At 38.5% G+C, this 144,179-nt stretch overlaps 1 protein-coding gene across 2 annotated transcripts; it reads right to left on the minus strand.

Moving 5' to 3' along the window:
* Positions 1–2,795: 2,795 nt before the first annotated feature.
* Positions 2,796–119,786, minus strand: LIN7A (lin-7 homolog A, crumbs cell polarity complex component). 2 transcript variants are annotated; one of them, XM_040637297.1, is made up of 6 exons: positions 119,684–119,786; positions 77,696–77,788; positions 38,340–38,411; positions 35,834–36,043; positions 8,897–9,115; positions 2,796–2,918 (listed from the first exon to the last, which is right to left on the minus strand). In XM_040637297.1, the coding sequence occupies exons 2-5, from the start codon at positions 77,786–77,788 to the stop codon at positions 8,897–8,899; spliced, it is 594 nt and encodes a 197-aa protein (XP_040493231.1). In that variant the 5' UTR covers positions 119,684–119,786; the 3' UTR covers positions 2,796–2,918. The 2 variants fall into 2 exon arrangements, with proteins under 2 accessions (XP_040493231.1, XP_040493230.1); XM_040637296.1 differs by having other exon boundaries at positions 77,670–77,788; positions 119,684–119,780.
* Between the last annotated feature and the right edge of the window lie 24,393 nt (positions 119,787–144,179).

Consider the following 144,179-nt stretch of genomic DNA (forward strand, 5'->3'; position numbering starts at 1 on the left):
AGGAGAGAATCCCCTATTGATTACATGATTGAGGGAGCACACAAGTCTGTTACTCTTTCCAAAGTCAATTGTAATTTAAGCTCATTATCTCCCTGCGGATGTTCTATTTCAAATGGCAACAGAATCAAAATGTAAATGCCCCAAATGGAGAGGTTCAGGTATTCTTTTACTAAACTATACTCTGCGTACTGGCCTTCAAAATCACAGCAGGAAAGAGTTTAGCAAAATCTGGCCACCAACCTAAGGGAAAGAACTCAAATTCACCAGGCTCATGGAGGAATAGTCATACCAGATTCCCCCCTAACTTTGAATATCTAATTTCTTTATGATATTCAAGAGTGACATTCATGGAAGAGCAAACTGATATGTCTCTAATATGATTTTGGACACGTCAGTGGCTCTACTGTGATCATTAATGATAAAGAACATGGTGATTTTTTCCCCTTTCCTTCTGGTTTGGGTGAAACTTAACCACAAAAGGGCCTCTCGAAGTCTTAGGGACAGAAACTGTTGATTAATACTTTGGGGGGGTTATATTTCAATAACCAGATTTTACTGAAACAAACAAACAAACAAACAAAACAACAACAATAAAATAACAAAAAAACAAAAACCTGGCCATTTGGTCATTTGTATGTAGGACCACTGTGACCTGTAATCTGTCTTTAGATGCCTTAGGTGTGATGGATTGCCCCTTCACTTTGACAAAGGACTTGGCATACATTTATTAGCATTTAACATTATGCAAATGAAGCATAACATACAAAGATATGTAGAAAACACAAATGTAAGGTATCTACTCATTTGATAGCTGCTTCCGTAACACCGTGACAATATTTATATCAATGTGAAAACATATAATTTCATATCAACCATACAGTTATGGCTAAATGAAAACATACCGTAAGCTCCAAATTTATACAAGGCATTGAAATGTGTTGAAATGACCATTTTCTCATTACAAGGGTGCAATGATTTCCCTTTATGAGAATCTGTGGCATCGCCTGAATAGCTTTAATATTTCTTTGTTAAATGATAACTAAAATATATGTTTTATTAAATTTTTCTTATAAAAATGAGAACTATCTCTTTCAAACTGAGTAATACTCACACGTAGTCTCCATTCACTCCCTTTAGTTATGATCCAGTAAAAAAAATGATATGTTTTCAGGATGGTTGTTGGAATTGGTGTACGTCCTAGTTTCTTCTCTCTTTGTCCTCTGTTGGGTGACGTACTGTGAAGAGTAGGCAGAACTTGGTATTGACAATAACGCCCCCTGACAGGGCAAAATAAAATGTGCTGGGTAGTTCTGACTTGTTTTATTTTGTTTTCAAGAAATAGCTCTTGAACTGAACTTCATCAATTTCTAATTTGGGGGACTATCTGAAATATAAACTTTATTTATGCTGGGGAATCAATCTGCATTTGAGAAAAGGGAACATTCAAATATTTGCCTCAGTTTTAATGCCCTATCTACAATGTTTCAACTGAGCATTTATTCTTTCTTCGGGTACATTTTTGTGCCTCAGTTATTAAGTGCCCAAATGATTATTGCTTCCTATTCATCCCAATGAGTAAAGTCAGACTTAGGCGCTTAGAGTTATCATAAGTCAAAGTGATGATCTGTATAGGGGGCTCTTAACAGGTCATTTTCCAGCAACCGATACTTTCTGAAAGATATCTCTTTGTCTATTGTCCCACATGAGTATGTGTAATGAATTAGGCATCTTTTCCCTCTAGAAGGAACAGCTTCTCTTCATTCACAATATTATATCCTGGTTTACATCTGCCTATTTTTAAAAGGAATAATACTTCTGGTCTTAGATTGCCAAAAATACCCAGTTTATCTTTGGGGAAACTAATTTAAACTTTCTGTGACATATATATTTGTATATATATGACCACATATCGTAATTGAGCTTTGTAAAGCCCTAAGCTTTAAAATAGTAAATAAATTTCTATAATGACATATTGGTGTAGGTAGAAAGAGTTTAGATTTCTCCAGAGTTTATGAATTAAAAAATATAAAACTTAACCAAAAGTTAGGTCCTTTGTTAGTGTTGTCTTACCAGATTCATAACATTTGGTAAGAAAAGACCTCAGTTTGTAGCAAATACACTCTGATAATATATATTTTGTGGAATAAATATACATTATATTCTGTTAGAATTCATAATCATAGATACAAGCAATACTTAAATTAAAAAAAAATACCCTACTAGAGTTCTCTATCCTTGCCTCTAGCAAACCAAAAGTTGAGTGAAAACTGTCCCACTCCATTAATGCATAATTAAATTCATGGAAACAGAAAATAAAAAGCCAACTGCTTCTAGAACCTGAACAGAGTATAAATAGTATAACTTGCCATTTTCAAGAGGGGAATAAAGGTTGAATTTGCAATTAACTGGAATTCTAATTCAGACAGTTCAGCAATATGGATGTGGACGAGGTCAGGGTACCGGGCAATGCTTAGGTTTCTTTTAAGTGGTAACAACCTTGAACTGATGCAGTTTGAACTATAGCCTAACGAGGGATTTGTTAATCTCTGGAAAAGCTATAGACCAAAGACTCGCGTCATCGTGGCCTGGTGATTTATCTGGAAAGTCATGGACTTGATTCTTCTTGTACTAGTTCAGCCTGCAGACTGGAAAACCTCTCCCTTTACACACTGAGAATTCCCACTGCAGTGAATGGAAGGTCTGTGCGTGTAAAGAGCACAGGAGCAGTGGGATTCAGCCCCAGAGAAAGAAGGTGTCGAGTCGCCTTGGTAAAGAATTTATACACCACGTGTTCACAGATTCTTCACAGCTATAATTATCAATGTGGCCTTTTCCTTTTACTATGTGCTGGGATTCTGAAGCACGGTTTCAAATTCGTGACTATCTGATCTTTGATCAGGTAGCTTCTCTTTGAGGACCTGAAAGAGGGGAAAAGAGCGAAAGGAAGCCAAGGATTAGCATTCATTTGTCAACGACAATATGCTAAAAATATCAAAAGAGCATGTGCTATGTGAGAACAGCAAGAATTATTTTAGGCTCTATCACTCATGCACAATCTTCCACGTATGAAAAAAAAATCGTTGGATGTTTGCAAAGGAAGTAATTATCAAATGACGATGGAAAAGGCACAGTTACTCCCAAAAATGAACTACAGAACGCCAGTTGGGAAACATTTCAAATGTAAAACATTGCTTCTTCCCAGTTTCGGATGATTCTCTTTTTCTTCACGAAGGCAAAGGAGAGCTAACCTTTACAGTGTGATTCTTAGGACCATTAGTCGGGCTCCGGTTGGGTCACCGCCAACAGTCTCCCTCTGACAGGCGGGAGGCACCAACCTCCTCGCTCCGAAGCAGATTCTCAGACCAGCTCCCTCTCGCACAAGGGCAGCCTGACACCAAGTAGAACGGAGCAGGCAGCGGCCCATATGGTCAGATCCGGAGGAGCGGCCTCGGGGGAACGCTCTCCCCAAGCCCCGGCACTCCTCCCCCCTACCGAATCGTTCCTTTCAGACAGAACAGTGGCTTCCGATCTTTGTTTTTAAAGCTGCCGATACTTTCATGCCCTTGAATGCGAAGCATTATATACAAAGCAGATATTTACAAATTGCGGCAGGCCTTGCAATCTGCCTACTTGGCGTCAACGCCCGCCAGCGGGCACGCCTTCCGCAGAGGCCCCTGGAAGCCCTGGGGCTACAGGGTGGCTTCAGAGCCGTGCACAGGGCGGTCGTGTGTCCTCAGGACTCACCGGAGAGCGTTTTTCACGCAAGCACTACCGGGTACCTACGCTTTCCCTGCTGTGATACGACTGCGCTCTGCAACTACTGACTGCTCACTAATGGCCACGTCTTTTGTTAGAAGTTTTACTTATTCTTTTCTTACTTAATCTCCCTAACAGACCATTTCTCTAAGTCTTCTATTGAATAACTTCCTACAAGTCCCCGAGTTGGCAAGCGACAGAGATCTAGAGACTGAGATTTAATGAATGAATTTATTATATAGTACGTGTGCCAAGGGAATGGGACTCCGAACAGGTGACTTGTAGTAACAGTCTTGGATCTTTTCACCGATGCAGAGGAAGGGGAGGGAGGAGGCCTGAGGAATATGCCTGCAGCTGAGAGATCACCGGGCATCCAAGATGTGGGTCACGGAAATACCCGCTGGGAAGAACCACTGCACCAAATGTTCTCATTATTTCGCTCATTCCCTTGATTGGTAATTCAACAGATCAGTGATTTTATTTTTTACTTGTTTAAATAAAAGACTTTTTTTCCCATATCAGTGTAAATTTTATCGCTCAGATTGCTTTGCTAACTTTTAAAGGAGCCGTTGTGGTAGGCAGAGTAATGGACCCTTAATCTATCCACATCCTAATCCCTAGAATCTGTTAATATGTTAGATTCCATGTTAAAGGGAGATTAAAGTTGTAGATGGAATTAAGGTTGCTAAACAGCTGACGTTAAAACAGGGAGATGAGCCGGGATTGCCCAGGTGGGATAAATGATTAATTTAATTAAACGTGGAAGATGGAGAGAGGAGGAGGAGCCAGGGAAGGGGGCGGGGACGACGAAGCAGAGGTCCCAACAACGCGGCGTGAGAACTCAACCACCCCTGCTGGTTTGGAAGATGGAGAAAGGACCACGAGGCAAAGAATGTGGAGAGCCTCTAGATGCTAGAAAGGGCAAGGAAATGAATTTTCCTTGGAGCCTCCTAAAGCCCAGAGAGACCAGGCTGGACTTCAGAATTACAAGATAATACATTTATGTTACTTTAAGCCACCAAATTTGTGGTAATTGTTTTGAAGGCAGCAGTAAGAAATGAAGACAGCTGAGGAGATGGAGTACTTTGAAGTCTGGAGTAAATGGTAAGGGTGATTTGGATAACTCTAACTACCGCGAGAATGAATCCCTGGAAAGCTCATGTGAAGATGTCTGTGAGGAGCGATGGAGATGTTAAGGGCAGGTGCCATGGAACAAAGGAGGAGAATAGCACAGCGGTGCAGAGAAAGGGGCTTTGAAGCCCATGTTTCTGGGTTTGAGTCACGGCCCTATCACTTATGAGCTGTGAACTACGGTATAGATTTTTTAAAAATCCTACATGCCTAGTCTCTTCCTTCTACCACTAAAAATAGTACCTACTACCCTTTGGATTGTTGTGAAGGTTAAGTAATTGAACATAGATGAAGCGCTTAGAAGAGTTTTTGGCACACCCTAATTGCTCAGTAACTGTTATCCAGGATTCCGATGATTATTGCTATTATTCCAGTTTTCTGCTTGGTAACTCTGGGGTCCTTGGATTCAATTTTATCAGAGTCGTCTTTTGAGGCTGGTTTTCTCGGTTCTGCAGTGTTTCCCTGGATCGGACCAGCAGGACGGAGCTGTGGCAGTGGTAGTGGGAGGTTAGAACATTGGTAGTGGACAAGGGAAGGGAAGCGGGGGCCTGACAGTCGGTGAGGCCACTGGTAAACTCCAGCTGCTTTGCAAGTCTGTTAAGATCCAGCCTGGCTTCAAAGGCAATGAATTCTCCACCATCAATCCAGCAACAGGAGGTCAGAGAAATTTGACAATCTTTTAGTTTTGACTTCCTCAGAATGTTGACAACTCAAGAAGGATTCCTCTTTCTTCCTCCTTTTACTCTTTGTGAATCTGGGTGAAATATGGATGTTTACCAAATCATGCTTTAAAAAGCGAGATGCTTAAAGCTGAGTAAATGTAATTCTCTATGTCAAGAAAGTGGGGATAGCATAAAAATAGCTATATTCCTATTCTCTGTTTAGGTTTCTATAATTCATAGTGATCATCTCTTAGAAAATGTACCTGATTATCGAACACAGAAGTTAGGGGAAAAGACAACTGAGTTTTATTTCAGGTGAGTATGAAATTAAAAGTGGGCAAAAGAGATATTCTCCACACACCACTTGCATTCAACCTATTTTCCATTCGTATGCACTATTTACCATTACTTGTTACTTCATAACATACCACTTAAGATTTTTAAAAATTCCTCATTTAGAGAATAGAAATTGTATTTCATGTGATAAATGATAAGACGGTATCTGACAAGTATGTTGCTTTACCTGGTCTTTGCATGACTTGTCAAACTTAAAAAATCAAAGATCGGTTCAAAGCAAATTGGTCAAATTAGCTTCAAATTTCTTCACCAAAGCAACCACAGTATGAATTAGGAAGTGTAACAAATCCCATTTAATCCTTAAAAATTTAATTAATTAAGAGTTTAACAAGAGCTAATGTAGGTCTCTTTGACTGAATTCACCATAAAATCCATGGATGACGTGACTCGGATGTACTTCGCTCGTACTTGAAATGGCCACCACCGTTTCATCTCAAGGGGCCACGAGCGTGTGTGTAGCGAGGGCTGTCTTGGCAGGCATAAATATAAATTTCACGTTCATTTAAATAGAACTTTCCTGTATCCTCTACAAGAAAAAGAGAGTTTGTAAATGTGTTTTATTAAAAATGTTAGTCTTTGGCGATGAGACAATAGGAAATTCTGAAGTGATTTAATGAAGACTGATGGAGCAGAGAAATGCGGTGGAGTGCACGGCCCAGCAAATACTTATGGCCAAGTTGTATCCTTCCAAAGGTGACTGAATGGGTACAATAGTGGAAGCTTTTAGTAAGACCTCAGAAGTCTGAATGGCAACATATTTCTTTCAAAACACTTTAGAATAATTTTACTGTGGGCCAGTGTGGCAAATCAATTAGGAAAACGGTACAAGTCCACATTATTGAGAGTGGAAGAAAAAAAGTGAGTTAGCGGAAAGAGTTTCATGTCTGACTAAAGAATTGTGGATTGTTATTAGAAAAAAAAGACCTTTGAAGGGATTCTGACAGTACCAAGCGAGGCGAAGTACCTTTGCATTCGGAATGGATCAGAGAGGAGAAGGATGTGGGCAAAATGACTTGTCCAGGCGCATCCCTATCACTCCATCCCAACCCCATCATCCTAGTCCAACCACCATGTCTCTTGGCTGGACTACTCTACAACAGCCTTCTAATTAGTCTCTGCTCTCACTCTTCCCTTGCAATAATCTATTTTCCTCAGAACAGCACGAGTGATCTTTTTTAGTACAGAAATCAGATCATGTCACTCCCTTGCTTAAAACCATTAGGGGCTTCCACTGCAATAAAATCTAGCTCCCCTCAGTGATTTAAAAAGCTTTCTGTGACCTGGCCCCCATCTACCTCTCGGTCCTTCCTCATTATTTCCTAACTAACTACCGCAGCTTTCTTCCTACTCCTCAAACATCAAATAGCTCATGTCTCTCTTCAAAGTACGCACTGGCAAGTTCCTTTTCTTAGGCTCATTTCTGGCTTCTCCTCAGCATTCAACCCCAGCTTACATGTCATCTCCTTTGCGACATCTCCCCTGATCACCTAAGAGAGGCTGTCATCTAGCCAGTGTCGATCAAAGCACTCTATTTTAACTCTGTGAAGTACTGGTCCCAATAGGTTATTTTCATTTACCTGGATGTTAACTATCTCCTCCAACCAGAATGGAAGCACCATGAGTGCAAGGACGTTGCTTTGCTCAGGCTGTTTCTACAGCCCACTGAACAGTGTCGAGTCCATGGCAGTCCCAAACAGATACTTATTGTTGACGAAATGTAGTTTTTAGAGTGAATGGAAGGTGATTTTAGATGAAGTCACCAAACTATGGGATATATATAATAAAACTTACAGGCTATAAAAGAAAGATAGACTGCTGATTTCTCAGCACTGTCTGAGGACGAATCCTGTAGGTCTTTATACTTCCCCATGTAGCTTCTCCTTTTTGTGAGTGTCACAAACCATTGAAACTCTCATGTCATAGCCAATGTTTCTGGTTGTGCAAATAGTAGTCTGATAAAACCACTATTACCCATTGTCATTGTCCCAAGAACATTTGAACCTCACTTCAAAATCACATTTGCAGACATCATAGCGGAGAGGTATGCTATGCTATTAACTGTCTCTTCCAAAGGAGAGCAAGGACAATTTATAGAACTCCAGACTATCTGATGTTGGCAGATGAAATGCCTGCAAGAGCAAAAAGGAAAATAATTCTAGGCTATTTGAAAGTGTGGTTGTGAGGGCTCCATGAAGCCACTGCAAGTTTGTATCATTCATTTAAAAAATAGGGTTTTAGGGATACTTGCCTGGAAGGGTTTTTCTGAGGATAAGGAATAACATGGGAGAAGAACCTGGCACATAGGAAGCACTTCAAGATGGTGATTCTTACTCTTCACAATTTGTTCCCCTGAATTTTCATAAAAACATATAGCAACACCACTTAGCATTTTTGTCACAAAGTGGAATTTAGAAAAAGGCCAGAGCATCACATTTTCAGTGAGCACCCACAGAGAATTTCGGATTTCTCGGAGCACGCACACTGGCAGGTCTCCATGTCATTCTTCACAGTGAAGTAGTTTTCCAGTAATTTGTATCAGTATTCTAAAGAGATCTTCCCAGGATCGGCACTATGTGGTTGTTTAGTTTGTACACTGTGCAAAGGCAACTGGCCAAGAGGGTGAGTGAGGGGCTGGAATCCAGCCCACACTCTCGTCATCTAGCTCTGTGTCTGGGGACCTGGGTTGCACAGAGGCTGCGTTTTCCTAATGTGTATAAAGGCACCCTATAGTCTGTACCTGGCCCTCCCACGTATATTATTTTCCGAAATATCTTACATTTGCAGAAAATATGGCTGAATGGCATATAAAGTTAGCGACTGTCTTCTTTGCATTTTCTGAGGTCATCTTTGTTTTTATTTGCTTAATTGATTGGAGGGGGCATTATTAAATCTAATGACTATATTCCAGCTGTCTCAGAAACCATATCAAAACCGGAAACACACTTGTGTGTGTCGGGGACTTCCTTCGTGGGGAAGAAGGCGCCTCTCACCTACGACATGTGGTTCTGCTGTGTTTGTTGCTGCTGCTGCTGTTGCTGCTGCTGAATGAGCAACTGCTGCTGCTGTCGACGCCGGGCCGTCCGGAGCTTTTCGAAGCGGGCCTCCATTTCTTCCAGGACTTTGGGGGTGTATCGGACAACCAGCTTGACGCTGTCTTTGGCAGCCTTGAGGAGTTCCACCGCTTTCTCATGGTGCTCCCCTTCCACGCTCTGAAAAGACAGTGACAGCTCTTAAAGGGGAGAGCTCGCATGGTCTTCTCCCTGCGAGACCGATCTGCCATTCGCATCTCGTTAAAATCCCAGTTTGAAATTTCAAGAAGGTCCCGCAGATGGGATGCCTTGCCAGCATCGTTATTATTTACTGCGTTTGCGGGTGAAGTAGAGGCAGGTTCGGATGCACCAGGGTACAGAACAGATGGAATGGGGGTTCAAGTTTGGAGGGTGAGAAGGGATCAAGACCTAAGATACCACGCTCACGTTTAGAGTGGGATTTCTGAATCTCATCTGCAAGGGTAAATGCACTGGTCAAGAAAATTCTGAAAGAATTTTAAAAAATAGTAATGAAGGGGAACTTTCCCTATCAGATATTAATGTTATTAGGAATCTATCACGATTAAAGCAGTGTCTTGTTGTAGTGAGAGAGAACACAGAGTCCAGAAGCAGATCCATCATGTGTAAAACTTTGTTATATGATATATGTGGGATTTAGACCAAAGGGGGAAAAGACTGTTAAATAATGCTGCTGAAACAAATAATAACTAAATGATAGAAAATGATGTGGAGCCCAATCTTCTAGTATATGCTAAATATAACTGATTAAAAATTTAAATGTAAAAATAAAACCGTAAAACAACTAAAACGAAGCAGAACTGAAACGTTCATCTTTCAATAGAGAAAGAATTCTTAAGTAAAAATGCCAAGGGAAAGAAATCACGAACTCAGATTTATAAATTGTAAGTTTCTAGATCTCATATACCATAAAAAAGCCAAATTCACAAACAAGAAAAAATATTCTCAATATATGACAATTTGTTCATATTCTTACCATGAAGAACTCTTGAGGGTCTATAAAGACCTAAGCAAAATGAGCACATGAACTCAGGGACAAACAATAATTAAAAACAAAACAAAACCCCACAACAAAAACCTATGAAAGGATGTCTAAGCTCCCTTGCAATGTTAATATGGTGAATATGTGTTTTTAAAAATAGGGTGTATTTGCAAGGATGTAGGGAAATGGGACTGTCATATACCGCTAGTAACTTAACACAAACTGGCACAATTTTTCCAGAGGGCATTATTGTTATGCATTGAAAAAACTGCTTAAAGAACAGTTTATTTTCAGAGAAATTTACTAAGGATATAATCAGATATGCACGCATACCTGTAAGGTAGGAATGATAAAGCAGAAAGCGAAAAATAAATCACTTCTTGGCTTTTGAGTACCAAGGCTTTTAAATATCATGGTACAGACAATAGTTGGGAAACTATGTTTTTACTACAAGTAAATACAAAGAGGTTTCTTTTCCCAAACTTTCTAAAGATTCTCCAGGTTGGAATTAGGGAGAAGCAAAACAGAAGAAAGCTGTAATCAGACATAACAGGGCCCCAAGAAAAGGAGATAATCTTCCCTGTCAGCTGATCCTCGGGGCAGATGACCTAACTCATATTTCATAGGATCAAAGTGCAAAGGTCTTTTTGACTTGCTTCCTGGATAAAGCTCCCAGAAGAAAATACCTGTGTGAGGAGACAGGCTGAGAGAGTGCCAGAACACCAAAGAGTGGACGGAAGTGGCCAGGAAGGCGCCCCCCCCACCGCACCCCAAATTGGTGGAGATCACGTTTTACAACCCAAGCAGAAGGGGGACTAAAAATGGGTATTACATTGAGTTACAAACAAATAAAGTAAGTTGCATTTCAAGCACACTTCAGTTATATCTGGAGATTCATAATTGCTACATTATACAGATTTGGAGATGAGATTGTGTTCCAATTTTATCACTTGCTTCAGCAAGGTGGATGTACTCAGAGAAAAAGAAAATGCTTTGAATTTAGCAATGAGCAAGCCATCATGGTGCATAAGAACTCTGGTCCATCCTGTGTTGGGAGCACCGGGCAGATACTAAGAATTGAAGAAACCCCCATGATGAGCCCTGGAGGCAATTTCCAGAACCACTCCTTCACCACGTCTGGGGTAAATGGAGAGCAAGAGGTTATAAATAGCAACTGGGCAGACTGAACTTTTGCCTGTGGCTAAAGCCTAGGAAAATAGGCTTGTTCATTGATCGATTCATGCTCTTGATTATTCATTCAATCATGGACTTGGTCACTCAACAGATGCTTATTTAGCATTTAGTCTATGAATTCTATTCTAAGTTCTTTGGAAGAACATTAAAGGATAGGGGAAAACTTCGACAACTTTGTACAACATCAGCCCTGTTTGCAGTGTGCTCAAAATTTCCTTCTAATTTGCCCCAAGATGAATTGTTAGGATGTGAACTTCTCCTTCAAAAGGAAATCCGGGCGATTTGGTTGTTCACGCCTTTCTCTAATTTCTTTTTTAATATTAAAATTTATGTGTTTATATATTTCAATAATACTGGTTCATCCGTTTTCCAGGCCAGATGATTAGTCTCCAACCTCCTTTTAGGCTTTTGTTCTATTTGCTTTCATCTAATAGAGTTGGAAATTCTAGGCCAGACCTTTAGAGGCCCATTATCCCCGTGTAGGCACTATGCCTGCAGTTTAGAATTGCCACAGGAGGGTTGTGGTACTAATAGATGGGGCCATCCAGCTCTCACCATAGGGACAAAGAGCTGAGAGAAATATGGCTGGTGTGCCATACCCAGCCCGACTGAACCATCAAAGTTACCCTCTCCCACCCCAAGCTCTGTTCTCCCCCGTACAGTTAGCAATTTATTAAAAAGCAGACTCCATGGTCTTTGAATCTAGAATTTCTGCCCTGATGCTCTGTCTCTGGTTTAGATGATGACTCATGCTCCTTCAGCTCACCAGAGCTACCAGGTCTCCTGCTTTGACTCTACCTTTGGCTTTGTTTTCTTCACCAGGGCACAGAACCTTCTGATGGGATCTGGGCAGAGTGGCATACTTCAACTCTGAAAAATGCTTTGTTCAAATAATACAAAGTCTATAATTGAATGGCACGAGAGAAACTAAGGAGGTAACTCACAGATTCGAAGAAATGTACGTATGTTTGTAGAATGCACTATTTCAAACACTCTTTAACTTTATTATTTAATTATTTTCAGAAAAATGACTCAACTCTTGTCTTAATGACTGACCTGGATGGCTTCTTCCACTGGCTTTGCCTATTTTATGAATACTTTTGAGTGCATATGCTCGCCTTTTTAACCTATAATTTATCTCTTGAGTGCTTTTAGTTCCTCGGTTCAACTTTTTAAAAGACAGCTGTGTTTTTTTTTTTTCTTTCTTTCTTTCTTTCTTTCTTTCTTTCTTTCTTTCTTTCTTTCTTTCTTCTTTCTTTCTTTTTTCTCTCTCTTTCTTCTTTCTTTCTTTCTCTTTCTTTCTTTTTACGTAAGAGCAAAAAAGCAGATCACCTTCCCACGGAGCTCTTATTCCATGCCCAAACTAGCTGCTCAGTTAGGGTATATGTGTTGACGTGCAAACACTTGTTAACAGGTATCCCTTGAGCCCTGAAAGTTTATCACCTATCCATACTTTTGGCTTGTTCTACTTCTCACTCTTAATGAAAGTATGCCTTATTTCGAGCTAAATATTTAAAACATGTTTTGAAATGTAATAGCTTCTTTGTCCACAATTGAACTGTTTCTATCAAAGCTGTACATATAAAAGCCATCCTGACTCAGAAATTGTCCTTTGTGACACCTAGCTCAGTAGGAGCAGTCACTAAAAACCTGCAGCACCAGCTGGTCACAGAGCAGGAGAACTTGGCCCTTCTGTAATATGAAGAAATATAGCAAGACTTCCCATTTTAAAGCAAAATCCCCTCTTGCATTGAAAATTGGGAAGTCTATATGATTAGAGTTCATTCTTTTCCTTTAGAGTTTCGGTGCACCTAACTGCATTTTAGGAACTCATAAGCAAGGATTCATTTAGGCACAGGGGAATAGTAGGTACCTAGGAGACATTTAAACCAAAGAGAAGTATGGCCCTGAAAGAGAAAAGGCCCTAAAGAGAAGTGTTATCTACCCCACAGTCGTGCATACTTTGGCCATGATCATTCACTGAAACGAAGTAAAAAGCACTAGGAAGAATAGACATTTCTATCCTGAAAACATGTATTTCTCCTGCTAAGTCTTTTACAAATACGCATAGAAATCAATATGAGAGAATTCAAATCATTTTTTGTCACTTCCAAATGCATAAATACAAGCTAATAAAATATTAAATTGATATAAAACCATAATCCTGTAATGTTAATATATGAGAAGATATTTCATTCAGGAAGCTGGGGAAAAAATAGCTCAGGTAAAACCAGATGATACTGGTCTCATCAGCAATCTCATGCAGGAGTAAGTTCTAGGAAGCTTTAAAGTTAGCTAGTTTGATGAAAGTTTAATAAATCAGTGGCTGGTAAATGAACCAACTTAACAACATGGCCAGCTTCTGGTCTTTCAATAGCTTTTCTATTTCCACACGTTGGGAGATATCGAAATAGTTGCTATTTCAGGGTATGCTCAATTTCCTAGTTGATTAAGAATTCTTTCTAATAAAAGAGAACTTTGGATCACACTTGCAGACACTAATTTGCTCATGACTTGTGTTTCTTTCCCCACTGCAATAGAGAAACTAGTTGTTAAAGTTTGACCCTGACTAGCCCTCCAATAGAAGAGATGCCCGTCCTGGGAAGGAAGCTTGTTATCTGTGCATAATTAGCTGCCAAATGGTCCATGCCCAGGTCTTTATGCAGGTCTTACTCTGTGGGGATTACTTAACATAACCCTGACAGAGTTTGCTGATAGAAACGTTGCTTAAACACTTTTTCAGATAACCAAGAATTGGCTCTACCTCTCAGGTACTCTAGGCATATCTAGGGCCAAGTTTACGCATGGGCTCCTAACACGACATCAGTCATTCCTTCAGATTAAGGACCAAATGATGTGACCAGGGAGTAAATTTTATTAAGAGCATTGGGTCATAGTATCTAGGTAGCTCAGAAACTCAGAACATTATAGCTGTGAAGACCCTTAGAAACAATCTTAGTTATCTCCTTGTATTTAATTTTTTGTCTCGTTAACATCCATCACTACTTATAGTGTCAAAATGATTGTCTTATGATGAGAACTCTTAAGATCTACTTAAGATGAAAAGTTAGCAACTTTCAAACACGCAATACAGAATTATTAACTACAGTCGCCACGCTGTACATTACACCCCCATGACTTACTCATGTTATAACTGGAAATCTGTCCCTTTTGTACAGAGATGGGTTTTTTGGGCGATGTGAGAGGATAGGAACTAACGACAAGGGTAAGATCGGTCAACTCCTAGCTCTAAAGTGTGTGAGCTGGCTAGTGAAGGAGCAGCATGAGGCTGTGTGAAGGGATCACAATTAGTGGGTGATGATTCTCACATTTGAAGTGGTCCAGTATAGTCAAAGACAGACCTACTCCTTTTCCACAAAGGTTACAGTGACTGATCATTTTGTTCTTATGGTAGTTTTTCTTTTAGTCCATTAAGGCATTTTATTATTTTGAGAGTGCGTATGTCTATATATAAAAATGTGTGTGTGTGTGTATACTCTAACATTTATTGAGCACTTACTAAGTGTAAAGCATTGCTAGTTACTTTCTGTGCATTTTATCTAATCCCCCTAACTCCATAAAAATGGGAATGGAAAGCTTAAAAAATTTATCTGAGGCCCCCAGGTAGTAAGTGGAGCAGATTAAAATGAACTGAGATTCAGCTGTTTCCAGGGATTAGGCTCTTACTTACCAAATCCATAGCATTAAACAAGATAATAAAGAGAAAGTAAAGATCATATGGGGGGCTATTCCCTGTTTGTGGTTATTTAGACCAGTAGTTCTTAAACCTGGATGTCCATAGGAATCAAGTGAGGCATTTTTAAAAATATTAGAGGGCTGGCTGTATCTCGAACTTGCCATATCCTCAGCAATGTGACCTAGGAATATGTGACTTTATAAAACTTTCATACAGCCAGCCAACCAGGCACTGACTTGTAGATCAGTGTTTGGACGCAGTACTCTAGACTATAATTAACTCAAATAGTAGATAGTCAGAGTTTCTCTGTTATTCCAGGAGAGAGAGTTAGGTAGGTTTGAAAATCTTATAATTTTGCCTTGGTGTAGATCTAGAATCATCATTTTTGGTCACTGAGAAAACCCTACACATATTAATTGGGTATTTAATTAAGAATGGAATATCTCTGCACAAGCAGCAGGACATATTCAGAAAAAAAACCTTTTATGACTTTTTGATCCATTCCTTTCCTCAAATATGTTAATTTCCTGCTCTAAATGTATTCTCTTTTGCTGAAGAAAAGTGGCAAGTGTATAAAAAAGTATCACATTTATCCCTTGGAAAAAATATGCTAATATTCTCCCATAGTACTCTGTTCCTGCCTAAATGCTAGTATCTATTTCAGTGCACTGTAACTTATCGGTTTACAATCATTCTGCTGTCACTAGACAGTCCAACGGCAAGATGAGCCTATTTATCTCTGTGCCCAGCATCTATTGTGTGCTCAATTAATAGTCAATGAAGAAACCATCTTTCTCCCTTCCCCCCTCCTTCCCTCCCTCCCCCTGCCTCTCTCTTATGTGTGTGTGTGTGTGTGTGTGTGTGTGTATCGCACTTATTTCCATTAGGCTAAGGAGCCAGTACTGCTTTGGTTTGAATTTGAGCTTCCTCACTTCTCAGCTTTATGAACTCAGACAGTTGCTTAGTATCTCCAAGCTTCAATTTCTTCATCTGCAAAATTGGCATCATAGACTATCTACTTCTAAGGATCATTATGGGCATTAAACTCCATGTACACAAAGCACTTGGAAAAGTATATGACATTTAAAGAAGGTCCAAGAAATGCTGGCTCTTTGTGATAATCTTACTGCAGGCCTTCAGGTGCTTAAGACAATAGCAACAACAAAATCTAATTTTGGAGTAAGTAGACAGTTTCCTTTATATTATCTAGGGGCAAAGTTTGCTAAATAAATTAACAGTGGATGGAGTTTGTTGGACTAATATTACCAACTATTTAGGTAAATCAACTGCTTCTCATCACTGTCAAGTAATTTAGAAGCATCATTTCCATACATACAGTTGATATGTTAATTACAAACAATCATCACTTATTCATGAAAAACTATTCTTCCCGGTCCCTCCACTGTGTCTCACTTGTTCGGGAACAGTGGGCAGGAGATTTGCTTGATAGCAGCATGAATCCTGTGAGCGAACTTGAGAGGGAAAGTCATCAACTAACCCAACACTACAAAAGAGTGGAGAGGTTGACGGGAGAAAGCGCGTCTATAATTACACATATTTGCATCCTGTGAGAGGAGTTATAAATATAAAAATGTCTGAACCATGAAAGCAGAGAGAGCAGAGCATTGCCAGCAGGCCCAGGGGGCAAAAAATCCTAGAGGGAGCAACAGCTTTAGAAGAAAAATCAGCACCAGAAATCACAAATCTAGCATTTGGGTGATCTCAGCCCACCTTTCAGATCTGGAGGCTAAAATTGGAAACAAACGCAGCTACCACACCTCAGTTGTAATGCTTTATACTAACTGCTCAACTCGTGATGTTCTGGGACCAAATGAAGGAAAAAAATTCCTGATGGTTGTGAGGATGAAGATTAAACACACACATGCACACACACCCGTAATAAATACACACACATACAATAAACATGTACACACACAGACACACAGTAAACAGACACACACATACACAGACACACAACCGTCTTCAATACAAATGTGAGCACTAGAGATCTGGAAACAGAAGCAAGCTGCATGGGAAAATAGTCTTAGAAAATGAGATCTTCCTATCAGTCTGTTAATTTTTGAGGAGTAAGTTTCACCAGAAGTTGAGGTAACAGCGAACCCCTCCCAGTCATGATTCACCTGAGTTGTGCTGCTAACATGCATGCTGTGTCCGCCCTCGCTCCCCAAGCCATGACACCCTGTGACGCCAAAGCCCTGAGGTGCAGAGACTCTTGCCGACGTTCAGGAGCAGTCACGTAGAAACTGCCGGTTCTCAACATCTGCCCCCGGGTGTGGTCTGGCAAACGGGAGGGGGTGCGGAGGTGTGATAACCACCATCCCACATACCCCAAAAAACCGCCTCCCCCGAACTCCACTGAAACATGCAAATACAGCTCAGCCACTAAAATTTAGTGTGACTCCTTCATCAAATCATCACACTGACCCTTCGTATAGCCCATGTGACAGGGCAGAAAGCTCAGGGATTGGAGTCAAGAGGACTGAGGAGTGTGAATAGTAGACAAATCACTGATTCAGATCTTTAGAAAATGCCCTTCCTCTTTGTGCCTCACTTCCTAGATAGAGACAGTCTCCGGTTTGGGCGCCGATGTCCCAGGAAAGGCCTCAGTCCCGGGCAGCCCGCCACAGCTGGTCATCCATTAAGATGCAGGAGGACGTTGCAAAGAGTACAGAGTAGCGCCTGGTACGTGCTCTTTCTTCAGTAAATACTTGTTTGTTTTTAAAAAATCAACAGCCCTGTGGAGTGTGAATTTTCAGTGGACACAAGGGGATGCAATTTTATCAAAGAAGGACAGGTCCACCGAACACCAAAGGGCAGCAGGAGGAAGGCGAAGGGAGGAAGACATCTGACTTAAGAGAAAAGTTTGCAAGACGGGGGTTTGCCGGCACCTCGGTCATTATTGCTCACTTGGCATTCTGCCCAAGACCCTAAATGCAGACCTAGTACCGTGGAGCAGACGCGCTGCTACTGCACACCGCGAGAACGGTGGAGCCTGGTTCACGTGTCAAACTCGCTCAGAAGGCGTTGATGAAGCAGTGCGGCACGCCTCGACACTGCCTGAGATCCCTAAGGACACATACCAAGGCCCACCCTTCAAACAGTCCCCGCGGAATTTTAGGATCAGTGGGCTGTTGTCGTGATGGGGACAAGGCTAACACTGGAAGGTTCTCTGACAGATTTTGCAACTTAGAAAAAAACGCTTAATCAAAGGAGGTATGGGGGAATCTTATTTAACTAAGCATGGTACACATCATCCTACATTCTCTCCCTGCAGTAACAGCTGGGATTCTGTCAACCAGAATAGTGTTTTGTTTTTGTTTTTCCCTTTGGTGTGATCTAGATCTCACAGAGACCGTTGTTTTCTAAGGGTGTCAGAGAAAATAATAGGTTCCTGAAATTATTCAATCAAACCCTTCAAAGGATACACCTTATTATTTAACCTCTTTTGGAATCCTAGACGCCCAGGCAATTCATATAAAGCATAAGGGAGAAACATAAAAAATCTAGGCAGAAGTTGTCTGAGTCCAGAGCTGTCAAATGTATTTCTTGTGAAGTGTAAAAAGCAGCAGGGACATTTATGTTGCTGTGTACCATGAATAATAAACATTAATAATAGCTATAACATTTAATTTGATTGCGGAGACTCAACATTACAGATGCCTTCCTGCAGGAGAAGTAAACATTTAAAGGATATTTTGGGTTTAAGGTCCAATATCCTCTGGCTCTGCATATAAATGTCTTTTCCAATTAAAAGCACACCCACAGAATATTCTTGGATTTGTCACCAGTGACTTACACTAGGAGTTTTCAGGTAGGTCCGCAAAATAAACCTTATTTCAAATGCTTTACCTGGCTCTAACCTCCAAAGATTCTTCTCACCCCTCTTCTCTGGTTCTTGCTGTCACTGGGCATGCAGCCACCCAAACTGGACACCCAAACTGGGTACATCTTTCATGCTCTCCTCTACCCACGTCCAATTAACCACCATACTGATTAATATTCATTTCCCATTTCCCATCTCATCTCATCTCCCTCTTATTTCTTATAATTTCTTGCCTGGATTTTAAAATACCCTCTATCTTCTCTCTTTTATCATCAAAACTCTTCTCCAGATTCTTGTCTGAGTCCCTTGGCCTTTCCACGCTGTTGCTTAAATCCGGTGAAGAGCAGAATACGCACAGCTCTGTCCTAGAGAGCATGGACTGTGCCACATCAATCCTTTCTCCCCACTACCCAGCTTAACTTAGCTGGGGAGAGCTGGCTTCAAAGCTTTGACCTAAAAATTACCAGCTGTATGATTTAGGGCAAATTATATCATTTCCCTGAGCTTCAGTTCCCACACCTGCAAAATAGTGTAACATTTCCTTCAGAGGTGTCATTTAAGATCTAATGAACTACCCATGTAAAGTACCATGTACTGAAACTGGCCCACGGAATGCACCCAAGAAAGGCAGGTTCCTCTATCTGATGAATATTTTCCCATTTTCTAGAAATAAAAATAAAAACTTTGTATAACGTGCAAAGTACTTCCCTGAAACAGGTGGGCCCAACCCTGTTTACTTATATTTATTTTCAATGTATGGGCAACACGTATTGTTTTTACCATGTATTTTCATGTTTCCATAATCTCTCAGTCTTATTCCCTCAGCTTAGAATGTCTTTCCTTCATTCACCTGTGGTAGTAAATCTTTACCCATCATTCGAAGTCCGTTCCAGATAGCCCTTCTTCTCTGTTAGGTCATTTTCTTGCTCCAAACACCTTACAATGACCTACAAGGACCTTGCTTTGCGCCCCCAGCTGAAAAAAACCTCTTCAACTTTACCTTCTAAGGCTCTCCCCCTCGTTCATACCCCAAATCACACTGGAGTTCGTTTGTACGTGCCTTACTCATTTCTGCCAAAATTTAGTATGACTATCTCCTTCTCATAAAGGGCTCAAGTACAAAAAGTGCTAGACTTTACTATTAGTTAGGGAGATACAGATTAAATTCAGAATGGGACAAAAATTATCCAATTATTTTTAAAAATTGATAATGTTGCCAAAGATTTGGTGAAATTTATGTTCACGTACAACGTAGAAGTATAAATTGGAGGTCAATTTGGCAGTGCCCATTAAAATAAAGTACGCCCATATCTCCCTAATCTTAGCCCCATGTCAGTATTCACCCTAGAAAAACAGTCACTGGCATACATGAAGATTTTCATTAAAGCCATGTTCACAATAATAAACAAAACAAAACAAAAAGCCAGTTGAGTAACAAGCTAAATGTCCATCAACAGGGGAATGCTTAGATTAACTGTGGTACTCACACACCACAGAATACTACAGAGCAGATAAAAATGTAAGTCTATACTGACAAGGGAAGATATCCAAGACATACTTCTTAAAAAAAAGAAAAAAATTGATGTATTTATTTGAGAGAGAGCGAGCGAGCACTGGGGAGGGGAGGGAAAGAGAAACCCAAGCAGACTCCCCGCTGAGGGCAGAGCCCAACGTGGGGCTCAATCCCACGATCGCGAGATCATGACCAGAGACAAAACTAAGAGTTGGTTGCTCAACAGACTTGGCCACCCAGGTGCCCCCCAAGACATACTTCTACATGAGAAAGCAAGTCACAGAATAATAAGTACATATGAAAATATCAGTGCATTTTTAAAACTTACTTATAAAAATAATAATACCTAGCATTCATTGAGTGTTTACTATTAGGTATTGTTCTAAGTGCTTTAAATGTATCAAAATAGTCACCCTTCCTAACAACCTGGTGAGGTATGTAATGTTATCATCCCAATTTTGTATGAGGAAATGGAGGCACAGTAAGTTTCCAAGGGGACACCATTCATGGGTCATGACTCTGTCTCCCCACTTGCCTTGTAATCACTGCTCTGTATTGCCTTATATGTTTATGTCTAAAAGTAACTAAGTAATTAAATAAACATGTGTGTGCGCACACGTGCATGCATACTTGAGTGCAAAGAAAAATGTTTGCATAAGTACCCATTCTCATAGCATTTCTTCACGAGGGCAAGTGGAGGGAGGAAGGATCTAGAATGGAATGAAAAAGGGGCAATGGTTAAAGGGACTTTAAAAAAAAATTGACTGCAGTCTTATCACACTGGACTATTTGGAAATTTTATAAGGATGTATTCATATTTTTTTGTATAATATGTTTTAGTACAATAGCCCAGTATCATCATAGGAAAAATGAGACGGGAAAGTCATTCTAGAACAAACGGAAGGTGGGACAAAGGGTAATGTGGTTTAAAAAGTGCTTTGAGGCAGGGCTTTGAAGTAATCTGAGCAAAAATAAATTACAACTGTAATTGCCTGGGTAATTTAGGTGAGATGAAGGGATTTTAGCTGCATTACCGCAGAAATTAGAAGTAGATGTGGTCTGTGTGAGCCCCCGAGATGTAGAAGTGTGGTCTGTGTGAGCCCCCGAGATTCCGTTTGACCAGTCATGACTGAATGTTCTTTCTGCTGGTACCGTTAATTTGCTGAAACCTGCCTGAGTTTTCCTTTTTCCATGTCCTCTCGGTTGCTCATTGGCCTGTGGTAGCCTTTCAGTTATATGGCCTGGTAGATCATTCATGCTGACGAGGGAACGCTATATACATCCAGGTTCGCAGGGCATGATGTTTGACTGAGAAATGGAGAGGAAGGATTATGAAATACTGCAGGTTTAAATTTTTGCTTTTCACCTAATGGCTCCTGAGATGAAAAACTGCAGTGATTTCAAGCTTGATAGATGTGGGATCCCAGAGACCGGTACAAATCAGTCCACCCCAGGAAGTTTTTTGAAAATGACGTGAGTCGACTTTATATTCCCACTTTCATATGATTATTATTGATTCTCTGCCCTGTCTCCCAAATAACAATGTGGGGCAACGAATAAAGAAACACAGCTATTCCCTACAGAACAGATTCATAATGAGATCTGGTTCTCCTCTACTAAGCAGTAAGCTATGTCCACGCCTGGTTGCCCTGCATCTAATTGTGGCCCTTTCTAAACCACTTTTCACACTGCAATCACAGTAAGCATTCTAAAATGCACATTTGATTGTGTCACTCTCTTGCTTCAAATCCTTCTGAGTCGCCGTATCGCTTAGACACAGCCCGAAGTCTTCAGCCCAGTGTGCCTCATTACGATCTGGCCCCTGCTTATATTTTCAGGCTCCAAACAGAAGAACTGGCAATTTTGTCTCGGGTCTGCATTCTATTCTTGTTCCCCATGAGGCTTGCTGCCTCCATTTACCTACAGCATCTACTTGTCTGAGTCTCGTCCGTGGAGGAGCCTCGTCTGGCCCTCCCATGTCCCAGTTACACATCCGTCCATGATCTCCTACAGAACCCCACACTTAAGCCTATTTCTTCCCCAGACCTACAAATATGAAATCAAAGGTATTTATTTTTTCTGTCACCGATGACTAAGACAACACCAGACCTAGTAATATTCTGCTGAATGGATGGATGGATGGATGGATGAATATACCTAAATTTTACAAATCGGTTCATGTCCATCCACAACTTTGTAAGGTAGCTATGCTGTCACTTCTCTGAGAACACAGTGATTTCCTAGTTAGATTCATGGCTGCTGCCGTAATTGTAAACTAGCAACAAGGATCACAACCAACACTTTTTCAGTTCTGCTGTGTGTCAGGGACCGTGTTCTGCCATTTTAACACCCAAGCATAAAAACAAGGTAGCCACGGTTATCATCTTCCGCGATGAGGAGAGTAGGGCTCAGAGAAGTTACCAAATGACTCCGCAAACTGCACACATTCCACCGAATTAGTTTGTGAGAGTTCAGTGGCCTCGTGCATTCCAAGTGCTTGGCAAATGCCTGCGCCGCACGCTCTCCAAGGAGGCCTTTCCTGCTACTTTTGTTCCTGACTGGGGACTACGCTTGTGCTTAGGCCTGCTTCATTTCTAAGCCTAGTATCTGGGGATTTTTAAATTGCCACTTTAATGTAATGACATATATATTGAGAAGAAGATATATTTTTTTAAAAAGTTACACTTTTTTAATTAGCAAAAACTTTAAAAATAAAAAAGGGGGGGAGCTACTGCCACCGACCTCGTCTGTAGCCCCCTGGTTGCTTCTCCAACATGCCAGGTGCTCTTCTCTCAGGGACCTTACACTGACTCTTTCCTTGGGATGGAATGTTCTTCCCTACACACTCATGGGGCTGAGCCCCTCCTATCCTTTCACCCTCTCCTCGAATTATCACCTCACTGAGGCTCCTCTGACCACCCAGCCCCTCACCCTCTCCTCCCCACACCCCGGCACTCCCCATCCTCCTGATACTGTACTGATTTCTTTTCCCTTACTGCTTGCCACCATCTAACATTATAGATGTTGATTTATTTAGTTCATTTACTGCGTATCTGCCCTACTGGAATAGAAACTCCAAGAAGGAAAGAATTTCTCTCTCTCTCTTTTTGTTTTTTTCCACTGGAGGATCCTGACCACCTCAAATAATGCCTGGCACGTTATAGATGCTTAAAAAATACTTTTTTGAATGAAAGAATGACTATCAAGACTATAACTGGGCAATGTTACATAACCCTGTTTGGCAACGTATGTGCTCCACACAGGGAATTTAACTATCTTTTATCAGCAGATAGCCCTATTTTTATCTCTTAAACTAAAATTTTGGTGGAATAACTGAGAGGTTCGTGTATTAGAGAAAGCAGACGACATGGTTAGATCTAGAGAGAGTAACACGACAAAGAGTGTTAAAGCTTAAAGTTTGACTCAGGTCCCACATTTCTATAAATAATTGAGAGTGCATCAGAGGGAATGTTAATGACTATATTTGATTTGTTTTATTCACAGAATAATCAAATACGCCTAATAAGTTGCACGTAATTAACTTCTTGATGATTTTCTTAACAAATTTATTAGAGGTCAAGCAGGTTAAAAGGGATTGGGCTTCTTGGCGGAACACTCCAAATATGTGCAAAATATATTCAATACAACTGGAGGAAGTATTTTTAACATCTACAAATATTGACACCATAAAATGATGTGTGATCTGATCACTAGCATCAGACAGCTCTGCATTATCCCTCCTGCCAATTTCATTGACTAAATTAAGACCCGTGTGAAATGGTGTGTGCAGTGGGTTCCTATAATTAGCTCTGCCTCAATTGCTATGGCAGGGGCAGTAATATTTAAAGTTGCTTCTTACATTGTTTAAGGATGAATAACAACACAATAATCATTTACATTTTCTAAAAATTTAAGTAGATTATGGGCACAAAAATAAAGAGAACTTCAGGATTAGCAACTGTCCCCCCTCCCAGCCCGGTGGTCAGCCTCATTCTAGACCCATTATAAACTCGGAGAGCTCTCACTTCCCTGCAGAATTAGACCACACTTCGTGGAGTGGTCAAATAGATACTGTGCCATCTAGGTTCAGGCAGAAAAGTGGAGAGGCCTTAGCCTACTTCTGTTCATAACATGTTGGCACAATATTTCTACCCATCACCCAAAGCTAGGTCTAAGGCCAGTTATGAGTAATGTAGCCATTTCTATTTATGAAAAACTTAACTTGATGTTTGTAGGAGAATTAGATAAAAAGTAAGCACCTTTAGGGTATGATCTATGTTTTGCTTAAACTGCTCCTTTCCCAGTGCCAGGCATAAGGGCACATGGTTAATAATTCTTTTTTCGCAGTCTGATTAAATCCTTTCAAGTGATTTTTTTTTTGGTTCATAATTTTATTTATTCTTATTTTTTTAAATGATTTTTTATTATGTTATGTTAGTCACCATGCAGTATATCCTTAGTTTTTGATGTTCAAGTGATTTCTTAAAGCACCGCCTCCCTGTAGAGATAGAGTCACTCACAGTGGGCTGTTAACCTCTTTGTCTTTGTCCCCATGGTAATTAGGGTCAATGGCAGTGTTCCTTCTCATGGATCCTATAATTCTGAGATAAGCCTTGGATGCAGTCTCCTTTCCAGAATGGTTGTCATTTGTGAAATTCCCTACATGCTATGATTCGGTTAGAAGTCAATATGACACACCTTGCAACTTCATGAAACGTGGCCATACCCAATGGCTGAACTTAGAAAGGTGTGGTTCTGGCACCACGGCTGCCGAGACTCCTTCCCTCCATTTCCCACAGCTGAGGCTCAGCCACTAACCTCCTGGGCATCTCCCATGAACCTCCCAGCAGTCACACAGCGCTTATGATGTGTTAGATGACTGCCATCTGTATCAGCGTCTTCCTTCTTTGTTATGTGACCAAGAAGAAGACAAGATCCAAATCCATTGTGGAAAATGGCACAAACATGGATGAACTCGGTCTACATTGCTCTGGGGATACCTGCAGAACCGTGGCCTATGAACCAAATCCCAACCGCGCGTTAGGCCGCTGCCAGCAGTCTGCAGACCAACATTTAATAACCTAAAAGAATGTTCCTTCTCAAGCCAGTTAAGCTTAAACTGAATCATCAAGCACAGCTGTTAGGCAATAGGAACTGGCTTCTCTAGCAAATGGTTAAAACAATAACCGGTAATTGGGTTTGGTGAGTTCCTCAAAGCCAAAATGATGCCAGAACTTGATGTAGCACAGAATTTGAAGACAAATGCTGTATTCCTTTGAGATAAACCACATAGTTCTCAGCCAACAGAAGCAGGATGATTACTTCCATTTTCCGCATTTGCAAATTAAGGCTCTGTAGCAACAAGAAGTACAGACAGACCCATCTGGGAGTTTGAGGAAAAACGCTGTTTGATAATAATATACAGCAATAATGGTGCGGTTTTTTTGTGGAAGGATAAAGTCTTCTTTTTGCCAATGCTATCTATATTTATTAATTCTCTCTTCTACCTTCATTGCTATTAGGCAAGGTAGATAGGACAGGTGCCCTTATATCAGTTTTGAAGATGTAGGAATACCAAAAAATCCTATGACTTGTCAATACCAGCCAATGAACAGGATCCGACTGCCTCCAGACTTAGAATGGTCAACAGGGGACTTTTACTATCTCTCTCTCTCTCTCTCTTTTTTTTTTTTTTTTTAAGATTTGACTTACTTATTTGAGAGAGAGAGAGAGAGAGAGACGAGCAGGGGGGAGGAGCAGAGGGAGAGGGAGAAACAAATTCCCCGCCGAGCAGGGAGCCCAATGTGGGACTCGAACCCAGGACCCCGAGATCATGATCTTAGCCAAAGTCAGATGCTTAACTGATTGAGCCACCCAGGTGCCCCTTACTATCTCTTGAACATAAAGACAGAGCAAAGGAAATGACTTAGCCTGAGATGAGAGTTCAAATATATATGCAGGCAAAATTGTAAGATAGGAAGGGGACTCTTACCTGTCTCAAAGGAAAGTTCTTTACATTAACAGTTAATATAAATAATAGTTAATAAGAATTAATAGTTAGTGGCAGACACTTTCACACATTTTCTCTTAATCACATCTGACCTACAAGAAAGGTATGGTCATTTCTGCATTATACGTGATGAAATAGAGTTTCAAAGAGTAAATGATCAGGCCCTTGATGGCTCAGTTGGTTAAGCGTCTGCTCAGCTCAGGTCATGATCCCAGGGTCCTGGGATGGAGTCCCACATCAGGCTCCCTGCTCAGTGGGGAGTCTGCTTCTCCCTCTACCCCTCTCCGCTGCTTGTGCTCTCTCTCTCTCTTCCAAATAAACAAAATCTTTAAAAAAAAGAGTAAATGATCATATTATGGTTAGAATATCCTTATACTCCTCAGAAACTACAAGAACTTGAATTTTAATGTCTTAATTGAGATGTTGAAAATATTAATTGGCAATAAAGTAAAAGTTTTTAAATTTCCATTAAAAGTAACATAGAAAGACAGAAAATGGCTCTAAATTTGTTTTCAGGTGCCAGATCTTAGTCAAGTGGTTTATGGGTATAGAAAGAAAATGTAAATAGAGAAAAAACAATACCATACTTAAATAGTGAAAAAGTATCATTTCGTAATGAATAGTCATCGAAGGTATCAGAAATCCTTAGCCTATCACCAGAGTTCAGAATTGACGGACATCAAGATTCCTCAAAATAAAATGAAATAAAACCTTTTTGGGAGCACGTATAAGAATCTGCCCCATCTAGTTCCCAACCATCTCTTGAGCTTATCTTATCTGACTCTCCACGACGCAGTTGCTCTGCTCTTATTCAGCCTCTCCCATGTGGCAAGTCACAGACTTCCTTTCCTGGGAGCCCCCACACAAGCTCTCTCCTCTGAGGACGCAGACTCATCCTTGCCCGTTGTCTCAGCTTATAGGTCACCCCTCAAAGAGACTATCCCTACCACTATTAAAAGTAGCTCCTCACACTCTTGCACATGGCGCCTTGTTTTCTTCTCCTTTTCCCTTTCTGACGCTTGTCACAGTGCTTAATTACGAGGCAGTTTTATATCTGGAAGTATAAATTTGTATTTTTTTGTGTCTCCCCCATCCCCCTTGGCTTCCTTCAGTCCACACCCAGGTGGCAAAAAAAGACCCCAAAACAGCTGAAAACCTTTGGCTGTAAAGCAGAAAGTGATGGCAGCATTGCTGTTCATTATCCAAAGACGAGAGGGAATCGGGGCTCGGGGAAAGGCAAAGAGGAGCCGGAATTGGGGCTCGGGGAAAGGCAAAGAGGAGCCCGAAGGGCTTCATTGACTCTATAGACAAAAAGTAAAAGGAGAAAAGGTCCCAAAGTGGGAGGGGAAGAACAGGAGTAGGGTGGGCAAGATTCAGCACATGCTGACCTGAGTGGAAAACCAATTTACGCCCCGCCCCCACCCCCCCCACTGCCTGTGGACAACTGGTCCTAGTCGCTAGTCCTGGACACGTGTACGCTCTCTGGATTTAGGAAATCGGCACACTGTGGAAGGCTGGATAACCGCCCTCAATGGTCTTATTCCCTGGAACCTTGGCCTACATGGAAAAAGGGTTTTTGCTGATGTGCTTAAATTAAGAATTTTGAGATTAGGGGATTATCCTGCACAATCTAGGTGGGCCCTAAATGCAACCACAAGTGTCCTTAGATTTGACACAGGAGAGAAAGGTAATGGAGGCAGAGATTTGAGCGAGGTAGCCAAATGTCAAGGAATGCAGGCAGCCACTAGAGGTGGAAGAAGCGAGCGAAGGATTGTCCTCTGGAGCCTCAAGAGGGGGCACAGCCCTGCTCACACCTTGGTTTTGGGTCATTCAACTGATTTCAGACTTCTGGTCTCTAGAACAAGGAGAGAAGATTTTTCTACTGGTTAAGCCACCAAGTTTGTGATAATCTGTTGGAGCAGCCATAGGAAACGAATCCACACCTGCAGTGAAAATCTCATTATTCTGACCAGTGTAGAACTGAACTCAACCATAGGGGTGACTTCCTTTCGGTTGGGAGAAGTGATAGATAGATGTATCACCGGTTACATACAGATGTATGTGTATATACTTATTATTATTATCAGCCTCATTTTCTTACTCTCTACCAGGCTGACAGTTACAACCTTTTTTATTTTGTTCACCATCTATACCCGGGGCTTAGCTCAGCAGCTGTCACCTAATAATTGCTCTACAAATAATTGTTGAATGAATGAAAAAAATTGCTAAAATAGCAGCACAAAAATGAGGAAAACACAAACAACAAACGGTAAAAATAACTCTGAGAAAGACTGCACCAGCAGCAACTACACTGAACAGTCAAACACCCGTCATCAGCAATCTAAATAGAGATTTAGGGCAGCCTGACCCGATGTGTAGGAATGCTTTCTAGCATCTAGAGATTTGTCCTTTATTACTGACTAGATGTGAGTGTGTCCTGGCACTGAGACATTTTCAGTCCGTTTTGCCAGCACAATCTCAGTGGACGCTCAAAGCTCAAGTTGGGCAGTTAATATCTGTGAACGAATACTCGCAGTGCCCATTCCTTCAGGCCGCAGTCGCGGGGCAGGAATGCAGCCGTTGGAGCCTGCGAGCTACGGTCACCTGTTCTGTGGGGGTGGCCGACCTCCTGGGCCACCTCAGGATGAAGGGGCCCAGACTACCACCTGCTTTGCGTTGCCGTGTACTGGAGCCCTGTGTACTGGTGCCCTGTCTGTGTCATTCCCAAGGTGACAGGGCTAAAACAACACGATGGCATTTCTTGTGGCTCCTTCACAGTTGTGAGTGCAGTGTCACATAAAGTCACCCAGAGAACAAAAAATTTCAGTACTTCACTGAATTCCAGCTTGCCCTCCTATTTAATTATAACCCAAACGATCTGCCACTCAGCTGCCGAGAAAGGTGAAGAACCTGGAAATGACTCCTAGGCAGAGAGAAGATGTAAGACTAGCTTTTCTCAAGGCCCCGTGGCCTAGGACTGAGTTGGGGTTCGTCACGCCAGGCCTCTAGGGAAAGGGAAGACTGAGGCTCTGCCTCTCTGCCTTCCCCCTCTGAGGACTATGTCTGCTCCCCTCCAACAGGTAGCAGACGTCGACAGGGCTGGAACTGGCTGTCCAGGCCACGCCGCAGCCTCAGAAACGTCTGTGTCTGGCACGGAGTGGAGTGAGGGGTTAGGCAGACATAGAACAAGTCGACTACATCCAAGCCAAACTCTTCAGGCCCCTTCCGTGTTCTGAGCCACCTGAATTCAAGTAAACACATCCTTTTTCAAAACACTACTACTTTTAGGAATGGTTCTTAACTTCTCAAAGGTCAAAGCCCCTTGTAAGAATCTGAGAAAAAGGATAGACCCTTTTCCCACCAATAATGCACTTACGTAAACCCATAAAGGTTAAGATACCTTGATCTTTTCTCCAGATAGATAAAAATACTAATTTATTAATGGCTGAGATATACATTTACCTTTAAATGACAATGAATAAGGCCAGACCGCCTGAGTTAGAATTTCCAGCTTTATCATTCAGTATCTGTATGACCTCGGGGCAGTTTCTGGATTACTCTCTTCCTCAGTTTCCCCATGTGAAATGAGAGTACTAATAATAGCACCTACCACAAAAGATCATTATGGGGAAATAACAAATTCATTATGTAAAGTGCTTAACAGCGGTGTCTGGAGTTCAACAATTCTATATGGAGCCTCGGCTACAGATAGGGACTGTCGGAAGGCTGAAGATAGGCAAAGAACAAAAACTACTGCTGTCAATGGGCACACATTCTGATGCGGAGCTTACATTTTCATAGAAATCTTAACGTATTTCATAGTAATTTAAAAAAATCATTTTATTTGTGTTTTCTCTTTGTTCAGATAACAGGTAAATAAGATTTTCATACAGATTTCCCTTCTGGGATGCTGTAGCCCCAGAGAGCTCAGATCTAAGGAATTCTAATTTTTGTTTCGTCCTCATTCCACACCTGACAGCATTTCTGCATAAGTAATTTAGACTGTGAGTACTCACCCTTAACTCGGCATAGGTATTTATAGAATGGGAAAAAAGCCAAATTCCAGGAAAACAATTTATTCTGTTCCATCCCCAAACTTTTACTCATTCATCTGTTATGCTTAAAAATCAATTAGCACTGTGCATACACTGTATCAACAGCTTTATTTAGGATTAACTACAGAGCTGGGCAAATTTAACTGCAATTTTCCCACCAATGATGTTCTAAAAACACACACAGATTTCAGAAGCTAATGAAGGCCTCTTCTCACTGTGACATATTTTTAAAGTCCTTGTACTTTTATTTTATCTTTCTGTCTTCTGCCGTCCGCTTCCCACCTGCCCTCTCTCCCATCAATACCAGTGGGATATCCTATTTCAAGTTGATTCCTTTGAACTTTCCCTGTTTAAAAAAGATTATTAGGAAATGATTACAGGTTCATAGGAAGTTGAAAAGAAATAGAGAGGGGAGTCCCATGTATCCTTTACTCAGCTTCTCTCACTATTAACATCTTGTACAATTATTGTTTAATATTAAAAAGAGAAAATTGATGTTGGCACAATCCATGGAGTTTATTCAATTTCATTGGGATTGACTTTTTAAATAACTAATAATTACATTTGGTAAGCATCAGTTACGATCACAATAAAGGCTGGAATTCAGTTTCGTGTGTGTATTTCAGTGTGGGTTTCTGTGTATCCATTTCTGTGTGTGTGTGTGAGAGAGAGAGAGAGAGAGACAGAGACAGAGACAGAGACAGAGAGGAACAAACTCTGGCCCTATCCATTTCATGCTCACTGTTCTAAGGAATAATTGGGAGAGTATCATGTAAATGCTGTTCATAAACTGTGAAGTACTAAATAAACACAAAGTATTATATTGCAATAGATTTCTAATCTTTGTGTTCCGGAAAAATCTCTCATTAGTAGTGTACACAGAGAATAGGTGGAGTCTACTTACCTGTATAAAGAGGGGTGTGTGTGGGGGTGTGTATAGCAGTCTCAGCAAAATCCCATCTAAGGACATAGAATCATAGTTACAGAGTTAGAGGGGACCTTGGGGTGAACCGTTCCAGCTCTCTACACCGTACACATACTCTACGGTACTCCTTCGAGGTGGTCTTCTAATCTCTGATGAAAACTTCCAATGACGGGCCCATACAGTTTCATGATTCAGTGTTTCCCTATTTATAGAGCTCTCTGTGTTTAAAAGCTGTTTATTATAAGCAGCTGAAATACCTTCCTTATGACTTTGACCCAAGGCTGTTGGTTCTGCCATCAGGCGGCTCACACAACACAGGACAACTGAAGACAGCCGTCGTTCCCCTGAATAATCTCTTCTCCATCCTGAACAACTCCTGTCCTTCTTTAACACGTTCACAGATACAAGACTGCTCATCTCTGGATGAACTTAATTGTTCTCCACAAGGACGGAACCAGGACTGGAGCACAATGGGGTGTGAGCCAAACAACACATTCCAGAGCCGGACCTTCCATGTCTGTTCACTTTATTCGTATTAATGCCCCGACACTCACAGTCACATGTTTTTGTGGTTTTTCCCCCAACTTCCCTCATATTCCTCTTGAAATCAACTGAAATCCCCAGGTTGTTGTTGTTTTTTTTTTCCTTTCAGGTTATGATGTTTAGCCATTCCTCCCTGATTTTACACATAGGTAGCTAGTTTTCTGGGCACAGGAGCAAGCCTTCATGGAGGGTCTCATTAAATTAGGCCTATTCAACCATTCTACGGAGATTTTTTTATACCTGGACTCTATCACTAAGTTTATTTATTGTCTCTGCTGCCTCCACGTTGGCCGCACCCTTTACAAATGGTCCTTTAGTCCTTTCTCAAAACTGCTGATGACATACTTGGGCATAGAAAGGTGAAAAGGAGATCATTAGAAAGCTATAAATTCAAACTGTAACATTTTGACCTTCTGTTAATGTTAAATTTTAATTGAGCATTCAGCTCTATTTTTACTGAGGGTTGGCATAGTAGAAGTAGCCCTACACAAAAGGTCTCTGTATTTTCTAGAAAATTGTATTAGGTGATTCAATGTCTCATTTGTAAGGATCCCATGGGAAATTTCTCCAGAGCTCAGGTTTAGAAAAAAAAAATTTTCCTCCAATGATAGCTGAGCTGGTATGGGTTTTCCTTCCGTTTTGTCTTCCAAGACACTAAGAGAGAAACTGAAAATCACTTGCTCAATTGCTGTACCTTTTCTTTATTTCTATTTATTGATTTTTCCCTCTTTCCATCATTCCACTTTATTACCTAACATGCCATGTTAATAGTTCTGTATATACATATTTTCTTTTTTGCCAGACATTGTGACATACCCTTTCTAAAAGGAGGCAGGGAATAAAAACGAACGTACATGATCAAGACATCCTTTCAAATATCTTTTCAGATGTTTAAAGATCCACTGAATAATTTCTTCACTTTTTAAGTAGGACTTTAGGAAATGTTCCCCAGAGTACTTGTACTGCAGTAGTTCAGGTTTGCTTCAGCCCTTCAAATCACTTTCTTCTAAAATTTGTTCTCAGTTCATAATGACATGTTCTCAAAATCTTCCATAGTAATTTCCCCAAATGGTACTTAAGGTGTAAAGAGAAATAATTTGATCATTTGCTAATCTTTTCTCTTTTTTAGCTCTTCCATTACAGGGTTATTCTTTTTTTGTTTTTTTAATTAAGTACTTTTACCTGACTGAAATTTATACTGAAAAGACTTCTAGAATGGGTATTAGAAGCCCAGGGTTCTCGCCTGGGATTAATTACTCTTTGCATGGCTAGGAGAAACATGAAGTTTCTCATCTACAGAATGAAAACTACCTTTTGGTGAACATCTGGTCAATGTTAGACACTGTTAAAACGTATATACATTATTTTTAAACACTTTAAAAGACATAGTTTATAATATATAGCTTGATTATATGGATGTGCAATATTTGAAACCCCAACTTTAGGAGCTTAAACCAGTCCAAGGTGGTCAGCAAGCATTCTATCAGAAAGGCAATATTCTAGAGCTTGGCCACCATAAAAGCATTTGTTAAACCTATTTCACTGAACAAATGATGCTTTGCTTATTAGCAAAAATATGTCAGAAATGGATTCAAAATTGGTGAAACTAGTGACTCATTAACTACCATGATAAATGAAACTTAACTGGTAAGATTAAAAGTTTTAAATATATGTGGAATATTAAAGACTTTTGGAGACATTCCCCATCTTTGCATGAACAGGGTGCAAAAATCTTAAGGAGGCTCATAGCCCATACCATAGGATTAGTGGTCTGGGTTTGATCACTAAACCTTCTATATCCAACTGCCAGTTCAACTGGTTGTCTGAGGCTGACTGTAGGGGTAACAAAATCCTGGCCCTGGAATGTTGTTTCATCTGCCTCAAGTGCACTTTTTTCCCCAGGTAATGACTGGACCATCCGAATGGACAGAGAGCTAGAATTTCATCAACTTATCAAAGAGGTCGTGTGAATGCCTTTTTTGCTAATATGTTTGCTAAAATAGAATACACATAGGGGCGCCTGGGTGGCTCAGTTGGTTAAGCGTCTGCTTTCGGCTCAGGTCATGATCTTGGGGTCCTAGGATCGAGCCAGGTGGGCTCCCTACTCAGTGGGGAGTCTGCTTCTCTCTCCCTCTGCTCCTCCCTCCTGCTCGTTCTCTCTCTCTCTCTCAAATAAATAAATAACATCTTTAAAAAAATAAAATAAAAAGGCCTGTACGTATAGCAGAACTTGCCTTGAGATTTACTTTTTAACAAGACTAGCATTAACAATATCATAGGGCTATTGCTAACTCTCTTCAAGCTTCTTCAATAAACACACTTACTTATCAAAGGTGTGTTTGACCAAATTATCACAGTACAGTTCTTAAAAGACATTTTGCCTCATTTTAAGCTTCATTAGAGCCCTTCATTACAACTCCCCTTATTCAGACTAGGAAATTCAAGTGTATGGGATGTTAATTTATAATCATATAAATATTGAGTGATAGAGCTTGATGGGTCTGATTCCAGTCCCCAATACCCCCTGCAGCCACCCAGATAAAGTCATTGCAAGGAATGGATAAGAAATTATGAGATGCCTATAGCTATTTCCTCGCAAATACATGGGTTAAACAAAGGCTCTTTAGCTCCTTTGACAAACAGTTAAAAGTTAACTAACCACCTAGTAAATTGATTTCATTGACATTTATTGTTGCTATCTATAATCACAATTTCTATTAATGAATTTTTGGTTCTTGTTTGCACTTTTCATTTTTAAAAAATCTATACTTTCTTTTGATCTTCCCAGGATATTCAGATAAACTAGTAAATTCATACCCGGAGGCACAGATTACTTTGTGACACAGCTGCATGACCCAGCTCTAGAGCCCTCTACTAGGAAGTTGGACTCGAAATGATCAGTTGAAACAAGCTTTGAAAAAGCCATTGTTACCTAAAGGTCATCAAGAAAGCTCATCTCAGAGCATTGTTACATACCAAAAAAGTAACCGGTAATTTCAGAATCGGAATGCTGCAGTGATAGAGCATTTTCATGCACTGATGATTTTGATGGCCATCAGAGGTCGGCAGAGTGGAATGAGCAGTTTGGGGTTCTACAAAACTACTAGTCAGGCTAAAAATAATTTAAAAAAAAGAAATAAAATACAAGATATGAATACACAAGAATTTACCCCCTAGTTACCGATATCACATTCCAGATGCATTTTATTTTGACTGTTGGGTTCTAAGCAGAGATCAACACGGCCACAAATACCCCAGATCTAGTTGATTAAAATCTCAAGCTCCCAGGAAAAAGATCTTAGGTGAGTACACAGGTAAACATGGATCTGTTCTTATTTAAACTTTGGAAATTTATGCTTTTCGATTATTTTTGATGTAAGTAGAAGGTAGAGGGAGAAAACGATTCACTTCAGATAAAGTTATTTCTTTAGCAAGTCCTTATTACACGCGGAGGCAATGACATCCAAAGAATACGAGGGTATAAAAAAAAACTGTTTATACTTCTACCTTAAAATGTTATATATTTTAATCTACCTTAACTTTATCCCAAAATGAAAATATATAGGAGGAATACATAATATAATCAAACTTTTTTGGGGAAGACGCTAATATATTTTTACTATCTATAGTTGTACATTAGGGAATTAGCTGGGCATTATCTTTTCCCATTAAAATCATCCTTCCTCTTTAATTAAAATAAAAAAATACAGGGTGAGGAGTTTTATCTTTATTTTTTAAATGTGTCTATTTTTCTATAGTAATGAGAATAAAAAGTGTCTTGGAATTATTATGTTCTTCTAAACATTAAATCTATTTGACAATCATATGGGGGATGATTCTAAAAGTTGGGATGATTTCTTGGGATGGTTTTCTAACTAGTTCATAACTAGTTCACACGTATCATACCCGAACAAATGAAATGAGGCATAAAAACTATAAAATGACTGCATTTGTAGGGTTACTGTCCATCAGTGCCGAGGAAGCTGTTTGGACACAAAATTCTGATTTGTTCTAGGATTTCAACATTGACTTTAGTAACAGCGGGGGGGGGGGGGTTGCTTAGGGGAGAAAACCTCTGGTTATTTTATGAACATACCACTCCGTTCACTGCCAGCAGCTGGTCTCCCCTTTTGAGGCCTCCGTGTCTTTCGGCCACCCCTCCAGGAATGATGCGAGAGATATAAATGGGGGAATTTTGCTCCTTTCCTCCCATCACGTTAAAACCAAGGCCTTCATCAGTCTTTGGCAGTTCGACTACCCGAGGGTGGGAGTGGCCTTCACTAGCTGCAAAAGCTGCAACTGTTGCCTGAAAGAAAAGATGGTCATTTGGTAGTAAAGCGAGGGACACAAGGCTCACCGTAGGCTTTGCAGTGGGTAGGATTGAGCACCTCCTTTTATTTTTATAGCATTCTCCTGTGAAAAAAAGAGCACGATGGGGAGGGAGCCTGCTTCATTTAAATGTCATCTAGGATTCCTTTCTTTGGTAAAGCCCTGCCTCGCTATTTCCGGCTTTCTAGAATTTATCCATTATGATACAAATTTCCCTTCTTCATAAAACTCTTTCCCAGTTACCTTAGGCAGCTGCAATTCCTCCTTTTCTTGGACTTCAAAACAGGTCTGGTCCATATACTATCTCTGTACGGTACGTATGCTCTAACTATTCTGTGTATGATGTGTTGACCGTGTAATCCGCTTCTCTGTATGACACACAGTCTACCCGGTGCTTGCACATAAATGTTCATGAATATTTACTCAATGTACTTAGAAGCAATTATATGTATAAACTCGGGCCAGTACGTATGTAATCTTGCTACTGCCTAGACCACTGGCTTCGCAAATTTAGTTTTGGGATTTTTTTGACTGAGGATACCTATAGGAAAACAAAAGCTAAAACAAATAATAGATTCAAACAGATTATTATTATTTTACATCCATATTTTGCATTGTTACAAGAGGTCCTCTTATCCGGTAAGGATGTTTTCCCCTACATTTTTATATTAATATTTCAACTCCTATGGCATCGTGGGCAAAATGAGCAGCCTATGGTTTTATACGTACGTGTACAAAATTTCATTGAATATGGACATTGTTTTAAGATTCATATATTAATTTTTAAAAATAAGTTGAAAACACAACTTACCATTAGTTCCCACCCCTCATGGAAAGAAAAAAACAGCACTGAAGTCGTTTCTATCGAGAAAAGATTCTCTGCCTGCTTATTTTCCATTTCCATGAACCTGCCTTAACCACAGTTGATTAGATGCCTACCATAAAGTGATTTACTCAACACTGTGAAAATATTGATTGCCAACTACTGGACATTCTTTTCCACACACAGCATTATCACATCAATTGAGCATTATGCTACTGTCTGCATTTCATGAAATTTAGTGAATGATATGGAAATAATGGCTTGTTTTTAGCTACATGCATTTGCTCATGCAAACCTTGTCGTCATGCATAGATTTTAATGGCTGACATGGATGCAATGCAGACAGCCCAGAAACAACCAGAAAATATTGTGCTATTGCAACATTATGCTGCTATCCTGCTGTTCTACATGAATAAGAAATGAGAATGGTAAAACACAACATAATTCACTTTCCCCTTAATTAAACCATGTAGGGATCATTTTCCTGTGTGAGTACCACTTCAGTACAAGCAAAGCATGATGTAATGATAATAACACCCTCCTTCTGCCGGGGTTAAAAAAACAAAACAAAACAACTTACAAATCTACAGTGTTCAGTTACAGAATGAAAACTAAAAAATCAGGAGAGAAACCAAACGAGGTGATATAAACAAAAGAATTAAATGGAAAATGCTGATTATTTTCACCAGTTCTTATTTCTTATACATTATTAGAAAGAGAAGAGCTTTTAAAAAGCAAGTCATTGTGCATCTATTATAACACTTCTGTGTTTGTAAAATAAGAACTACATCAGCGATCTTAGTTTAAAACTCCTGTTTCCTAATGGTCTATTTTCCAGATAATTTCATGATCCTATTGCTATAAGATTTCCATTAGTGTAAGATTTCCCTTAGATTTCTCTGCAATCTCTGGATTTGAGTCTTTAAAGAGCGAATGTGGTCACGACCACAAAAGGTGATGGGCTTTCCCTCTAGGTCAATGTCACATTCTTTCAGCAAGCTGCCCACTGCTCTGCTGAAGACACGGAAGAATCCTGCGTCAGTGGGTCTCAGGTGAGTTCTCTTCATGTCTGACTCAAGTCAAATCTTTCGACTTGTGCAAAGAAATCTTCATGCACTGAATAGGGAACACGTTCTTTTGGATCAGAGGCATGTGTCAGAAAACCACGGATTATTTCATACAATGAACCAGTAGATTTGCTTGTGCCAAATGGACGTTTAGTGAGTTTAATGAAATCATTCTCCTTTCTTAAGCTACAGAAGCAGCAGAAACGTTCAATTTTCCATTAGGATTTTTACCTGGGAAGTAGTACTGGTTCTAGACTCTGGGCTGCCACTGATGTCTAAATTCTCTTACAGTGTACACACGAGAATACCTGAAACACACACGCGCACAATCAATTACTAGATCACTGGGGTCAAGTGTATTTTCAAAGTTACTCAAGCCTTACCTTTGCTGTGGCCCTGGCTCGGAATTCAGGACAGCCATTAACAGTTATCGTTTCATGCATATACTGATACACCTAAAACATTCACATAAAAAAAAAGAATGGGTAAGAACATGAAGAATATCAATTCCTTCACTGCAGATAGGATGATAAATTCTCATTACAAAATACAAGCTCTCTGTCACAAAGTGAGATAGGTCTGGATCGATTATCCTGGTGATTAGGACCAAAAATCCCTCCTATTTTTTGGTGGGGGAGGGTTGCAGCAGCGAAGGCAAACACTTTTATTATTTGGCTATCCATGTTCATCAAACATAAAAACTCTTATATTTGGTTTTATACAAACTACTTTATCAGTAAGAATTTTTACCATTTCATATCGCTCTATCTCTCAAATATGTGATAAAAATTATGTGTGTGTGTTTCTTAACTTCCTGAATCTAAGTAATACTTAAAAATAGTTTTCAGGGCACCAGGGTGGCTCAGTTGATTGAGTGTCCGACTCCTGGTTTCGGCTCGGGTCATGATCTCAGGGTCGTGAGGTAGAGATCAGCACAGAGTCTGCTCCCACACTCGCTCCCACACTCGCTCTTTCTCTAAACTAAATAAATAAAAATCTTTAAAAACTAGTTTCCTAAATTAATATTCCACAAAGCTGGGATGACAATATCTTTTTCTTGCCTGTTGGAATGTCTGTTACCATTCATGACTCATGTTCATAATTCATAAATATAAATGATAAAATGGTATTCAGGGGTAAGGACAAGTAAGGCAAGGGATTTTTAGAACTAGTAACAGAGAGCAACATATCAGCTATGGGTTCATGTTAACGTTTAAATGCAATAAAAAGAATAGAAGTAAAATCTGGACTCAGAATGATATTGTACAAAGCATACTGTTTTCGCTGACTAATGGACCAAAGTTTGAGCCTTGCGTCTAACTGACATTTCTTAGCTGGCTCATCATTTCTCAAATACATTTGGTTGAATCTCCATGAATGCCAACTCATCTTTCCTAAGTGGCAAGTTTAGAAGGAAAAAGACAAAGTGGCCTGGCCTAGGAAGGCAGGGGCAGCATTTAGAACCTACCATTCAGTCTTATATTTCACTCAATAACTGGGGTAGACAATTTTGGTGAGAAATCTGAATGGGAAGGGAATAGTTTTCCAGGAAAGCATTTGTGCAGCCTGGGACTTGTTAATGCAAATTCTCCACGTTACCAGAAGGGCTGCTTAATATGTTTCCACGTTATTTCCTTGAAAGTGCATCATATTGTTTTGTAGAGATATCTCCTCCACAAATTAATTCTATTTATTTGACCTTACAGACCATTTAAGAGCAAGAGTCTCCTTACTCTGCTTTTCTTTTTAATAATCTCTCTTAAATCTGATCCCTTCATTCTATCTTTTTCTTTTGTAAAGATTTTTATTTATTTATTTGAGAGAGAGGGAGAGAGAGGGAGCATGAGCTGGGTGAGGGATGAGGGCCAGAGGGAGAAACAGGCTCCCTGCTGAGCAGAGAGCCCTGTGTGGGGCTGGATCCCAGGACTCCAGGATCATGACTCTGGCAGACACTTAACCCACTGAGCCACCCGGCGTCCCTCCTTCATTCTATCTTAACTCATTCTCTCTTGCTCAAAGCTCTGCATTACTGTCTTCATTGGGTCTCCCACCATGAAACACTATCGACTGTAGTTTTCATTGTCAAGGACCTACTGGACCATGTCACTACTGTGCTTTTGGCTGTCTACAACTTTTAGAGTAAAGGTTGCAAAGTCAAATGCCTACAGTAATTCTACAATAATGCAGAACCCAGCCTTTTCTCTAATTTCATTTCCCTACTTGTTTTCCTCTACCTTCATTGTTTCCCAAAGGTATTACACCTTCCTTTGCATATGCGGTTTGCTCTGTTTGGAATGCCCCTTCACCTGGCAGACCCTTGTTTATCCCTATTTAACACGATGCTAAAAGACCCAATTATCATTTTTCTGTTCCTTGTTCCAGGCCTCATCCAAGCAGAAAAATCTCTCCCTCCTCAGTTTTGAACCATTTGCATTTGTCTGGAGTCCTTTTGGTGATCTTTTCCAGGGAAAGTGCTACCTTTGCTAGCATCCAAGGATGGTTGTGAAGACAATCAACAGCAAACAATTAGGAGGTCGTCATGACTGATGAAAACAAAAACTAATTTTGTAAGTTCCTAAAATAAAGTAAATAAAAATTTAAGAATCGTTATCTTTAACACTCGAATTTGAATTGGGAATTAAAAAGCAGAGTATGCAAGAGGCAGCACTACGTGTAGCTAACTCAGAGGTCCTGCAGACGCTGCATCTTCATTGTTATGTTCTCGTCAGTTACTCGATTTCACTGGGGTTCAGTTTTCTCATTTGAAAAATAAGCCTTAGAGTTGTAAGAACGTCTAGGTCTCTCAAGAGGATTAAATAAGATGAGAACAGTTGGTAGCATGTAGTAAGTTTATTTTAAAAATTAACTATTATTACTACTATTATTGTTATTATTAATATTCAATGCTTCCAACTTATTTGACACTGGGATCTTTAGGGAAGAATCTCCTAGGACTGGTAGTCCATGAACACACTTTACAGAGAATTGAGGGAGGACTGTAGTTCTCAGCTGGGGCTGTTTTTGCCCCCTAGGAGACATTTATTTGGCAATGTCTGGAGACACTTTGGGTTGTCACAAATGGGGAGGGGGATGGTGCTATTGGCATCTATTATTAGAAGACAGAGACGCTGCTGACTACCCCACAATGCACAGAGCAGCTTCCCCACAACAAAGAACCATCTGCCAAAATGGCAATAGTCTTGAGACTGAAAAACCCGGAACTAAGAAATCATTTCTTCTTACACATAATAATCAGTAGGCCATAAAAAGACACTGGTGTAGCACTGGGTGAAGGATCTTGTAAAGAAATAAAAGGGTCTTGTTCAACGAATATCTTTTGGAGTAAATAATCATGATTCTGGTGAGCATTTAATGAGGACTTGCTCGAGGCCAGGGTAATGCTCAGCATTTTGTATCTGAAAGTTCATTCGATGCTCACAACTTATGATTCAGGCACTCTATGCACAAGAAACGGCCACAGAGATCGTAACATGCCTACGACACACAGGTAATAGCAGACTTGGTGCAGAGATTCAGATCTCATTGCCTCCAAAATCTTCCCTCCTTCAACCACATGAGGCTTTCTTACTAAAACAGCATCAGACTACTCTTATTTTGGTAGCATTGGGGAAACAAAAACTTGGAGATGTCACCAGTATTTATTTATATTTTGAATAAAGCCATCTAGGTTTAATATGATGCCTACCGTTACACAAGTGGTAGCTGCAAATGTATAATACAATTTGTAAACCAACAAATTCAGCACTCCAAATAAAAGTGAAATAGCACTTTTTAAAAAATATTTTACTTATTTATTTGAGAGAGAGAGGGCACGTGTGACAGAGAGCACAAGGAGGGGAGGGGCAGAGGAAGAGGGAGAAGCAGGCTCTCTGCTGAGCAGGGAGCAGATGGGGGCTCAATTTTGGGACCCTGAGATCATGACCTGAGCCCAAGGCAGATGCCCAACCACCTGAGCCACCCAGGTGCCCCCGTGAAATAGCCTTTTTAATTGTCTTTTATGATTGTAATACACTAAGATTCAAAGAAAAGAAGTCAAATACTACATTGTTAGTCTTTTCTTCCTTCCATAAAGCACCACAGATTCTGATCAGTTGGTTTTGAAACACTGGCTGACATGGTCTAGGTAGAGCGTCAAGTCAAAACTGGGAGATATTAGTTCTATTTCCATTAGCTATGTTGCCTTATGAAAGTTACTTGGTTCATCATGTTCTGGGGACAAAATGTATCCCTACCTATCTTACTTTTCAAAGACAATTGTACAGATATTTATAGAACTTCAAAGGAAGTTGTTATAGAAAGCTAAAATATTTTACCAGATGCCCTGAGAGAATTCTTAAAGGGAAAACAGAAAATGGTTGCACGAGCTTCAACCAGGGACAGTGGGGCTTACAGTTTCCAGAATCAGTTGGGTCTCCAAATTTCTGGACAATTTCAGCTACAGCATTTCTAAGCACTTTCCATTTGGGTAAGATGGGTTTAATTTTCCTACTGAAAGTCAAGTGATTTATAGAAACTCTTGTACAGGGTTTTAGCTTACATTTTTGTATCAGTAATTTACTAACTTTGAATAAGTCTCACTAGATTCAGTAGCATTTTGAATATCTGGAACTTATTCCAAGCTCTTGAAAATTTACAAATACAGATCAATTCAATTAAGGTGATGGGGTTGCAGTCAGTTGATTCAGAAAGTGCGTTTAGTCATTCACTCAGCTAACAATCATTTAAGAGTTACTCCAGTCAGAGTGTTAGGCACCTGGGCCAAAATATGAAGGAAAAAAAAAATTAATGGCTCTTTCTAAGACTTTGAATGAATGTAAACTTTCACTGTAGAAGGGCTCTTGAAAATTTTTTAAATAAATAATTTACTTTTACTTTTCTTTATATTAACAAGCAAATAGACTACTTTTTCTGGATGGAAATTTTATCACTGAGACAATAGCAAGTACAAATGAAGTACAAGTTTCTCTTTTACTCCTATTTATTTATCAAGTTTACAACAGAATTACCATATAGATATGTTAAGCTGAACAGATAACATTCTACTGCGATGGGATTTTTGCCTTTGAGTTTTCATGTATACACAGGTTATGTAGACAATATCAAAATATACACTTTACATTGAATCATTCTTCTTGGTCTTGAAAACTCTGAGTGGTACAGAGAGGTAGGGAAGGGCTGACAAACCCATATCATGAGTTTCTCATCCTGGGTCTCTCTTCTTTGTGACTTCAAGAGATCTACTATCTATGCATCTACATAAAACCCTATCTTCAAGAGGCAGTCAAAGAAGATAAAATATGTGGCTTCATAGACCATAACCCATTATTGTCGTTAAATTCTTATGATAATAGCTACTACATTTCTATTAGTATTATTATGTGCGTGCCGAAGATGCAACTGAAACTATGCTTTTAGAATTTAGCTGCTTGGCCAGCAAGCGTGGAAAACACCTTGAATTCGAAATTAGATTTTGATTGTTCTCTTCTGCTCTTACAGTTTTACTGTCTTTTGAATTTTGGTGTTATTTTAAAATTGCTGTGTGAGGCAGATACTGGGTTGGCTCTCCTTATCTAGCTCCCATCTTCAACCTCCTCCTCCCAGCATTGCCTCATCATAGGACCCAGTTCTGTCCAATAAGAATTTAATTGGAAGTAGGGGAGAGGCTTCCGGGAAAGTGTTGTTCTCTTGGTACAAGTGCTATCCTTTTTTCCTTCTCTACTTCTTGTCCTGAGTGTGAATATCATCAGCTGTAGTACCAGCCTACCACTGCAAGAGAAAGGCCACGAAAAAGTAGAGATACCAACTCCGGTTATAAGGAGCTCCTGAAACACTGCAAGCAACTGCCTTCATCTCTCACCTTGTAATGAAGAAAAATAGTCTTATTTGTTTAAGCCACTGAAGTTGGATTTTCTGCTACTTTCAGCCAAGAGAATTCCTGATTGCTATATTATTCAAATAAATATTACACAAAACTGTGCTATCTTTAGAGTCTGTTTTCTTTGAGTCCCCTCCAATTCCAAGAGTTATATAATTTGTTCATTAAAAATTAATGCAAATTTGTTAATGTCAGGGTTTAGAAACAGAGAGGATAGACTAAAATGTAGTTTAAAAACATAGACAACTAACTCTTAGGAAAACTTTGCTAAGAAAATGAAAAAACAATTTGACTGGAGAAAATGTTTGCAAAACATGTATCTGATAAAGCCTTCATATCTGGAATATATAAAGAACTTTCAAAAGTCAATAATAAGAAAACAATCCAATTAAAAATTGGATAAATTCTTTGAATAGGCATGTCATCAAGGAAGATCTATGGGTGGCAAATATGAAAAGATACTCATCATCAAAGATACTCAGTATCATTAGTCACTAGGAAAATTCAAATTAAAACCATAATTAAATACATCTACACTCTTTTAACATGTCTAGATTTTTTAAAAAATTGACACCACTTCGTATGGGCAAGAATGTTGAACAACCAGAACTCTTGTACATTGCTGGTCAGAATGCCAAATGGCACAGCCACTTGAGAAAACAGGATAACAGTTTTCTGTAAAGTTAAGCCTACACTTATCTTAAAATTCCCTTCTTTACTTCTAGCTATTTGTCCAAGATAAATAAAAATGTATATTCATACAAAAATGGTATGCAAATACTTATAGCAGCTCTATTCATAATCAACACAGACTGGGAACAATTCAAATAGCCTTCAACTGTGGATGAATAATTAAATGGAAATACATCTATACAATGGAATACTGCTTGGCAATAAAAAGGAAGAAACTACCCATACATGCAATGATGTGGATGAATCTCAAATGGGTGTTGCTTGAGTGAAAGAGGTCAGACTCCATGACTATTTCATTTATATGACGCTCTGGGAAAGGCAAAATAACAGGAACAGAAAATAGATCAAAGTTACCAGAAGCTGGGGGTGGGAACGAGTTGCGTACCGGGCATGAAGAAATTTTGGGGGTGTTGGAAGTCCTAGATCTTGATAATGGTGATGATCATGTGATTGCATGGGACAATTAAAACTCCTAGAATCGTACACCAAAAAGAGGAAATGTTATTCCCCTGTGTAAATTATACTTGCATAAACCCAGATTTTTAAAAAGCAGAAAATATTTTGAGATGAAAATATTCTGAAATTTCATCACGACTTTGGAAATTAAAAGCAAGTGCTTTGAAATACAAAGACCTACATATATTTAAAGTTTTTAATAGAATAAAAAGATGACATTAGTTCCCATGCCTTAAAGTTTATAAATGTGGAAAGCAATAGATACTTTAACGGATGGTAACATTTCTTTCAAGTACAGGATGCTGCCGAGATTTTGTAGTCCCTCATTATGAACAGGCTGGCTCCTAAAATGTCAACAGAATTACAATTAGGATTAAATACACTCCTCTATATCATTGGCTGGAAAAAAGAAATAAACCTTTCAGCAGCATCGTGAAAAATGAAAATTACATTAGAGCAAGGTACCTCAAGAGGGAAAAAAAAGTAGAAAGACAAATGATCAGGATTAGTAGAGCAAATTAATGAGAAACAAAGTCCAAATGGGAAAATGATATGGTCCAAATCCCACCACATTAGAGTGTTCATTAAGACTTGTTAAATGTATAGTTTTTATTTAAAAAGCAAGTAAGAACGTACATTTTGAGAATAAGAAAAAGCCAATAAAAGTATTAAGACTGATATCTGTACCTGTATTTATAATTTTTAGCTGTTTTCTTGATTTTTCAGATTTGGAAACTTAGATAAGAGTTGAATAAAAGAAAGTTATTTGATATGGTATCTTGATTTCAAAATATTTAAATATTCTAATAATATTAAAAGCAAAGACTGACCCCTTTCCATATCCTTTTATAATTATAGGCCACCTGGGTAGTTGGACAACATTCACAATATTAAGTCACAATATAGCTATCATAATATAATAAAAATATGGAAGGTTTTCTGAAAGCAGATTTTAGGCAGGGGAGGTATTTAAAATGAATCTGTGGCTCTAAATTTAATTGCATCTAGTGGAGTGGAGTCCATGCATGCATGCAAAAAAAAAAAAAAATAAAACAAGTGCCTGATGTGAATGTGTACACTATTCTTCATACGCCTAAAATAAAATAGAGATAGAGCTTATGTTACTGAAAATACAATCCGCTTATTTTAAGAGGTTTTGTAGAAATATTTCCAGATCAACTGAAAATTGGTTCATCTATTAAGGAAGAGATAGTTCAAAAATACCTAATCTTTCCTTGAGTTTTTCTTGCATTTTTGAAAAATGCCAACCATAAATAAATGTTATATAATTAGAACTATAACTATCTATGTATCTCTCATATATAGTTTTCATATGCTTTTGTAGCTGTGAAACATTTCGTTCAAAATTGCAGCATCAGAATTCCCATAAACTAAGGAATTTAAGGTATAAAACTTAATGTCTAGAACCAACCAACCATTGTTTGCAAAAAGAAAAGAAAATGACACATACTGGTTACAAGTCATGTCTGCTACAATCAGACTATCAAAGCTCAAATCAATCCTGTGAAAGTCCAAGAAGGATAAAATTTCCAGAGTAATGTCTTTGTCTACAGCTTTCTATAGCCATCAACTTTGATGAAAATATGCCACCCACTGGACAAGAAAAATATTGACAGGTATAAAGAAGTAAAGGACAATACATCTCTATTAGGTTGAAATGATTTGCAAAAGAGGGTTCAGTCATTAAGGCAGACATTTGATGGTACTGCTGGAATAATCAATATGGCGACTGACATTGGTTCCAGAAATGGGCCTTGAAGTAGAAGCATTCTTCCTTGGTTCAGTGACAACTGTGACGTGCAAAATACTCTTTATGTCCTCAAACCAGGAAGGGGAAGATAAATGGACTCTTTCAGTTTTTAGTCACAAAGGACACAAAATACCTTTTTTTAGGCAGTATGCCTCATAACTTCTTTACTGTTTTGTTCAACCATGCCGATGCAGTATATAGTAAATGCCTTTGAAAGAGAGCACTTCCTTCTAGCACTGAAGGAGAAACCTCAGTTAACACTCGCCAATACAGCTATTGTTCTCCAGAAGCAAATCAGCTTTCCTACAGAGCCTCAGGCTTCACTTGTCTCCTGCCAAGACACAGCTGACAACTAAGGCATCATCAACAGGATGGCATTACCTATAATTAAAAGCAAAAATAAACAAACAAAAAACACTGAATCTGAAGATTGAAAACAAATATGACATTTTTGGGACTAAAAACTTCTCACTCTCCCTCCCCCATGTTAGCTTCTGCATATCTGTTTACTTTTTGTCCCAGTAGCCACAGGGAAGGAAGACCTCTTGCTCGTGTGATTGGTCAGCAAGCAGGAACTGTATTAGGCCATGGTTTTACTAGTGGTACTGATCGTGTTTCTAAAAGCTCAGCTGTCATGAGACACACCTTCATCCCTTTCTGTATCCATGTCACAAGAAATCAGGCAGGAGTTGCCCACTTGGGGCAGAAGTAGCTGGTCCTGTTGTTTTATTGTTTACTTTCTTAGGCCTAACCAGACATCTCAGATTCAGACTGGAGAAAAGGGGGGTTTACTGAGGTGTCTGGGCCCAAGCTTCATTATCCAATCTATATTTTACCAGACAGAGCTGCACTAGAGAGGATTTGGGTACTTGCCATGCAATTAACAAAGTGGTAATGTGTTTCCTATTCAGTTTTGGTCTTTTTCATCTAGCTTCCTTGGTTGGTAACTCCCCGAGATGGAAGGGTGAAATGCAGAAGAGGATTTGAGCTCTCCTGGGCCCACTGGCTATGAAAGCATTTTAACAGCACTGAAACTTCAGGTCTATCTCTCACAATCCACTTTTGTATGTCCAAGTTCAACTACCTGACTCAGACTTTCTGCTACAATGTGATACATGCCATCTATGACTTTCTTCAAAGGACACTAAGTAGACTACAGCAGTAGAAAAGCTGAATTGAAAGGGTCCATAATTTGTGACCAATCCTGTGTCTTAGAGGGTTTGTGTGAAAATAGTATTACTCTACTGAAAGAAAATATAGCCTCAAATTGCAAGTGATCTCCAATGCTTAGAGTTAGATGAAGATGAAGAATATTTTGGACAAAATGATGCCTTTAAATATCTACCCATCTGCCTAGCCAAGTTACAACGGAACTAGGAGTTTTCCTGAAATGCTGTTTATAGGTTAACTTTAACGAGAAGAACACATTAAGAAAGTTCTCCAGCACTCCCCAGCCTAACTGATGTGGGAGGGATGAGAGGACCCTTAAGGAGGGTATTCTGGGATCACTTACTAAGGAGGGTTAAATGCTCCCTCTAACTTGTTTTTGGTTTTGTAGGGATTCAGTAGGAAAGCCTCAAAACTATTGGCATGTTACATAACACAGTCCTCAAATCTCTATCCGTTTTGAAATTTCCAGAGGCTATTTATATCACTTGTTTTAAATGAATTAAAATGACTATACTTATACTTAATTTTACAAAGGGAAGAGAAAATACTTTGTTCAGTTTTATAGTTTTGCAACGAATTATTCTGTTATATAAAAGTACAATAATTAGTTGTGAGGCTATAAAACTGAGGAATGGCTATAATTTAAAAAAAACTGTGTCATTAACTATTAATTTCTCTACTTATTTTTATGATTGGTTTATATTTCCTAGTGGGTTCTTTACACATATAACTTTCATAAGGTAAGACAAATTAAGTGCTTTGTACAAATCATTTAATAACTGCAGGAAAAAAAGTGAGATCATAAATAACAGCATTTCCACAGGGTCCACATGGCAGGTGGCCAAGCCACCAGGGAGAAATCTCTTTCCTTATGGTTGTCTAAAAAAGAATTCCCTCAAGGCAGCTGTTCCCATCCTGTCCTTGTTACACAGCCAGAGTCCTCTGTGACAGGAAATGCCTGAGCAAAATGTTGGGAACATGTCATATCCAATTAGTGTAACACCATTCAAAGGGACTGGATTATCTCTATTTGCTTATTTGGGGTAAAATTCAAATGAGGTTTGGGCTTAAAAATTTGTCTCATTTTACTGATTGGATTAAGATGATGTGAAATCTCACAAAAGATCCCAAAACACTAGACAATTGCTCACTGGGAGCAATTTTAAAATTTAAAATTTACCAATGTACTTAAAATATTGCAAGTGTTGTAAAATCCATTTCTACTTCTTTAAAATAGGTCTTTATGTGGTCAATGAACTAATCATTTTGGGTCAATTCAGTGTACACGGTCATTGTCACAGGAGTCACATGAACTAATAAGTAAACACTAAAGACAAATTTAGCTCGGTTTTAAAAACCAACCTGATTATTCAGTTGATTGAATGAAAATTATTATGGCTAATAACAGGTTTCCAGAGGTAGCAGTAAAAATACAGGATGCCTGATTAAATTGGAATTTCAGACAATGGGTAGATTTTTAGTTTAATTATGTCCCACACAATATTTGGGACATCATAAAGGGACTGCAGTTGAAAAAGAGACTATTAGAGTCTGGTTGGCAAGGAATGTTGGATAAAATTTAGAGCAAAATAGTGAATACCATTCAGGAGGAGACTGAAGGAACTTGGTGTTGGTAGGCTCTGGGTGAGAAAAGATGGGAAGAGGTCCAGCTTGGAGGTGTGGGCAGGGACGTAGGATAACCGGTTTGACTTTGGATGATATTGTTTGAGTTGTCTTGTGATCGCCAAGAGATGTTCAGTAGATGGCTAGATATGTGGATCTGAAGATCAGAGGAAGAATATAGACTGTAAGATACAATCTGTGAGTTATCTACTTAGTTGGCAAATGAAGCCCTTTGTGAACCTGTTATCCTCTAGGAGAAATTTAGAGTGAGAAGATGGGGTCTTGAGGGGCTGGCTCTAAAATCTACTTATGTGATTTATAAGCTGAGCCTAAGTCTTATATTTAACCAATGGAGCCAACGCATCTTTTTTGGACTTAAATAACTCATATATATGCCTTTTCCAGTGAAATATATCCAGGAGAAAAACAATACAAAGAAATACATTTTTAAAAAGTGACTTGACAGCAAATGCAATTTGTATACATTACAGAAAATTTGTACAATATAGAACTGTACAAGCAAAAAATTAAAATAATTTATAATTCCATATTAGGATACAACCACTGTTAACATTTTGGGAGATTTATTTCTAGTCTGTTTTATTTGTTCAATTTTAAAAATCAACATCAATTCAGTCACTATATTTTTTTATCTGATGTTTTACTTAAAATATTGGGGATGTTTTCCTCATGTATTAAATTCTCTTTCACATTATTTTAATGGTGCCATCATGTTTAATCTTATAATGTTCCATAATGTATTTATGGAAAGATGATAGAAAAATAAAAGGCACTCTATGTCCTGCGTATAGATCTTATTATCCGTCCATGTGATAGAGTTTATCAATTACCATTTTTGCTGTAGTTTATATACTTGATACTTATTCATTCCTACCTCTTCTCTCTTATGTTCAGATAGACTCAAGAAAACACAGACCCATTTACTTATAACTAGAAGTCTGTTAAAAAATGGAAGAAATGGGATAGGGCTGATAGAAAAGAGAAATGGACTATAATTACTTCCTAATCGATTACAGTATATTCACTGACAAATATGCATTAGACTTAACCTGATTTTCTTTAAGTCTTTATGCTATAAAAATATAGCATATAAAATTAAACTCAGCATTTTACCAATTAGATCATAGCCAGCTCATTAAAACACAAAAGCAGATTGTATACATGATCATTACTCATCAGAATCCTAGTGGCAAAACCATGTTAGGTAGTGAGTGGGTCCTGATTGTCATAAAAAAGTGTGAATTAGAAAAAATCTTATTGGTGACAGACATAAGATTTTTAAACCATAAAAGTTTGTTGCTAATGCAAAAAAAAATTGGGATCAGATGGTGTGACTTACTTTTGTAATCTACTAATTACCTTTGTTTTGTTTTCCTTTTGTCTTTCTATTTGATTACTTGAAAATTTAATGACGTTAAAACTGGGTTACAGACAGTTGAATAAAAAGAGAATATATTAACAAATTATTTTTAGTAATTTTCCATCTGTACCTCCTGCCAATTCCGGTGATGTACAGAAACAAAGTTTTCTTATACTTACTACAGGAAGCAATTCTTGTTATAGATAAAATTTCCCATAACAAGTAAGAAAATTACCAAAACAGGTATTTCTGAAATTAGGTTATGACCAAAAAATATTGTTTAATAAATGAAGTTTCAGAATAGGAGAGGTTACAGATACATGTTGAAAAATGAACAAAAAAGAATCCTGAGTTTTGGTCTGGGTTCTAATACAAAATTATTGCATAATCACTGATTTTTCTAAATGTTCCATGGCTCCTCCTGCTACTTAGAAAACAGTTTTAAAGTGTGTGCTAATTCACCATTTAAACACTTTGAGATAGGAGTTGTGTAGTCCTTGAAATAAATCTTCAAAATAGAGAAGTAGAAGATTTGGTTCTTTTCCAAAAAAGTTATCAGATGGCAGATGTGATAACTGTCAAAGCTCTGACCAAGTCTCTGAGCTTACACTAACTTTACTGTGAGACACATTTTGGTGATCTCTGTGAAACTTATAATAAAAATAGTTTCATCATAATTTCTAAGTATCTTGGAAAATGATAAATCATGAATCTTTATATTGTAATTATTTCTAGATATTAATTGCATTCCTAGGCCTGATCTCTCCTCTTGAATGATTATATTGAAAATGAGCACTACAACTAATTCTTGTGACTTCCAGTAGTTATGATCTATAAAGTCTCTGCAAATGCTGAATTAGCCAATACTGAGCCATTGTTCCTAGGGAAATACAGGGTTAGGTTCCTATTAGCCTCTGGTCACAACATTCCCATCAATTTATTAACTTGTTTTATGTGTGTTTTTGTTTAAAGACACACTTTATTCAATAAAAATTTTTGATCATAAACATTGAACTCAAGGCCAACAGCACTATAACTTACACCCGAATGAAGTTAATCTAGTAAGAGCTTTCTCCTGTAAGGCACATCACAGCCTTCTTGCACGTAAGCCCACGTAACACTGGCCAGCCCTTCAACACTATGCTTGGAGGCCAATGCAAACAGCAAGATCACCCACAAAAAATACAAAAATGAAATAAACATAAAACTAAATAGACCACAAAAAGAATACTTGTATATGGTATAAGAGCTGAAAGGTGGAGTGCTGCCTTGTTTATTTTCAGCCAGGAAGATAAGGGTGCTCACTGGGCGATTCACATTTTTCACAACTCTGCACATATTCAAGAACGATCACAAAATAAATTTTAGCAAATAAGTGAATTCATAAATACAGCATCCCCAAATAATGAAGATTGATGGTATGAGGATAATTCATTTAAGAAGCTACAAAATGAACAGTATCAGAACAGGCTTGCCTTTCCTGACACTGTCCCAGCTCACCATTACCAAAACACCAGACTACCCTCTGCATGGACAGGAGTTTTCCATTTCCTCTTCTCTGATGTGCTCTATTAAATTCAGCTTCTGTTCAAGGCATCAGGCTTGGCTCTGTTCAATTAATCTCATAAAGTGCATAAAACAATCGCTAAGTTCTAATTTGTCATCAAAGACGACCCCTAGCTCTTAAACATGTGCAGGTTTGATAAAAAGAGAGAGGAAGGAAATGAAAGGGATTTTAAAACTGCTGCTTAAGAACTCTAACAGAGTTAAAGTCCTATTTCAAGCTCATTCATTCAAGGGCTAAATAGACACACAGAAATGATTTTGTTCTCCATTTTCTTGTTAGATTAAAAAGGTAATTGAAGTAGAGCAGGTAAGCACACATAATTAAACATACTCTGTTTATGAAGGTAGAGCCTAAAAATGTTCTAAGGCTGGTCATACAAAAGGGCAACGTGTCCTCTCCAAGATAAGAGAAAGAGAGAACAAAATCACTTAGCCATAGGTGCATACAAACTTAACCAAGTTGCTACTAATGGCAGGATTTATTTGACTTGAATTAGACTGCTCTGGGCCCTCCTCCTCTATTCTGATGAGCTTTTTACTTATATGTCCTATGACCACAATGGCTCATTCAACCAAGAAGGAGAGAAAGGAGGTTCAAAATAGCTCCCCTCGTGGTAAATAATTTCGAAAACGAGACTATTTTGATGTGACCCATCAGATGTGGCATTTTGACATAGTTCCCTTAACACAGACAAGTAAATTTAAAATTCTGTATTTTTTAATGACCAAGCAATGGATGCAAGAGATATCTCTGGTCTTTATTCCATTCTGTATCCCATCTAGTGGTATGGGTCAGGCTTGCACTGAGGCTGTGGAATAAGCAGTCATGACTTTCAAGGCACGCGTACCTTTTCGAGATCTTTTTTTTTTTTTTAAAGATTTTATTTATTTATTCGACAGAGATAGAGACAGCCAGCGAGAGAGGGAACACAAGCAGGGGGAGTGGGAGAGGAAGAAGCAGGCTCATAGCGGAGGAGCCTGATGTGGGGCTCGATCCCATAACGACGGGATCACACTCTGAGCCGAAGGCAGACGCTTAACCGCTGTGCCACCCAGGCGCCCCCCTTTTCGAGATCTTGATTTCAGTTCTTCTGGATAAATACTCAGAAGTGTGACTGCTAGATTATACGGTAGTTCTATTTTTAACTTTCGGAGGAAACTGCATACTGTTTTCCAAAACAACTGCACCATTTTGCATCTCTACCAACCATGTGTAAGGGTTCTAATCTCTCCACATCCTGACCAACATGTGTTGTCCTCTGTTTAAGCTAAATGAAATAAGCTAGTTACAGAAAGACAAATACTGCATGATACCACTTATGTGAGCGATGTAAAATAATCAAATTAATAGAATCAAAGAGTGGCCTAGGGGCTGGGGGAATGGAGCAATGGGAAATTACTAAACAAGGGGCATAAAGTTTCAAGTAAGCAAGATAAATTCTAGAGATCTGTTGTACAACATTGTACCTATGGTCAAAATTACTGCATTGTACACTTAACAATTTGTTAAGAGGCTATATCTCAGGTAAAGTGTTCTTACAACAATAAAATAACATTTTAAAAAATGAATAGTGTAAGGACATCTCTCGTGCATATTAACTGGAAATTCTTTTTTAAAAGCTGATGAAAGGCTTATTTTTTGGAACATAGTAAAATGTTCCTTTGAGGAAAGAGGAGCAGCAAACATTCACTTAACCCAAAAGTATATCTAGAGTTCGGTTTTGTGAAATCTCAGCTGCATTTTTGCAAAATTTCAAATTTTTTTCAATGTGAAAAGGTATGTTCAATTATATATCAACTATACCTATCAAAGAATTTGTTAAAGATTATCTACACAGGTCTTTCATTATTTTCATTTATATAAATCCCAAAAACCCAAGTTACATTCCTAAATTGAAGGACCTAAGACTGACAGCAACTGTATTTCTTTCTTTCTTGAAACCAAATCAGCTCACCTGGACCTAACGTTCAAGATGACATGGCAAATCAATTTTAAGAGCCAATTCACAAGGCTTGAACCCTATGCTCTAATTACACCTGCACTGCTTTAAATACCCCCGCTCCACTTGGAGCCTGCATAAGATTTTGTAAAGTTGGTTCATCTCAAAGCCAGAAAAAAAAAAAAAAAAGTAAAAGAAAAGAATCACTTTATTGCTGCAACAGAACAGAGCAAAAATGATGTGGAGAAAAATAATGGACTGTTGACACTGGCCATCTTAGGATGAAGGCATTTGAATTTTCTTGCTTTCAAAAATGATTGTTTTTATTCGTCAGAAAGTAGGCATGTGTTTTCATTAGGGATATTGTTGGAAGATCCCTACAAAGAAAAACATCTGCATCATTATCACTACTGTCAGAAAAATTCTCTGGCAGGCAAAGCAGCAAATGCCACTTGTCTCAAGAAGCAGAGATGCTAACTCATTGCATAGCCCAGACCTGAAAATGAACTAAACTTCATTTAACTTTTGGAAGTGATATGCCAGGTTTAATTATAGAACGCAAGAAGAAAGACACCAAAATGCAACATATTTTATGTGAAAATATTTCAGAAGACATTTTGTCTCTTGAAGAAAAAGTAGGTCAGCTTTATCAACATGGAAGATGATGTGAATCTGAATCCATTATTAACCTGTCCTTAGGCATGACAAAAATCTGCCTTTGTATTTCCATATCCTTCAAATCAAATCCTATAAAAAAAAAATCCAAGTTTCAAAAGGGGAAGAAAAGCTCAGAAAGTTTAATCAGATTGAAATGCTTCATTACTATCTACCCTCAATCAGGTAAATGCTATCAATTCAGATTGATGCAAACAATCTCTCTCTCAGCCACTGATTATTCCTGTCACATTGCCCATTCATTTTTATTAGAGATAATTATCAGCATAACTCAGCATTAAAGGGAAACAACTTTCTGATCTCATGCTTATTTTTTTTGAAGATTTATTTATTTATTTGCGCGAGAGAGGGGGCATGGGTGGGGGGGGCACAGGATGGGGCAAAGGGAGAGGGACAAGTAGACTTCCTCCTGAGCAGGGAGTCCAAAGCAGTGCTTGATCCCAGGACCCTGAGATCATGACCTGAGCTGTAGTTGGATGCTTAACTAACTGAGCCACCCAGACACCCTTCATGCCTGTTTCTAAATCTATAGTGTCCTCTTCATGTTCTTACTGTCTATGTAAAAGCATATTCTTGAAAACTCTTTTATTTAAAGGAAAATATTGGGTAGTCACTTTTCTCATCTGTTGAGGAACTTATCTCTCTCTCCGTATTGTAAAATTAAAGAAATTCTATACTGGTATGACCAATGAAATGCAAAGCCCATTTATCTGTCAATTTACTAGGCTTGTTTTTTAAATTGAGTGGCCTATCTTGCTATCTAATGAGACTAGAGATACCTACATACATAGTAACTATCCAGTTTTTATGATCTTACTTAAAGACAAAGTAGGAAATCAAGGCCCCAGTCCAACGACTGAACAGTGGAGCAGAAGAATGGAATACATGATAGCGTGGGGATATCAAGAACATTTTCACAAAAACTGGGAGTTTTTTTTCTGGAAGCCATCGTGTTAGATTATGATGTAGTGTGATTACAAACAAGGTTAAAATTTAGGGTACCAAAAATAACCACTCTTGGGTTGGGGGTGACACTGAGATTCTCAGCAAGATGCTGAGTCCACAGCACAGTGTTTTAAAAGTGTAAGAAGGACGCAGGCTGCTGCCCTTTGGCTCCTGGATAAAGAAACAACTAACTGATGGATTATTGCTCTGTAATCTCTACCCTGAAGAAGTAGAAGACAGGAAGTTCCCCTCCTCAAAGTAAGAGAAAGTATAACCTTCTGGAGAGCAGAAAATGTGACTTCCTGGTTGAGTCCTAGAATTATTGCCATGACTCCCAGTGAGCTGTTAGGTTTGTTGCCTGTGTCTCCCCATGTGGAGGATAAGTGGGTCATTTCTTAGATGGTTTCTTAAATTCAATATTATAATAACTATGGACTACACAACAAGATATCAGAGGGACTTAATCTAGGATTCGCCAGGGGTTAAAAAATGATAATGCGTGTATTTGTGTGTGTGTGTGGTGTTTATGTGTGTGGTTAGGGAGATTTGTAACAGCTGACAAAGATGATGAGTCTTCCGTTCCTGAAATTATATATAACAGAAGCCAATATTTGTTTCTGTTATGTGGACATTCTTCAAAGACCAAATTTAATAAAGATGGAAGGATTCTCTCACTTTCAATTATTTTACATAAATTAAACTTCAGGTGATTAAATCGATAGGAAGCTTTATCAAAGGAAATAATCAGTAAGACTACTCCATCAAGAGTAGTAGATACTTGATTACATTTGAATATGGTTCAATTAAATTGCTAAGTAACTGACTTAGAGTTCCTTTTGAAAACTACTAAAACATTTTTGACTCTTTATTATACTTTCCTTAATATTGTTTCTGTTTTCTTATTCAGTGTAGCTACTCATACAAATAATGTTTTTAGTTTCTTTTTTCCTGTTTTTTTTGTTTAGTTTGAATTCTGTCATTTCAGTTAGGAAGCACTCAGATGGAAATGACGAAAGATATACTTCAAAATGGCTCAAACCAGATGGTTTCCAAATGTTGCTACATAATGGAATCACCTGGGGATCCTTGAAATATACCAGTATCTGGCTCCCACCCAACACTCTGATCAGACTGCAGTGGGGTGAGAGCTGGGCATTGGGATTTTTAAAAGTTCTCTCGGTGATTCTCATGTGCGGCGAAGTTTGGGAAACACTGGATCAAACTCTGAGAAAAGCTACCAACAAGGAAGTTCAAGATAAGGAGAATCTAGAGAAAACTAGTTCAAGGACTTAACCTTTTCATCAAAGACCCAGGCTTTTACTCCTCTGGAACATTCTGAATGTCAGTTTTGTCTTTGGAGGCTGTTCTCCTGGTGGCCTTCAAAAGGCTGTCATAGTTCTGAAAATCACATCCAGACAGGATAACATCCAACAGAAAAGTAATTATCTGTTTCTATGTCTTTTCTTCATAGCTATGATATATTCCTCAGAAACTTGTCATTGGACTTCCACTCATGCCACAACAGCTAGACCACAGTCACTTCCCCACCCTGCTAAACCAATCATTTACAAGGGGCTGACACTGTGGCACCTGCCTTATTTTAAGCCAATCAGATTTACCCTCCTGAGGAAGTAAACTCACCCTTCCCTGAATTATTCTGCCAGGGCAATGAGGAGGTCGGAGGCGTAAGCACCTAAATAAAATCATCTTTCTGGCAGTTGGAGAGACATGAAGGAAGCTGTTTGGTAGGAAACATGGGAGTGTCTGCTCCACTCCTTTCTTCCATATTCTACTCTATCACCTGGATAGGTTTCCTCTTATGTAAGCCTTCTATCCATTTTTTCTTACATTTTTCTTCTCCATAAAAGTGAGAAATCGTGAAGATGGCAGGGCTCAGAGGAATATCAACTGGAAACAATCCCATTCTCCAAACATGCTTCCTTGGTGGTCTTATTATAGTAAATTCCCATTCTTTTCATTTTGCATTTTGTTAGTATTTGCAACCCATCCCCTTCAGACCCAGAAATGTATAAAAAACATGGCTGCAGCATGCGTTTTACATTGCCAATTTAACGTATTAGTAGAATTTCAATTTTCATTTAAGCATATTTAGATATACAGTCAACACCAAAATACTTATCCCTGAAGTGCTCCTACACTGACAGCAGAGCAAAGGAAAAGCTGGAAGCAGCTTGTCTTGGCCTCCCACCGTGAAATAATGGATGGTTAACAACTTCACTGCACCTTGGTAGCTTTTCTTGTCTTGGGTAATGCTGAAGTTGCTTCCACAAGAGTGTAATGTTACTTATGGGAGGCCATCTGCTTAGTAGCAAGGTAATCACTCACAGAGTTCTTCCAACACATCAGTGTTTGTCTACTCAAGGATCCAGGGCATCGGCCCTGCTGGTAAGACGGGACAGAAACTGGCAGAAATTATGCCTTTCTCCACAGCTGTGTGTTATTTGTCTTTTAGGTCAAACTTGCCAGGAACTAATTAATTCAGAAACCAGGATGTGGCTAGGATCTCACTTAACTGTCTCCTGACAAGATAGATCAGAAGTGCTCCTGCCAAACTGCTCAGCAGACTTCCTGCTCAGCTTTCATTAACTAAGTGAGCACATACCACCTATCGGATAAGATCACTGGAGGCTAGAACCTGCCTCTCGGCTGGTTTCAGAAGCCAGTTCCTATCAGTTACAATCACTATCAATTGGCAGGATTGGCTCCGCCTTGAGGAAATTCTAGAGCAGAGAGTTCTCTGGTGTCAAACAGACCCACTGCATGGCAAATGCTCTGCATTTGACACTTAAGCAAGGTCGGTAAGGATGGGATATCTTATCTAAACAATGACATAATTGCCAGAAGCTGCAAGGTGAGGCACAAGGTGAAGAAGCGAAGGTGAACTGAGTTTTGAATTAGGCCAAGAAAAGACATTGGCATTTAACAATTATACCAAAGTATCTTAAACTTTATTTTAAAATGTCACATAATATGTGAGATAAACGAGCAAAAGCTCATTTGAAGGTCTACTGAAGGCTTCATGGGAATTGACTTTGGTGTTTAAGATGCATATGGTTTCTGGTTGCCCATAAAGAAAGAAAGCATTTCAATATGAATCTGAGGATTCCTCAGTGAGGAGAATGCTGGGGACATGTCTGTCCCTTCTACTCAATGCAAACTGCTTGGGTAGACTGTGGAGTTGGCTGGGTGTGGAGTCACTCGGGCAGAGGGCATTGCACTCCATCACAACACTGTCATGAGCTTGGCAAAGAGCCCCAGAGGTTTGGGCTGAGGACCATACCTGTTGGAACCCTGTATTTTTTTAAATCACATCGCAGGTATCCTTAGAATAGACATATTCTTAATTTAAAAACTTTTGGAAATTGTTTCACTGAATAACATGTATTTTGGAAGATTCTAAGAAGTAGATGGCCATACAATAGTATGTGTATTGTTAGAAATTTAGATGACAATGTAACTATTAAGAGACAATATAACTATTAAGAGACAATACAACTATTAAGACAATATAACTCAACTGAATTATGCCTAGGTCATATATATATATGTATATATATATTAGCCCACGGGGGCACTGAGTGGGCATGAATTACATAACAATGTTGCATGTAAACCAATCATGCAAAACTTAAAATTATGGAATCAAATATTTCCGGTAAGCATTTCTCATGAACTTTGGCGTTTATAGACAGGTAACCAGATGATCGAAGGGATGGGAAACCACACTATATGAGGAAAGTTAAAGGATATAAGAATGCTTAAATCAGGGAGAGGAAGTTTGCTGGTTGTAAGGCTCTGGCGGCTTCTGCTAACTCCTAATAGGTTTGGGATCTCTCTTAGAATCTCAACGTACAAAGTATTGCCTTTCTATTACAAATGTACAAATGACGAAGAATGTGTTACGGGAAACCCAGTCTTGTCCTTAGCACGTTCGGTGCCTCTGCACATGTTAGAAAAAGCTGGCCCTTCTTCAAGACACAGACGTCTGCCAGGACATCATAGTAATAAATATTCAAATCCAGGATGACCACAAAAGTGAATCATGTCCCTAAAACATGCAGTGTACAATCTTACTTGGTACCCTTGAGAAGTTCCAGAAGAATAACTAGAATGAGTATACTCTCCTCTTCAATAGGAAAAAAGGGGAATCCTGCCAGGCTAGGTGATCAGCCTGATAATGCAAAAAAAATCCTGGACAAGTCCTGGGTACAGGAGGAGGAGCCTCTAATGTGAAGTAAACAGAAGCAGGGGGATGTGGGAGGGGGGGAGCGGGCGGGGAACGACAAGCACAGAGGACTGAAGACCTGTTCCAAGGATGCATTAAGTTACAACTAGCATCACGAACACCTACCAGGTGTCTGGTGCCGTCAGCTATGGCTTCCTGGGAGAGACTACAAAGGAAGAGAAAGTCTGCTGTGACTAGAGATTATAAACAGAAAAAAAAAAAAAGCTTGCTGAAACAGGACCCTGGCCAGACTACGTATGGCAGAGTCATTCCTTTGACCAGGAGCTCCTCTGCGTGCTAGCTACAAACTGAAAAATTCACTGAGCTGGGGCCTAATTTACCATTGTACACGAACACTGTAAGTGTAATATGTTTGTATTATTTTTAGCAGCAAACAGGGATTCTAAGGAATTACTTGTATACCTTAGGAAAGGTCAATGGAAAATTCTGCTATAAATGGAAAAAGCATTCACGTCGAAATGATCTAAGCCCCAAGGTCCTAAAACTAGTAATTGCTACATTTTTAAAAGAACCAAAATCACAGTCAGAACTAAGAAATCTTCAGCTGGAAACAGTGACAGGGGTGGGGAAGGTATCCATCTCATTCAGCTTCTTTCCCTTTTCCAGACACATTTGAGGATAAAAGCGGTGGGATGAGAGGAGGTAAAGAGAATATATCAGTGGTTACTTGAGTTTTAGAGGCTCAGAGAAGGGGAAGGTAGTGGAGAAGAGAGGGAAACAGGAAATGTCCCTCAGAGTTTGTGCATAACACAAAACGAATTTATTTCCTAAATAACCTACTACATTAAGATAAAATTATGTATATTGAATTGCAGTGTCTGGAACAATACCTCTAAAAAATTATTTCTATATTAGCAAGCAAGTCAACAAGCTTAATTGCAATGCATCTGCTTTTAAAGCCAACTAAATAATTTTATATATTCATACTAGCCATTGAGGAAAACTCTCCTTTTACTCTTTTTTTAGGTGCCAATATGTACATCAATACCAAATACACTGAAATAATATAGTTCGAAAAGCATATGCTTTCCTAACAATTATAAATATTGCTTTCCTAAAAGAAAATCCGTGTTTGTAAACATTTGAACATTTGACATTGAATAAACAAAATAGCCTGACAGATGATGAAGTTGTGAATATTTTGCTTGTGAACTCATGTTTAATTAAGTATCCGCTGTAAAACATCTTTCAAAATTAAATGTAGTATTTGATAGTCAAAAACTTTCTGGAATCTTTTTTAAAATTTTTAAAAAAGATTTTATTTATTTATTTATTTGACAGAGAGAGAGAGCGCGCGCACAAGCAGGCAGAGCAGCAGGCAGAGGGAGAGGGAGAAGCAGGCCCCCCAGTTAGCAGGGAGCCCGACATGGGGCTTGACCCAGGACCCTGGAATCATGACCTGAGCCGAAGGCAGATGCTTAACAGACTGAGCCACCCAGGCACCCCAACTTTCTGGAATCTTATAGTAAGTTAACAAATGTAATCTTTTTATCACTAGGAATTCAATGAAAAAAAATGTTATCTTCTACAGAATGGAAATATTTTATGGAAATGGAAAAATTTTATGAAATATAATTTTATGAAATATGAAATAGGCAATATTTCTTTTTCTCACTAGACAGAATAAATGTTCTGAGATTTTTTTTACTAAGCTATAGCTTAACAGGGTCCAACTTTCATTATATAGAAATCTAAGTTAGGGGAAATTCATTTACATAGTCACGTGTTCAAACGTGTGGCTACTTCAATCTGTTTTTCTACTTGGCAATGCAGATATTATAAAGCCATAATTCTAATAATAAGCAATTTCATTAAAAACAATTTTAATACCAGGATGATTAAATCAACATTTTAAATGGACTCTTTATTACCCAAGTATATCCTTTCTAAGATGAAAATATGAGTATCCAGTATGATTCAGTGGTGCTATTACTTTCCATCAGTAAGGCACGGAGATCTTAAAAATTCCTCCCTCAGCTGTAGTAACGTACCAAAATTAATTAAGGCAAATGAACATTCTAAATGAATCTCTTCCTCTTAACTATTGTTTGAGTAATTGCCTATGCTTGACAAGGTATTTTGCATGAAATATCAACAATGTGATTTGAATTATATAATTACAAACTCTTCAACCATAGTAACTAATAAATTATTGTCCTCTCATGGGACTATCTTCAGACATTTAAAATATTTATTATTGAGAAATTCTATTGAATAATTATGGTGTCTTTATAATTTCCTAAGACCTTAAGTTTCTTCCAACCTTATGATTTGGCTATTTTATTTTTTATTGAAATATAACTGACACAGATCTTTGTCATATGTGGAGAAAGGACTTTTTTTTTTTTTTTACCTTGTTTAGGAAAGTCTAATTTACTTAGTTAATGTCTAGCAATCCCAATTCTCTCAATGTATAGTGGTAGTTGGCTAGTCTCTATCCTGGACACAGAAGTAATTACTGTCCTGTCTGTGAGGAAATGGAATGATTTTCAAAGAAACTTTAATAGAATCCAGTTATAATTCACTTTCTGAAATAAGGTGTAAACAATATCTGGTAGTCATGCAGGTGGCCATAAAACAAATTTAACAGAATATCCTTTCAATTAGAAACTCGGGGAGGCAGGATTCTTTAATTTCGCCACACTACCAGTAACCTTTCCCACACTGACTCCATATGGGCTTATATTCCACGAGTATTCTTTAGAAAGATGCATGTGGCACTGTCATCCTTGTTACGACCACATGCCTATATTGATACCCCTAAGTGGATAGGACCTGAAAATTGTTTAGGAAATGATTTCTACAAAATCAGTGAGAGAGAAGTTATCTGTTCTACCAAACGTCCCAGAAAGACTAAGTTCCCTCTTCTTTCTTCACCTTAAATAAAGAGGGACATTACTGCATTTAACATGGAAAATACACATCTGTCCACTGTCATAAAATAATGCTTCTGGTTGGCTATTTAGACCTCCATGAATTCTGTGTTCCTGGTTTCCCTGGTCACTGGCCCACCCTTCCAGAAGAAAGACTGAGGAGAAAAAGAGGATGTATCTCTGTTGGCCCCATTGCTGACTTATGGGAAACAATGTGGAGAAAATACAATTCAAAAGGTTTCCAAGTATCAGGCTTAATAAATATTTGGCATCTCTTATATAATCAACAGGTAGACATGAGGAAAACAAAGTAGTCTGGAAGACAAAATTACCTGTAATAGATTTCTTTTCTCTAACTAGGAGAGCAGGCATTCTCCCTAATATAGCTATTTGTTGAAAATGGCTTTGCTACCTCTACGACTAACTTACTAAGAAAAGGACTAAAGGCATATTTGAATAGCATGCATATTTGTGACAGATTCTGAGTTTGATCTTAAAAATACTATATTATTCCAGTAGAGGCTGAAATTTTCTGGAAATATATCATAACTCTTTTGGTGATATAATGCCAATTACATAATGATTAGTAACTAAAATTTTTACGATGCCTCCTGGAAATTTGGATTACAAATATATGAGGGGATATAATACTAAACCATAATGCATTGTCTTATGTTAAATGAAGAAAAGAAGGAACTAGAAGGCAAAAATTTTAAATAGTGTTGTTGGTACACATGGAACACTGATATGAATAGGAATTATGGAAATGGGAACCATGATGCAATTTTCCAATTATTTTGGCTCATTACTGATAAGTAGTGAAATGTTTCATTGTTTCCACATTTCAGAATGTTCTGAAATACTGTCCAAAGCAAGGGAAATTAGAACCGGACTAGCATTCAGGAAGCTTTGCTCTGTTACTAACTCAGGCACTAACTAGCTTAAAAGACAACTTAAATTTTCCAGATCTTATTTTCTCATCAGTAAAATTACAGTTATAATAGATCAAAACTCTAAATGGATTCGTTTTAGAGAAATTACCAACTCCCTGCATTTATAAAAATTTGCAATGCATATTTCTTGAAAAATGATCCATAATTTTATAAGAGTTGCAATCACAAGATTCACAAAGAAGTATATGACTCCTCTAAGTCTAACAACTATAGGACCAGGGGCTTTCTCAAGTTCCTTTTTCAGCTTATACACATTACTAAATTTTATGTCAAATACAATAGTTCTACATTCACCACATGAAAACCAATGTGTTACTTATTTGCACATCCATACCAATGTATACATTTATACAAATACACAAAAAACTTTGAAATTTTTATTTTAATGACAGGTCAGTTTTCCTAGTTGGAAACAATTTTTGAATGTAAAAAAAAATTTTGGTTATAATCACTGATCACCTTTCAAAGTTGGAAGCCATTTTAATGTAAGTAAAATCTTATTTTGCACTAGAGGTGCTATCAGGTTTTACCTGGGGTTTGTATGAGCTCAGAGTCCCATGTGAAAATCAAAACCCATGAAAATAAATGAAAAGATCATCTTAATGAATTCCTTATGCATCCAGCAACTATTTATGAAATGCTCACTATTTGGCAGACACTGTGGTAGGCACTAATTTTGCTGTGATAACTGAAACAATCTCTGACTTCAGCTGAATAAGATAAATGACTTTACTTAAAACCTTAATTAACCTTGATGAAAGAAATTGAAAGAGACCCACAAATTATGAATATGACACTATTCTGTATGAAAACATTAAACTGTGTTATTTTCCTCCCCATTGGACCTCTAGTGCAAAACACAGAATTGGAGTTATAATAATATTTAGTTTATGGCACATACTCATCATTGTTCACTGATGCATGAATGGTTTGCTTTCATAATTTCCTTTCACACATACACACACACACGTAATAAGCATTCATAAATCTCCTAATAAAACAAAAGCTAGGATTAAAACTATGCCCCACCCCATACTCATTACCTTGACCCTCCCAAAAGAAATAAGTAGGCATTAATGAAAGGTCAGATAAATTGACCATTGACTCAGAAACCCAGAAACAGATCCGTGTCTATAGTCTGGTGTGTATTAATATGGCAAGTCACAGAGAAAATTATGAATTATTCAATAAATAGAAAAGGGAATAGTTACCCTTATAGATAACAAAATCAGATCCCTACACAAACACACACACACACACACACACACACACACACAAAATCAATTCTAGATGGATTAAGAACATAAATTTCAAAAATAAAATTTTTACTTTTAGTAGAAAATATAGATGAGTATCTTTTAGCCATTGGGGTAGGAAATATTTCTTAAGTAAGATACCCCCAAAATCACTGATTAGTGAAAAGATAATCAATGTGAATATTTAAAATAAGAATTTTATTTATGAAAGACACCTTGAAGACAAGTTATAATGTAGAAGATACAATGTAGGCAAACTACATACACCACCCGCAAAAAATTAATAACAAGAACATATAAAGGGCGCCTGGATGGCTCAGTCGGTTAAGCATCCGACCCTTGATCTCCGCTCAGGTTTTGATATCAGGGTTGTGAGTTCAAGCCCCATGTTGGGTCTCCATGCAGGGCAGGAGACTACTTAAAAAAAAAAAAAAGATTATATATAAAAAATTAAAAAAAATAAGCACAAATCAGTAAAAAATACGTGAACAGATTTTTCACAGAAAAAGAAACATAATGGCCAATAATTACAAGAAGAGGTATTAAACAATGTAGTGATCAATTAAATGCAAACAATGACCGCAACGAGATACTATTTTAGTATATTCAGTTAGTATAAGTTTAAATGTCTCCTATGCCAAGTTGGAGGTAACGTGGATACACAATTTCTGTATTGCTTCTTGGGGTATAAACTGGAGCAATCAAGTTTAAAAATTGTTTGGCATTATGTCTTAAAGTTAAATATTTTTTACACCTTATCATCCAGAAATTCCAGATCTAGATATGAACCCAAAAGTAGTCTTGGTCATGTGACAAGAAATGCATGTATGTTAATAGTAGCACCTGGAAACAATTTAAATGTTCATCAATGAGACAGTGAATTAATAAATGGTAGTATATTTACACAATGGACTATCACACAACAGTCAAACTAAGTGAACTACAGTAACGTAATAAAGTATGATTGAATCTTAGGAGTATGAAATTAAGTGAAAAAAGGACATCCCCAAAGATTTCAGCAGCATGGTACCTCTTTATAACATTTTAAACAAATACAATTAAAGTAAATATATTTGAGAGGTGCCTGGGTGGCTCAGTTGGTTAAGCGTCTGCCTGCAGCTCAGGTCCTGATCTTGGGATCTAGGATGGAGTCCCACATCAAGCCCCAGGTCGGGCTCCCTGCTCAGTGGGGAATCTGCTTCTGCCTCTCCCCCCGCCTCGCCCTCCCACCAGCTCATGCTCACTTGCTCTCTCTCTCAAATAAATAAATAAAATCTCAAAAAAATAAAATAAATATATTTGAGGAAAATACACAAGCACTCAGACTAAATAAAAAACAAGGAAATGATGAATACAAGATGTCGTGGTCAGCAGTCAGCCCTAAATCTTGTATGAAAGAAGGGAAGGAAAGAGGGAAAGAAGGAAGGGAGGGAGGGAGTTAGTGATAATCTTGAATGTATTTGAATTATATACTAATGTGCAAATCACACCCAGTGGTAATAGCAAGCTGCTTAAAAAGGACAATTTGTAACTTAACATTCACTTTAGATGGCTTGTAAAACGGACTTGTCTACACATATGCTGGCAATACTGATGGAAGGAAAGGTTAAATGACTTGTTCACTGAAAAAAAAAAGTTGTCATCCATGGTGCCAAAAATAGAAGTTCTGATTTCCAGTCCTGTGATCTCAACAGAAGACAGGATGTTCACTTTATCTAACTGATATAAAATACAACTTCTCTGAGGACTCTATTATTTTGAACTACTATGTAAGTACATGTAATTACAAGCTTCTAGAAATATGAACTGTTTATCTTATCATTTGTTACAGCAAATAGAAAGTCTGAGCTGAGTATTTACCCAATGGTGATGCTAATAGTGTTCAGAGTCATTATGGACTATTTGTGAGGGTCTGTTTAGATATCTTTAAGATCAATGACCCATTAGGGCAATTATAGTCTAAGATGGTTCCTGCCACACAGACTCCATTCTTGCTACCAGAAAGTGACATGTTGATGTTATAAACACCCCTCATATTGTTACAAATGTGTCTTTCCTGAGAAAGCTGCAGAAATATATCTTTGTTTAAAAAATTCTGTTTCCCGTGAGTTAGTCATTCTGTTTTTGCAATTTCCTGTGATAAAATTATAATTATACTCTTCAAAAAACTCAATAAAATGAATACATTTATTTTTCTCATTATTTTTATCAGTTTAAAAATCTTTATAGTATCTGTCTTCTCTACCCCAATAATACAGTCTCACATAGCCACATATTCCCACCATCCATACATGCTCAGCCGTATATAATTCCATGTCATTTATGTGAAGAAAAACATAGGTTACTTGCTATGTAACTACAGATTCATAGAATTGGAAGGATCTTAAAGATGGAGACCAACTAGTCAAGTAGTATATCTCAACTGATACCAGAATCCTTTATTAGGGAGTAGTCTTCATTTTCTGGGAGGTGGAGTGGGAGGATATATCATGGGCCCTTTTGAGAATCCGATAAATGTTAACAGTGTTGTCCCAAGAAAAATATGGCCATGTGTGTAAGTATTCATGCCATTTTTTTTGCTTTTGACAATGAGTTATCTTATTAAGATTATGTGACTCCTTTTTTGTAAAAAATAATGGCTGCTCCTGGAAAAGAATAATTCCAAATTAACTAAATCATATAAAAAGAAGAAAATTCTGTGTCTGCTTAAAATATATTTCAATGAGAAGCCTGTTTGATTTGGAAGAAGTCAAAGTTGGAGTGATCTTTTACATGGAAATATTTATGTCATTTTTAGTATTCAAGCAATTTTGACTCTGTTTTAATACCAGCAAGGGCTCAAAGTTGCAACCCATATCACTTTCAAAAGCAAAGAGAATTAAACTCTCTTACGGCAGAATAGACTTGTGTCAAGACACCTGAGCTTTCTTCAAGACACTTCAAGTTGAATTTAGGTCCTACCAAATCCCATGTCCTTAAGGCAAATAAAGTTATTTTTGGAAAGGTTGGCATCAACAATGCAGCCTCTGTCAGCAAAGAAAGACGTTTGAAATCTTTTTTCAATTTAAATCATCTAAGGAGAAGTAACTTTTAAAAGAGTTTTGCCGGCTTTCCAGTTGCTATAGTTCTTTCCCATGGTTAAACTGACAAGGCTCTCTCATTTTCAACTCCTTTTCCCCTCACAGATATCCTTCCTTCAGCTCTGGAAAGGTTACAAGTTTTCACCTCAAATTTCTCCTTCCAAAATGGCAGACATTTCTAGCAGCAATCAAACAGTGAATCTGGAGTCTGATGACTAGCCTCCTTCTTACAGCCATTTTAGATTTTACTACAAGAAAGTCTAGCCACAAATGAACCTCTCTTGTCAAACTGTTCTAAGATACAACGAAAAACAAATCAGACGCTTAAAAAATGAATAAATAAAGTGAAATTTCTGACCCAAGTTCAACCAAATACATTAACACTTATCCTCTGGAAAACCAAAAAAAACTTCTGACAGTAAAAACAACACAGTTTCCTCCATTTCTAAATAAAACCTTAAAAAATATAGGTTCTAGGCTACAGCTTTGAAATTATTGGGCCACTTTTCACAGAGCAGGCAAGGCATCTTTCAGGATAATTGTCAGAGTCTTTGACACTAATGCATGCTGATGCTGAAAAGTAATAAATCTTCATAAAAAGTAAAAGGTCTGTCTTCCTCACCAGAGTAATCAAGCTGGATGTTGCACCCAGAAACTCCATATGTATCCCCCATGTACACTGAGTATGAAGAGTGTTCTTCCATTAGGAGTTTTGCAGAACAAAAAAACTTCTTACCGCTGAAACAACTTGGTCTTTAAAGAATCTATGGGGTAACACACACACACACACACACACACACACACACACACACACACAGAGACTTCAATAGGCCTACCAGCACTCACATGATAGATAACAATCAGAGCTTTACTGAAACAATCATAGCTTTCAATGGCACAGCTGCTATTTTCACCATAACTGGCTTCAAAATATTAGCAAAATGTCAGAGTTCAGAAGTAGGTTATATCAAGTGAACAGAGACACTCTTCTAGATATTCGTTGTTCCTACAGTTCTGAGCAACCCACCAGTTCAAACATTTCTAGAGTACCTGATTTGATTGAGCTTTCCATAATTATCTATGGTTCCTTTTGCTTGGAGACATGTCAAGACACGCTGGGACAAATACAAGTTTTGGTCAAGAAAATAAAAATTCTCTATCGTGTGATGTATTTTCAGGATGCTCAGAAATAAGCTTTATTGACTTCATGCTCTTCTTGGCAGGAAACTTATCACACAAGAAACAATCTAGCTTTTGTGTCCTATCACATTCGGCAGTGCAAATAAAATCAAGGGAAATGTAAGAGCCATCAAGCTTTCTTTCTTTTGTCATCTGCCAACTTAAGCTAAATTCAATATGAACAGAAAGAGATACGTGTAAACATATGTCAGACACATTTTTGTTAATTCCCATGAATGTAATACTATTCTAGATGCATATTATATAACAGATTGATAATTTTACATAATGAATCCATGCCATTCTATCCATGTTTAAAGTAAAACATTAAAAACATATTTTGCCACAAGACTTCTGCACATAAATGGAAGGGAACAAAAATAAGGCATGTAATATATAGTCTATAATTTAATATATTTCTATGTAAATGTATAAATATACATTATTAAAGCATATAAATAGATTTGCTTTTACTTTACCTACAAGATGAAGTTTATATGTGACATTAAGTTAAAAACTCTTGTGCAAAAATGATCTGAAATATGACCATCTAACCTCTGTTATTGTTATAGGAAGCTTCTTACATTATAAGTGAGCTCCTTGCTGGTTATTGTTAGTTATCTGTAATCATCCACTTTTCACCCAGTGGTCCACATTGGTTACCTCCCTTTCACTTTATCTTACCAAATAATAAATGACAAATATATTATCCGCTATTTTTTTTTCTTTTGTGGTTAACTATCACCAAGTCCTTAACTTCTTGTAGAATGCCAAGGTTTCCAGATTCCTTACTAAACTGGTTTATTCTAAAACCACTCCAGATTGTCAACATCTTTCTTAAAATGTGAGCCTCCTATTGAGAAGAAAATTCTTCATTTGTTTGGATGATTGACAACTACAGAACCATTATTCTCTGTGTTTATAACTAATATTTCTATTAGAACACAATAAAATTTTATTGTATTGTCACTAAAACCACTGAATTTTTCACCAGAGAAGCTACCATTTCTTAACTACTTTCTCTTTTAGCTAGGCACTGTGTTAGTCAAGGTATTTTATCCTTTTTAATCTCATTCGATTTAACTTTCCCAACAGCCCCATAAAGTTATTATTGTCTTATTTTATGTTTTAAAAAAAAAGGATACACAAAACAAGAGCATAGAAGTTAAGTAATGAGCACAAGATCATATAATTAAATGGCTAAGCAAGGATTTGAGTCCAGGTCGTCAGAATTCATTGTCAGTGGTCTTTATGACTCCACGTTCTTGCCATTTTTCCCACACACAACGCTGAGCCATGACTCCACATCAGCCTGCTGCCCTTCATGCCTTCCTTCCTGTCTCTGTCTTTGCTTCCTTCCCTCTACCTCTCCCCTTCCTATCTTCCTTCCCTTCCACTCTCCCTTCCTCCCACTCTCTTTTCTCCTATGTATCCTTACTTAATCTCATCTTGTCAGTATTGATCCATGTCTATGTTTTCTTAAGCTAATTATAAATCTGTATTCTATCATACAGCCCACATTAGTTTTCTCATACAGCTGATTACACTTGCTGTCCACATTTTCATCCACACAGTAGATTAAGATGTACAGAACAGCACCCAAAACAAACATGTGTGTCATAATGGTATGTCCCATATGGTTGTGGCATTAGGGCACAATGGCTCAATTTATTTTGTTTTCATGACTAACACTGGGGCAATGAATGTCTATTAGTCTTACGGGTTTTCTTAGATCTAGCCTATAGAAACTAACACTTCTCTTCCCACCTGTTTTCCATTTCCCGACTTACCAAAACACTCTACCTAGTGATAATTTGGGAGTCTACTCTTCAATTACAATAGCAGCCATTGATTATGTAATTATTGGATGTCAGACTCTATGTGACTTTACATACAGGATCTCTAATTATCAGAATCACTTCAAGACTGATGGTATCATTCCATTATTGAAAACTGACAAATAAAATATTAGAGAGGACTGAAGTAAGCAGCCAAGTTGGGATTTAAACATCGGTCGACTTGACTACAACACCGCTCTAATGATGTTGAGGTTACCCCTGATCTGACAGAATGCCTCACAGTGACATTTAACACATTAGTGGTGGAGGCATTGTGATGATAATTCCTAATCTATAGATCCCTCCAGGGGGAAGAATTTTAATGGAGACTTTGAGCCATTGAATAGCCGACTGATACATTCTAAATATTTCTTCTAAGTGGCTTATAAATTTAAGTATGTAAAACAAAGAAATCCCTTTATAAAGCAACAATGCAAGACTTAGATGCGGTGGGAAGTCGTGCTGGAGGGTTAATGAGCTCCATCCTCAGGGAGGAAAAAAAATTAGAATAGGAGCAAATGGAAAATAATCTAGAAGCAAAATCTGTGACTCAAGTATCTCAATTTTTAAAATTTATGACCCATGCAACGGGCATGGGTACTTATACTGGTTATCAATTTCATATAGTTTTAAAAATATTTACCCCAGCTTACTGAAAATAACAACATAGACTTTAAAAATTAATTTTGTTTTATGGCAGTTAAAGGGTTGCTTGCTACTGCCTATAACCTATATCCAAGCTAAATTTGGCTTGCTGGTTGCGTATTATCAGTCAGGATGGCTTGAATTATGTTGTGGTACTATAACCCCAATATCCTGGAGGCGTAGAGTCACAAAGGTGTATTTCTTGCTCAGGCTGCATGTTGGTAAAAGCTCGGCTAAAGCCTGTATTTCTCATTTCTTCCTCTGCAACCCAGGCTGATTGATCATTTATTAGGTGAAACACCACTAGTCACACGGCAAAGGGGAAGGAACACAACATATCACGCACTGGCTCAAAGGCTTCACCAAGGCAGTGGCACACATCACTTCCACTCACATTTTCTTTGCCAGAGCAGTTGTCATAACCACATCCTGCTTTAGGGAGTTTGGGGAAATCCAACTGTAACATGTGCTAAGAAGGAGAGGAGAACTGGAATGTTTTCCAACAGTCCTACTGACTGCCACAGAGTGATTCCATATGGAGCTGGATTATTTTCTTAACCTACAGTTCTACTACATTAGAGCATACTAACACACAGCACCTGGTGATTGGCCAAGGAAGGCAGTTTTCGGTGACTATGTCATTCGGTTCTGCATTTTTGGTTCACGCATGCATATGATAGTCATAAATGTGGGAGCAAGTCCTCACCACAGACCGCTCTCAGCAGCACATCAAACACCAGATCAATGAGCACATCAGCCTGGAAAGCAGGAAGCCTGAACGTTGTAAAACTTGGAAGATGATGATGGTAAATAAATTCATTCTGTTTTTTATTATTTTAGTTTCAGAAAGAATTTCTTTGAATTTTCTTGCAGAAATTGGATGTCCTCTTAAAATACGACCACTCATATACTATTGATTTCTCTCTCTGAGGCACAAAGAATATGAAGTGTCGGAAAAAAGTTCATCTCTTGGCAATAGAGCTATCTGAATTCAAGTTCACCCTTCAATTCTCATGGGAGATTCTCTTCTCCAGAGTCAATGTTTTATAATCCCTATATTTCAACCCATATATTTCCTTATATTTCAATTGACAAACTTAGGTCATTCAACCTAAATAATAGAGTGAGGAACCAAAACTTGAAGAAGCCACTTAAAATCCCAGAAATGGTCCTCACTAGGAATATCAGTACCACAAAACCATAAAAATTTTTTTAAAGATTTTATTTATTTATCTGACAGAGAGAGAGACAGCCAGCGAGAGAGGGGACACAAGCAGGGGGAATGGGAGAGGAAGAAGTAGGCTCCCACTGGAGGAGCCTGATGCGGGGCTCGATCCCAGGACCCCGGGACCACGCCCTGAGCCAAAGGCAGACGCTTAACGACTGAGCCACCCAGGTGCCCCAAAACCATAAAATTTTTAAATTTCATCTCGCATTCAAAAAGTTCTGTGAACTTTCTCTTGTCAACTGGTACCTCTCACTATGGGAGAGCAGCATGTGTCGTCAGTCCATTTATCTGCCATGTACTTCGAAATTACTTACACAGACTAGGTGCAATTTAATTATTAATCAGGGCTTCTTTAGCAAGAAAACACAGTATCAAGGTAAATATTGCCAACTACTATCTGTATTCTGTGGCTAAAGCTGTGTGTGGACTGGCATTCAAGTGAGACTCATTCATTAATAGATCAATGCCTTTTTTAGTTATATACATAAATGGTCTTGCTTCAGTCCTGAGCTCAACATGATTTTGTCCATCCTTATTAGAGATTACAGAAGAATAGTTAAGAACCGAAAACATCGAATCTCTTTTATTTTATTTTATTTTTTTTAAAAAGATTTTATTTATTTATTTATGTGACAGACAGACAGACAGCGAGAGAGGGAACACAGCAGGGGAGAGGGAGAGGAAGAAGCAGGCTCCCAGCCAAGGAGCCCGATGTGGGACTCGAACCCGGAATGCCGGGATCACGCCCTGAGCCGAAGGCAGACGCCCAACGACTGCGCTACCCAGGCGCCCCCTGGAATCTCTTTTAATCATTCATTTTCAGTAAAAAACAAAATAAAATGTCATGAAACCATTCTTCCCATATGTGCTGCCCATAGGGGCTGCATCCGAATGTAAAGCCAAACATGGGACTGCAACAGTAACTACTGTTACACGTGTAGAAGGCAATTTAAAAAATTGACAATTGATTTTCCTGCCTTTTTATTTTTTTTTGAACATAATTTTGGTTTTACAGTCTTGTTGACAATGACCTGTACCTGTTTTTGCTCTGTTAAGCACAACTAAGGATGATGCCCCTGGAGTTCTTTGTCTTTTCTCTACCTGTCATGACCAATTCATAACTTTCACCCTGGAAAGTATTTACTAGCAAATATTCCTGAAAAATCAAGTAATTTAACCACAGAGATTCTGAGCATAATTTGAATGAGAAACCATAACTTCGAAGGTTTCATGTCAGCACAACAATCAGTACCCAAGAGACCAGGAGGGAAGGGATCCTGGACTCAAAAAACCTCAATTCTCAGGTATTGGTTGTTGTACCTCGTCATCCTTTCTAGCTGCCCTTTTCTTTCCTGCCTCGTGGATTCATATTTTACATTTTTATTGAAGGACTTTTTACTAGGTGGAGATACAATACTACTCTATGATCCAGAATTGTTGAATACATATTGCTCTTTTTACCATTACTTCTCAGTTAATGTACAGTGACATAATGAGAATAACGAGGAACATTCCAAACTTAAATATGAACAATATCATAAAACTAGTGTGGAATGTGAGTCAAGATGAAGTGATGAAAACAATTTCTGTATAACATGCATTGCGCTTAAGGACAGAGTTATTATAAGGACATTACTTTGGACCTAAAATTAATCTTATTAGTCCAAATTTATAAAATCTAAGGCAGATAAATTATATCCTCTGTTTCCCTCTGAAATTGTTGGCCTGCCCATAGTTAAGTTATAAATTTCATGGATCACTAATGACACACACAGCACACTATACCACAGACAGGGTTTGGAAGGTATATTGATAATGCCAACACAATGTCTTCAAATTTATTTTCTTTTTTAACTTTTATTCTTTTTCCTTAGCAAACTCTTTAAAGAAAAAGGCCTGTGCACTTATTTGAACAGATATCCATACCACATCTACATCTCCAGACCCAACTTCTCCCCCAAGCTCCACTCAGTTGCCTGCTAGACTCTCTACTTGAATATCTGAAAAGCTTCATCAACTTACTCTTGTCTACAGCAGAGCTCCTGGACAGCCCAAATTTGGCCAACTACAAAGATTCCTATCTCATTACGTAAGCATTCATCCAATTGTTCAAGCCGAAACCTAAAAGGCAATTGAGACTTGTCTCTCTCATCCGTGTATCCAATGCGTGAACAATTCCTGTTGACTTTACTCTCAAAAAGTACACACAGAACCTGACAGCTTCACACAACTTACACTGTTCACCATGCAAGTTGCCATCATCTAGTCTCTCACTTGATCTGCTCATTACTGTTACTGGACTCTCTTGTTTCTTCTCTTGCCCACACACTGTATTCTCCCACAGCAGTCAGAAGGACCTTTTAAAAATCTATTCAGGTCAGGGCAAAACTCTCCAAGGGCTTTCTCCCATGCTTAGAATGAAATCCGCTGTCCCAACCACGGCATGTGAAGCCTTACGTGATCTGCTCTCTGACTGTCTCTGGAAAGTCTACCTTGCTTATTTGACTGCAGAAGTTTGGCTTTGGGGATATTTCTTCCATGGACTAAGATCATTCTTGGTTTTTGCACTTGTGGTTTCTCCTGCCTGGAAAACTATACCCCACTTATATTTGTGTCATGTTCAATTACTTCAATTAAGTTATTTTCTTACGACCCCAGCTTAATAGAGCTTTACTCCTACTTCCCCTCATCCTGTTTTATTTATTTCCATAGTTTTGTCACCCTCTGACATTGTATTGCATGTTTATTTCATCATATTCTCACTGGAAAGTAAATTCCATAAAGGTGGAGATTTTGCATTGATCATATGCCAAATTCCCAGGAAGCAGTTATACATTTGATGTGTCCTATCCTTCAGTTAGTTCTGTGGAAAGTAAAAGAGATGATAGAATATCTAAAAATGAAAAATCGGCCATCAAATCTCAGAGGAGTAGCGCTCTGTGAAGGAAGAAAAGAGTGTGGGGGGATCTAACCTTGATCTACAGAGTGACTACAGGAATTTAACTGAGAGCGGCCCACAGGGTTTCCACATATCTATACCTTTCCCACTGAGCAGCCGGTGGCCGAGAACTCATACACTTGGAGAAATTTCCTTTCAGCCTTTGGTTAAATTCATAGTTTTGAACTTGGAGACACAATATGGTTAAACAAAAATTAAATAGCAAACAACTTCACCTGATAAAGATTTAGCACAAGCACAGTCCAAGTCAAATCTCAGCAAAATCCAAATTGTAACCACACTGGCTAGGTTTGAATTTGTAGTGAAAGAGGTTTTGTACGTCTCCATCTTAGTCACCTAGGTCTTTCCCACGCAGTGACTACTCATATATTAGCATTATTGAGGTAAAAATAAGTGCCTTAGCTACAGGTGGAATTGCAAGGAGGAAGGGAAGTTGATAACAAGTATTCCTTGTCAGGTGTATGTCCTCCATTAGAACCAACTCTCCAGGTAGTCACTGGGTTCAACTGGCTTTAGAGAGGATGACTATAGATAATTTATTATTGGGGATTTCTAGCAAAGCAGATATGCTGGATTTATGGACTTTAGGTTCTAAGTAATGAATTATTACTTAGTACCTGATGGGGAGGAAATGATGGGCTTACTTAATATTATTTTATTCAAAAAAGAATATGGGGTATACATCCCAAATGACCTCTATTGTAACCAGTTAAATTCATTAGTGGACTAGTCAAGTCCACCACAAGTCAATACAAAATTCAGTCATTTCTACACACTTGTTTTACGTTAGGCTTCTTGCAACCACTAGCAAGGAAAACATTACAAAGATTTGTTAGAAGAGCATATCAGTCTGTTCAGAGATTTTCCATTACTGCACTAGACAGCAATGTTTGGATAACTATAACACTAGTCTGTAGGAGGTTACTCTTCCAGATTTATCTAAGATTCAGTTGAGCGTTCTTTTAAGAAAAGCTCAACCCTCACGAATTATGACTATTTTAAATTGAATTTCCGTATGACTTCATGTGGCCACTAAATAACTTAGACTACAAGTAAGTGATAGTTACCTGCTAAGGCAGTGACCTCATTGGTATCATAAGGTTAACATTTGGTTTTATACGAATGTATAAATCCTGACTGGATCTAATTTAAGAATTTAGCAGACTAAATCGTATTTTATCATCTGTCCAAGGATCTAAAAACAGAAAGCTTAGATGTAGCTCCAGTCTTAACTATTTAACTGTTTGTGTGGAAAAGACATGTTTTCTCTTCAGAAGACATATGCCTAAATCTAAGTGATTAAAATTTTAGTGTCATACCTCTCGAATAGCAGTACAAAACTCACTCTGAAGCACTTTTTTGAGGGATTGCAGCTTGTGCACTGGTACTTCTCCAGATTCCTGTAGTTTTTCCAGTAATTCAATTGCTCTGGCAACATCTGAAAAAAAAAATCAAAATAGAGAGATCTAGAGTCAACCGCATCTCATCAGCAAAGTACTATCATTCCGGTTGAGTGGTGCAATGAAAAATAAGTGGAATGAATTGCAAAATCGCAACTTAAAATTCATAGCTTATTGATCTAATCTTTTGGTAAAAAGTCATTTTAATTTGTTCTACACAATTCATCACTGAATATGTCTTCTTTGGTGGCATTTCACGTATGTTATTTCTGTCACGCAAATCAGTTTGAATATTCTTTCAGGAAAGAAGAGTAGGAAACATGTCTTTTATTGATACCCTAATAACCAAATAAGTCCTGTCAATTTTACCTCCAAGATGCTGTCTGCAGTCTGACTTTTCCTTTCCCATACTACATTTATTACATCTGCAATTTTACATTTATTAATGTCATGATTTGATCAATGTACATTTCTTCTACTTACTGATAAACTCTTACAGGGTAGGAACTTATCTAAGTTTGGTCATCTTTGCATCCCAAAGTCTGGTATAACACAGTGAATCCCTAGGGGCGCCTGGGTGGCACAGTCGTTAAGCGTCTGCCTTCGGCTCAGGGCGTGATCCCAGCGTTCTGGGATCGAGCCCCACGTCAAGCTCCTCCACTGGGAGCCTGCTTCTTCCTCTCCCACTCCCCCAGCTTGTGTTTCCTCTCTCGCTAGCTGTCTCTCTCTGTCAAATAAATAAATAAAATCTTTAAAAAAAAAACCACAGTGAATAAATATTTGATGAATTAATTAATTAACTAATGGGCTCTATCCATTTAACTGCTATTCTATTATTCTAAGCCCTCATCATCATCTCTCGTCCGTTCAAAGAGATCTTTCTTCTCCTCCAGCCTCTTCCTATGGTCCATAAGGTTATCTTTCTAAAGAATCTGATGGTGTACCCACCTACGAGCTTCTAGGACAGTACCAAGCAAAAGAATTTTCTGTAACAATTAAGTTAAATGTTCCTCCTTTACTTGACATTATCAAAGGTTAATGTACCAAAAAACATTGTCTTTTATACTCACAGCTTTAAAATTCCCAGGGTGGTTTTGTACTGCCAAGAAAAAATGATATGATGAAAGGCCATTTTAAAAATACTTATGGTGATCTCTTCTACCTGTTGTTGTAGTCAATGGCTCAGTGAAGAGTCACTTAGGTATTTATGTATAAGATAGAAGGTTTTCAGCTCCTAAATGTTTAGCTCCAGAAAGCATCCCATACCCTGCCATCAGATTATAAATTCATCCATCCATCCATCCATCCATCCATCCACTAATTTGTGTTCCTATTAGACCAGGCACTAAATGTAACAAAAAGAATAAGACACACTTCCTTTCTGAACTCACAATCAAATGAGAAGACTATAACAGCATTGCTACCTATAATAAAACCATTACCTCCTCAGAATTTAGGTGGGTTTGGCATACATGTACGTATCTAATCAAAGAAAATAACCAGTAAGTGACTTTAACAGAGACTCTTCCTTGCCAACTGATTGCCAACTGTGGGCCAGTGAAGAAAAAATCATGAAATCAACACAACACTGCCAGTTTGAAAAGTTTGTCTTTTAGTACATAAACTGGAAGTCAATTGGACAATACCAGCGGTATCCACAATCAGTAAGTTACCAACCTGAGAATTTTATGCATTTCTAACTGCACAGAAGTTGCATAACTAGATGCCCACAGGTATGTGGAACTCTCCACATGTTAAAAAATTGAGCTCATTATTTTTTTTCCTGAAGCTAGCTATTCTCTTTCCATATTCCATAATTCCATGAATAGCACCCCCATCCAGCCTGCCCTCCAAGCTAGACAATGGCATCATCTTTCACATTCACCCCCACATGCAGTTAGTCAGTGATGGCTGAAGATGCCATCTCAAATATGCCTTTTGAATGGAGCCCTTTTGTTTGATTACTTCAGAAAAGCCTTTATTATTTTTCACTCATAGTACTGGAACATTTCCCAACTGTTCTTTAAATTAGCATTTTCTTGCTCATTCCATCCTCCACTTTGCTTCCAGAGTGACTATCCTGAATGACAAACCTCATTATTATCCTCCCCCACAAAACACCTTCTCTGGCTTCCCACTGCCTACAAGGTGAAATTCAGACCATGTAGGGTTACATTCAAGTCCCTTAACAACCAACCTCTTCTGACTCATCTCTAAAAACTCTTCCCTGCCCATTCTTACTTTGGACATCCAAAACTTTTGCTATTCTAGGATGTGGCACAGAATTCCAACCTGTAGGGCTTTGCACACATCATCCCCTGTTCCTGGAACACAATTAAGTAATTCATCCAGTAATGCCAGGCACTGTGCTATGCACAGGACACAGTGGTAAAGGACACCGAGGCTTGTTGTCATTTTCATGACATTTATAGGTTCGAGGGGTCACAGACACGCAGTAAAGTGGGCATGTCCTTAAAAGAATCACTACAGGTTAGCGCATGGCTGTATAACAAAGGCATTTATCACCATTTGGGAGCCCAGGAAAGGCCTCTTCATGGAATTAATAGCTAAACAGAGTCTTACATAGGAGATGTAGGTAGAGAAAAAGGGGAAGAACGTTCCAGGCAAATCAGTGCAGATTTAAGTCTTGTCAGGAGAGTGTGGGGCATTCAGAGACCTGAAAGGAGTTTGGTATGGCTCAAGTTGAAACCAAGGCAAGAGTAGCAAGAAATGAAGTAGAGAGAAATCACATCATGGAAGGTGTTTTATTTTTTATTTTTTATTTTTATTTTTTTTAAAGATTTTATTTATTCAACAGAGATAGAGACAGCCAGCGAGAGAGGGAACACAAGCAGGGGGAGTGGGAGAGGAAGAAGCAGGCTCATAGCAGAGGAGCCTGATGTGGGGCTCGATCCCATAACGCCGGGATCACGCCCTGAACTGAAGGCAGACGCTTAACCGCTGTGCCACCCAGGCGCCCCCATGGAAGGTGTTTTAAATCACATGGGAAGACGGCTTAAATAGCATCTCCTTAGACATGTCTTTCCTGATTCTCCAAGGCAGATTAAGTTGCTCTCCTGTGTTTTCCCACAGTTCTCTTTTCACTCATTCACTGTAATAATTACTACTTTCTGCTATGCCTCTGTTTGCATGTATATCCTTTACCCTTGCAAATCTATAAGCTTCTTGAGGTGTCAGGAGTGATATCTTATTTGCCATTGTATCCATGCTTCAATGCAGAGTACTTGACAAATATGAGAAGTTTAATACAGACTTACTGAATGAGTAATGGATTAATTAATGAAACTAACTCAGAAAAACAGGGGTTAGAGGTTTGTGTCTAGAAGGACACATAACTTCTCATGACACTAGACCTCCTTGGTCAAGACTGGCAGTGTGGGGGAGGAGGCAAGACTACATCTGTAGGCTAAAGGCCACTGAGAAACCACACTGAGGGAAGTTCAGAAAAGTGGAAAATGACTCCAACCTGAATACTCAGGAATTCTCACACTTGGCTGCACATTACAATTATCTGGGACACATTGAAAAATTATTAATGCCTGAGACTCCCTTCCCCCTCCCACCCGTCCCCCAAATTAAACCAGAATATTCAGAACACTGGTTCTCAACCTTCACTGTAGATTAATATCGCCCAGGGAGTTGTAAAAACCATAGATGCTTGGGTCCCACCCCAGAGATTCTGATGTGATTGGCACAGTGCAGGGCCTGGGCATGGGGCTTTCAAAAACCCTCCAGGTGATGCTAAAGTACAGCCAAGGTTGAACCACTGGTCTACTTGGCACGGGTATTTCATAGCCTCTATGTGATTCTAATGTGCAGCCAGGGTTGAACCACTGGTCTACTTGGCATGGGTATTTTCATAGCCCCTATGTGATTCTAATGTGCAGCCAGGGTTGAACCACTGGTCTACTTGGCACGGGTATTTTCATAGCCTCTGTGTGATTCTAATGTGCAGCCACGGTTGAAAAGCTCTGATACAGATTAATGGCTCTAAACCATGAATGTGCCTAACGATCACGTGGGGGAGGTTATTAAAACATATGTTCTTGACCCTCCACCCCCACTTTGGAGAAGTTAATTCAGAAAGTGTGAAAATAAGGCCCAGCAATTGGCTTCTGATTTATTTTTTTTAAAGATTTTATGTGTTTATTTGACACAGAGAGAGCGAGCATAAGCAGGGGGAGGGGCAGAGGGAGAAGCAGACTCCCCGCTAAGCAGGGACCCCACTTGGGGCTTGATCCCAGGACCCTGAGATCATGACCTGAGCTGGAGGCAAAGGCTTAACTGACAGAACCACCCAGGCGCCCCTAGGAACTGTCCTTTTAAACAAACACTTCAAGTGATTCCGAAGTTGTTGGTTCACAGACCCCATTTGTTGAGAAAGTAAATAAAATGATCTTTCAGGTTCCTATGGGTCCCAGCATTCCAGGAATCCTTGCATTTCCATTATTCTTTAATACCCTGTGTAACATTGCATGGGGTTTTTCCAGCAGTCTCAGAATGACCGGTAAAAGGCAATGGATGAAAGTAATTGGTGTAAAGTACTAGCCCATTCTAAAACAGTGCTCCTTAGAAAGGTTGTCGTCAGAATCACCTGCAGAGTTTTTTTTTTTTAATTTTATTTATTTATTTGACAGAGATAGAGACAGCCAGCGAGAGAGGGAACACAAGCAGGGGGAGTGGGAGAGGAAGAAGCAGGCTCATAGCGGAGGAGCCTGATGTGGGGCTCGATCCCAGAACGCCGGGATCATGCCCTGAGCCGAAGGCAGATGCTTAACTGCTGTGCCACCCAGGCGCCCCTCACCTGCAGAGTTTTTAAACCAGCCTGCTACCCCAGAGTAATTAAGTCAAAATCTCTAAGACTGGGATCCAGTCATCAGGATTTTTGTTTGTATGCTTGTTTGTTTGTTTGTTTAAGCTTTCAGATGATTCCTATGACCATCCAAGGCTAAGAAATATTATTCCAAAAAAAGCCATCAAGAAACCAGGCACATCCTATTAAAAGCTGGGCCAGCCCTATTACATTACACTATAGGCCTCTTCCAGTCCTTATTAAGAGGTAATTGTGAGAGGAAAGAAAACTCATGGAGAAGTGTTTTGTCATTAAGTTGGGTCAAAATGCTAAGTCTTTGCTTCTCTTCTATCCACCGAGGAGTGTCCCCAATAGAACCAGTGGTAGCTACTGGAGGTGACTGCAAGAAGGGAGACTAGAATCTTTCCTGGTTGCACAAGCAATGGACTTGGTGGCCTGCTTGCCCTCTATGCCTATCTGATCAGAGGGAGAGAATTGGAAAGCAGAGCCCACTGGAGACTGAACCATCTTGCTGGAACCCACCCAAGAGAATCGAGCAGGATGAGGTCATGGGGTATACAGCAGTTGGTAAAAGCCAAAAGAAATCTAAGGACCAAAAGTGGGAGAAATCATGTGCCGCCACCCCAGACCTGGCTGGTGCTGCAGGGCTGGTGAGTAATAAACTGGATGAGACTGGAGTTTTCAATGGAATTCTGATTCCCTTTAGCTCCATAAGAGTACCTGAAACCTGCAAGGCCAGCATCTGGAAGGGAGCAAAAGAAGCCTCAGAGCCAGCAAAATACTTGTTCTTAAAACCAATGCAATAGTGTGCGTACTTTATCTATGAGTCCCCCTCAAGGTTCTTATTCAGAATCTCTTGCATTTATTTCATGAAACTATTCTCCCAAATCAGGTTACTAATATAGAAGTTTGGGCTTACTAGTTTAGCTCAGCCTAGGAGGTATATTATTAGATAAGGACTAGGAAGGCTGCCAGACAAACAATGAAAACAAGAAGATCTCAGAATATTTTCCTGAAACCAACCCCTCCTCTGGCCTGCCAACTCTCAGGTTCATCCCTCTACCATTTATCCCATTATCTAAGCAAATGCGGGCATATTACCCTTGCCCCCTCACTCTTTCTCATATCCTGGATTTCATTCATCCTAACTTCTTTATTTTAATATATATTACTAATATAATTTATGTTGAAATATAACATATTAATATTTTAATATTAATCAATATTAATGTATTAATATTACTCAATTAATGTATTAATATTAATCAATTAATATTGATATATTAATACTGAAATATTAACATACAGTGTGGTGTTGGTTTCAGGCATACAGCAGCCTGATTCAAGAATGCTATACACTACTCAGTGCTCATGCAGTAAGTGTAGTTAACATGTCACCAAATAATGTTACTACAGTCTTCCAGGTACAGAATTTAGTGACTTATCCCTTACATACAACATCCATGCTCAACACAAGTGCCCTCCTTAATGTCCATCACCTATTTAATGCACTTCCCCCACTCCCCCCTCCACTTCCCCTCCTGTAACCACGTTTGTTCTCTATAGTTAAGGGTCTGTTTCTTGGTTTGCCTCTCCTTTTCCCCCCATGCTCATTTGTTTTGTTTCTTAAATTCCACGTATGAGTGAAATTATATGGTATTTCTCTTTCTCTGACTTATTTCGCTTAGCATAACACTCTTGAGTTCCATCCACGTTGTTGCAAATGGCAAGATTTCATTCCTTTTTACGGCTGAGTAATATTCGCGTGTGTGTGTGAGTGTGAGTGTGTGTACATATGTACACCACATCTTCTTTATCCGTTCATCAGTGGATGGACATTTAGGCTCTCTCCTTGATGTGGCTACTGCAGATGCTGCCGCTGTAAACGTCAGGGGGCATGGATCCCTTTGAATTCGTATTTTTGTATTCTTGGGTAAATACCTAGTAGTGCAATTCCTGAATTGTAGGGTAGTTCCATTTTTAACTTTCTGAGGAACCTCCATACTCTTTTCCAGAGCGGCTGCACCAGTTTGCATTCCCACCAACCGTGTAAGAGGGTTCCTGTTCTCCACATCCTCACCAACATCTGTTGTTTCCTGTGTTGTTAATTTTAGCCCTTCATTAATCCTCACTTCTAAAAGCAACAATAACAATAAACATTTAATGTCTATGAAGTAGAGGGCATTGTATGCATCTTTAACCCGTTTTATCCTTACAACAACCTTTATGTGGTAGTAAATATTTACATTTCGCAATGAGAAAATTGAGGCTTCTACAGAGTTTTAAGTACCTCATTAACAAACAGGAGATCTGAGCCTGGAGTCCAGATCTGAGTGATTCTAAACCCTGTGCCTTTTATTTTTATTCCATTCACAGCTTTTCTTTTAGCAGCTTTTGCCTTCAGCATTCAGTACTTTTATAATAGCGCTATGCTCTGCAGGCTTTCCTGGTCGGACGCTGAGCTCTTAATCTTTCCTGCCTCAATAAAGATTAACCCCTATTCCATTTGCCAGTATACCTCTCAGGTAGTATTGTCTGATCACCAGAATCACCTGGAGAGCTTTTAAATGGCAGGGAGGAGTGGTTTTCAGTCTTGGCTACCCACTGTCGTCACCGGGGAACACTGGAAAAAAATAAAACCACATACCTAGATCCTACCTACATATATTTTTTATTTCATTGTTCCAGGGTATAGCCTTGACATCAGGATCTTCAGAGCTCCTCAGTGATTATAATGTGTGGCCATATTGAGAAACACTGATATGGAATCTCAACATACACCCCAGGGATCTTAATATCAATGCTACTTATAATAGTAATAGCTGTTATACCCAGTATTTAGTATGGCACTGATTTAAACATTTTACTCCTCTTCACAGCACTATGAGGTAGGTACTATTATTATCCCCATTTTACAGAAAAGGAAACTGTGACCAATAGAGTTGGAATGACTTCCCCAGGGAAACAGTAAGTTGTAAAGTTAAGACTTGAATCTCAGTAATGGAGAATCTGGGCTACATTGAGATGTCATTCAGGAATCCATATTCTTAAAATCATTCCCAGCACTTCTCCAAGATCGTTAACAGAGATTAAACTAATCTGATCAACAAATCCTTGCTTGAGGGCTGAAAGCAGTGGTTCTCAAATTTTAGTCAACATAAAAATTTAAGTCTGGACTATTTATTATTAAAAATTGAGATTTAAAAAAAGATGTTGAGGGTTAAACCTTGAAATCTGCTCTTTTAGTAGTCCTCTCAGACGGGGCTGATGCAGGAAGCAGATCACAGATAGACTCTTTAGGTTACTATTAATAGTTTAATATGTGATCCATAACAAGGTGAGGTCATCATCTGTTCAGTGCTTATTTACCCTGTTTATATCATTTTGCAAAATCCTCACCAATATATAAAAGAATTACTATTGTTTCCACTGTGTAGTTAAAGAAAAATAACAAATAACTAAGTCTCAGAAAGATGAATTATCTACAACTAGTAAATGATATGGCCAGGATCCAAAACCATATGTGTTTGACTCCAGTGCCCATGCTCTTATTTATTTGCTCTATCCTGCCACAGAAAAGGGATTACAAATAAAACAATAAAGGTATGGCAAAAAAATTTTTAATATAGCATCATGGACCATTGTAAGCTAGGGCAAACAGTGATAACACTATGGTATAATCAATGTGTTTATATTGATAATATATTTTTTAAAGATTTTATTTATTTATTTATTTATTTGAGAGAGAGAGAGAGAGTGAGGCAGAGGGAGAGAGAATCTGAAGCAGACTCCACACTAAGCATAGAGCCCGACACAGGGCTCAATCCCACAAATCCAAGAGCATGACCTGAGCCAAAACCAAAAGTTGAGCGCTTAACCAACTGAACGACCCAAGTGCCCCTGATAACATATTTTGATTATTGAAAAATGATCAAATCATCAACTATCTGTTGATAGTAAGATAACCTATTTTGGAAAGATTTCCTATAAGGTAGGTTGGACATTACAACCCAAAACAAGAAAATACTGAAACTTAAGTGGCATGAACTTCCAGTGATCTGGAATAACCCAATTATTGTTTTCTTTTTCCTTAATGATGAATTTTTATTAACTTGACTGACATTTAGACTGCAGAATCTGACCTATGACTCATCTCCATCTGGAACTTGGATGAAGATGGAGCTGGGTCATTTAAAGCATATTGTTCACTAATTCCATAAACATTTATTGGGTACCGTGGCAAACAATATGAATTATCTACTCGAAAGCCATCTAAAACCCTCATGTCCCTTTCCTTCTACTACAAAAGCTGGAAAGCAAACATACTTCTCTTTCCAGACTCCTGTCATTTGGGCAATTGTTCTAATTGTAAAGTCATTGGGTATGGCTTCTAGGAAGGTTTTTAATTTTTTAAATTTTTTTTTTTAAAAGATTTTATTTATTTATTCGACAGAGACAGAGACAGCCAGTGAGAGAGGGAACACAAGCAGGGGGAGTGGGAGAGGAAGAAGCAGGCTCATAGCGGAGGAGCCTGATGTGGGGCTCGATCCCATGACGCCGGGATCACGCCCTGAGCCGAAGGCAGACGCTTAACCACTGTGCCACCCAGGCGCCCCTAATTTTTTAAATTTTATTTATTATTATTATTATTTATGTTATGTTAGTCACCATACAGTACATCATTAGTCTTTGATGTAGTGTTCCATGATTCACTGTTTGCGCATAACACCATGCAATACGTGCCCATCTCAATAGGCATCACCGGGCTAGCCGCTCCCCCCAAACCCTCAGTTTGTGTCCCAGAAGGCTTTTTAAATGGACAAACTGCTAACATATGCCTTCAGCAATTTGGTCTTTGCGCCCTTCGTCTTTCCCCAGTTTGTGATCATGCAAAGAACCTTCACATGTTAAGGAAGGTGGAGCAGGAAAAAGAAAGGAGCCCAGCCCTTGACGTCATCACTGAGCTGTTGTACTAGCCTTGAAGCGTGCCGCACTGTGATTCCTGCCTACGAGACAAATACAGGCTTTACTGTTTGGTTTTCTGTGTCTTGCAACCAGATACAAGCTAACTGATACACGAGCACATAACTTTTAAGGCACTGTTCTAGGTTGCAGAGCTAAGGTTGATGTTGAGTCACCTATGATGGTCCTTTGATTAAGATAGACTTGGAAAGCCTCTCTGGAAAGGTGACATTTGGCGTGAAACCTGAATGTTAAGAAGGAGCCAGCCTTATGGAAATCCAAAAGAGGGCCATCCAGACAGAGAATAGCAAGGGCAAAGACCCTAAACTAAGGGGAGCAAGTCTACATGTTAGAGGAACGCGCGCAAAACCAGGGTCCAGGCCACATGGTGAGAGAGGTGCAGAGCAATAGCAAGGGTGGCGTCCTGGTAAATAATCATCAACCAGCTCTCCGAAACAAAAAGACAAAACAAAACAAGACAAAAGTCCTGATTGGTAGCACTCTCGGATTTCTGTTATGTAAATACTCCTACCATGGCCAGTTTCAAATTACCAGTACATCACTGGGTTGCACAATTCCTCACTACTTACTTATCAGCTCCCACTAGGCACGTAAATGGTCAGTTTAAAAATTTAATGGGGTACAGCAGAGCATATGTACCAACACAATAAAATAAATGGCCAATAATGCCTTGCACTTCCATTACTCTGTTTATGAAAGGAAACGCTCTCACTTTACAGGTTACCAATGAGACATGATAATCAGTGTGTCCTCATCTGCCAATCATCTCTGCTTTGATCCACCAACAACTTGCCATGTTCCTATATGCTGACTAACTGGTAAACCCGAAAAAAGAATTAGCCCAATTTAACTGCACTCAAATTAAAAACTTCACTCATTATGTTCTTAAAAATATCCTACTTTATGTATTTATCAAAAACAGAATGATTTTTCTTCATGGGATTTGGGATGATGTTGGAGCATAAAACAAAAAGAGTTTGACAATACTAGAATTTTTAAATCACGAATTTATAGAATGACAAAATCCTGGCCCAGACTAAAGTGTTTGCCAAACCTACCACAACCAAGGGAACAATTTATGCTACGAAATGAAAAGCTGTAGTTGCTAAGAGATTCTCTGAAATGGAAGGTACCTATTTCATTTGAAAGTGATTACTTACCCAATAAACAAATCTTTAGGTATACAAAGCTTAAGATACAGTTTTCTTTGTTAAACAATCCATTACGTGGTCAGAATGAGTAATGTTTCCAGTTTTTCTAGGAACTATAATCAGCATTTCTTCTTTTTCTTTTCTTCTTTCTCCACACCCACCCTCCCCCTTTTAAAATTCATCTGATTTTCCCAAGCAGCTAAAACTGAATCTTGATTTGCCTACCACTACCTGAGACCTCAAGAAATCAAAAGTTGCACGTTCCTTTTTTGTTTGAACTTTCTTTTATCTCTGTTATATTTGATGTCTTCCCTTCCCTTCTATATTATCACCTCACTTTTCTATTTAATCTTACATCCATGTCTGTACACCGTTACAGCCAACTATAACTTTATTCCTAATGACAGTGAAATTAGCTCAGTCCATAGTTTCTTATTTCCAACCTTCTCGGCATCCATGCAAATGAACAGCTGATTTGATTGTGTTTTGGGAACCTATGAGGGATTAGACCTGAACAAAATGTAATCTGTCTTTCCCTGTCTGAAAGAAGCTGAATAATCTACAGTCCTCTTCTATGCTAAATACTAGAACATCTGTGTCCTACTAATGTTTGTATATGCCATTGTATCCAATACAGAATCATGGCAATTGTAGGCACTTAAGTGTTTGTTGAATGGAATTGATTGTATGAAACTAAATTTTCTTGTTACATTTATCTAGTATTTGTATTCACTAGTTAACCGTGATACTTGTGTCAGGACTTACTGACAAGATTTATTTAGATTTCTTACAAAATGTGAACTCTAAGAAAATGAGAACTTAAGGGACTGGACTCTATCTTTCCTTAATGATCAAACTTAATCTTCCTTCCATGAGCAGGAGGAGCAAGAACCAGTGGGTATGACTTAAAAGTGTATCAAAGTTCATTCTAGCACTTGGGAAAAAATTTAGAGAAGTCTTATTTTAAGCTCTCTGGGGAGGTATTTTAAAATACGCTGTTCGGACTACGGTGTTTTGTATGCAGACAGTTTCTGAAGTTTCTTAGAACATGAAGACAATGAACATGTACTCATTAGCCAATTAAGTATACTGGGTGTATGACTGGAGGAATACAATAAAACCACCGCATGCAGATTAACAATTAGGATACCTCGACAGTGCACCCCCAGCTACCCAGCCTGCCTATCCACACTATTATTTTTCTTATGCTTCATTTACGACCTCAACTGACCTTAGACCCAGCTGGATGAAAGCACAGAACCTCTTTCACAGAGTTTTACGTTTACCTTAAAATTAAAGGCTATGTATTGTTACCTTTCTTTCCACAACTCCTTCTCCGTCTAATGATTCCTCAATGAAGGTTAGTAAAATAATTATTATTTGACATCTTAAAATACTAGACCCAAAATGATGTGGACCCTTAGGCTCTATAATACTTCCCTAGCTTAGTACATAAAAAAGCAACCGAGCTTTTATATTGGTAGTGATTGCACCTGTACGTATCGTAAAATTGGGAGGCTTTTTTTGTCATTATCGTTAGTAAACCCCAATTCCCTTTTTCATAGTGCTCAGGAAATTGGAAGGGAAAGACCTTATCAAGAAATTGCTGGAGAGACACCCAATCAAATTGGGTGTTTTCAGAGAGCTTATTATAAAGAAACCTTACAAATTTTACTTCTCATGTCCTCAAGTATCTCCTATTCTAGAAAATGGATGAATGTTTTTATCCAAACTGACACTTTGATATATTATTCTACTATCAAGCTACTTAACAATATGTTTCCTCTTCTACGTTCTCGCTACTATATCATACTGTCATCCAGTTTCTTAGCTACTTTGGGAATTGTGTGGTGAGGTTAGTGTGGTGCTATCTACACCTGTTAAAGATGTTCATAGGACAAGATGAAGCTTGGACTACATGGAAATTGCTCTGGTGAATAGTTTATGTATTTTCTTGAGAACATGATTACTATTAAGATGATTCAAACTTCCAAGGGAAACACATGAACTAATGAGTTTCTCTTCATTATGTTAGATTCCCTGGGGCTGCTTTCTCAGACTTTCTATTGATGTTTCTTTTGTAAACCAAATCTTGGGAATAGAGGAGGAAAAGTAATTGTTTAGTAATTTACTGCATTTGCATAGCAAACTACCAGTAACTAATGGAGAGTTATTTGGTTTAAGTATAGTTTTATGAAGTATTGGGTAAAATTAAAGATTATCAAAAATGAACTTGAGTGTTTTTTCCTAATCATACAATAAAGTCACATCTTGTGGGTTTATACGGTAAGTCTGAATCCCAGTCCTGTGCTTTAGATACTTTTTCTTTGTTTAAAAAAAATCTCTTAAAACTTTCTATTACCAATCATTTTTTCCGAAAATTAAAATGAAAAATTTCAAAGATGATTCAAAATAATTTAACTAAGTGAATAACTTTAGATTAAAATTGGAAGCAGCTATTTTATTTAATTTTCTAAGTCCTAAAATTCATTATTTTATCAAGAATTGTAATCATGGGTATATAGTGATTCCATTCTATAAAATTTTAGTTTTATGATAATCATTTACTCTGTCATCAGATCATTCTTTATATTAGAATTAATAGAATCCTTGGACTGCCTGGGTGGCTCAGTTGGTTAAGCATCTGACTCTTCAGCTCAGATGTGATCTCAGGGTCATGAGATCGAGCCCTACAATGGGCTCTGTGCTAAGCATAGAGCCTGCTTAAGATTCTCTCCCTCTCCCTCTGTCCCTCCCAACTCATGTTCTCTCTCTCTCACCTGCTCTCTCTTTAAAAAAAAAAAATCATGACTAATATACTGAGTTACCAAATATTATTTTTCCATTAATTTTAATGTATACTGTGGAATAGTTCAAATACTTTAGAAGTTCCTGTTCTTTGAAGGACAGATCTTTGTAAATTCATTTGAAACTAGGACCTTAGGGTATGTTTTAGCTTTTCTTTTGTTTCTTCTGCTATTGGGCTATTTCAATTCTCTATCACTTCATTGTCTTACAGTCCTAGAATGTACATTCCATCTGATTTTCTCTTTTTTAAATTTGTACCAATGCTCTTTTTCTTGATCAAACATGAAAACCTTTCATTCATGGTATTGATCTTTTCAAAAATCCAGCATTTGGTTTTGTGAAATATACTTTGTTCCATTATTATTTACGTACTAATATCCTTATTACTTCCTTCTTTATAGTTTGTTTAGGTTTATGGGTGTGTTCATGACTCTGCATCTTTCCTCAGAATCCCACCATAGCTATATCTTTCTTCTTTTGACAGAGTGGATCATTTCTTTCTTCTCTACTGCTTAATTTTGACTTCATATTAAGTAAGTCTTCTTTAAAAAAAAAAAAGATTTTATTTATTTATTTATCTGAGAGAAAGAGAGAGAGAGAAAGTGCACACACATGTGAGCCCATGAGTGGGGCAGGGGGAGGCGGAGGGGGAAGAAGGAAAGAATCCCAAGCAGACTCCCCTCTGAGCAGGGAGCCCAACCTGGGGCACAATTTCACAACCCTGAGATCATGACCTGAGCCAAAACCAAGAGTCAGTCTCTCAACTGACTGAGCCACCCAGATGCCCCTAAAGTAAATGTTATTTGGAGAAAAAAAAAAAAAAAAGGTACCAAGGGAATGGTTTTAAAAGGACTATGCTTTTATCTTTACTTTGTGATTTTGTTATATATCGATCAGAGAAAAAATTACTGTGTCACTTCTCATTTGGGATTTTAATAACATTTTTGGAGTCATACATGGTAAATATTCCACAGATGCTTGAAGACAATAGATAATACATATATAAACCTATATAATATGTGTACTCAAGCTCGTTAAGTGATTTACTGAAATCTCAAATAGTCTTACATTTTTCGTCTATTTGAGCTGTTAATCTCTGAGAAAGTTGTGTGATTGCTAATTTTTCCCACCATTAGTTTTTGTCTCATACACATGTATTTCAAAACTCTGATGCTAGGTATGTAAGGGTTTAGGGTGCAAATACATTCTCAGTAATTTTTCTCTAAATTAAGTATCATCCTTGTCACATTTAATTTTGGCTTAAATTCTAGTTTGACTGATATTTTAATATTATTTTGCCATATTTTTCTAAATGTTTCCCTAGTATTTCCTCTTTCTAGCGTTTTGCCATTTTCACTACTGTAGTCCATAATTCAACTCTGGTAGGTTCCTTACACCTTTCATCTCTTATTCTCAAAATTTTTCTCTATGATTGTCTCTTCTTCACTTCAGCCTATTATTTTCTTGATTTTTCTGATACTTATTTTTAAAGAATGCAATCTGTTCTACGAAGTCTATCTCCTCTGGGATAATTGTATATAACTATATAAATATATATATATCTTCATAAAGATGGTCAATCTCAAAGAGTCAGTGATTTTTCTTTTTGCTTTATTTAATAGGCATACTTAATAACTTACTATATGCTTCTATAATCAAATAGGCGTTCCCATCTATCTGTGAATGGATAGTCTCTAATAATAAAAGCCTATTTCCGGAGTAAATATGCAAGTAGCTGAGGAATGGCCTCTTCAGCAAAGGGTAATAAAGAGACGGTTTGTCACTGGGTATGATGGCTCAGTTGCTCCTGGCCTTTGAAAAACATCTGGGGATATTGCTCTGCTTTTCTCACCTCAGCTCCTACTCCAGAATCCAAATGTCTTGCTTTAGAGAGTAATGCTGGAAGTTTTAACCTGGGGACAACTGCTGCTGTTTTGAAGTCTAGAGAAGTAAGCAAAGAGATGGGATTCACTCTATCAATTCAGTTCTTCAATCGATCACCAAGTGTTTGTGCCAGGGATCTCTTCTGCCCTCTGTATGTGAGTTTATGGTTCTTCTCTGGCCTTCACTGGGAAAATGTGCCCATCCCTGTGCACTGCTCTCTCTAGGTTCATGCTTTAGAGTTTTAGTCTTCTCTGTTCTGCCAGAATATCACAGTGATTAGAAAGGAGACAGGAACCAGAGAGGCAGGGAAGCTGAGGGGTTTGGGCATGGGTATTAGAAGGGGGTCTCAACTTAGCTGAGTTTCCTTTACAGTAAGGCAAAGATCATAATAAAACCTACCCCCGAGTGAGTGAGTGAGTGAGTGAGTGAGTGAGTGTGTGTGTGTGTGTGTTGAGGATTAAATAATAAATGATAACGCTCAGCACTGTGCCTGGTACATAGTAAATGCTTAATAAATGTTACTACTGATTATTATTATCACCGTTTTCACTCATGAATCTGATCCTGTCTGCTTGCTATCTTCCAGGAATTCTTCAATAACACGCTTTATCCCTCATCACCTTTTAAAATGTATTGTTTTATATCTTTTGACATCCATGATGTTTGAGGTGGGAGGGAAATAAAGACACACATGCCTAGCCACCACCTTGATACGAATCTCCCTTTTATCATCATCTACTTGCTCTAGGAATGCCTTATGATATTATGGAAAACACAAAGGACTGGGAAGTCAAGAGCCCTGGTTTGTAGTCCTGAAATTGTTGCTATAATTTTGGAAATTTGCTTAATTTCTGTCAACTCCAGCATCTTTATAAAACCAATGTTTTGGACTAGTTGATCTTTTTTAGCCTTAAAAAATAAGTGTTCTGCCTAACAGAATGGTTCATTTATCAGGCACGCCATTAATTAATGGGACACAAAAAAAGAGTGGTGGGAGAGGGCAGCTTGAGTCCCAGGAAGAATGGGCCCAGTACAGAATTATGCTAAGACAGCTTTGTGCAGGAGAGTTCAAAAGGGAGAACGCTCCGAGTAGGAGGTAATAGAAAGCCCTGCCACCAGGTAAATGAACAGTAAATATAATACAGTAAAAGAAAATGAGTTATTTAAAAGTGTTCTCGATAAGACAGTTAGCCTAATTTAAATTTTTGTATGTGCCTGAAAGTAATAAATCTAAACAGAAGCAATAAACTATTCAAACAGAAGCACCCTAGCGATAATCCAATCAGATTCAGAAATTTAAGGATGAGGAAATCAAAACCAAGTAAGATAAAATTATTGCCCAGGATCTGAAGGTTGAGTACTGGGGCTCCTGGGTGGCTCAGACCATTAAGCACTTGGCTCTTGACTGGCTCAGGTCATGATCTCAGGGTGAGATTAAGCCCTGTGTCAGGCTCCACGCTGGGTGTGGAACCTGCCTAAGAGTCTCTGTCTCCTTCCCCCTCACCGTGCACGTGCTCTCTCTCTAAAAATAAATACATACATACAAACATACATAAATACATAAAGGCTGAGTACGTCTAAGTAGTCTGAAATGTTAGTGATAAAGCCAGAACTAAAACGAAGATACTCTGAATTCCAGGGCAAGATCTTTTCCCACTATACTATTCAATAGTTAACTGAAATTGTTCCAACTTGCTTTGGCCTTGAGTCCTAATTACAAATAACTTACTGTATACATAAATGTGTACCAATTATAAGAACGAGTCCAACATTTCCTAAATCAATACTCACACATCTACCATATCAAGGTCCATTCTTTTAGTGAAGTTCAGATTATCAGTAATGAGAGTTACAGTAAAAATTTGACTCAGGGGAAAAGGCTACAAAAGTAATCAAAATAAATGTGATAGTTTTAATATGCACAATTGTATGACAAGTATGTCTTCCCAGAATTCAGTACCTATATGCATCTATTCATACCATAGATAGGTTAAATGTAGGTGAAGGAGGCTAATTTTGCTTCATTTTTATCAAAAAGTTATCTCAATTTTAGGAGAGTAGTATCACAGAGTTGGAAGGGACTTTGTGTTCCAAACTCTACATTTTACAAATGAGGACACTGAGGTCAAAGGACACAATATGATTCGTCTGAGGTTTTGAACAGGGATAATTATGGGACGATGAGAGTTTATTATCAAATGAAAGGTTAATTACTGAAGAAAGAAGACTGACAGCATTGATCCTAGATAAGAGATCTTGTCTGAGGGAAGAGCTATTTCTATACTGTTCTGTAATTGAGACAATAATCATGCAGAGTAAAGTTTACCTTTTTAAAAATCATACACAGAAATGAGGCCTTTAAGAAAAAAACATCCTAATAGGAATCTTAGTGTAGTTTTAATTTGCTTTTCCCTAAACACTAGTGGAGTATCTTTTCATATGCTTACTTGCTACTTATTTATCTTTTTTGGTGGAGTGGCTATTCTCTTTTGTTTATTTATTTTTGTTTACTTCTCTTTTGTTTATCTTTTGTTTATTTTTAAGTGGCTCATTTATTTTCTTTTATTGTTAAGTTTTAAGAGTTCTGTATATATTCTGGGTAAAAATCCTTTATCAGAAATGTTTTGCAAATATTTTCTCTTATTCTTTGGCTTTTTAAAATTTTTTTTAAATTAAATAAAATAAAAGTAAATTGGTTTCTTTTGAAAACCAATAACTTTAACTTTGGCACTATTCTCTATTATGGCTTATGCTTTTTACAGTCAATCTAAGAAATCTTGGATTAACTCAAGGTCTTAAAGATTTTCTTCTATACTTTATTATTATTATTATCATTATTATTTAAAAGATTTATTTATTTATTTGAGATGGGACGAGGGGGAGAGAGAGAGAATCTCAAGCAGACTCCCTACTGAGTGGGGAGCCCAACACGGATCTCAAGACCCTGAGATCATAACCTGATCGGAAATCAAGAGTTAGATGTTAAAATAACTTAGCCACCCAGGGGCCCCCCTTCTATACTTTCTTTTAAAATAATTCAGTTTCAGATCTTACGTTTATATTTATGGCCCACTTTGAATTGATTTTTGAGTATAGTATATGGGTATCCAATTTTTATAGTACCATTTATTGAAAGGACTAGGCTTTCTTCATTGAGTTTCCCAGCGTATGTACTGAATATCAATTGGCTGTGTATCTGTGAGCCGATTTCTGAGCTCTATTCTATTTCACTGATCTGTATATCAATACTTACACTAATATCACACTTTCTTGATTACTATATCTTTATAGTAAGTCTTGAACTGAAGTAGTAGTATAAATCCTCCAACTTTGTTCTTCTTTTCAATTTTGCTACTCATACCCTCTGCACTTTCATATAAGTTTTGTAATAATTATATATAATTAGCTTGTCAGTTTTTATTTAAAAAAAATACTGCTGATATTTTAACTAGGATTGTGTCAAATCTATTTCGGAAAAACTCACATCTCTACAATGTTGGGTCTTTCAATACTGTAAATATAGTATGCGAGTCCACTTACTTCTTTCATTTCTTTCAGCAGTTTTCTATAGTTTTTTTGTATAAATTCTTATAAATATTTTGTTACATTCGATTCTAAATATTTCATGATTTTGATACTATATTTGATACTATAAATATTACTTTTTTTAAATTTTAGTTTCTAGGGGCGCCTGGGTGGTGCAGTCATTAATCATCTGCCTTTGGCTCAGGGCGTGATCCCAGCATTCTGGGATCGAGCCCCACATCAGGCTCCTCTGCTAGGAGCCTGCTTCTTCCTCTCCCACTCCCCCTGCTTGTGTTCCCTCTCTCGCTGGCTGTCTCCCTCTGTCAAATAAATAAACAAAATCAGAGGGAGCACAGGCAGGGGGAGTGGGAGAGGAAGAAGCAGGCTCCCAGCGGAGAAACCCGATGTGGGGCTCGATCCCGTAACGCCGGGATCTCGCCCTGAGCCAAAGGCAGACGCTTAACCGCTGTGCCACCCAGGCGCCCCCAAAAAAAAAATTATTTTCTAATTGCTCCTTGTTATTAGGTAGAAACACAACTGATATTTTAATGTTAACCTTATATTTTCTCATCTTACGAAAGTCAGTTTTAGTAGCTTTTTCGTTAGATTCTGTAGGATTTTCTATATAGACAATCATGTTGTCTGTGAATAAAGACCAACCACTCTAGCTTCTACTGACACCATGTTCTATTTTGAACTATTATTACAGGTTCACTCTTCATGATCCGTCATGTTCTATCTTGCCACCAAGCTTTGTTTTTGTTTTGTTTTAGACCCTTTTTCCTATACTCTTTGCCAAGTGAATGCCTATTCATGCTTCAGATCACTGGTCAAATGTACTTTCCTCAGGGAAGCTTTCTCTAAGACAGGTCTCCATGCTTTCATTCAGTTATTCTTTCATTAATCCAGCAAACAAAGATTAAGTACCTACCATTAAATGTCTACCATGTGCCATCATTCTTTCACAGTACCATCTATCCTTGCCTCCTAGTATACATCATTGTAAATTTACATTTATCTCCATGATTATTTGGCTACTCTCTCTCCTGTAGATCGTAAGCATCATGAAAATAAGAACCATGATTGCTTTTTGTCTTCCTTTGATATCCATGCCTAGCTTAAGGCCTATAACATGACAGGTACTCATTAAATACTTATGGAATAAATAAATGAGCCAAAAGAAAATACCTGTCCAGAAGATGGAGGAAATATTTGGGGGGTAGGGTTGGATTGCTCGATGCTATTCAACACATACTGTTCTAAAGACTGTTCACTGACTCTATAATCATTATTCAATCTCTGTATACATGAAAATGAATCAGAAACGTTTTTTAAATGTAATTTTACGGAAGTTCTAGGACACGGACTTGGAGCTTGAGTTGTAGATTCTAAGCATGAGGAGTTAATTTTTAAATTCACAAGTAAAACAGTTAATTGGGTAAAAACAGATGCTACAAACTCGTATTAGATTAAATAATAATTTAATATTTTGTCAGATGAAAAAACTTAATCCCATAGACCACTAGATGTCCTTAAAATTATACTTGTACCTTTTCTAGTTCATGAGTCATTAGGATCTAATTAACTCAAAATAAACAGGCAAATGCAATAAACTTGAAATGACTTACTCAACAAGGTCTTGAATATACAGTAAATAACTTGGTTTTGTTCCATCTGAGAGACTATTAAACAAAGTAAGCTTAGCTTTGTTTCATCTTTTGAATGAGATAAGATCCTAATCTTTAAATCTGCCTGTGAATTCTCATTTTTTTTCTTTTATTGAAAGACAAATTACTCATACATAAACAAGTTTAATTTGAAAGGCATTGTTTTTCAAGTGGTATTAATATAAACGACTCCTGCCATAATTTACTGAGTAGTTTTATCTTATCTTTAATTGTACATGCACTGAGCACCTTAACTTAGGGGCAAATACTTCATCTCATAGTATTAATGCTTTAAACACATTTATTTTTCTCCTACATTTATCAAGGGTATCTCTAACAGAAGGAGAAAAATAATATGTATCTCTTAGGAATCACTTTTCTTTTACATGCATCTCATTGTTAACACTTATCAATGCATAGAAGCAATGCAAAAGAAAGTGGAAATTATTGTGTTGGTTTATTTTTTTTTAAAGATTTTATTTATTTATTCGACAGAGATAGAGACAGCCAGCGAGAGAGGGAACACAAGCAGGGGGAGTGGGAGAGGAAGAAGCAGGCTCATAGCGGAGGAGCCTGATGTGGGGCTCGATCCCATAATGCCGGGATCACGCCCTGAGCCGAAGGCAGACGCTTAACTGCTGTGCCACCCAGGAGCCCCTATTATTTTGGTTTATTAAGCACTGATAGTATTAGCTTACTGTCTTTACCTGACATTACAATAATAGAATGCCAGTTCAAATGCCACAGAAGTTTGAAAGCAGTGACTGAGAAAAGTACATTCTTTATTTGGAAATCATTGTTTATTTAAAGGCATTATGTTCTCATGTATGGGGGTAGAAGATGTACTTAACATGTGCCTATCACATTCAAGGAACATTCTAAACTGAATTAGGTATGAAACTCATATGGCTATTCTTATCATAAATCATACATCTACTTTAAAAATGCATACTTTAGGGGCGCCTGGGTGGCTCAGTCGGTTAAGCATCTGCCTTCAGCTCAGGTCATGATCCCAGGACCCTGGGATTGAGCCCCATGTTGGGCTCCCTGCTCAGTGGAGAGTCTGCTTGTCCCTCTCCCTCTGCCCCTTCAGCCCTGCTCACGCTGTCTCTCTCTCTCCCTCATGCTCTCTCTCTCAAATAAATAAATAAAATCTTCTAAAAAAATAAAAATGCATAGTATAGAAAAAATGTAATATATATTTTGAAATGGAACAGATCTTAAAAGTTACTCAAGCCAGTCTCCTGAAAAGTGCAAAAAGAAATCCTTTATGTGTGTTGAACCACGACACTTGCATTTCTACTATCATAACATATCATACAATTTGAATTGTAAAATTCAAATAAGCATATTAGGAATCCCCAAATATGAATGTGTTATTTCATTCCAAGAAAAAATTAGAGTAAAAACATAGCGATTTTTTTTTTGGTGAAAAAAATGAGGATTTATTGTTTTTATTTGCAATTAAAATGTCAAATGCAAGAATTCACATGGCAGGGAGTGAGTTGAAGAAAACACAGGTGCCTAATTCACGAGCTACAAAAACAGTATAAAGGTGACCATCTGGGGAGAGCTGGCTGACTTAATTTTCCTATGAGCTTACCGTCTGCTCCATGTTTTTCTTCCAAACTCCACATTCTGACCTTGAAAATGCATTCACAGGTTTTGTATATCCATATGCTTCTAAACATAAATGCAGGTAGACTTAATTATGTAAAGGATATTAATCCAACAAAGGACGTAGCGTGTTGTGTTTTACTTAATCACAGTGTTCTGATTTTTTAAAAGGTTTTGTTTCTGGTGATGGCGCCTTGTCAGCTTTTCAGCCATTCAGTAAATTCCCGCACCTTCCCTGATACACCTGCAAGGGCTGACAGGCACAGTTCTAAGAATAAATACTTCTTTGCTAACTGGTGGTTCTCAAGAAAGCCCAGAAGGTAGAGCTCTGAGCATGTCAAGGAGAGAAGACGGGAGCCTAGCACCGTAATCCTGATGTGGATACAATGGATCACCATGAATACTCACAGGGAGGATGGCAAAGCTACAACAGTGAGGAACTCCTGACTTGTCACCAAACACTGATTGCCCAAGTATCCTGAGTATGTCAGGATTTCTGAAGGAGGCATCACACTTTCCTGCCATGGTGAATTAATATGCTGAGCAGAAGAACATTTTTTTACATCGGTTTTCTTTTTATATCTCAGTCTGAATACTGGAAATGAAGCTAGTCACGCTAAAAAAATTTTTAAAAAAGTACTTACTTTCAAGTACTTCTGGCCATATCTTTTCTAAAACTAGTCTTTTCCAAAAAAAAAAAAAAATCTGTAGCTACTATTTCTTCGATATCCCTAATTCATGCTCTAATCATTCCCATTATTCCCAGCAATATGCACCATAGGGTATCTGTGCTTCTGAAACTTCTTTCAGGATCAAAGCCCTGACTTATGCATGGTTGTCCCCACAGCATCTCAAAGCTCATTAAGTGCTAAGCTAAACTCATCCAGCTTTGTGGACCAATACGTGTCCCTTTTGGCTTTTCCCTTTCCCTCTTTTCACCACCTATGAGTCAATAAGGCATGCCCATGATAATCTCCTCCTTCCTTTCCGTTCCCATAATTCCTCCTCAGGTTCAGGTTTGGTCACGCAGATCACAATGATTACACAGACCAAACTGTCAAACTGTTCCAAAGAATAACAGAGTTCCTTGAACAAAGAGTTCCATGATGTGCCTAGCCCATATGACTTGGAGACTCACAGAGCCTGTCATAGGCTACATTAGAGACATCTTTATGTTTGTTTAATACAGAGCTTTGGAAACCTGGAATCGCCTCCTTCATTTTACCATGGAACTTTTTTCAAGGAGCATCCAATAAACTCTCCCAGAGTCAGCCTTGTAAAACATTGATCTTCTCCATACATTTCAATCTTGCAACCTATTTTCATATTAGTTAATAAATACACAGCTCAGATCATTTCACTTCCTGGCTTAAAATTTTCAAACATTCTTGATTATCCATCAAACAAAGCTAAGCACCCTTATCTACCTGCAACCTATGTGTTTCATCTTATCTTTCATGATGTCAGGCTTAGGATCTATAGTACGACAACTGACCATCCTCAGATCGAATACATGTGTTTCATCACATAAATGCGTACCATCCCTTAGCAATGAATCAACCTTTCACACACAACTAGGTACTCCTTAAAGACTTCATGGTTTCCTGATGCTCTCCAAACTTAAATCAAAGTCTACTTTGTTGGAAAAAAAAAAAAAAAAAGATTTACTTTCTTTTCTCCATGATTCGAAAAACTCTGCTCCAGATAATTAAAGCTACCTGTGCTGAATATTTTTAGAAAATTAATTTGTCACATTGCACGGTTTTTCTGAAATAAAGGTGGTATGTGATGCTTTGCATAATTAAGTCAGCTGGGGAACTGGGGAGTAGATGTGGAATAATCATATTATCTGTGATCGCTTCATTTTTTTCACCACTGTCAAAATACATGCTTTCATCCAATTTAAAAGAAAAAGCAAGGCCAATTGAAAATATTTCTAAATGATAACAAATTTGGGGATATAATTTTAACTGAAATGGTACTTGTTTAAGAAACATTTAATTGTGTTTCTGCTTTGGGTCAAGTATTGTAGTAGGCAAAAAGAAATCAACAAGATGGACAGAGCTGTTATCACAACACAGAGTTCTTCCCATTCTTACAGATACAGGAGTTTTACACATGTTGAGTATTCTGTCTTCCCCCTTCTACTCTATGATTTCTCTACCTTTGAAAGCAGAAGTTCTCCAAAAACTTGTTCATTCTGTCTCTGAAATATCTGTTCCCATCCTCTGTTGTACCTATTTCAATGAAGCTTTCACATGCTATTCCAACAAGTTGTCAGGACCACCAATGACCTCCACACTGCTAGACACCACGGTCAATTCCCAAATGACATCTTACTTCACCTGATAGCATTTCACACAGATAATCCTTGCCATCTTCCTAAAAGACATTTACTTGGCCTCTGATCACCACTCTCTTTTGGCTTTCCTCTCTAGCTCGTGCTTCCTTAAATGCTGGAATTGCCCAGAGCTGAGTCAACAATCTTCCTCTTTCCATCCTCCAGATGCCTTAAATACCATCTATATGTTAATAACCCCCCTATTTATATCTCCATCCTGGACTTTTCCCTTGAGTTCCAGAATTTTATATATAGTTGCCAACTCAAACTCTTCATTTGCGTGTCCAATAGATAACTCAACATGTCCAAATTTATATTCCTCCTGGAATAACCCCTTCCCTCTTCTCTTCTGTAGTCTTCCCAATCTTAGTAAATTGGGCTTCCTCTTTCCGGATACTCGGGCCGGAGGCCTGATCATCATCACCTGCTTTGTTTCTCTCATACCCTATATTCAATCTTTCGTCAAATCCTGCTGGCTAAATGCTCCACGTGTACCCAGAAGTTGACCACCCATCACTGCTTCTCCTATTACTACTCAGGTCCCAAACACCATCATCTCTGACCTGGATTCTTTTAATTACTTTCTAACTAATCTCCCTGGGAACTTTTTACTCCCCATGGTCAACATAGCAGAGAGCCTGTTCAAACTACAATCCCTCCTGTGGCTTTAATATCTTAGGAGTAAAAACCAAAGCCCTTAAAATAGCAAGCCTCAGCCTCAGCCAGTCTGTGGGCGCAGCGGCCTCCCTCCAGTACTTGGCTCATCTCCACGGAAACTTTCACGCCCTCTTCCAGGAAGCAGCCAACGTGGCCCTCAGCAGCCATAGTTGTGGGGACTAGACTCTGTGGGGCCCTCCCTGCCGCGACCGCCCCAGCAGCACGGAAAGGAACTGGATGCTGACCTTCTGCTGAGCTGGGTGGGCCGGACCCAGTCAGTCCCCGGGCTGTGACCTCCAAACTGCCCCTCAAGCAGGTGGGCACCACGACGGACGCGCCCAGACCTCGGGACTGGGATCTCTTAAGTGGAGGGAGCTCTGTCTGGGGCTTGAGGAAAGGAGTTCCTAGGCCCACCTGCTTTGTGGAGGGCTGGTCCTGGGGTCCCCTAGAATCACTGGCGGACAGCCAGCTCCCAGCCCCAGCCCCCACATCCTGAACTGGCCTGTGCCGCCTGGCGCCATCTCGCGGCGGGTCCTGGGGCTGCGGCACCTTCAGCCCCTGGTGCTCCTTTGAACCGTCCGCGAGGCCAGAAGCCACACCATGCCCCTTCTCCCCGCACCGTGCTCAGCCCAGTGGTAACTGTAATAACTAAAACGACATCACTTCTAGAAGAAAAAAAAAAAAGTCCCTCTCTGACTTCATCTCCTACTACCCTTTCCCTCTTCACTCTGCTCCAGCCACACTGGCCTCATTGCTGTCCTATAATACTTTTAGAACGTTCGCGCCTCAAGGCACTGACCCTTGCTCTTTCTTCTGACCGGTCTACTTTTCCCTAGTTGTCCTCAGGGCCAATGCCTCATTCACGTACAGAATCTCTTTAAAAACATCTAATGCATGAGGACCTCCCTGGCCCCCTGTATAAACGAGCCACCCCCACTCCCTTGGCCCTCTCATCCCCCTCAGCTTGCTGCCTCTTTCCTCCTGCTACTTGTAATTAAATGAACTACTATGTATGTACTTGTTTACTTACTTCTTGCCTGCCCTCCCCACCCCAACCGCACTGGAATATAAACTTCACAAGAGTTCAGATGGTCTGTTGTGTTCACTACTCCGTTCCCGGGGCCGAGACCGGGGGTTGGGACGTCGCAGGCACTCAAAAACGCCTTGCGGAGTGAATGATTGAGTAACGTTACAAAAGGGCATTATAAGGGGCTGTGGAAGTATAAAACAGGGATCTAAACTAGGCTGAGAGAACAAGAAAAGATTTCTTGCAGAATCTGAAACCTGAACGCTGACAAATAGAGGAGTTTGCCAGGGAAAGGGGAAGAAGAGGACGGGAGAAGCTTTCCTGTCCCAAAGAGAACAACATTGCCAAGACCCTGAGTTTAACTGTTCATTAAACTATTTATTAAACACCTGCAATGTACCAGACTGCGTTCCAGGCATTTGGGACATTAGGAGTAAAAGGGAGAGGTCATACACAAATAAATATTTGGCATATGCTCAACTAATAAAATTAAGAACATTTAAACATAAGAATGTTGGAGTCACTGAAGAGTTTAATGCAAGGGATGACATGACCAGATTAATATCTCAGAAAATCAAAACCAAACATAAGCCTCAGTTCCTCCCCTAGTTCCTGGCTTGTTTAATATTTAACCCACAATAGTTTCCTTTCAAGTTCCCCAGTAATTTCTAATATAAGCCTATAACATCAGATAAACTGAAAATGTTGCTATGTGATTTTCCCCCTGTATGTGAATACACAAAAATTGTCTTATAAATTGAAGTTTTCAAATTTTTCATAACTTTAATATAACTGAATATCATTTTATTTAAAAAATCTTTCAGCATTCTTTTCTCATATTTTTCAATAATGTTTTTCAAATGTACCTATTAATTTTTCAGTGCCAGGTTATCTCCTTATAGTTTCCATTCTTTTAAAATACATTTTAAAAATAATTATAAATATGCTTATTTTATAGTCTCTATCTGATTTTTTTCCACATCATCTTGTTTTCATTTTACAGATGTACTTTCTCTCTGAGTTTCTGTTCCCTCTTCAGGAAACGCACTCACTGATTGGTTGTGAATACTGACTCAGTCCAAGGTTCTAGTTCCTTCTCATATATTTCTAATGTTTAATTGTGAGCCCGCCTTTGGCAGCGATTATTTGTTCTGTGAGAAAAGTGTAGCTAGATGTTTCTTAAGAGTACTGCTTTCATTTTACTTCCTCTAGTTTCCTCTAGCCTAGCAATCATTTTATGTAAATTTCTTGAAAGAACATTTCTTGAATCAACTCTGTGGCATATATTTAGAATCCAAGCTAGGTAATGAAGTCTAAGGTATGGGTATAGAGCATATCTAACACCTCACCCCCAGTTCCTGCTTTGCCCCCAACCATGAGGCTAATTTCTAAGCCTGGAACCACTTGACATGTCTTTCATCTCCCACTTCCACCAAGATGTCATTCCAACCTTCACTTCCCTTTTCATTTCTGGCACCTGGAGATTATGCTTTCTCACTTGCAATCTAAGCTATAGATAGTTTTTTTAATTGTTAGATTTTATCTGGCACATCTTGATGTTTGTAATGGGAGAGGTTCTGTGTTAGCTCAGTCTGCCATATTACAGATTCACTCAAATTAGTCTCCAAATTGGATTTTAATTCGAAATATGAGTAACAACATAAAGATAGTCTGCCTAACCAAATAGTTGCTCAGATGTGCAAATCAGTACCGAAAATTAACTAAGCTGCAAAAATACTTTCAATGCCTGTCTTCCCAACTGGGAACACAATTCCTTACTCAGCTAGGTTAGTATGAATTACAGCTCGCACAGATTGAGTTAACCTGGCAAAACAGTAGTAACCAAGGGAATAGAAACTCCTCCAAGCAGAGAAGGCGAGTGAGCACAGGCAAATACTCATGGGCTTTTTTCCACAAACTTTTACTGGAAGCTCATGAGGAAGAATGGATCTGGATGAGGACCGGAAGTGAAGACAAATTACAACAGGATGATGGTAAAAGAAATAGTCTCTACCACAGAGGGGAGGGAGAAGGAGGCAGGAAACTCCTAGTTCCAGGATCCCATGCCAGTACTGTTAGAAATCTCCTACCACTAGTGAAGGCGTGGTGACCTCTCCTCCACAAGATCTTGCAAAGATAAAGGCGCAGCTTTTAGTTTGTAGCCCATTGAGAGGCAGGATTGCTGAGAAAGCCCATCCTTGGCACTCAGGCACAGGGCCTTCCTGAGACTGAGGCTGGGCCAGGACAATAGAGAAACCCCTCTGTTCCCCACCGCCAGACTAGTATCAAGTAACAAGCAACAGCAGTATGCCCTTGGGGGAAGGCAGAGAGCAAGGAGAGAGAACCATCTGGGACACAGGAGCACAAGAAAGACTGAAAGCTGAGGGTAAAGACCCTCAAATGGTTATATTGAAGGTAAATATAAAAGACATGTTCTCTTCTCTATTTTTCTAATGCTTCAAAAGCAGAGGTCAGCAAGCATTTTCTGTAAAGAGTCAGACAGCAAATAGTGTGGGCTTTCCAGACCAAATGGTCTGTCGCAACTCCTCAACTCTCAATGCCTTTGTAGCTGGAGAACAGCCATGGACAATAGGTAAATGAATGATCCTGGCCGTGTTCCAATCAAACTTTACTTATGGACACTGAAATTTGAATTTAATAGAATTTTCTTCTGTCAAAATATTCTTCTTTTGAGTTTTCTAACCATTTAAAAATGTAAAAATACAACCTTACCTCACGGGCTAAATTTGGTTTGGGGGCATGGCTTGTGACCCCTGGTTTAGTAGCAACGAATTACGGGCTTCAAGCATAGGGACCGCAATAGTACAAAAGATGGGAAAAAGCAATTCGAAGTGTATTGTTCGAAGGACAACTGTGCTAAATTAAAGATATATACTGTCAACCCTAGGGCTACCACCACAAACAATAAAAGAAAGATAATAGCAAGATAAGCAAAGGCCTACATCCATAATAGATCAGGAAAGTATTATGTGAATATAAGACAATCGATTAGTTAGAGCTCCTTCACATTTGGAAAACATGCAATTCACAAATAGAAAATCTCCTCTTGGAAAATACCCCAGAGAAACTTTTGAGAAAAGAATCATTAAATATATTTTCTTTTAAAGCTCTGAAAATAGTGGAGAGCCATGCAAGAGAAGAAGCTTCGAAAACTTGTTAGTACATGCAAAGCAGAGATTTCAAAACCTAGAGAGGGGAGAAAATGAAAGTAAGCAGGAAATTAGGCATACTTTAATGTGTACCTAGGTACAACAAATCTTGCCTGTGGCTAATTTGTTCAACTACTTAGGACAGAGAACTGCTGAGGCCAAGATCATGTGATGATTGCCACACTGTCTCAGATGGCTATAACCAAATACCATCAACTAGGTGGTTTAAAAAAATAGGCATTTATTTCTCACGGTTCTGGAGGCTGGCAAGTTCAAGATCAAGGTGCCCGTAGATTCCATTCCTTCAGCTGGCTCCCTGGCTTGCAGCCTCTGCCTTCTGCCTGTTCATGCTCACCAGGTGAGAGAATACTCTGGTCTCTTCTTAGAAGGGCATTAATCTCAACACGGGGCCCCACCCTCATGACCTCACCTGAATCTAATTACCTCCCAAAAGTCCAAATACTATCATGTTGGGGGCCAGGGCTTCAACACGTCAACAGGAAGGGGAGAGACACGTTCCGTCCATAATATACGCCCATCTTAATATTCCGCTATTCACAGTTATCATTTGGAGGCCAAATTGGCAATACTGGGAACGTGTGTGATATCAGAAGAAATGAGTGTCTCCATGATCCAGAATACCTCATTTATCCAGAGGCATGTAGCCGTCAACCTCAACTAACTAAAGTAGGCTTGAGAAGCTGGAGTGATGCAGAATTTCCCTTTGGGCCATCCACATAAGTATCTCATCATTCCTTCCGTAATGTGCATTACGTTTTACTGCCTTATTGGTTTTATCTTCCACAATTCCTTTACAAAAATCCCATCTTCTAGAGAATATACACTGTATCAAAGAAGAAAAGTAAATGAATCCTATGTTTTTAAAATATAGTAAGTTAAAAATTAGTAAGTTTGGGGCCTAAAGGGGTAGACTTCAGTCATCTGTTAAGTTGTATTTAGGTGAAACACCTCTTCCACACTTAATGCTAGACAACCACAGCGTTACTTGGGCCACCGAAATCCATATTCAAACCTCAACGCATGTATTTTAATAATAATGGGTAAGCAGAGTGTGTTTATAATCTTCAAGACATTGAAAGCTAATTTTGAAAGAGAAAAAGAAGTCACAATTTTCTGTGTGCCTGCAATTTGAGTTCTGCCACATCCCAAATCCCTCTCACTAATTCCACTTAAGAGGCAAAGACTGTAAGGAAAGGGGATTCCAGACACTATTATCACACCCTTATGAGAACCTGTGAACATTCTAGGTCTATGAAGAAGTTTTGGCTGTGCAGTACAGAGCCCTGAAAGGTAATCAGAACGCCGCAGTCATTATCTTTTGGTTCACCGGCACAGCATGGGAAAGACCAGAACATTGCTAGTACTTTCTTGTAATTCTATCTACGGGGATTGTCTCTTCAGTACTAAGAAATTAATAAGCACAACCATTTATTAAACACCTGCTATTTTACAATAATTGTGGTAGACTTTTTAAAAATACATCACTTAAATTAATCTTTAGCAACATTAGTATACGTTCCTTTTGTAAGCATTGGACAAAGTCATTTGTCTTTTGTCCAGGGTAACATGCATTCTGGTGTGCCTTCTGTCTGTCTGTCTGTCTGTCTTTTGAAGACTTTACAAGCACCACTGCATCTTTTGCCTCTTACAAGTTCAAATTCCTCAAAGCTTGCTACAGACCCCGTTACGCACTTATGCACTTGCTCTCTGGCGTAGCATAGTGATCAAGATGAAGGCCTCAAGAATCAACCAGCCTGAGCCTCAATCACTTTATTTAGCCTCTTTATGCCTCAATTCCCCCATCTTCAAAATACTAATAGCATCTGCCTCAAAGTCTTGTTTTGGGGACTAATTGAAATGAAACAAGAAGAGATCTGAGCAGAACGCCTGGCTGTATAGCAGTATATGTAATGTAACGCGGTGTAATGTAGTAAATGCTCAATGAGTGAGCCACTGACACAGCACTTGAACTATCTTATCATAAATTACCTGCTTCGTGGCTATCTACCCTAGACGGCAAGCTCTACCTCTCGCCCTTGACTTGGTACCAGGCACAAAGTAGACTCATTCACTTTTCCTTGAATGGCCAAGTGAGCGAAGAATCAAAGGAATGGATCACCATATAAAGTGAGTGTCATTATTCCTGTATTAAGAATGAAAGAAAGAAAACGTGGAGAGAATAAGAAAAATCTTAAGCTTCCACAGAAAGTAAGTGGCAGAATTTCAATTCAAAACCCCATCTGTCTAAATCTGAAGCTTGTACACTTTTCATTGATGGCACTGGGGAAAAAACGCATGCCCTGGGGAGAAGAGGTGGGGAATAATCAATCAGGACTGAGCACTTCTATGGACCTGGCAGTGTGCTGAGCACTTGCATATGTTTTCCCAGTTCATTTTTAGAGCAACCTCAAGAGGCAGAGAGATATTATTTTCAATCTTACCGATGAAAACTAAAATACAGAGAAGGTAGCAACAGGCCAAGTTGACATAGCAAGGGAGAGACAGGGATGGGTAGGGCTTGTATCCAGGCATTGGGATCCAGAGCTCTTTCCCCCGACTGGCATATATATGCCTCTCCCTGTTCTGTGATGCTTAACAACGAAATAGCACTGCAAAGGAAAAAAAAAAAAAAAAAAAAAAAAAAAAGTTGCTCTTGGTTATATTTTCCCCAATCAACCATTTAGTACGCTTTTGATATCTGCACACAAACAAAATAAAATAAAAACAATGAACATCTACAGAAACTCTAATCCCTGTCCTAAACTTTTACTGAATCTTAAAGTCACTCTGTAGCTTTTCCAATCTGTCAGTCAACTTCCGCCTGTACATTTCCAGTAATTCAGGGGTAGGATGTTCACTAATTCCTGGAACGTACCCATTTGAATTTTGAGTGGAATACATGTAGAGAATTTTTTTTTCTTAAATAAAAATCTGTCATCTTGTGTCATCTGCTCACCTACCTAGGCTTACTGCCTTCACCTGCAACATGTGAAGACCCACCAGTAATTTATTCAGCACACATCTGAGCACTTATCTTTCAGGCACTGTGATAGGTAATGGGTACACAAAGATGAATGTAAATAACTTAATTTTGTTAGGGTGACAGCAGTGTCAAAGAAAAGAGTCAATCTTGTGTGCTAAGTACTCCAACAGAATTATGGGGAAAAAAGTTGTTATTCAAGAATCAAGAAAAAAGTGATTTGGGAAGAGTGGGTTGGCAAATGAGGTATGTATACAGGAAACTTTTGGTTTTGACCTCCACGCACCTCCAAATGCATCTTGCTTCTAGAAAATACCAAAATAAATAGTCCCTGCCTCTTAGTATAGCCAGAAGACAAGAAATATTATTGTCTCTGCCCCCTGGGAGTAGGGCAGGAGTACAGAACCTCCAGGACTCAAGGAAGAAATAATTATCATTGTTGAGTGGTTACTAGGATGACCTGTTCTAAGTACCTCATACATATTAGCTCATGGAAAGCCAATATTTTATGAAGTCATTTAATGGCTATTTTTGTTGTTCGTCACTTTACAGATAAGAAAATGGAGATTCAAAAGAGTCTAGTAACTTTGGAAGTTGCAGAACCAGTAAATGGAAAAGCTGGGATTCAAATCCAGGCAGGCTGACCCTGGAATGCATCTTTGGTATTTGAAACCACTCCTACTCCAGCCCAGGACTGAATCGTGATGACGGGGCTTGTCTGAGGTTTTCAGGGTGGCTGAGTGGAGCCTGGGGCAGTATTCACTGGGCAGTATGACCAAGAGCAGTAAATAGCCAGGGCTGGCTCTTTTTTCCTGGTGAATGAGCGAATGAATGCAGACTTTATTCATTGCCCCTAAATTTTCTCTCTTGTGCTGTAACCTGCCATTCAAGCCAGGTATAATTTTAGAATATTGATATGGTTTCTTTAATCATTTGCTATCTCGGCTAGTTCTATGTCATCTATAGAAATCGCCCATGACTCTTATCCGAAATATCAGTAATGACGGTGAATAGGACGAGAACCAAACTGCCTTGGAGTATTGTTTCAACCACTAGAAATCCAAGAATAGCATCATCCACTTCACATATTTCTACACTGTCCACAAGGCTTCTCTAAAAATTGTGATGTCATGAGTATAGTATGGTCATAGCACACGCCTGAAATTTGACAAGATCTATTCTTAGTGATCTCATGTAGGCTTTGTGGGATCACCACTTTCTTTTACATGCTCCAAAATCCTATTCTTCTATTAATATCCTTAGATTTTTCTGTCAGCAAGCAAAAACAAGTAGATTGAACTATGGTTTCCCAAAACACTTTTCTTACCTTTTTGGAATCGAGGATATTTGTCTATCAGCAATTACTGCTCTTCTCCAATTTTCCTCAAAAAATCACTTTCAGGAGTCTCTCAGCAGTATTTCCCAGTTCCCTCATATTAAATAGACTCAGCTGGGATTTGATGGTTTTCTCCCCCATCTAAACTGAGGGCTTAGCTTGTATTGCCGTTTTGTGATTCCCTTCATTCTAGCCTTTTTTGGTTAAAGATAATTCTTTGATAGAAAAAAAAACCCAGATTTTATACTGAAATATCATAACTATCACCACACTGGCCAAGTAAACAAAAATAGCAGAACTAGTTGGACTTGAAATAGCTGCAGTGTTTCTAGGGGAAAATGCCATCAGTTTAAAGAAGGAGCTATAGTTTTCTGTCCAAGAGAAATAACTATCTGAGTATAACTTCAAAATAAGTATTAACTCAACATAATTTTTTTCAGGTAGTGTTTGGGCATATTTATTTTTTTATTAGACCAGTCTTCAAATTCAGCTAGCACATAATGTCAGTAAAATTCAATCATAAAACAACTTGTCTACCACCTAGCCCAGAAGTAAATCATTGACGTAATCAATATGACTTTTAAAGTGCGTTCCCACTTGCCAACACAGAGTGATTTCAAATTAAATCCATTTTAACTTGCTTATCAGGACACAGCTTTATCATTCATCCATTTGTAGTTTAAAAAAAAGGGATGAAGCAGTGTAGCTTATGTGCGTGTGTGGAGGCAATTCTGCTAGACCCCTCCACACACAAACACACACAGACCTTTTTTTTTTTTTTTTTTAACATTTTCAGTTGTATTTTGGCATTAGCTGGCGGGTTCAAATAAGTTAAAATAGCAGGTGGACGTCAACGATGAACGTGGACCATGATATCAACATCCACACCTGACACCCTTTCTTGGCCCTGGAGAATATGCCACTTTTAGGAGTCTGCTACACATACACATACACACAGAAGCAAAGTGATAGAGTTAAGAGAGCCACCTGTTTCACATTACTATAGGTTGGAAGTCTTTTTTTTTTTTTAAGCACTACGAATGTGTCCATGATAGGTAGTTCAGCTGGGTCAATTTCATTCATTCATTCATTCTACAAGTATTAGGAGTGTGCCAACTCTGTACCAAAGTCTACATAAAGAAGTCCAGCAATCTGATCTGATGAGGGCTGTATCCTAACAGACTGATATCAAGACTAAGAAAAGAATTCTCTCCAAGAGGTTTTGGCTTTGCACCTATAATAGCATCCCTAATACCCAGTATACAGCTTCCCAGTTCATACTACTCACTCAATGTTTCCTTTTCCTTACTAGTCCTAGTTAAGCCCTAGTTGTGATCCCCAAGGAAGCACTCCAAAAGCAGAAACACTAATTTCATAAATGATAGAGCACACCAAATACATCTCAGGGCTTGAATAGCTAGCGTACCAAACTAGAAGGTATACACCAGATTTCTTTTTCTTTTCCTGGAAGTTCTATCATTAATTTCTTGATTTCTTTTCAATTTTAAAACTGTACATAAAACTCCCATTAAATGCAAAATACCTTTTTTTAATAATCAAAAGATTTCTAAAATCTGGGTCTTTCTTGTTGCAACTTTTCATTTTCAAAGAAAAAGAGAAGATGGACATGGCATAATTCTGACTCCTGGAAAATTTTCTGTAACTATATAGTGCAGAATGAAAGACTCAAATATTGATTGTCAAAAAAAAAAGTTCTATAAAAATATATTTTTTTAATGTGTAGTGAAGCTCACAAAAAACATGAGAAATCAAGCAAGCATTTAATGTTTGTTGACGAAAACATATCTGGCTGCTGATCTGAGAACGTTTTAGGACAAGAGCCATAAGATAGAGTCAATCCCTCTTCTCCTTCCACCCCCACCTTGACCGTCAGGGCATACATGTGTGAAACAACAGAAGAACTAACTTAATTTTTGTTTTCCTTCTTCCTCAATCACTCCTTATGCTAAAAGAAACAGCAAAGAGAGAGAGGTGGGGCAAGCCCCTTTGGACTGTGAGCAAAAGCAATTTTCAGGAAAATACAGAGTTTATAAAAACTGGTGAATACAGTTGATTAGAAAGCTATAGGCTGCCCAAGGCTTGAATTGGGAGATACATAAAGTAATAAGCTCTGCATGCCCTGAAAAGTGAAAAGAGAAGAAAGAAAAATTTTAATGTATCACAAATTCCATGAGAAGTGTGGCACCCTCGGGATTTTCATTTGCATTCAATTTTGCACTCTTTTTTTTTTTTTAAGATTTTATTTATTTATTTGACAGAGAGAGAGACAGCCAGCGAGAGAGGGAACACAGGCAGGGGGAGTAGGAGAGGAAGAAGCAGGCTCCCAGCAGAAGAGCCCGACGTGGGGCTCGATCGGAGGACTCTGGGATCACGTCCTGAGCCGAAGGCAGACGCTTAACAACTGAGCCACCCAGGCGCCCCTGGACTTGTTTTTTTTTTTTCCCCATAAAGTTGAAGTCCACAAAATAAAAGCTCTTGGTTTTATATTAGAATTTTTAAAGGCCTAAAAGTTTTATTTCCTTAAAAGGGAAAACACAGCAAGATTTGTTTAATCAGTACCTTAGATTACAACTCTTTTCAGAAACCAAGAAATCAAGATTTCCATGTATACTTTTGTGACTTATCCAAGTTGCATTTAACTCACCGAAAAGTTAGATGACTGACTGATACCATCATTTTATTTTTTGTAGGCACCTAATATAGACTGTAAACTATTGATCACCTCATCAACAAAGTCTCAAATTTTTAAAATGATACAATTTTAATTACTCCTAGAAATTGTTTTATTTATCCATATTTCTCCAAGACCTGGTTTTATATTATTTGTTTATAAGCCTTGATTAAAAAACAAAACAAAACAAAAAATAAAGCAATTTTGATTAAAGTTAGAGGGGGGAGGTACAGAGAAGTGAAATTTTGGAGAATTCTGTTGTATTATCTTTTCTGGGAAAGTGAAGGAGAGTTGGAGCTGCTGTATTTAAATCCGCGAAGTCTTGAAGGTAGTGAAGCATTCCTATATCCTTTCTTATGGAAGTGTTAAATATCATGGATTGCATCCTGCTTTGTTCTCTTGAGTTTAGCTGAAGGTCATTCCCGGTTTTAGAGATTAAAATCCCCGCAAACTAACCTCTGGTGTAGGGAGGAATTGTTATAAACATTTTAAAATTCTGGCAGGGAAGACTCCACACTAATCTCTTTATCAGCCTCTTCTCTCTACCACAAGGGTAAATTACAGGTACTACTTTCTACATCACTGTCTAATATAAAATATTAGACTAAAAATGACTATATCTCATGTTATGACCACTTGGGTTCAACATGTAGATTTATGCAGAGTGACGTGTAAATTACAGTGCTCAGTATGTCTTTGAAAATCTAATTATATGATAGTTTATCCTAGCAATAAGAAGAAAAAGCTGATCTATAGACTTTCTTGGTATACTTAAAACCAAATTTCTATCCTAGGATTCATATTTGGAGTGTTACTACCTCTTGGTAATTTTTCTTTTTGATCATTTGCTTGGTTCTAGATGTATTAACGGGATGGTAGCCAAGGTGTATATGTACAAGTTGCTTTTATGTGTATTCTTCCCTTTATCCAGAATGCTGTTCCTAAAAATTGTATTACTACATCAGAATTCAGTTTAAATTTTGCTTTCTCATGACCTTTCCTTGATCTAGAGAGGTCCTTCCCCATTCTTCTCCATCCGCACGTCATTTTTATTGTCTTCATAGTACTTCATACTTTCAACCAATCTAAAATCCTTATCATAACTCACATCATCTAATCCCCGGCCACCAACCTAACACATTCACTTTCCACCACTCTTCCCTGTGCTCTTGTTTTCATGTGGACTTCCTTGATGTTTCCAGGATGCACAGATAATATCCTTCAAGAGAGGGCATTCTCCCAGATATCTGCAGGGTTTGCTTCCTCATTTTGGATCTTTTCTCAAATGTCATCAACCCAAGAGGGAGGGCCTTTCTTGACTATCACATGGATAATAGCAGCCCTGGCTAGTCTCCTTGATCCAGTCTTACCTTCCTTCACTGGCACTTAATAATTGTACGTGTCTGTGCATTCTGGGTCTCACTCGTTAGTGTGCAAACTCCATTAGACTTTATCTCTTTTGTTCATTAGCCACAAAGCCAAAAACAGTGCTTTCCATAAGGCTGGCACTCAATATTTATTTGTTGAATTATTTAATCAGTCCCTTATTTATTATCTGTTTCCCCCACTACACTCTTAAGGACCAGAAAACCAGGAACTTTGTTTCTGGTATTTCTATAGTATATTTTATATATAATGTATATATATATGATACATTCAGTGAATGAATATTTATTGAATGAATGAATTGTTTGTGTATATGTGTGTGTATGGATTAAGCTCTCTCTCTCCATGGGCTCTAATTGCCATGGAGACTAGAATTATGTCTGTTTAGTTCACCACTGTGTTAGCCAGTTAACTGTCCACAGTAGGGTCTGGCTTATACCCGGCCCTCAATGAGTAAGTGAAGAATCCAAAGGACTGGAACCAGAGTAAACAGGAGCCTGCTCCGGCCATAGCCATCCAGAGGCCTGCACAGGGTTAATATGAGGTCTTAATGACAGGTGGAAAAGAGTTTGGAATATGCACAGAGCACTGAAAACCTTTTCAGGGCCCAGCCTGACCCTGGCAAAGGCTTGCTTCCCAAACAAGCTCCAAGAAGCTGGTGCAGATGCCTGAGCTTCCTACTTTCAGATAATATCGTTTGAATTCTGGGAGGAGTAAATCTTAATTTCAATCCACAGGTTTGATTTCTTTGCTTAAAACCTTTGCCCTGAAGATTGCAGATAAATCGGTTTATGGTGCTAAAGGGCATCAAACAAAAAGATTTAAATTTTAGCATAAAATCTCCCACTAACTAGTAGAGTAACCTTGAAAATACTTATTGCTTCTTCAACGTTTTTCACTTGAAAAGGAAAGATGCTAGGAAAAAAAAAATCAAATTATGGATTTATGCGTTCAGGTTTGCTGAGATGTCTTTGGGAGGCCTTGTCAAGCAACTTCTTTCCTTCTCCTTTGCCTACCTGTCCCAAACTCTCTAGGTTACTAATCACAGCTTCTGTGAGCTATGGTTACTGATAGGAACCTGTCAAGCACACAGGGGGAATGAAAGGTTAAGAACCACTGGCCTGTGTTCTTCCTGCCATCTTTCCCAGAAACAAAATGTCATGACTCTATGAACTGTACCTTGGTTCACTACTAAATCCCTATCTTTTAACATTGCTGAAATTACTGCAGTCCTTAGTTCACATTAATTTTTGATCTTCTACTGTGAGTCAGGAACTATGGCAGGCACTGAGAATATGAAAACGAATTTAGAAATGGTCTCTTCCCTCAAGGAGCACCATTCAATAAGTAGACAGATCCAACAGCATGTGAGAAATGCTTTGATGGGGCCAAATCAGTGGGTGACCTCTGGGCATATCAAAGGGCACCCAAACAACCTGGGAGAGGAACTAATCTGGAAGATCTTCCAGTAGATGACCAGAAACTGAGTTCTAATTCCCACTAATTGAATTATAGACTATTAAAGTTGCACAGTGTCAGAACCATCTAATCCAAATTCCTTACGGAGCACAGAGGAAGACTGATGCCCAAAGATGCCAACCAAGCCACCCAAAGTGAGAGTCACTGCTATAACCAGATAGGACCCAGGTAAGTATTATCGGGCTGCCTTTTTAAACAGACTTGTATTTTTTGGTGGGACCATTTTTCAGAAACCTTTCTTTCATTGGTTTAATGATGCAATTTATCAATTAATTCATCACATTTTAATAAGGTGGAGGGAAAAATATTTATACACATTGACTTCATGTACAGCAATGGTGCCAATAACTCATGACCCGTAAATCACAGACTTTGCAGTTAGCTGCTGGTTAATTTATTCAGTTACAGCCAGTCTCATTTTGCCTCTTGAATGACTTCCTAACCGGACCCAATCACACTGGAAAGGACAGGTACAGTCTGGCTGTGAACAAGAACAAACTTCAAGAATAGATCAAGACCTAGATCTGATTGCACTTCCTCCCCACAACGGAGACAGGAATCTAAGGACTAAGGTAAAACCCAAAAAGTGAAATATTTTTAGTAGTCTTAATATATAAAATTGCTCAGGTAGGCAATTTTCTTGGAGTTTGTTTTTTCTCCCAATGTAGTCGTTTTACTTGGGATATTTAAAGGCTGATTTAGTAAGAGGACAATATAAGAGCTCATTACATTAAAACAGAAATTCGTGGGAAATCCATATTTCTGATAGCTTGCCATCTGTTTGGCTCTTAGTGGCAATGGATTTATCCTGCTTAGTGTAGATGATGATAGTGGGGGTGAAATCATAGATTATACCCCGGATTTCTGAGCTCTTTAACCACTGTTATTAATTTAGTAGCTTGCAAATCAACATTTCCCAACATAAAATTATTACTTTTTTCTTTTTGTTGTTGTTGTTTTTTATTTTTCAACTCTTACCCCAAGTAAGGTTGCTATGGGCACTACATAGTATCTGTTCTGGCGCCAACAGACTGCGTTAAAGTCATCCACAATCTCTCCAAATTAAAACCCCACGGAGTTCCCTGGCTTCTGCACTGTACTAGCCGCAGGACGCTCCTTTGCTTTGCCCCACAGTCCAGTTTAATCCACTAGGAAGAATATTTTTAGAGGCACATCGGACTAAATCATCTTCGATTGAGCAAACCATTTCCAAATGGCCGCCCAGGGTCCTAAATCCGGCTGCTGAGGACGGGGACAAGCAGGTGTCCTCCGCTGCGGCGTCGTGGGACTCCAGCGCCTGCATAATTAGACGTCGGAAGCCAGAAAGGAAACCTAAACACAGGGACAGGTAGAACCTGGTACGCGCGCTCCAGAGAGGGCCCCCAGAGCAGCGGAGGATTCTAGCCTTAGACTTGGCGAGGTCCTGGGAGGAAGCAAACACGGCTTCCCCATTCAAGTCAGAGAGCAGGACGCACAGGGTCGCGGGTCATTAGTTGAATTTCAAGGCAGCCTGCGCTGCGTCCCAGCGCCTTCCGCAGCCCGGGCAGCGCGCTGGCACCGGGCTTGGGAGAGAACGAACGAGGCAGGCTGGGGCAGGAGAAACTGAGTTCCCACCACCGGAGCGCTGCGGGCGGCGGGGGCAGAGGAGACCCCGGCCGCCTTCGCAGCACGAAGCCGGGAGAGTCGGGCTCCGCTGCAGCGACGCTGCGCCCCCAGCCCCGGCACCGCTGCCCGTGCTCCGCGTTGCCCTTTCGGCCGAGGGCAGCTCCTCGCCGCTGCATGCAACCCAGCCGCCGTGCGCCCCGGCACAGGCCACCCCGGGGGGCGCCTCCTCCGCCCCCGGGCGGCCGCCAGAGCACCCGCAGCCCGACCGACCTTCGTCCCCCGGCGCCCGGACAAACTTCCTCCCTCCCGGGCCCCCGGGCCGCGCAGGCTGGCAGGCAGCTCCCTCGCCAGGCTTCCGCGGTCTCCGGCTGCAGGCGCCCTCGCCCGGCACGGCGAGCTTCCTCCCTGCCCCTCTCCAACCCCGAGCCCCGGGCGCCTACCGGTCCCTGCGCCTCCGCTCCAACAAAGCCGGCGGCCCGGAGGCGACCGGGCGAGGGGCTGGGAGTGGCAGCGGGGGCGCCAGAGCCCGGCTAAGGCATTCCTGGGCCGGGCGAGTGCAGCGTGCAGGGGCAGTGGAGACGTGGCGGGCGGAGAAAGGGGAAGAAAGTATCCTGCTCTCGGCGCGAACGCCTTCTACGCTCGTTTTCGCTCGTCCTCGCTCGCCCTCCTGCCCCTGCCCGAGCGCGTCCGGCTGTCCCGGTGGGACTTGGCAGGGGCAGAGTGGGAGGCAGAGGGGACGCAGTGGCCTGGCGGGCGAGCCGCTCCCTTACCTCTGTCCAGAGTGAGCGGCTGGACCACTGTCAATGTCGCCATGTCTGCCGTGGGAGCCGAAGTGACGCTCGGCTTCAGCATCAGCAACCGCTTGTAGTGAGAAAAAGAGGAGGAGATTGGGGGCGGGGGTGGAGAGGGAAGACGGAAAGGAGGGGGAGGTGGGGGGAAGGAGGGAAGGTGGTGGTGGTGGAGGAGAAGAAAGCTTGGGTGGGTTGGCAGCCAGATGGAGACGCAACTGCTCCGCGGCGGGCGGACCTTCAGATGCGGCGTGAAGCTGAGCAGGTAGCGGAGAGCGGCTGCATCGCCGGCTCCGGGCAGGAAGGCTCTGCCCTAGAACTTTGCTATTCCACCCCAAGGAGCGCTGGATGGGTGCAGCCGGTGTGTTGCTCCCTTTCAACTTTCCACTCAGATCAAATGGTCAGAGAGTATGTACGTCTCTCTCGGGAAAGAAGATTGAAAGAGGATGGGGGGGTGGTCAGATTAAGAGAAATTGTCAACGCAGTAATCCCATCCCTTAGAGAGAAAACGCTTGTAGTTCAGAAATGTTGGGATTTCATTACAGTTGCTGTTAATTTCTGTTAAAGTTTTTTGGAATGTTGAAGTATAACAGCATACAAGGTAACTGACTTAAGGCCAGGGTTCCATCACTAGGTCTCCATTAAGGACCTGAGTGTATTGCCAAGAAAATAATTTACCTTAAACACAAACTTCTCAAAAATAAATTGAAAAAACACACACACAAAGAGAAATTTTTATCACTCAGTTTGAAAAACATATACCTAGCACTTTTTCCGGTTGATTTGTAGCCAGTGGTTACTGAGAGTTACCACTTCCTGATTAATGAACATGTGTTACAGGAGATAAGCTAGGAGTGTTACATGCCATGTGCCACGGCCTGACTTGGGAGTTCAGGACAGTTCCTGCCTTCATGTAGCCCGTGGTCTAGTGGGAGATGATGTTATTAAAAGGGTCATTTTAGAGTTAGTCGATCAGGATTCAATGGCTAGAACCTTCAAATACTGGCTGTGACCCCTTCACCCCAACAGATGGCTTTCACTATCCTGTCACTGTAGGGACTTTCATCTCCTGATCAAGAAAATAAGAAGCATATAGAAATCTTATATAAGCAGAAAGGTGATGACTGTGGGTTCAGCTGCCTCCATCCCCTTCCCATGACAAAGCAAAATTGTTTTGGCTAGCAATATACTCTTAAATGCAGACACTGTTTTACAGCAAAATATTTGCATATAATTTATTTCATTGTCTTCCAGTTACAATGTGGGTGGTTTCTGAAGATCTTTTCCATCCCATTTTTTACATTTGGGGGGGAAAAAAGCAAGATTTCACCAATGATTTGAGTAAGTCAAAGATGACTGGCCATACACCAAATAGATCCTAAAGACGTACTTAAAATAGTAGTTCAATATGCCTATCTTTTCATTTAGTGCTTAAGAAAGAACCCTGATCTTGAAATTCAAGTCTTAGTTATGTGCTGTTCAGAAATCACATAGTCTCTCACTGATCCCCTTTCCTCATCTGTCAAACAGAGGAATTAATAACCTTCCATTTCACTGAGATTCCGTAAAATGAGAGAACTAATTCTACCCTACAATCTGAGTTTTGTGAGGGTCTGATGATACTGTGCGTGTGACGGTACTTCGAAAACAGAGTATGTATGCATTTACTCATACAACAAACATCCAGCGCACTTGAACTGTGTGGCAAGCACTATGCTAGGTGCTGGTCACACAAAGATTAAAGAGACGTGGCCCTTTCCCTGGACAGTGCTCAGTCCAGGTCAGGAGACAAAAAATGAGCAAGCTGTAAGAATTCCATGCAGTAAGTGCTCTAAGCAGCATAGAAAGGACAGGAAGAGGCAACAATTCTGATTGATTATCATTATCCACATCCCTTAAATCAAACAACAGAAAAAAGTTACATTGTGCACAGTAAATAGGAGAGTCTGTTTAGTGGATGTGCACAAAATATCAAACCTCATTCAGTAATTGAGGATGAAAGGAACATACAAATCCATCAGTCATTAATGTAGTTCTTTTAACAACATACTTTATTATGGATATGTATTTGAGCGGGGCGATTCATAAGTCTAAAAGCCATAATTGTACCTATTTCCACAAATCCCAGATCGTGAAGTCTAGGTGATTAGGGTTTGTTTGTTTTTATTTTTTGGGTTTTTTTTGTTTGTTTGTTTTTTTTGTTTTCTATGTATCCCCAGTACCAAACATTTTATAACATGTTTCTGGACTTATACCTTGAGCTCCCTAATTGAAAATTTGCTCTATGGTAACCTCTCTGTGTTGACTTTGTAGAGTTTTTGTAAGGATTAAAAGAAAAAGTAAAAGCACAAATCACCATGTATTCATTAGTTATTGCTTCTGGTAGTGGCAGGTTCAATGCCTTTAGCTTATGTCTATGTAGGTGTAGAAAATTAATAACAAACACTGCATATCTGTTAGAATTTGTTTTTTATGGAAGATGAATAACTATCCCCAATAGTATTTGTGAGTTTCTACTTTAGACATGCAGAGACATAAGAAAAGTTCCTTACCCTCTTCTTTGGCTTCAGGAAATGTGATCATACTTAGGTCTCATGAATAATTGCCTAGACCACTACTGTACTAGCCATAGTATTCCACCACAGGCAATGTATTTAATCTACTCATGTGTATTTTGCTTTGTTGATTTTGTATTAATCAAGTAATTGTTGAAACACGTAATTATGCATTTATCTTAGTTATTTGGTTACACAATCACTACAATTTTTCATTAAATGATAAATAGTCATTTATTTCAGTGGTAACTATATTTTCAATGGAATTCATTAATTCACTAAATACTTACTGAGCACTTAATATATGCGAGGCTTTGTGCTAGGTTGGTTTCTCTCTCCTCTTTGAAGCCCAGAAAAGTAGGTATTGTTATCCTTTTATAGATAAGTAAACTGAGGCTCATAGAGGTTAAGCAACTTGCTTAAGAATAGTAGCACTTGGGTTCAAGAGCCCTTGTGCTTTCTACTAAGAAATACTACACTTCATTTTGTATTACTGAAGATTTAGGGATTCCAGCATTTTATGTATATATATTTTATGTATCATATATATCTTATAGATAATATATATAACATATTATCCTTTCTCTCTCTCTCTCTCTCTCTCTCTCTTTTTTTTTTTTTTTTTTTTTGTTATGCTTAAGTTATCCTCAAAGAGAGGAATGCATGGAGGAAATTTAGGTCAAAGGAGAAAAGAACTACAATCCTGGTTCCATTCTATATCCATATAGGTTAATATTAAAATGACTACCTGCTTTGCAATATAAAATCTGTTGTTGCTAAAAAATTCATTCAAAGCCACGTTAAGGTCTGGTTCTCTTACTTGAATCTTTTTGAATTATATGACAAAATCGAGAGAAGGTTTGCACAAAGAATTTAGTATACCAAGAAAATGAATGTAGTTAGATTATAAGCGAAGTATAATAAGCACAATGTCATATGAGGAAAATAGCACCTGCAAACTGGAATTCTTTCAACCCTAGGTGTTAGAAATTATTTTTTACTGATTCAAGATATCATGTTATCTTCCTTACTTCTCACAGCTTTGTCAAAGTAACAGTAAATTAAGATGAAGTGCCAACCTATACTTTGGAATACAAATGTGTTCTTTTTTAAAATTGTCATAAATAATCTTTACTATATTCATTTAATCCTTAGATTTGTTTTGATAATTACTTATTTGTTCTTTGAAGAAATGCTTAATGTACTTACTGTATGCTAGGCAGTGTTCTAGGCACTGGGATTTTGTAGTAAACAAGAAAAAGCCCTATTCCCACTTGGCTTATGGTCTGCAGGAGAAAGAAAGACAATAAACAAAGTAATAAATAAACAAGAAAGAGATCAATTAGTGACTAAGTACTGTGCAAAGAATGAATGATTTGATGACTGAATTGGGTCTAGAATAATGTCAGGTTTACAAAAGACAGTGACAGGGAGAAGGGAATTCCAAGAAGCAAGAGAGCAAAGCCAGGGATGGGAGAGCACATGTGCTGTGTGTTTGAGTAAAAACAAAAAACAAAAAACAAACAAACAAAAAAAACCCTTTAATTTGGAGTACAAGAAAAACAAGCCAAAGGGGGACTTTGAGAGTCAGGTTGTGAAAGATAATATAATTAACAGAAATGTACTGAACCTTTTCATGAGTTACTTTGTGCCCATGATAAATGAAATGTATACAATCCAGGCCAGGAAAAAAAATTTGTGTTGTAGCTAGCATCTACAATAAAAATTACATCAGAATGAAATGAAGAGTTACTAATTCAGAGTTGGATGTTAGAAAATTAAAGATGAAATAAAAATATAAAAAGTCAATTCTAATTATTTTTTATTTCTTTCAAAAGAAATAAAAAAGAACTTTGAGAGACAGAAGCCTGAAATATGAATAATTATTCCTCAGTGGTAGGGTCTTATTTGCATTATTTTACGTCACCAGTTATCTTGTAAATCATCGTATAATAATTAACTTTTTCTCTGATTCCGCCATGGGCAATCGCACATATAATAAGTCCAAAGTCTTTCTGATACTAGGGTATTTTATTTATGCCTATTTAACTCATTGAATATAAAATGATGTTTTTGTTTCATTTTGAAATGAATATTTTTCTATTTTCACAGTTGGAGATTATGATTGATCTTTTTATAATGAAATTTAAGTTCACAGCTTACAATTTTCTTCCTTTTTTCTTTCTGCATCCCAACCTCATATTTACACCATTGACAAAGCCTAAGAGATTTAAGAGAGGCAAGATAAAATGATTTTTAAAAGTGGTACTGGACTCATCTCTCTCTCGCATCGATTCAGGAGATATTTCCAAATATTTAAAACCCACAACCTTTAGTAAAGTTTTAATAAAAAGAATTATTACCGTAGCATTTTTAAAAATTCAGTATATTCAGATTATGTGTTTTACCAACAAATGTTCAATATGTCCTTGCCATACTCCAGGCTGGAGAGATCCAGTGGTAATCATGGAAGAAGTCCTTTTCCTTATGGAGTTTAATTTTCCTGAAGGGAAACAGATACAAAGAAACAATAAACCAGATCATCTTAGGTAGCAGTAACGGCCGCAAACAGTTGTATGCTGAAACCTGTTGACTCTGTTCACAAGACCCAATGAAGCGCATATTGTCCCAACATCACTTGCGGTGACATCACGTTAGATTGGCCATGGCGGGAGCATTTACACCCTGCGTATGGGCAAATACTATATATCGAAGTTTCCTTTTTTTTTTTTTTTCCCTCTGGAAGGTCAGTTGTTAAACATTTACCAACACACCACAAAGTTCACAAAGCAAATAAAATAGGAAGTTGTGATGAAATATGCAGCAGGAGGGAAGGCCAATTTAGAATGGTCAGAAAATAGGTCACATTGCACTTGATAGAAAAATTTTTTTGTAGAAAATTTCTTTTAAATGACAAATCTACCCTGTAGTTGATGGACTGCTGGCTAGGCTGCTGGGCCTCGGACAGAGTTAGAAGAAGGAAACATTCACAGTAGTTTTGAAGAGTTTATAAAATATCCGGACAGGAAAAAAGAGCATCAATGAAACGGCAGACAATTAATTACAAAATAACGCATCAACAAGAATAAGTGATAATATAAATTTGTATGTGTTAAAAGTATACAGAAAGAAAGGAAAATCTGTATTGAAGGCTTCCTGGAGGCCGTTTACATTCACTTTCTCAAGAAACTTGGAGGTCCTGCACGTAGATAATGAAACGTTATACTTTTGAGTGGGAAGATCCTCATTGCAATTTTGAATGGAAGGATTGCTAACCAAGTGGACCAGGATCTTCTCATGAGGAACTAAAGAGAAAAGAGGGATATGATCATTATAATTGGGCATCCATGTTGTTAGAGAATCTCACCGTGGTGAATAGAGAACACTGTTGCCTTGATCCTTGAAAAGGACACTAACTATGGTCAAAGCTTGTTTGTTTCTTTGGGTCTTCAACGTCATTTAAAATATGGTTTAAATAGGTTTTTATTGAAAAGCACTTCAATCCTGACTTTTTAAAAAAATCCAGCTCAACTTACTTATTTTTCTCTAATTTTGGTGCTATGGAATTAATTAAGGGTATTAGGGAGAAACGTATGAAAAGGGCATCTTTGAATTCTTCCCGGATTATGAGACAGTCCAGTAATTGAGGCTAGTAACAGAATTTATTGTAGGTGTGCTGAGGGACATATATGTCAGTAATTAGCAAGTTAAAGAGCAATATGCAACTTTAGCAGGGAGAGTACATTCAGAAGAGAGTTCAAAACTCTCGTTTTTATCTTCCAATGCTCAAATTTAAAGCAAAAATTACAATTTTAATTGGTTTGCATTGAAATTTCTGGGCCCAATCCAAAACATTAAGTTTTTTGTTTCTGGTTTTTGTTTTTGTTTTTTTTTTTCCTGTGACTTATCAGTGGGATCAAATTATGCTCTTTTAGAGTAAGTTCCTCTCTCTCAGCTTCTCTGCCCTCCCTGCCTTTCTGCCCCTGGTTGAACGCTTACCCACTGGCCCACGTCAGTGGACCTCTCTGATCCTTATCATATTATTTGGCTTCTCCCGAGTCTGTGGTTACACGGTACACCCACCTCCTGAAATAGCGTCTCTGAGAAATTTCCTCTTTCAAAGATTTCTTCGTATTACTTCTTGCTGAAAACCTTGACTCACATAATAAACCCAATTATGATTTCTATTTTGGCTTCTTGAGGATTTAACTAGGATGAGAAAAAAAAATGAGGTACATAAAGATGGTTTTTTTTTTTTAAAGATTTTATTTATTTATTTGACAGAGAGACAGCCAGCAAGAGAGGGAACACAAGCAGGGGGAGTGAAGAGGAAGAAGCAGGCTCCCAGTGGAGGAGCCTGATGTGGGGCTCTATCCCATAACGCCGGGATCACGCCCTGAGCTGAAGGCAGACGCTTAAGGACTGAGCCACCCAGGCGCCCCATAAAGATGGTTTTAACTCTGAATATCATCAGGTTCCTGTCACCTGGAAATTTGCATTGATTGGTAGTGGCAAACCAAGCCAAACAAATATTTTTGGCAGATAAGTGGAAAGAGGAAACAAATCTCTACCATTTTTATCTAGGACAAATCAGTAAACTATTAAATATTTTATATAGTTGATATACTCTTTTTAACAAGTATTTTTGTTTTGAAATTTTAAGTGTAAGACAATGCACATGGAAAACAACTCTCAAAAGGTATTACTGACTCACTCATTGCAAGCAATAAATATTAACAGGGATTTTTTTGGTGTATTCTTATATAATGTATCTTATATATATAATATTTTAATTTATATAGATACACGCACACATACACATGTGTGTGCACATATTTTTTTAAATGCTCAAATATACTTTTGTATTATACACCATATTTACACCCTGATTATTTTATATAGTGAGACTTTCATATCAATCCATATAGATACATATAACATTTCTTAAGTACTTCATAAAATCCTATTGAATAGTCTCTCGTAGGTGTCCTTTCAGGCTATTTCTAGGTTTCTGCTATGTCAAAAAGTGCTATATTGACAGTCTTTCTTGTTTATATCATCATGATGAATGTAAATTCCACTCAATTATAGCCTGTACTTTTGCATAATCCAGTGCTAATGTGGCCATTTTCAGTGATATGCTTCCAGGTTATACCTGTGGCCGTTTTATTCCTGCTCCATTGTAAACATTCTGTCATACACCAGTTGATACCTGTTATCTACAGAAATGTTGTATTTAATTGAATTTCTGACACCTCAAATGCCAAAGTGATTTAAAAAAAATAGTTGCCGTAGACCGATGACCATTATTCTGTTTGAAACATGTGGTGTGACGCATCACCCAGCAATTCAGAAGGTCAACGATGATTACAATAATTTTCAACTAAGAAGCTAACAGGACATACGTCTAACGCAAGTGAAAGATTAAAGGCCTAAAGATCCCCCCGTAGATGTTTTTTATTGAATTTTTCATTTCCACCAAACGAAAGGAGATGAGAACACAATGAAAACATAAGGAGACGTTTAAGTACCTTATTTTGCAAATAAAATAACACCTTGATTACAGGTTGGAGAAAAATCTAAGTAAGATGTAAAATGAAAAATAATATTCCTTCCTTAAATGCTGTTACTAGTTAGTATTCGAAGGAATATTGAAAAAGTGAGTGCATGTAGTGCTCTCTACTGGTCTTACATTTATTGCAACTACAATCAGTGTCAAATGTGTATTTATCCAGGGTTACAAAAATCATCCTCTCTATCCCAAAAGACTACTAGTATTTTTATTTTAATTTCTATTTGGTTTCTGCTTTAAATGTGGGTGTGTGCACATGTACGTAAACATTATTGAATTTCTATACCGAAGTTAGTTTTGAACTTGGCAAATTTTTAATTGCTGCCATGTATTATCACAAACAATTATATGATAAAAGCTTAATACAAAAAATGGATGTGGAGCTTTAATGTGAGGCATAATGTTTTTTGGTTCCATTAATAAGCAGGGGCAGTGTATAAGGCACTTGTTCTCCCTGATCCCTGAAGAACACAGGGGAAGGCCTCTTAGGAGAAGGGATGGCTGTGTATATGGGCAATTCACAGTAAACAGTGACCACCACCATGGGCTCTTTCCTCTTTTCTCTCTCTACCCCTCCTTCCTGTACCACTCTGCAAATACTAAAAAACAAAACAAAACAAAAAACGGCAAATTGGTATTTCTTTTAAAGCTTAGGAGAAAATTTTATTACAAGTATTTATGCAAGCCATTTGCTTCAGAAGAGTGTGTGTGTGTGAGAGAGATAAAGAGAGAGAGAGAGAGAGAGGAAAATATATTCATTCATTCATTCACTTATTCATTCATTCTATGGTTTCATGTCAAGTGATTACTATGTGCTAAGCATAGACGATAAAGCAGCTTTCAAGACCACCAATACCCTACTGCAATTATTTGTATCTGTCAAATTATTTCTCAATTTAAAAAGTTATAAATGCTATTAAGGAAAGTACATGGTGCAATGGGAGTCTATAACCTAAACCAGTCTGGGGATTCAGAAAAAACTTCTTCCAAAAATGAAACGTTTATGGTGTATTCAGGGAGAACCTTGAGCATATTTCAATACTTGTAGGGGAGAATTAGCTCACAGGGATGGAAGGTTGAAGTACAGCAGAAATAATAATAGATGGCATATGGTTACCAAGAAGCCAGGAGAAGATAAAAGGAATCCAGAGAAAAGGTGGAAAGATAGGCCTTGGTAGGAGGAGAATTCCTTCCTTGGAGCCAGAAGATGAGAGACTAGACACTGTTGCAAGTAAGTTTGTAGAATCTGTGAAGAGATTGGCAAACTCCCCCTGGAAAGCTTCTGTGATTTCAATGATGTAGGGAACAAGCTCATGTGCTGAGGTAAAAGTGGGTCTGGGAAGAGTAGAGACTATCTGAAACAACTATTGTATAGCGTTGATAAAAGTGGGTCAGGGTCCAGTTTAGTCAGTCTTCGAGGGATTTTTCTACTCTTGAGTTCACTGATAATACCTGGATCAAGTTAGGTCTTCTGATCGTGAATCCCTTCAATGCCAAACTGTGGACTCTGTGAACGGCTTTGTGAATTACTCTCTTTAATGTTCCTCAAAGTAGATCACAACACTGTATAGTTTAGCCATTGCTGAGAGTCCTTATTTCCTTCCTACAGCACTGAACTGATCTGGGGAAAGTCATCTTTTCCATCATGATGGTCTGACTGAAGAAATGTGGCTGGAGGCAACACTCTCAACTCTGGCAAACTTCCTGGCCAGAATTTTCCAATTGGGCCATCATTTGTCTGAAGCAATATATACTAATCCTAAATTTTCTTTATTAATATTTTGTAAATTATCCTAGGCCTACTAAAATATTTATTTCAAGCTGATTTCTTTTTTCTTACAGTTGTTCGATTTTAGAAAATACATGTACTGTTACTGTATTTGGTCTGTACAGAGAGAAAACAATTTAGTTATTTTTTTAAAAAGACAGCATTGATATTGACATATATATTATTGAAAAGTTGCATCCACTGAAATGTGTTTCTCTAGAGTCAAAATAAAATATAATAATATTTTTGATCCATAAAAGATGGTAAAGAACATTGAATCTAACCATCACGGGTAAATGAGCTCCGGAGAGATTACATCAACTGCTCAAATTTTCCTAGCTAATGAGGAGCTAGGTTCTGACCTAAATCCAAGTGACAACAAATCCTGCACTTTTTATATTACGCTATGTTGTAATGCTAGATTGTAAATTTCATCAACCAAAGGACAATGTTTGGTTTGCCACTACATACTCATTGCATGGCATAAGCATACTCCATAAACATTAGTGAATAAAAGAACGAGTAAAAGAACCGTACTTCCTAGCAGATAGACTTCATTTTAAATACAGTTTACAACGGAAATTTAGTTCAACTCTATTTATTGATTTCTTACTTTATACAAGATATTTGCTCTACTATGTTCTATGGAGATTTATGAGAACAGGATAAATATAACGTGGCGTCTGCCCTGCAGGAACTTACAGCCATCATGATTATCTGCGAAACAGTGTAGGGTATGGTAACTGCAAAGTACAAGACATATGAACAACCCATTATATGAAACATAGAAGGCTTTATAGAAGAGATGGCATTTATGCTGGGTCTCTAAAAATAGGAAGATTTTTTTAGATAAATATAGAATTGGAAGACATTTTATTTGAATTGAACAAAGCATGTAAATGTGTGGAGTCAGGAAACAATGGCATGAATGTTATTATTAACAGTCCACTTTACTGGAACATGGAAGACATGAAGGAAGTAAGACAATGTTAAGACTAGAAAGAAACTGATAGGGAAGGGGAATGGCAGGCACTGTAGGAGGCTTTGGGAGTCACTCTAAGGACTTTAGAATTTATTCAGAAGGCCTTTAGAGCTTTTTGAGCAGGAAGGTGCTATGTGGATCTCTTTGAAATAGTATATTAAAATTTATCAGAGAAAAATGATTACAAGTTCTAAATGGATATAACAGTCAAAATCATCCATCAACTAGAACACCCACTAATGATGCTGAGGAGAACAGATCCATTCTGAGGCTATAGATACAGGCTTTTACACCACACTATAGCTCGATTCCTTGGTGAGATGGCACTCACCACCATGTTCTGTATTGTCCATCATGGCAGAATGAAAAAAAAGTTTCTTTTTTTTTTTTTAAGACTTTATTTATTTATTCGACAGAGATAGAGACAGCCAGCGAGAGAGGGAACACAAGCAGGGGGAGTGGGAGAGGAAGAAGCAGGCTCATAGCAGAGGAGCCTGATGTGGGGCTCGATCCCATAACACTAGGATCACGCCCTGAGCCGAAGGCAGACGCTTAACTGCTGTGCCACCCAGGCGCCCCCCAAAAATTTCTTTTTTGAAGGCTTTTGACTTTGGCTGCAGAAGAATTGTTAGTTTACAAAAGAAAAGTGTGCAGTGACCTACGTTTGAAATTCAGAGGACTCCAGATTTCTTTATGCCCCACATCTTTCCTAAAATGTCACTGTAAATGCTCCCACCAAATCTGCTTTTTTGTGAGTTCCTACTAATTGTAGTAGCTTGTCTTAGCTCCAAGTAGTATGTAAAGAACAACAATGAAATAGTGGGGGAAAGAGAAATTTTAATGGGGATAGGATATAAACAAAACACAGGTATTATACCAAGGATAAGATGTTCATTAGGGAAGGCTTTAGGCAATTATTGAGGAAACCTCTTCATACCAAGATGAGTTTTGAAATAACAATACATTCATTCCGTCGAAATGTTTTGAAGAAAATGAGCTAGGGGAGGAGAGAGAGTAGCTATAGAGATTTAAATGGCGGTGCATAGACTGAGTTACCTATATCACTTCTGTTATAATTACTATTAACACAATTTTTAAATTAGAGACGAAGCCTGGGAAAAAAGTGGACCATGTCACTGAGCCTGTAGAAATTATTTTATCAGTTAGGAGAAATCTTCCTCTCCTTACTCCAAGTCTTTATGTGGACAGCATTCCTACTGTGGATTTTCAGCATGATAGTGTGTTAGCACATAGTGATTGCCGCTTGCATTCAGCCTCGTGGTTATAGAAGACAGAGGTTCATACGTGTGTAAGACAAATTTTAAGCAAAGACATGAGATTTATCTTTCATTTTCATATAGGAGGTATATAAATGTTATAACTCTTAAGATATAAAGTATCTGCATTTGACATCAGTGGAACTTTCATATTAGGAGATGAGATAAAATATTTAGAGACTAGGAGGGATGGTAAATGAGCAAGTTAACAGTTCTGCATTCTATGCAGCTCATAATTGCAGCTCTGTGAAGAGCTCCCATTGAGTCAATGGGAAGTGTGGGTGGAGGTTAGTGCCAGGTTAATTGTTGCATTCAACATCATTCAGGAGAAAAAGGGGAGATAAAATCGCAGCATTTATATTTCTGCCCTTCAATTTTCCTTCATCTCTACACTTGTTAGATTTTCTTCACTTGTTATTATTTGCATCCCATGTCTGATTTTTTTTCCCTCCCCCAACTCCTTGGGTTATTGAAGAAATACGTTCAATAAAGTTGACTTTCGAGACATTTTAAAAATAAAGAAAATGCCATACATCTATTCATTTTCAATATAGAGTTGGAAATACAGTTCCATGGAAAATATTATCAAGTAACCTTTTGAAAAATAGATTTCGTGAAGAAAGAGGTATTTTACTAGATGTCTCCATGGCATTCTAAAGATTGTGGTATATCACCAATCCTAAGGCTGCAGGTAATTTTAATTACCATCTGACAGGTCATTTTTCTTTTTTAGTAGTTTTCTAGTCCTCTGGGATCCACCTACTCAATGACTATAGAAATTTCTTCCATGTTAGGAAAGAACTTTTGACTTCAAATACACAGCTTCAGTAATTTGTCTTTCATATTCTCTGAGTCCTCATCTTTCCAATGTGACTTGGATCCAAATTAAACTACGATAATGTATTAAGGATACTACTACCTAATTATCATCAATTTCAGGGTGACATTGTCTTTAAATTTGAAACTTCGGATTACTATCAACATTGTTTAACTACGTTGCTAATTCAGAAAGTTAATATTTAGGTAAATTAAACAACGTCTGTGTTTTTCTTCTCAGTTACTAATGTATTCATTTCTTTATGCTCCCACTCTTCAAATTTTCCACTTCTATGTTCGCTTTCATCTGTATCTTTTTTATTGATATTAATATTTCCTTTCCAAATGTTTATCTTTTGGGACATTCCATTGTTCAGTTTGGAAAGCATTTACACAAATCTTGAAGAAGTGAAGGAAGCAAAAAAGAAACTTAAACTTTTGTGAACTGTAAATTGTCATGCTTATTAAATGCAAAAATTGCTAAAAGAGGAATAAGCGAACTTCCATGTCTTCGCCTTTCAAAGGGAGCTCTGGAAAACAATATTCCATTGGGTTCCAAATTTTATTGGATAGTTTAGTGAAACATTCAAATTAAATTTGTAGGTCTTTGTCATCATGTGTATGTTTAAAATTGTCAGGGGCGTCTGGGTGGCTCAGTAGGTTAAGCAACTGCCTTTGGTTCAGATCACAGTCCCAGGGTGGGTCTTCCTACTCAAGGGGGAGTGTGCTTCTTCCGCTCCCTCTCCCCCTCCCCCCAACTCGTGCATGCACTCTCTCTCTCTCTCAAATGAAAAAATAAAATCTTTATTAAAAAACTGCCATTACCTCGCTTACCTCACAATTTATGTTTTACGTCAGAAAATGCCCATTTTGATAAAAAAAATCACTTAAAATAGTCTTAATTTTTACAAAACTGAGTGTAGTCTGTGTTAGAAAAACTGATATAATTTTTCATAGGTTTATCAGTGATTTTGATTTTTCTTTTATCTATGAGGAAAACATAAGTCATACCATTATTTTCCTGGATTTCCAAACTTCAAGTCATTATAAAATGTAAACTTATTAAATATGTTAGAATGACTTTCTACAATTTGACAATATCTTATCTGAGGAGATCTGCTCAGATGGGCATTACTTCATTGCATTGAGGGAATATCCATGTGTTTCCTTCAGAATGAGACACAGCTTGAGCTTCCTCACCTTATTGGCTTGGGTTCTCTATTTCCTAAGGATTCCTTTAATCATATTCTGGTATTATTCATGACTTACAAGTTTTTATTTGGACAGAATAGCATTTGGGAATCAAACTTTCTAATTCTATTTGTATTATTGGAACATTTAGAAATTAAAATCCAGGAATTCTCACTAAGAAAATTTTAAATGTGGAAACATAAAAATAGAATACAGACAACTGCAATTGATCTCCTATCTTGATAACAGATGGACTTTTTAAAAAATATTTTATTTATTTATTTAACAGAGAGAGAGAGAAAACACAAGCAAGGGGAGCGGCAGGCAGAGGGACAGGGAGACACAAGCTTCCCACTGAGCAGGGACCCCGACATGAGGCTCAATCCCAGGACCCTGGGGTCATGACCTGAGCCAAAGACAGACTCTTAACCGGCTGAGCCACCCAGGTGCTCCAAGATGGACATTATTAAGAGCTAAACACATTATTTCTATTATCTAACAATGAAAGAAAGTATCATGATGACATGCAAATACATTTACCAAATTCAAAAGAGATTCTTTAATCCTCTTCTTTTACCAGAATTTATCCATTAGAGTTCTAAACTGTAAATATCAAGACATAATTCTATGCATCTTAGATTCTTCTATGGTTTTAGGCAAAGACCTAGTTCCACTGATTAATTATTTGGCATGTTTCTAAGAGCTAAGGCACTACTGAGAAATATGATCTCTCCTTACTTGTTTAAAGGGCCTAAGCTGAGAATGTTTGGGTTATGTTTTATTTTGTTTGGTCCACATACCTAACACTTAGCGCTGAATGCGTTATGAATAGGTGGAAAGAAGGGAGAGAGAGAGAGAGAGGAAAGGAATAAATGGAGAGTGATTAAGGCTTGCCTGCAAAGGCAATACTAATAAAAATACATTTCTAAGTACTTATTTTATATTTTACATTTCATATATTAACTGCAATACAGCAGGCAAACTAATAGTATCTAAACAACATCTGAGCCCGAATGAATAGGTAAGTTATCTGCAGTTGGCACGTCCAAGGACCCTATGAGGGAGGGCTGGCTTCTACTCACATCGCATTTGCTTTGCAGGCTGGCTGTGATTTTGCAAATGACAATGAGCTTGCTTCTTCCCAGGGTTAAGTTCTAAAGTCAGCTCACGAGGCAAAACTTGTCCTTGAATTCCCTTATATCACCTGTACAGCTTGACTTGGGGTCTATACTCTTATAGCGTAATTCTTAAATGCATTAAAATCTGAGGAGTACTATGCTAAACTTAGAACAAAAGTTGAAACCTTCGGTTGTGAGTGACTCAGTGCACGGTGATGGTGATGGTGATGGTGATGGTGATGGTGATGGTGATGGTGATGGTGATGGCAATGGTGTGGCCCAGAGTTGAAGAGTACTCGTTTTGAAATCCGCTCACAGACTTTGAATCCTAGAGCCATCGCTTTGTACCTGTGTGACCTTGGCTAAATGACAATATCTCTTGCTCTGTTTCCACATCTGTGAAATTTGGATTATGATTGTATCCACGGAATAGGTTGTTGCGAAGATCAAAGGGGATAATCTGTGTCAACGATTTGCAACAGTGTCTGGCACACAGGAAGTGTGTGCACTATTCCTCCTGACTTGATAACTATCAAAATCCTCATAGAGAACAAATGATGGATGAGAATTCTAACATGTCTCTGTTTGCCTGAAGGATTTACTCCATTCTGTTTTAATAAATCAGCCTCTGCAAACCTAATGAGTATAAATAAATTGTTTCCTGGGAGGAGGTAACAAGATAAAATGTCACCCGGCACACAGTAGGTAATGCTTATGGATTTTAATCTAAATCTTGTGGGAGCAGATGGACATGCATCCTGTTCTTGGAAAAAATATGGAGCTGACCTTGACTGCCTGCATCTATCTTTCGAGTTTGTCAGTACCTTCGGAGGCCCCACTGAACAGGAATCAGGCTCATGCTCTAAGTCATTAAATGCCATTAAACAAGGGTTAGGTTCTAAATCCACCTCGAAAGCACCTGTAATGTAACTCCATTGCACTAAGATCTGCCAGTTCACTCCTTCTACGTAAAATGGTTTTAGCTTCTCGGCCAGAAAGCCTCCATCTTATTATAGCTCACCAAGCTTCACTAGCATAGCCAACCCCAGCTGGAAGCCCCAAAGGAATGGTTTCTTCAGGTGCGCTGTCTTAAAGCCCCGGGTCCATTATGCACCTTGTGCCCCACACGCACACACACACCCCTTCTGGAACTCTGGTTACTTAAACTTCTACCCCTTTGTCACCATGACCTCCCTCACGCTTTTGCCTGGTAGAGCACTCGGATATGCAAGATCCCTGCCTCTGCCCGTATAAGGGCAGACTGTTCTTTCTTGCTGAAACGTGGTGACAGCTGTGTTTCCAGCATACCCAGTCTGAATATCTCATTCATTGAACCAACATTTATTCAATATTGCAGCATACCAGAGATTGCATAGTGCACTTAGCAGACTAATAGTTGGATAAGACATACTGATCTCATGACGCCTATGAGCTGGCAGGGAGGAATGAAAATTATATTAATTACAATTTGCTGTCATCTATGCTGCTGATACAACTCTGTAGCTATCTTTCCTTTGTAGCATTTAGGTGCTATTCCTATTTGAGTGGCAAATATAGTCATTTGAAAAAATAATCATTTTCCTCCATTCTACTTTTCATCTGTGAGAGAAGGGTCAAAAGAATTTGACATTTTTTGTTCATTTTTCTCATTCTACCAGTCATTACATGATTTCATTTGAGGTGAATTTTGTCTTTTTTTTTTAATTGCGAAAGGAGGAAAACACTGTTTCATAAACACTGTTTCTCTGTGCCATATTTAAGTAGAAATTATTATGTGTTCATCATCTTTTCTCATGTGATTATGAACCAAGTTCCTAGGATATGAAACTGTGTTGGCCAAAACTCATAACAATTATTTATTAATATTTGGACATGTTATAATGTCACAACAATGTCACTTTTTTTCTGATGCCTTTTATTGCTTATAATGTAAAATAAGATTCAATAGTAATTGATGTAACGGTAGCTACAGTGATTGAGAGCTTATTTTGTTCCAGGGACACATGGAATATTTACTAACATCTTTTTATTTAGTATTTCCTGTATATCTCTGAAGAAGATACTATTCTCTATTTAAGATAAGAAAGTCAATACACAGGCTGAGAAACATAACCACTCCCCTTCATGAGCTTGATTTCAAAGGCCACCTCTCTTTCTCTCTGTCTTCCCCCGCCTCTCAAAAAACTACTTTTAAAGACCTACCCTGAACCATATCAGCTTTTCATCCATTGCTCAAAAGCGAATTCACCTATCATCTCCCCAGACTTCCTTGTTGATGGTTCTCATATTAATATTCAAGGATGACAGCTGCTTAAATGCCAGCAGGTTAGCTGGCCAAGAGGAATTGGATTGATATGAACACAACTTGGAAGACTGAAATGTGGACAAAGCAGATAGAAACGCTATAATTATACAAGACAATGAGGATCAATGCTGAGATTGATTCGTAGCCACAGTGTATTTCTCATAAAAAGAACACACTCAAAATGTTTTCTTTTAGCTTTTCTTCTATATGTATATAATTGGCCCTCAGAACTGAGTAGTGGTTTGAATGTACCACGTACATGGAAAGGAATGTTGCTTCTTTTTCATTTAAATCTCTTTTCTCTATCCATATAAACGGTGCCCATCTCCAGCTTCTCTTGAAAAACCTTGAAGCATTCTCAAAGCACAGAACCAGTGCCTTAAAAACAATTTGCATTTTCCATTTGGCTATTTCAATTACTGTGAATGGCTCCTTTTAGTTTTTGTTCTGTTTTTATGCTTTGTTCTATCATCCAAATGCCTTTGAGAAGTTTGGAAGTTTAAGAAACAGCAAAGGACCATATGCTTTAATCTCCTTAGTGAGCTCCTTTTATCTTAATATTTCTTGCTTGGTTTCAAAGTCACTTTTGACATGTTTATGTTCTCTAACATGATAGCTTGAAGGCAATGTAAACCAGAGACATATATGTAATGTCTCCAAGATATTTTCTGCAACCACTTCCTTGTTGAGTCCCTGGGCCCTTATTTCCCCTACTTTATTTTTTTCATATTCTTTTAAGAAATTGTACTCTGTAACTTCATTATTGCTATGGACTGAACAAGCCCCCCCCCCCCTTCACCTGTTTAAATCCTAAGCCCCCAATGTGATGGCATTTGGGTGTGCAGCCTTTGGGAGGTGATTAGGTCATGAGGGTGGCGTTCTTGTGAATGAGATTAGTGCCCTTATAAAAGAGACCCCAGGGAACTCCTTTGCCCCTTCCACCTTACAAGGACACAGGCAGAAGAACCAGGAAGTGGGCCTTCATACAATTTGCTGGTGCCTTGATCTTGAACTTCCCAGATTCCAGAACAGTGAAAAATATATTTTGGCTGTAGGATTCTGTTATAGCAGCTTAAATGGACTAAGACAATTATGAAACTTTCCATTTACCAACATATTAAAATTTTAAAGAAAACTTTATAACTTGCATCCAAAGTTGTTATCTTTCCTATAAACACTAAACAATGAAATTTATCATTCCATCCTTTTTATTTTTTGTAACAACTTTATGGAGTTATAATGCACATGTCATAAAATTCATCCATTTAAAGTGTACAATTAAATATATTCACACATTTGTACAGCCGTCACCTTTATATAATTTTAAAATATTTTCATCATCGCAAAAGAAAACACCACATCTAATAGCAGTCCCTCCCTATCCCCACTTCCCCCCAAGCTCCTAGCAACTACCAGTCTTTTCTTTCTCTAGATTTACCTACTCTGGAAATTTAGCATAAATGGAATCATACAATATGTGACGTTTGGTGTCTCGTTTTGTATGCTCCATGATGTGTCAAGATTTATCATTGTTGCAGCATGTATCAATACTTCATTCCCTTTTATGGGAAAAAATATTCCCTTATATAGACATACCATATTTTTTATCCATTCAGTTGATTGATATTTGTGTTGTTTCCACTTTTTTGTTATTATAAATAATGTTGCTTATGAACATTTATGTATGACTTTTTGTGTAAACAGATTTTCATTTATCTTGGACATAGATCTAGGAGTGGAATTGCTGGATCTTATTGTAACTGTATGTTTAAGAATTTTAGAACTGCCACGCGGTTTTCCAAAATGGCTGCACTACTTTACAATTCCACCAACAAAGTTGTTTGTTTAGTAGCTTACTTAGACTAATTCAACCCGTGTTCTTTGTTGTATGCAGCTGATGAAGATTCTTCTCAATTAACCTAGTGATCAGCTAATGATCAGACAGATATTCCCTTAAAGGCCTTGGACCAGTGAGTCATCCAGTCTTTACTGATGGGCTCCTATGTTAGGCTATGCCTACAATGCCCATCACACAGTTAAAACTCTGCCTTAGTCTTTACTTCTTTCTTGGGCAGTCAAAGGTGAGAGATCAGAGCCTTCTCAAGTCATTCCTGGGTGTACATGCAGTCTTGCATCTAAGCATGTCCTTCTGGATTTCCAGGAATATGTTGGACCTTTTCAAATCCCCCAGTGGACATCTCATTACCCCATTTCCCTTTTTAAGACTTTTGGTCGACTTCTTAGCTACAGCTGGTATTGCTGGTTACCACTAACCATTTTCCACAAATACCCTGGATATAAGACACACACAGAAGGAATTCTGGGTTAGGTCAATTAAAGGCAAACCCTACAGAGGGAGCTATACCTAGTTGCTGCTAGAAAGATCAAATAGCAACATCTTTCTGGGGAAGGGGCTTTAGGAAGCTCTGAACCTACTCTGCTCCCTCTAGAGGCTCATAGATACTGGTAGTCAGCCTGTGGGTTTTCAGTGCTACTAGGGAGCTGGGAACAGGGTGAGGGGAGTAAGGCTAGTTAAAATGCCACAGAGCTCATTGTTCTTGTTGCGATTTAGCCATTTTTCTTGAATACAAGCTTCATAATTGTCGTAAGCCTTTGGTTAAATCCCAGAGGTTTAAAAAGTTGATTTTGACAATTATCGCCAGCGTTTTCATTGTTTTTATGGGGCGCAGATTTTCAGAGATCCTTATTCTGCCATTCAGAAAGTGCCACCATGGTGATCCCTTCGTGTACGTCCCAGTGGTGTCTTAAAGTCAACATCGCAAAATGAACTCATTGGGTTTAACATCATCTTTCCTCTTTAATAATCTTCTTTTGTCGTCTGTCTCACTGAGTAACTCTGATACCCATCAGACTGCACTAGCCAGAAATCTAGAGGCTGATCTTTACACCTGTTTCTCTTTCTCGCCTTTATCTCCCAGCCCATATGCCACCCACCACCAAGTCCAGGGCATATTTCCTAAATGGTACTCAAATCTATCCACTTTTTAGAATCTCCAGGGAAAACATCATTGGGTCAGGTTCTCAGAAACAGACTCCCAGATACTGTAATAACACTTAAACAAATGTACCCGAATCTGGGTCAACTCCATTTCATCATCTATCCACATATTAAACTGCATGGCATCTTTTAAGTGCAAAATAGTTCTGCCATTTTGGTTAAAATGTAATGCTTTCCTACTCTCTTAAGATGAAGACAAACATTCTTTTTTTTTTTTAAAGATTTTATTTATTTATTCAACAGAGATAGAGACAGCCAGCAAGAGAGGGAACACAAGCAGGGAGAGTGGGAGAGGAAGAAGCAGGCTCATAGCAGAGGAGCCTGATGTGGGGCTCGATCCCATAACGCTGGGATCACGCCCTGAGCCGAAGGCAGACGCTTAACCGCTGTGCCACCCAGGCGCCCCAAGACAAACATTCTTACTAGGATCTCCAAGGTTCCTTCATGGTCCACACTAACTTTCACCAGAATGTAGTAGCATACATTCTTCCCTCTACCTGGGTAATGTCCCCTCTTCTCTTGTTCTAGTGAAATTTTATTTACTCTTTACATCTGATCTCAAGTGTGACTCTCAGAGATTTTTCCAGTTCTATATTACATAGTCCTATGTACTTGTCCTTCCTATCAATTATTATAAGAGCGATTTCACATTTGTTTATGTGATTATTTAATTAATATCTGTCTCTTCTATTGGATTATAGGCTCCACAAAGAGACCCTTTTTAATGTTGCTTACAGCTGTATCCCCGGAATTTCAGCTTAATACCTGATGCAAATTTAGTGATCAGTAAACATTGGTTAAATACATGAAACTTGATTAATTTATGCTGAGGCCATACTGGAATAAGCAAAATAAATTTCTACTCTTCAGCCAAGATATTAAACAACCTATCAAGCAGTCAAAGGGATCAGTCTATCTGTTTCACCTTTATTGATTTATTCTTCGTTGAAATATTAGTTGCTTTAAAAAAAAACCCACCAACAACAAACTATAGACATCAGGCTAAAGCGAACATGTATAGAATTTGTATGCTCAATTTGGAGTTAATCAGTGTAATCAGATTTTGACAATTATTTTGACAATTAAGTTCCTAATAGCACATTGTATGATTTTCTATATTTAAATAACAATATAGAATACCAATAGCTAATAACTATATTCAATTTAACAGATATTCTCCGATCTAGTGTCATAGAATTGATAAGTTAAATTGCTTTACTACCTTGACTTGTTTGAGGACTGTCTGTTTTAAAAACTTACTGTCGGGGCACCTGGGTGGCACAGCGGTTAAGCATCTGCCTTTGGCCTAGGGCGTGATCCCGGCGTTATGGGATCGAGCCCCACATCAGGCTTTTCTGCTGGGAGCCTGCTTCTTCCTCTCCCACTCCCCCTGCTTGTGTTCCCTCTCTCGCTGGCTGTCTCTCTCTGTCAAATAAATAAAATCTTTAAAAAAAAAAAAAACACTGTCTAGGTAAAGGTGGGATAATTCTAAATGTTTTTTTTCTGTTCTATCAGGGGAAGCCACAGAAACCATTGATCTGTGGTTAACTGTATTCACAATAGTATGTCTTTTGAAGGGAATATTGTAGTCTTCCAAAAGATTACATTACTTCCTTACATTTGAATAGGTTGAAAAAGGTATTTCCTCAGGATGGACTCGGAGTCTGTCTCTTTGCTTCTAGCATCAGAGGTATCTGGCACCAGGGTGTCGATGATACCTTATTCCAAAATGACCTGACAGCAGCCCTTGAGAAATACCTGGTTTGTCTTCCAGAAAGGTTGCCAGTGTGGCTTCATTTGGCTTAGAATCATCATTTTAAAACTAAGCATGTCATCATTGATTTAAAATGCTTCATATGACAGCTTTGGATTTTTTTTGCTTAACTTTTTAAAGCATTCGAACTCTAGCAATCTCTAGAATGAACTGTGTGTCAATTTTGAATTTATTCCTGGCCAAAAAAAAAAAAAAATGCCCTTGCATTATAAGCTGCACATTTGTTACCTGAAAATAGTTATTTCTTTGGGAAATATGTTCATGGCTTACAGTATTTTTTTTCTTTTAAATGTAGGAAAACTTGTTTTCCTTCTTATTATGTTGATTTTTTTTTCCTCCAAGGTACGAAGGAGCTGCCATTCTATTGTACTGCTCTCTCTAATTTCCCAGACGCTGTGCTAAATCTCTTACTGCTTTTGGGTAGTTTCCAAAATACAATGCTTGAATTAAACTTGTCCCCAGTAGATTTTACCTTTTAACTGTATCCTTTTCTCATTTTGTACTGCGATGACATAGAACCTCTGAATGACTTTATTATATTTCAGAGCATGACTGTTACTTCCTGCTATTTTTGTCTTTTCTACTTGAAGTGGAGTTTATTTCTCTAGTATTTTTAGGATCAGAGCCCATTAGTACAAATGCAAAAGTTGCAAACATTTTCAAGTAAAGATTTCAGTACAGTAAATTCCTACAAAAGAATAACAGTATTTGGAACTTTTTTCTTCATTTTATTCTGATTTGTTAAATCTATATGGTGAAATAATTTTTATACCTAAATGTGTAAGATATGGCCATCAAATACAATAACTTTTCAAGTGTTTCCTCCCAACTCTTTAAATAAAATTTTTCCTTTAGAATAGTTTTAGGTTTACAGAAAATAAATATAAAAATTGAACAGAGAGTTCTATCTATCCCAGACCTAGTGTCCCCTATTATTATCGTATATTAGTATGATATATTGCTACAGTTGATGTGACAACAGTATTGATACATCATGATTAATTGAATTCCATAGTTATTCAGATTTCCTTAGTTTTTACCTATGTCCTTTTTTGTTCCAGAACTCCATCCAGGAAATGACATTACAATCAGTAGTTATGTCTTCTTAGCCTCCTTGTGGCTGTGACAATTTCTCAGATTTTCCCTTGTTTTTGATGACCTCAAGAATTTTGAGGAGTGCTGGTCAGATACTTTTGGAATGTCCCTCACTTGGGGTTTTTCTGGGGTTTTTCTCATGATTAGACCTGGGTTATATATTCTGTAGAGGAAGACCGCCAAGGCAAAGTACCATTCTCATCCCATCATAGCAAGGGTACATACCATCAATCTGACTTAATCACTGTCGATGTTGACCTTGGTCACCTGGCTTCGGTACTGTTTGTCAGGTTTCTCTCCTATAAAGTTACTCTTCTTTCCCTTCTTCTGTACTGTACTTTTCGAAGGAAGTCACTAGCACAGCCACACTTACAGAATGGACAGTTATGTTACACCTCCTTGAGGACAGAGCAGCTACATAAATTATTTAAAATTCTTCTGTACTGGAGATTTTTCCATTTTTCTCCATTATTTATTTATTCAGAAAGCTATGTATATCAGTATGGACTCATGGAGATTAATTTTAGACCTTGAGTTATAACCCAATACATTTTTTATTTGTTTGTTTGTTTGTTTATTTATTTATTTATTTATTCAAATGATTCAGCTTTCATCATTGGGAGTACCTTTACTTGTCTCTTGTGTTCTATTGACATACCCTTATTATTGTTTATTTTGCTTTTTTTTTTTTCCTTATCACATCTTTATTTTTTTTGGCACAACAAGATGCTCCAGGCTCACCCTGTGTATTTCCTGCCCCAGCCATAGAATTAACCATTTCTTCGAGGAGCCCTGCTTTTTTTATTTATTTATTTATTTATTTATTTATTTTTTTTTACTGGAGAATGGTTTAGAAATCAAGACCTAGGCACTAGCGGTTCTGTCATATTTTTTCAACCTAAAAGGGATGAGACTGATATTTTTTAGTATTCTGCTATAATCTAAGCCAGAGATCGGCAAGTGTTTTCTGAAAGAGCCAGATAGTAAATATTTTAGACTTTGCAAC

Source organism: Ursus maritimus, unplaced genomic scaffold (genome assembly GCF_017311325.1).
Source record: "Ursus maritimus isolate PB19 unplaced genomic scaffold, ASM1731132v1 scaffold_21, whole genome shotgun sequence".
Taxonomy (NCBI): Eukaryota; Metazoa; Chordata; class Mammalia; order Carnivora; family Ursidae; genus Ursus; species Ursus maritimus.

Excerpts from the sequence above, each read along its gene's own strand:
- LIN7A (XM_040637296.1), bottom strand. The coding sequence starts at position 119,765 with ATGCTGAAGCCGAGCGTCACTTCGGCTCCCACGGCAGACATGGCGACA. Across the intron at positions 38,412-77,669 it reads TTTGTACTGCTATTCGAGAG|GTGTATCAGTATATGCATGA; the intron begins GTATGACACTAA and ends TGAATGTTTTAG. Across the intron at positions 36,044-38,339 it reads GAGCCAGGGCCACAGCAAAG|GCAACAGTTGCAGCTTTTGC; the intron begins GTAAGGCTTGAG and ends CTTTTCTTTCAG.